General features: G+C 37.8%; 1 long non-coding RNA gene across 2 annotated transcripts; it reads right to left on the reverse strand.

Moving 5' to 3' along the window:
• Positions 1–46233: 46233 nt before the first annotated feature.
• LOC135966815 (uncharacterized) lies at positions 46234–80840 on the reverse strand. Of its 2 annotated transcripts, none has more exons than XR_012422311.1 (3): positions 80687–80840; positions 54672–54723; positions 46234–48936 (listed from the first exon to the last, which is right to left on the reverse strand). It is a non-coding gene; the product is annotated as an uncharacterized lncRNA (long non-coding RNA). The 2 variants fall into 2 exon arrangements; XR_012422310.1 differs by lacking the exon at positions 80687–80840 and adding an exon at positions 54841–54979.
• Positions 80841–144179: the final 63339 nt, after the last annotated feature.

The raw sequence follows: 144179 nt of genomic DNA on the forward strand, positions 1-144179 counted from the left end.
TGCCTGGACCTGAAGCATGTCTAGAAGAGGACTGGGCTCTATGTGGGCACATGCATTTGGCCCAGCAGACTCTTGCTTCATAGAGAGGACACAACAAGGAGAGTTGGAGGGGGCCCTCTAATGCCTGGGACCAGGCCAGAGCCTGTCCTTCTCTCAATTTAGGGAGATGACTCAACTCTCTGATCTCCTACCTCCTAAACACATGTTCTCTAGAAAGTCTCCTAGGCATCATAGACAGAGGTGAGCGCTCTCTCTCTCTCTCTCTTTCTTTCTGTCTCTCTCTTTCTCTCTTCACATTTCCCTTCAAGATGAGCATCACTTTAGCAGTTTGCTTATAATTTCCTTGAATGTAGGAGCAATGCCCTATCCCTTTTTGTATCCTTTACGTTCTCTAATACAGTCCCAAACATATTAGCAGGCATAAAAATGCATGTTAATGGAAGTTGATTTTGGAACGCTTTTCAAAAATTATTGGACATATTTCTGCCTATCATTTATAAAAATTGCATTGTATACCTGTATATACATTAGATTATAGACCAGAGTGAATACTTTTAATCCCGATTACTGGGTTAGTCAATATGCATACTCTTTCCTCTCTTGAATCAGTTCCCTGCTGGACCCATGCCCAATACCCCTTGTTAGTCTTGTTCCCTATTTTCTCCTATCAAGATTCACAGAGTTACCTAGTACTTTAAGAGCATTTGAAATTGAGTGATTTCAATTTTGCAATGGTCTCAAATGCATGAGTTTATGTACCAATAAGAAGAGCTCATGGTTTCTATATTTTCTGATTTCACAGCATAGTATATTGGTTTCAACTAATAATTTTGGTTTTTACCAAATTGATCTTTTACTTAAAAGCTTCTTCATACATAAAACTCCAGAGAACTGTTTGTGGGAACAGAAATGTGCCAGAAAACACAACCATATAAATGAGGGGGAAAAAATCATCATGCTGATAAAAGAAACATATATTTCTAGGTTGAATATCTGACTGGAAGGCAGAAATAAAGTAAAATTCTTCAAGGCAAATCCCTGCATTGTGGACACTAGGAAGCCAATTACCAATCACCAATGTTTTATGGTTTTTTTCTTTTTTTCTAATAGGTAGAGAATCTCAAGGCATTGAGGCAATTTTCCCTTTATAAAGTAGAATTAACTATCCATTCTCCTCCTCCCTCCCCCCATTAACCATCTCCCCAATGGCTACACACAAGAATCATTTATATTTACATTAAAAATGATTTGGCCTATGTGCATTGCATTGTTTGACAGGAAAGATGGATGTTTGCTTATAATTAAGTTTCGGAATAAATAACATCATTCAAGAGGATAAGCATTCCCTGTTCCCTCTCTGCTGGTTTTCTCATATGTTACTCTGAGTTATATGAAGACTCAGGTGATTTTTCTAGCTGTCTCATCAATGGATAGTTTTGTAGCCACTTAGTTACCTTGGAAAATCTGAAGGAAATTTTTCCTATCTAATTCACCAGATATCTCTTGGTTCTTTGCTTTCAGGCAAGAAGGAAGGGAGATAAAACCTCGTCACTCAAAGTAAGGTCTGTCCAGTAGCACAGCCAGTATCTTGAAGTGTATTAGAAATGCAGGATTTTGTGGTCCCACAGACTTGTGGGATCAAAATCATCATTTTAAGAAGATCTCTAGGTGGTTTTTTGTTTGTTTGTTTGTTTGTTTTTCCTGCATATGACAGTTTAAGAAACACTGATGTTAAGAGCCACCATCTGAACAATGGTTAACTTTGTGGATAAGACGTAGTGTTAAATTGTTATCTGCCTTATACATAAGACTTGGAGAGTTAGGTTTTCAAACCTTAATATATTCCTTTCCCTTACTATAGCAGGAGAACTATAAAATTCTATTTTGTCTTAAATAATTCTCTTATTACTCCATGTGTGTAACCTAACCTTCTCAGCCAAGCTATAGGTCAACAATCATACCAAAATAAATGATTCCACCTTTATCGGGTACAGAATGCATTTAAGCCACTGTTTCTGACATTAAGGAGGTTGTGTTAGAGAGACATATAGGTAATTTCCTTGCCAACAGTAAGTACTTGTTTGGCTTTTGTTTATTTGTTTCACTTGTTTCTTGTGTCTCATTGTCACTGGACTGTTACCTTCTACGGGGCATAGATCACGTTGTTCTGTTTCACCTGTAGCTCCTACCACAGGGCCTAGCACACAGTAGATGTTCAATAAATATTTGTTTAATAAATAAATTGCTTTATAAAACATTTTTGTAATTTTTGTTTAAGAAATAAATGACTAAACAAAATAAAGTTGTTTAATAAATAAATGACTTTACAATATTTTTGAAAATAAGATGCATATTCAAATATCTAAAAGCCTGATACCTGACATAAGTAATTAATGCCTTATAACCACACTGTTTAGACTTTTCTCCACTTCTATAAAACTGATCTGCCTAAGAAAGAACTAAACCAATCCTTTGGAAACTCTTACAAAAAATGGAAGGAGTGAGAACAATTCTTAACTCATTGTATGAGGTCAGTATTACCCTGATACCAAAACCAGGCAATTCAATTACTAAAAAAGAAAGAAAAGTACAGACCAATAGGCCTTATGAATACAGACACAAAAACTCTCCACACAATGTGAGCAGACCAAATCCAACAATGTGTAAAAAGGATTATACAACATAAACAAGTAGGATTTATTCCAAGAAGACAGGTCAGTTCAATGTGTGAAAATCTATCAATGTAATATTCTATATTAATAAAGTCATGGAAAAAAACTTTACCTTAAGAATGCAGAAAAGCATTTGCCAAGATCCAACAATATCCTTTTGTGATAAAACACACACACATACATATATCACACTAAAGCCTTTCAACAAGTAGCTTTGGGACAACTGGATATCCACATTGAAAAGACGTTGGGCCCCTTCCTTATATCATATACTTCAAAATGGAGGGATTAAAGACCTAAGAATAGAAGGAACTTCCTCACCTTGATAAACGGCACCTACAAAAACATAACGCTAATGTTATAATTTCTTCTAAGAACAGGAACAATACAAGGCTATCTGCTGTTACTACTTCTATCATTGTTGTACTGGAGATTCAATCCAGAGTAATTAGGCAAGACAAAAAAATAAAAGGTATCCAGGTTGGAAAAGAAGACATAAGACTATCTCTATTTGCAAATGACCTTATCTTGCTTATTGAAAAGCCTGAAGAATCTACAAAACAGCTATCAGAATTAATAAACAAGTTCAGTGAGGTTGTTGCAGAATATAAGATCAATACACAAAAATCAGCTGTATATCTATACACTAGTAACAAACAATCTGAAAATGGAATTAAGAAAGTAATTTCACATACAGTAACATCACAAAATAAATAATTTAACAAATATTTAACAAATAAAAGTGCAAGACTACATATGAAAAACTACAACCACGTTGGAAGAAATTAAACGAGACTTTAAGAAAAAGATATTCTGTGTTCATGGATTAGAAGACTTAATACAGTTGACCCCTAAACCACATGGGTTTGAACTGCATACGTCCACTTAAACACAGATATTTTTCAATAAAACATACGTGTTACACTGAGTGTGTCTGCCTCACCTGCCTCCCCACTTCCACCCTCTCCACCTCTTCCACCTCTGCTGCCCCTGAGACGGCAAGATCAACCCCTCTTCCTCCTTCTCTTCCTCAACCTACTCAACATGAAAATGACCTTTATGGTGATCCACTTCCACTTAATGAATAGTAAATAGATTTTCTTCTCCTTAAACAATTGTCTTAATAACATTTTCTTTTCTCTAGCTTACTTCATTTTAAAAATACAGTATATAATACATATAACATACGACATATGAGTTAATAGAGTGTTTATGTTATCCATAAGGCCTCCAGTCAACAGTAGACTATTAGTAGTGAAGTTGGGAGAGGGTCAAAAGTTATACATGGATTTTCTACTGTATTGGGGGTCGGTGATCCTAACCCTCACCTTGTTCGGGGTCAACTATATCCTTAAGATGGCAATATAGGCCAGGCGCTGTGGCTCATGCCTGTAATCCCAGCACTTTGGGAGGCCGAGGTGGGGGGATCACGAGGTCAAGAGATGGAGACCATCCTGGCTAACATGGTGAAATCCCGTCTCCACTGAAAATACAAAAATTTAGCCGGGCATGGTGGTGGGCACCTATAGTCCCAGCTACTCAGGAGGCTGTGGCAGGAGAACTGCTTGAACCCGGGAGGCGGAGATTGCAGTGAGCCGAGATTGCACCACTGCACTCCAGCCTGGGCGACAGAGTGAGACTTCATCGAAAAAAAAAGAAGAAATTTAGAAGCTATGGCAAATTTCATACAGAAAATGCAAGAGACCCAGAATAGCCAAAACAATCTTGAAAAAATAACAAAGTGAGAGGACTCACACTGTTACAAAACTTGATATAAAGCTATGGAAATCAAGATTGTATGGTACCACTAGACATACAGATGAAAGGAATAGAATTGAGAGTCTAGAAATAAGCCCATACGTTCATGGTCAATTGATTGTTGACAAAGGTACCAAGAAAATTCAATGGGGGAAAAAAAAGCCTTTCAACAGGTGACTTTGGGACAACTGGGTATCCACATGCAAAAGAACGAAGTTGGGCCCCTACCTCATACCATATACCTTAAAATGGATGTACCAAAGACCTAAATATAAGAGCTAAAACTATATAACTCTTAGAAGAAAACATAGGTGTAACTCTTTATAACCTAGGATTAGACAATGGTTTCTCAGACATGACACCAAACACACAAGCAATAACAAGAAATAATAGGGAAATTAGACTTCATTGAAATTTAAAACTTTTGTGCATCAAAGGACATTATCAATAAAGTGAAAAAATAAATAATCCACAGAATGGGAGAAAACATTTGTGAATCATATAACTGATAAGGAACTTAGATCTAGAAAATATAAAGAACATATACAACTAAACAGTAAAAGTACAAATAACTCAATTAGCAATAGGCAAAAGATTTGAATAGACAATCCTTCAAAGAAGATATGGAAATGGAAATAAATAGATGTTTAATATCACCACCCACTGGGGAAATGCAAATCAAAATCACAATGAGATATCACTTCATGCCCACTAAGATGGCTATAATCAAAAATCCAGAAAATAATGAGTGTTAGTGAGGATGTAAAGCACTGAAATCCGCATACATGGCTGGTGGGAGTGTAATATGCTACCTACACTTTGGAAAACAGTTTGTTAGTGCCCCAGAAAGTTAAGTGTAACAGTTACTACATAACTCAGCAATTCCACTCCCAGGCAGATACCCAAGAGAATAGAAAACACCTCCACAAAAAGCATGAATGTTCATAGTAGCATTTTTCCTAACAGCCAAAAAGTCAAAACAACCAAAATACCCATCAATCAATGAATGAAGAAAATATGATATATACATACAGTGGAACATGATTCAGTCATAAAAATGAATGAAATGCTGATACATGCCACAACATGGATAAATCTTGAAAACACTGTGTTAAGTGAAAGAAGCCAGGCATAAAAGGTCACATAGTGTATTGTTCCACTTACTACATATGAAATATCCAGAAAAAGCAATTCATAGAGACAGAAAGTACCTTAGTGATTTCCAGGAACTTGCAGAGAGAAAACTATGTGTGGCTGCTAATAATTATTGAGTTTCTTTTTGGGGTAATAAAAATAGTCTGAAATTAAATAGGGCTAGTGGTTGCACAACTTTGGGAAACTACTAGAAACCACTGAATTGTACAATTTTGAAGTGTAAATTTTATGATATATAAATTACATCTAAATTTAAATAAAAACTCACATTTTAGAAAACCTCCCCTTCACAACTGTTCCTCTCCTACTGTATAAAAGATTGGCATCTCTTACCCATCCTATTTTTTTACAGTGCACTTCCCAGGATGCACTGCCAAACAAGGAATGCTTCAAAATATTGGTGCCTTGATAGAGTTAATGACTCTAATAAATCCTTTGATAAGAAAGTAGGTTTCCAATTTTTCATTATCAATAAAATTGCAGGAAAAACTAATCATGTCGCCAATATTCCAATAAAAATAATTTTTGATTATATATCACAATATGATTTTTAACACAACTCAAAATGATTTCAAGAAACTGAGTAACACTGCTATCTAAAAATTTCTTCTTCTTACCTATTTATATGAGCAAATTTTCTCAAAATTTTCATCTTTAACAATGAAAAGAAAAAAACAAAATTGATGCTGAAGGCTTTCTCATTCTAGTAATATTTTTCCACAACATATGAACTGAAAGCTGTATCCCTTTCACTAACAGATGTGTTTCCAAAAAATTTTACTCTTTATGTTTAATAATAGTTTCTTAAACTTTGAAATATATTTTTATTATTTTTGATCAATTGAGTGTAATAGGTATATGTAATATTAACTCAATCTAGAATAAATATTTTAATGCTTCAAGGCTTATGGTTACAGGAAATTTAAAAATTAATAAAATAAATTTATATGCATATTTTTGTGACAGAGAATCATGATTGAATAATCAATAAAAGACTTTAAATCATAACAATATTAAAATTCTATGGGAGAAATGAAACATAAATATAACTTCTAAGAGAATAGTAGCAATATAAAATTCTAATTGTTAAAGTAATGCTTATTCCTATATTTTTAAATAAAATTTGGATTGTATTAGGGATATAAAAAGGTAAAGCAAAAACATTTATTAAAACTTTTTATTATGAAAAAATTTAAGCATAAAAATGCTGTTAGCCTGAGATAGGTTTGGGCTAAGACTATATGTGTTTAGAAATTATCATAAGGGATCAATGCAGGTAGTTTATTTTAGGAAGAAATTCTAAGGAACAGGAGAAGAACACCAGGAAGACTGTGACAGGAAAGGGGTAAACACCCATCTAATAATATATTATCAAGCTGACCACACTGTGGGAACTGGGGGTGCAATTATTCTAGGGATTGTCTAAGGGGCTGTGTGAGATATCCTTCAGAATTGTCCAGCAGCTCCTTCTCCCCACAAGTCAGCACCAAGGGGTGCTAATTTTCTCATACTTGCAAAATATATTTCTGCAACATAATGATGGTAGGTTTCTGCAGATGTCCCATGAGGTAGGAGAGATACTTGGAGTAGCTGAGGCTAGATATTGATCCAGGCGTGACTACAGCTTTGACTGAGTGGACCCAAAGCCTGCATAGTAGGCATAGAAGTCATCCAATGTATAAACTAAAGGTAAACAAGTGATATAATGAATACCAGCATGCCCAGCATCAAGCAACGACAGTTATTTTGCTTCATCTATACCTCCACCTATATCCTTAATGCATACTCTGTTTTGAAATAAATACCAGTGATCATGCCATTTCAATTATATATATAGATATAATTCAATTATATATATATACATATATATATATAAAATTACATTTTTTTCAATAGGACTGTCTAAAAGACAAGGACTCTTTCCAAATATAATCCCAATCACGGCAGTGTTAGGAGATTTTATTTACTATGGCCTCTAGAAGTAATATATTATATTATTTGTATTAATTTTTAAATTTTTCTCTTCTAGAATTTCTGAGACTAACAATCCAAACTAATCAAAAGCTAGTCCCTTAAAATGGAATCTCTACTTCTGACCTTAGTTTGACTTGGCCTGTTAGTTCCAGAGAAGAAAGAAGGCACAAAAATAAACAATTTAAACAACAAAAGCAAAAAACAATGACAATAGATACTTGAAAGGGAAGAAAATAGATATTCGAAAGGGAAGAAATAGAAAAAAACAAAGCACCATAGACCACATTCCCATTTTTCCCCCAAAAAAGCACTTGAATGTTTCTCATGATTATTTTCAGCCAAATCCCAATATTTAGGAATTGTTGTTGAATTTTTTTTTTTTTTTTTTTTTTTTTGGTTACCCACTTGAGATGCCTTTTAGCTTTCCAGTTCTGATTCAAGGGAACATCTTTGCATATGTACTCAAAATAAAATATAATCAAATTAATTTTAATGAATTGTGATGCATTCTGAGATTTTTCTGATGTTTTGTTGACATATATCTGACTTTTTTCCTCAAGCTTCCCCTGGAGATGTCCGACTACCTATTAGGGATGAGAATATGTATTTAATACAAGTTTAGAACCCACTAATACTCCATAGGGATAGGATTACAAACCAACTTGAATCTTCTGGTGTTCAACTTTGTTTATTCTTGGCAAAGTTCAAAAAACTTAACAGGGCTCAAAAGATTTCTTGGACATGGGCTTCAAGAAAAAGCATTTTGATGAGTAAAGCACAAATGAACCAGAACCCATATGGATCAAATTTTTCTCAAAATGCACATGGGTTTAATAATTAATGGAAAAAGTGCTGATAGTATGTATTTTGGGTTTTATCAGACCCCAAATATTTGAAAAAAATAGTTTGATAGGTTCAAAGAACCCAAACTTTGATTTGATGCACCCACATTAATATCTCTTGATGTTGAATAAAAATGAGAACTATTTAGATGTAATAGAAAGCAGAAACAGAACTTGTTCAAAAATTATGTGAATGAAAGAAAATAACAGTTCTACAAAGTTCATCTTTGTTCATATTTGTTTTATTAAATCTCCTTTTGGGAATTTCCAACAATCTCTTAACTATACCCTAGTTCAACATATTAAGAGTCTTGAAAAAAAAATTACTGATTGCAGTTGAAAAAGAAGAACTGAATGAAATCCTTTGAGATGTACAATGTGTCATGAAATTTTTAAATTATTTGCAAATGTTTCCACTACAATCAATAAATCCCTAAATTTATAGAATAAATTGTGATAAGTAAGGAACGATACTATGTATTTAGAAGTTTCTGGAAGCTGTGTTTTTGAATTCATAGTAGAGCTGCTCTGTGTCTGAGTAAAATTTAATGTTTACCTCTTTTCCACTAAGAGTGTTACATTCAGTCGTAGGGGCATTTTCTCAGCAAAGCCTGAACATTTAGACTTTATGTGATTTTAGAATGTTTATATCTCAAGGAACTACTATAACTTTGAAAAAAAGTTATCTAATTTCTATGGAGTATGTGAACCTTTTACAATTCTTGAATCATTAAAGATAGCATTGTGTTTTCCTTACGTAGACTTGAGAGTTACTATATAGAAAATAATAATCAGTGCATTTTTCAGACAACAAATGTGGAAACTTAACATAACTTTCAGCTAAATATGACTAGGATACATCAGACCAATAAAATTAATTCTGAATTATCTCATGCTTTCGCCCCTTAAGGAGCTACTGAATTTTGTCTCACAAATATTTTATGCTTCATTTAAATTCCACAACAAAATAATGGTCTCTCTTTTTCATTTACATCTGTGTATCTGTAAAAAGTGGCATAAAGACAATAATTTAATGTTACATCAAAATACCCCCAACTGAAAGAATTATCTAAATAAAGTACTTTAATTATGTGACAAAAATAAATGAAAATGTAGTTTTGTCATTACTGTTTTAAAAAATGAAAAGTAGAGAGAAGGAAAAAAAATGACCATGTTTCTTAATAGAAGCAAAGCTTGATGTCTTGGGAAGAGCTTATATTTAGGTATTTTTTTCTGCCACTTTTTCTGGCATGTGGACCAACAAGTTAGCGTGATGAGCCTTAAGAAGGAATTCCTCGGAAAAGAATTCCCTGAAGATAGAGGAAGGACCAGACTCCATGAATAAGGTAACACTGAGTTCCAACCAAAAACAGTTGCTTGGAACCATTTATGGAGGAGCCATAAATGGAATTGAATGCTGTCTCCACTCCTGCTATTCTTTCTCCTTGTGCTCCTGCACGCACACACAAAACTATTGTAGAAGGCAGCCGTGTAAATTGCCAGAAACCCAGCAAAGCCATATAAGTGATATGACCCTTTATGATAAGCGTTTATTTATATTCAGTGAAGTTGGTTACTGACAATTTGGTCATTAATTTGCTGTTTATAAATCGTATTTTCCATGTGTAGTAACCACAAGACTTTGACATTCACGGTGGTGTTGAAAGAAACAAGTTTATTAAAGAAGGCAACGGGGAAAAAAGATTGGTCCTTTAAAGTTCACAAAATTGCTCATGTCAGCCACTAAGTAAAATTCTGCCCTTGAAAAATAGCAAAACGCTAGTGTATGGGAAAGGGAATGGAACATGCCGTGTGTATTCACTTCACATGTGAAAGGGAATCAGACCAGCAAAGAAAAGTCTAAGTATTCCAACCCCTAAAGAAACATAATCCGGAGTTTATATCAGATGGTTTATGGGAGTTTATTGGAATATACAACAGGGTTCATGTCGTGTGTCACGAGGTGAAGCCTGTTCGTGGGTGATTTACAAGCCACATGTGCCAGCGTTACTGTAATTTATAGAACACAGATGGTCCTGGGGTGCCCTGCTGACTTGTAGCTGAATCAGGACCTAAGACCCCTGTGTCATCTGTTCTGAGTACCTCAGGCTCACTTCCCAAAATTACGCAGTGACGTATTCCTGTTCTCAACTAGAAGATTCCAGAGACCCTTACCTTGTAATAAATGCAGCTTAAAGAATGTGTGACTGCAGAGATGTGGGGAAAGATTTAGGCTAGAAAGACACATAATATTTTCCCCCACTCTGGCCAAAGAAAGGGGTTCTCAGTGTCTTAACTTCCTTTGGGAAATTTCAATTGATCGATTTGTCACTATTATATTGGTAATAGAGAAACAATATGCTGCGTTCCTCTTTTTTAATTATATTTTTTATTTTTTTAATTGACATAGTTGTATGTATTTTGGGGGTACCTCATGATGTTTCAGGACATGTATAGAGATCAGGTCAGGGCAACTGGCACATTCATCATCTTAATCATTTATCATTTCTTTGCCTTGAGAACGTTCAATATCCTCCTTCTTACTATTTGAAACTGTATAATATAGATGACTATAGTCCTCCTACAGTGATATAGAACACTAGACTTTAGTCATCCTATCCGGCTGAATTTTGTATCCTTTAACAAATCTTTCTCTATGCTCCCCTTCTTCCTAACTTTCCCAGCCTCTAGTATCCTCTGTCTACTTTTTAGTTCTACGAGATCATCTATTTTTACCTTCCACATATAAGTGAGAAAATGCAGTGTTTAAATTTCTCTTTCTGTATTATTTCACTTAACATAATGTTCTCCAGTACCATCCATGTTGCTGAAAATAACAGGATTTTATTTATTTTTATGGCTGAATAGTGCTCCATTGTGTGTGTGTGTGTGCGCGCACGCACGTGTGTATCACATTTTCATTATTCAGTCATCTGTTGTGGAACACCTAGGTTGAATCCCTATCTTGGCCATTGTGAGTAGTGCTACAATAAATATGGGGGTGCAGATGTCTTGATATACTGACTTCCTTACTTTTGGATAAATGCCCAGTAGTGGAGTTGCTGGATCACGTGGTAGTTTTATTTGTAGTTTTTTGAGGAAACTCCACAATGTTCTCCAGAGTGGCTGTACTAGTCTACATTCTCACCAACAGTGCATAAGAGGTCCTTTTCTCTGCATCCTCACTAGCATTTGTTCTTTTATGTCTTTTATAATAATAGCCATCCTGAGGTGAGATATTAACTCATTGTGGGTTTTTGATTTGCATTTCCCTGATGATTAATGATGTTGAGCATTAAAAATATTTCTTGGCCATTTGTATGTCTTCTTTAGAGAAATATCTACTCAGGTCATTTTCCCATTTTTTTAAATCGATTGTTTATGTCTTTGCTGTTGAGATGTTGGAGTTTCTTGTATATTCTGGATATGAATCCCGCCAGTGGAAAACTTGGCAAATATTTTCTCCCATCCTCTAGATTATCTTTTCACTCCGTTGACTGCATTCAGTTCTGGATGTGTCAAAACTGTCTCTGCTACCTCCCCAAGCCAAAAAATAAAAAAGGAAAAGAGGAAGACTAGGCTATTTTTAAATCTTTTGCCTGTTTCAGATGTAAAGTACCAAAAAGCCCTCATCCCTAGCCACCTTCAAAACTTTTATATAATTGTGTCTTTATTACAAATCCTTTTCATAACCCACCAGGGACGTGGTTCAGAAAGACGGTGTAATAATGTGAGCCGGATGTTTACAGAATCTAATGTAAATGGATTGACCTCTTTAAAAGATTGTTTTATCAGAACTTTAATTCACAAATTGAGGCATACTTGTTGGTTTTGAACTCTTTTTCAGTACTTCCATTTGAAGTTTCTAGCACTCCTCGTTCTGGTGCTCACATATTTCATGGTGTGTTTGAACCTCTGTTGGCCAAGGGGCAGTTACAGAAGAAAGGACCCTTGAAGCTCCAGTTGTGCTGCTCCCACATCTCCCTTCGAGCCATTCATTGAGAAATTGAGTTGAACAATCCGGCAATTATAAACATATGCCTTAATAACATGTTCCAGTACCCTTGCACACTGCCACCAAGTGCACTTAATTCCTCCCTGCTGGTGAACCCTTTCAGCTCTCGGGATGGCAGAAAGGACAAAAAAAGTATTTCTAGTGCATCTTTTCATAATTCAGCAGGCTATGCAGTACCTCACCTCTAGATCAGCACTGCCCAATAGAAATATAGCATGAGCCCCATGTCCAATTCTAAATGTTATAGTAGTCATTCTAAAAAAAAAAAAGTAAACACAACCCAATATATTCAAAATAATACCACTTGTCAAGCAATCAATATAAAAAGTATCACTGAGCTATTTCTTACATTCTGTTTTGTACTGCATCTTCAATATCTGACATGTATTTTAAACTTACAGCGCGTCTTCATTGTGACTGACCACAGTTCGAGTGCTCCATAGCCACATGTGGCCGGTAGGTACCATATTGGATGTCACATTTCGTACAGTTTCCCCTCTCCTCTGATCAAATTGATTTAGAAAACCCAAAGCAGGTAACAACTCTTGTGACTTTTTCCATAAGAAAGTAGCCATTAGTGCAGGTTTAACTACATTAAAAAGCAAATATGTACATAGTGTGTATGTATATATTGTTTTCTGATCAAGCAAAGTAAAAGAAAAAGTCTGAGAGGAGAAACAGAAGGAGAGCTGTAATGGAAATAAAATTGACAGCCTCTCAAAACTCAGGTGGCACTTTCCTTTTCCAGTTAATTACGGTTTTAATTACATGGCTTCTTGCGACTCCTTGATACCTAATAAACCAGACTCTGTGGGGCAGCCAAGTTGGGTTTTGCTTGAACTGCAGGTGTAAGACTCAGCACGAAACATAAATCAACGTCTTAAACACGTTCCCAGGGTGTGTTCAAGCTTTTTCTTCCTGTTTGCTTGTAAAATCACATCTTTTCACCATTGTTGGTAAAGAAATGATTGAAGCAGCTATGGGCTGAATAATAGCTTTGTGTTTTTGACTCACTTGGCCTGGCATAAAACATTTTGCCTCAGATGAAATAGAATAGCAGAATGCAAGATGTGTGGGGGTTTTTTTTTTCCACTTTCTTCAGTCTTATGAATATGTATACTCTTAGATATTGACCATTTCATTTAGAAAAGTAAATACATGTTAGGGAAAACAAAAATGAAGGCCCTGGGATTTCTGGCTTAAGCATTTGGAACCCATAAGATGATGGGAGTTGTATTTATTCTAAGAAAGTGCTGTGCGAGGTCAATCAAGTTCAAACACAGCAGAGTGTGTGCCGACTTTGCACACATGGTGGCATGGGGGCTCTACTGCAGTGGAAAACAGGGAGAGAGGAAAGTATTCCCAAAGTTCTCATTGGCCGGAAACCCAGCAGCATCTGATGGCACTATGAGCAGCTTGCAATTTAGCCTCAGCAGCAGGAAAATCTGCAGTTGATCAGCTCTGCCGTAACTAGTAAATGTCACCATGGTAAACGTGGATTTCAGTGGAAGGTTTTGCAGTGCCTAGTGATAATTCTGCCAGTTCTCTTCCCCTCCCTCCTCCATATATAAAAAGAAAGTGCAACATATGGTATTTGCATGTTATCACAAAATATGAGATACCGGGTGAAATAAATTACGTGTGAAGGGGGTTTAGCCCATAATTTTCCAGTAATTTCAAAAACATGAAAATAACTTTTGAAGTAGAAGAGAAGGCCTTTCTCCTTGGGGAGAACTTCAAAACACATCACATGTTATATAAACACAAATGCATTTACCTTGTCTGGGCCTCCTTTTTTTCTCATTGGAATCCTGGCTAATTGTCAATGATGTCTGTGTTCTAACAAGAAGTTTCTTTTTCAGACATGAATTATTTCAATCCAAGCTCTCTCACAGTGAAGTTCTGCGGTGAGTAAGAAGGTTTGCGGGAGAGGGCAAGTGGGGGAGGGCTGGAAAGGGAAGGAAGTTGCTGCATATGAATCATGGTCTTTCTATGAAAGAAGATCCAAAGTTGGTTCATGACCTGTCACTCCTCTCAAGTTTTCATCAATAATGCTAAGTCCTAAAAAGATGTCTTTGTCTTGTCTCCAGAAATCTCCATTTGTTCTGCTTCTCCCATTAACTTTCACAGTCCTGTGCAGATGCCTGGAGATGCAAGGATCAAACTCATAGACCCAGGATAGAAGGCGTGGTGAAACTCTTAGAAAACCCTCATGTCTAGCTCCTACTGGCCCCCTGACCATTGATACATTTTGAAAAATATGTACAGGAAGTGTCTTTACTCACCTGGGCAGGTAGTCACATTTTTCATATATTAACAATAGAGAACAAGAAGCTAGCATTTGCAGGATATTCTTGTGACGGCAGCCGTTGGATTTAGTAAACGTGTTTCATTCACCAACATCCTTTATTTAAAATAAGTTCTCATGACTGTGCACAATAGTAACAAGTATTTGCTGTGTCTGCTCTACTGTAAACTCCAGGGGACTGATGAATTCCCCTGAGCACCTAGCATACAGTCAGTGTTCAATAACTACTGGTTGAACAAATAATGAATTGAAATGGAATTAGACTTTTCCATCTTGTCTGGACAGGTGAGAATGCAGTGAGGATTTCTGAATCCCATTTCAGAGTTGAGTTAGGACCTGGGAACACTGAGTCCAGTTGCACAGAATTAAAATGCTCATCAAATTGTGGGAAAAGGTTGGCGGAATCCAACTTAAACCTTCCCTGAATTCCTCAGCCTTCCTTCTCAGGCAGTGCTCCTGGCCAACTAGGAATTCCAAGGAGATCATTTGCCCTTTAATGACAGACATCTTCCGTGAGGCAGTGGGCTGTGGGGGAACTATGTAGAAAAGGTGGAGGAAGATGATTATTAAGAAAAGTGTCCCACAGTAATCACCCCTTGAGAGCTTAGAAAGCACTTTCACAGACCTTTTTTCAGTTAATTTGCATAACACTCGTGTGATGAACATCATCATCTTCATTTTACAGGTGAGAAAACTGAGACTCAGAGAAACAAAATGTCTTGCCTAAGATCATGATGCCAAGAAATGATAGACCCTAGATTGATAATCAAGTTCTGAAACCAAAAAGACTAAGTTCTTTTATAAGTAGTATTTTTAAGTGAAGATGTAATATATATGATTGTTTTTTAAAAAAAATCAATTAGTAAAAATGTCTTTGTCTCAATCAGAACTCTAATTTCCTTCCCCAGATAATTACTGTACACAGAAATATAAGCTCAGCTACACATAAACATACATACACACACACACACACACACACACACAATGATTGGGGCATAATACTGTGTTCTTCTAAGCAAAGCTTTCTTCACATAATCTATAGCTTGATGAACATTTATGTAAACATTTCCATCAGAAATGGAGCTATGCCATTGTCCTAATGCTGCAATATAATGTATTTTACTATTTCCCCATTGGCAGGTGTTTAAGTTGTTTCTAGGGCTCTGTTATTGCAAAGAATGCTGAAATGAATATCTATGTACATGACACTATTTTCTTACAAGGGTCCTAATAATGTGATTGTAATTAACTCTTCATTGGGCATGAATGCGCCAGATTGTTTATAAACAAACAAACATAGATACACACACATACACGATCAGCAACCTTTTTCCCTTCTTACATATTAACTCATAGACAAATACCAGATTAGCCATTGCTGTCCATTCCTTTGTTTTCATCTTTTCACAGCTTAAATATTTTTAGGTAAGGCCTTTCATATAGCATTGTTGTCATTATTGTGTTTTGTTTGTATAAACTGAAGGAAAGAAGGAAGGAATGAATTAATCAGCAAAAAGAGGGAGAAGGGGGAAAGAGTGAGGAAGAAGAAAAAATCTAGTTAAAATTAATAATCAATTGTTTAAACATACTTTCAGAATAAAAATTAAAAGCTGCAACTACATTTATTAATTTTCTTTTCTGCCATAATTTATACTACAGTGTTTTATTATGTTGATTACTAGGAAGAAATAAAAAGACCTCACCAATAATTAATTAATTGTGCAATTAAAATCACACACCTGAATCTTCCACAAATGTTTAAATAAATCATTTTTAAGAGAATTAGTATATAGTTGTTTTCCTAGATGTTCCAAAGGCAAACAAATGTGTTAATTAGCATACTTTAGGACTTGAACGATACTTAGTTCTCCTTCTTATAATTTTGCCTTTTATTTCCAACTCTAAATTCCTTGGGTAGAAAAGGTCAAACCTGGCTTGGTACCAACGATTAATGTTAGGAGAAAGTAACCACATATTTTGTGAATCTGTAATTAAATTTAAACTGCAAATAGACCATGTATTATTTGCATGAATTGAGAGTCTATCAAAGTAAAAACTAGAAGAAAAACGACCTTCTGAAATAACAATGAACACATTCTGAAATCTCTAGGAACAGCTTTTGACATGTATTATCTCAAGTAATCCTCACAGTACCTCTGTGGGGAAAGTCCTCTTTGTCATTCCCATTTACAAGTAAGAAAACTAAGATGGAGCAATTGTTTAAATTTTCACAGCTAGTGAGTTGCAGAAGGAGGTAACACTGGAATCTAAAAACTCTGAATCCCACGTATGCTCTTTTCACAACAAGCCTTTTCTCCCAGGAAGTGAGGATTTTGATGTCAGAAAAGAGTTTAAGAAAGAGATGTCAAGGAAGGCAAACAGGGAATGTTCTTATAACGTAGAAAGAGTGTGTAAGAAATTACTTGATGAGCTATGGAAGCCCAGTGAGCATGTGTTTGGAGTAACATGGGAAGGATGAAGAGCTATGAAGCTGTGAAATAAAATTTATTTTCTGGTGAAACAAACTGAAACTGGGCCACATTAGCAAAAAGTATTTGATGGCATGACAGAGTGAAGGGAAAACACCAGCAGATGAGATCTGCTGCCCAGAGTGCGAAAGAGCAGCAAAGTGCTGAGGAATCACAAGTGAGCCACGGATAGGAGGACACCTTGTTAGTTTACAGCAATGCAAAGGGCTATTTCCTTCCAGTATCATTTCATTGAAAAGAACAACAACTGGGTTGTTATCAGAACAGAAGTTGCATAACAATTACAGTAAGTCCTCACTTAACAATATTCATATGTTTTTGGAAACTGCAACATTAAGCAAAACCAATATTACTATGGGCTAATTGATATAAACAAGAATTAAGTTCCTACAGCCTATTTCTGGTTCCCAAAATATCACCAAACTTCTAAAAAAGTCCAAACCAAAACACTTCTAATGTTAAACAGTGAAATGCATGTGAGATATATGTACTTAAGAAAGATTGGGGGTGGTTCCAAGATGGCCGAATAGGAAGAGCTCCAGGCTACAGCTCCCAGCATGAGCGACACAGAAAATGGGTGATTGCTGCATTTCCAACTGAGGTACCAGGTTCATCTCACTGGGGCGTGTCAGACAGTGGGTGCAGGACAGTGGGTGCAGGATAGTGGGTGCAGCCCACTGAGCGAGAGCCGAAGCAGGGCGAGGCATTGCCTCACCCGGGAAGCATAAGAGGTAAGGGAATACCCTTTCCTAGCAAAAGGGAAACCATGACACACAGTACCTGGAAAATCAGGTCACTCCCACCCTAATACTGCGCTTTTCCAAGGGTCTTAGCAAACAGCATACCAGGAGATTATATCCCGCACCTCGCTCGGAGGGTCCCATGCCTACAGGGCCTCCCTCATTGCTAGCACAGCAGTCTGAGATCTAACTGCAAGGCAGCAGCCAGGCTGGGGGAGGGGCACCTGCCATTGCTGAGGCTTGAGTAGGTAAACAAAGCCATTGGGAAGGTCAAACTGTGTGGAGCCCACGACAGCTCAAAGAGGCCTGCCTGCCTCTGTAGACCCCACCTCTGGGGACAGGGCATATGCAAACAAAAGGCAGCAGAAACCTCTGCAGATTTAAATATCCCTGTCTGACAGCTTTGAGGAGAGTAGTGGTTCTCCCAGCATGGAGTTTGAGATCTGAGAACGGACAGACTGCCTCCTTAAGTGGGTCCCTGACCCCCAGGTAGCCTAACGGGTAGGCACCCCCCAGTAGGGGCAGACTGACATCTCACACGGCTGGGTACCCCTCTGAGATGAAGCTTCCAGAGGAACAATCAGGCAGCAACATTTGCTGTTCAGCAATATTCACTCTTCTACAGCCTCCGCTGCTGATACCCAGGTAAACAGGGTCTAGAGTGGACCTCCAGCAAACTCCAACAGACCTGCAGCCGAGGATCCTGATTGTGAGAAGGAAAACTAATAAACAGAAAGGACATCCACACCAAAACCCCATCTGTACGTTACCATCATCAAAGACCAAAGGTAAATAAAACCACAAAGATGGGGAAAAAACAGAGCAGAAAAACTGAAAATTCTAAAAATCAGAGTGCCTCTCCCCCTCCAAAGGAACGCAGCTCCTCATCAGCAACAGAACAAAGCTGGATGGAGAATGACCTTGATGAGTTGAGAGAAGAAGACTTCAGATGATCAAACTTCTCCGAGCTAAAGGAGGAAGTTCAAATCCATTGCAAAGAAGCTAAAAACCTTGAAAAGAGATTAGACGAATGACTAATTAGAAAAACCAATGTAGAGAAGTCCTTAAATGACCTGATAGAGCTGAAAAACATGGCATGAGAACTACGTGACAAATGCACAAGCTTCAGTAACCGATTCGATCAACTGGAAGAAGGTGTATTAGTGGTTGAAGATCAAATGAATGAAATGAAGTGAGAAGTTTAGAGAAAAAAGAGTAAAAAGAAATGAACAAAGCCTCCAAGAAATATGGGACTATGTGAAAAGACCAAATCTATGTCTGACTGGTGTAACTAAAGTGACGGGAAGAATGGAACCAAGTTGGAAAACACTCTGCAGGATATTATCCAGGAGAACTTTCCCAACCTAGCAAGGCAGGCCAACATTCAAATTCAGGAAATACAGAGAATATCACAAAGATACTCCTCGAGAAGAGCATCTCCAAGACACATAATTGTCAGATTCACCAAAGTTGAAATGAAGGAAAAAATGTTAAGGGCAGCCAGAGAGAAAGGTCGGGTTACCCACAAAGGGAGGCCCATCACTAACAGCGGATCTCTCAGCAGAAACTCTACAAGCCAGAAGAGAGTGGGGGCCAATATTTAACATTCTTAAAGAAAAGAATTTTCAACCCAGAATTTCATATCCAGGCAAACTAAGTTTCATCAGTAAAGGAGAAATAAAATCCTTTACAGACGAGCAAATGCTGAGAGATTTTATCACCACCAGGCCTGCACTACAAGGGCTCCTGAAGGAAGCACTAAACATGGAAAGGAACAACCAGTACCAGCCATTGCAAAAAAAAAAAAAAAAAAAGCCAACATGTAAAGACCATCGCTGCTAGGAAGAAACTGCATCAACTAACAAGCAAAATAACCAGCGAACATCATAATGACAAGATCAAATTCACACGTAACAATATTAACCTTAAATTTAAATGGGCTAAATACTCCAATTAAAAGACACAGACTGGCAAATTGGATAAAGAGTCAAGACCCATCAATGTGCTTTATTCAGGAGACCCATCTTATATGCAGATACATACAAAGGCTCAAAATAAAGGGATGGAGGAAGTCTAGCAAGCAAATGGAAAACAAAAAAAGGCAGGGGTTGCAATCCTAGTCTCTGATAAAAACAGACTTTAAATCAACAGAGATCAAAACAGACAAAGAAGGCCATTACATAATGGTAAAGGGATCAATGCAACAAGAAGATTTAACTATCCTAAATATATATGCACCCAATACAGGAGCACCCAGATTCATAAAGCAAGTCCTTAGAGACTTACAAAGAGACTTAGACTCCCACACAAAAATCGTGTGAGACTTTAACACCCCACTGTCAACATTAGACAGATCAACGAGACAGAAAGTTAACAAGGATATCCAGGAATTGAACTCAGGTCTGCACCAAGCAGACCTAATAGACATCTACAGAACTCTGGACCCCAAATCAACAGAATATACATTCTTCTCAGCACCACATCACACTTATTCCAAAATTGACCACATAGTTGGAAATAAAGCACTCCTCAGCAAATGTAAAAGAACAGAAATTATAACAAACTGTCTCTCAGACCACAGTGCAATCAAACTAGAACTCAGGATTAAGAAACTCACTTAAAACCCCTCAACTGCATGGAAACTGAACAACCTGCTCCTGAATGACTACTGGGGACATAACAAAATGAAGGCAGAAATAAAGATATTCTTTGAAACCAATGAGAACAAAGAGACAACATACCATAATCTCTGGGACACATTTAAAGCAGTGTGTAGAGGGAAATTTATAGCACTAAATGCCCACAAGAGAAAGCAGGAAAGATCTAAAATTGACACCCTAACATCACAATTAAAAGAACTAGAGAAGCAAGAGCAAACACAATCAAAAGCTAGCAGAAGGCAAGAAATAACTAAGATCAGAGCAGAACTGAAGGAGATAGAGACACAAAAAAACCCTCCAAAAAATCAATGAATCCAGGAGTTGGCTTTTGAAAAGATTAACAAAATTGATAGACCGCTAGCAAGACTGATAAGAAAAGAGAGAAGAATCAAATAGACGCAATAAAAAATGATAAAGGGGATATCATCACCAATCCCACAGAAATAAAAACTACCATCAGAGAATACTATAAACACCTCTATGCAAATAAACTAGAAACCTAGAAGAAATGGATAAATTCCTGGACACATACACTCTCGCAAGGCTAAACCAGGAAGAAGTTGAATCCCTGAATAGATCAATAACAGGCTCTGAAATTGAGGCAATAATTAATAGCCTACCAACCAAAAAAGTCCAGGACCAGATGGATTCACAGCCAAATTCTACCAGAGGTACAAGAAGGAGCTGCTACCATTCCTTCTGAAACTATTCCAATCAATAGAAAAAGAGGGAATCCTCCCTAACTCATTTTATGAGGCCAGCATCATCCTGATACCAAAGCCTGGCAGAGACACAACAAAAAAAAGTAGAATTTTAGACTAACATCCATGATGAACATCGATGCAAAAATCCTCAATAAAATGCTGGCAAACCGAATCCAGCAGCACATCAAAAAGCTTATCCATCATGATCAAATGGGCTTCATCCCTGGGATGCAAGGCTGGTTCAATATACACCAATCAATAAATGTAATACAGCATATAAACAGAACCAAAGACAAAACCCCCAAGATTATCTCGATAGATGCAGAAAAGGGCTTTGACAAAATTCAACAGCGCTTCATGTTAAAAACTCTCAATAAATTTGGTATTGATGGAACATATCTCAAAATAATAAGAGCTATTTATGACAAACCCACTGCCAATATCATACTGAATGGGCAAAAACTGGAAGCATTCCCCTTGAAAACTGGCACAAGATAGGGATGCCCTCTCTTACCACTCCTATTCAACATAGTGTTGGAAGTTCTAGCCAGGGCAATTAGACAAAAGAAAGAAATAAAGGGTATTCAATTAGGAAAAGAGGAAGTCAAATTGTCCCTCTTTGAAGATGACATGATTGTATATTTAGAAAACCCCATTGTCTCAGCCCCAAATCTCCTTAAGCTGGTAAGCAACTTCAGCAAAATCTCAGGATACAAAATCAATGTACAAAAATCACAAGCATTCTTATATATCAATAACAGACAAACAGAGAGCCAAATCATGAGTGAACTCCCATTCGCATTTGCTTCAAATAGAATAAAATACCTAGGAATCCAACTTACAAGGGATGTGAAGGACCTCTTCGAGGAGAACTGCAAACCACTGCTCAATGAAATAAAAGAGGACACAAAAAAATGGAAGAACATTCCATGCTCATGGGTAGAAAGAATCAATATCATGAAAATGGCCATACTGCCCAAGGTAATTTATAGATTCAATGCCATCCCCATTAAGCTACCAATGACTTTCTTCACAGAATTGGAAAAAAACTACTTTAAAGTTCACATGGAACCAAAAAAGAGTGCGCATTGCCGAGACAACCCTAAGCCAAAAGAACAAAGCTGGAGGCATCACGCTACCTAACTTCAAACTATACTACGAGGCTACAGTAACCCAAACAGCATGGTACTGGTACCAAAACAGAGATATAGACCAATGGAACAGAACAGAGCCCACAGAAATAATACCACACATCTACAACCATCTGATCTTTGACAAACCTGACAAAAACAAGAAATGGGGAAAGGATTCCCTATTTAATAAATAGTGCTGGGAAAACTGGCTAGCCATAAGTAGAAAGCTGAAACTGGATCCCTTCCTTACGCCTTATACAAAAATTAATTCAAGATGAATTAGAGACTTAAATGTTAGACCTAAAACCATAAAAAACCCTAGAAGAAAACCTAGGCAATACTATTCAGGGCATAGGCATGGGCAAGGACTTCATGTCTGAAACACCAAAAGCAATGGCAACAAAAGCCAAAATTGAGAAATGGGATCTAATAACTAAAGAAATGGGATCTGATAAGTAAAGAGCTGCACAGCAAAAGGAACTACCATCAGAGTGAACAGGCAACCTACAGAATGGGAGAAAAAATTTGCAATCTACTCATCTGACAAAGGGCTAATATCCAGAACCTACAAAGAATTCAAACAAATTTACAAGAAAAAAACAAACAACCCCATCAAAAAGTGGGCAAACGATATGAACAGACACTTCTCAAAAGAAGACATTTATGCAGCCAGCAGACACATGAAAAAATGCTCATCATCACTCACCATCACAGAAATGCAAATCCAAAACCACAATGAGATACCATCTCACACCAGTTAGAATGGCAATCATTAAAAATTCAGGAAACAACAGGTGCTGGAGAGGATGTGGAGAAATAGAAACACTTTTACACTGTTGTTGGGACTGTAAACTAGTTCAACCATTGTGAAAGACAGTGTGGTGATTCCTCAAGGATCTAGAACTAGAAATACCATTTGACCCAGCCATCCCATTACTAGGTATATACCCAAAGGATTATAAATCATGCTGCTATAAAGACACATGCACATGTATGTTTATTGCAGCACTATTCACAATAGCAAAGACTTGGAACTAACCCAAATGTCCATCAATGATAGACTGGATTAAGAAAATGTGGCACATATATACCATGTAATACTACACAGCCATAAAAAAGGATGAGTTCCTGTCCTTTATAGGGACATGGATGCAGCTAGAAACCATCATTCTCAGCAAACTATCACAAGACCAGAAAACCAAACACTACATGTTCTCACTCATAGGTGGGAATTAAACAATGAGAACACTTGGACACAGGAAGGGGAATATCACACACTGGGGCCTGTCATGGGGTGGAGGGAGGTGGGAGGGATAGCATTAGGAGATATACCTAATGTAAATGATGAGTTAATGGGTGCAGCACACCAACATGGCACATGTATACATATGTAACAAACCTGCACGTTGTGCACATGTACCCTAGAACTTAAAGTATAATAATAATTTTAAAAAAGAAAGATCAGTAGAAACAAGATAATTACCCAATTTTTTTGGTGAATCAGTGAGTGACAGCAGTCCTAGTGATGGTGGATTGAATCAATAAATAAATGTTTGCAAAGGAAAAATTGTAAGGAGCACCTACTACCACTGTGCAGTTTACAAACAAACAAGAACAAATCTGGCAGGCTTACTGAGTGCATTCAGAAAGCATTGTTTACTGTGGTGCATTTGCATGATTGTTGTAGAAGTTATGAATTGTTATTTTACAATAATGTATATTCATTCAATCATTCATTCATTCACTCCCTCGTTTTCCAACCCACTCATTTCAGTTCAGGGTCGCCAGTGGCTGGACCCTATCCCAGCAGCTCAGGAGGCAGGGCAGAAATCAGTCCTGGAAAGGTTGCTATCCCATCCCAGTGCACTCACACACACACATCTCCACACTCCCTTACACTGGGACAATGTAGACATGCCCATTCACCTGACACGCACATCTTTGGGATGTGGGAGGAAGCTGAGTACCCAGAGAAAACCCATGTAGACATAGAGAAAACACGCAAACTGGACACAAACTGTGGCTCCGGCCAGGAAGTGATTTTTTCATCAACGTTATAACAAAAGGACATTTAACAAAGTGTCATTCTTCGAGGAACTGATGTATAGGCATACCTCTGAGAAATTTTAGGTTGAGTTCCAGACCACCACAATAAAGCAAATATGACAATAAAGGAAGTTGACCACATTGAATTATTCTTCCTTTCAGGGAAGATGTCTCCAGCATGCAAAGCTGTTTAGTAGCATTTTACCCACAGCAGAACTTCTTTCAAAATTGGAGTCAATCCTTTCGAACCCTGCAACTGCTTTATCAATTAAGTTTATGTGATATTGTAAATCCTTTGTTACCATTTCAACAATATTCGCAGAATTTTTACCGGGAATAGAGTCCATCTCAAGGAAGCAATTCCTCATCCATTCAAGTTTCATCAGGAGATTGCAGAAATTCAATCACATCTTCAGGCTCCAATTCTAATTCTAGCACACTTGCTATTTCTACCACATCTGCAGTTACCTCCTCCACTGAAGTCTTGAATTCCTCAAAGTCATTCATGAAGGTCGAAATCAACTTCTTCCAAATTCCTGTTAATATTGGTATTTTGACCTCCACCTATGAATCACAAATGTTCTTAACAACATTTAGAATGGTAAGTCATTTCCAGCAGACTTTTAGTTTACTTTGCCCAGATCCATCAGAGGAATCACTATCTAAGGCAGTGATAGCCTTATGAAATGTATTTCTTACATAAAAGACTTGAAAGTTAAAATTACTCCTTGATCCATGGGCTACAGAATAGATGTTGTGGTAACAGGCATGAAAACAACATTAATCTCCTTGTACATCCCCATCAGAGCTCTTGGATGACCAGCAGATGTGCTGTAATCTAGACTTTGTGGTTCCATTTACAGAGAACAGGCAGAGTAGATTTAGCATAATTCGGAAGGGCGATAGGATTTTCAAAATGGCAAATGAGCATTGGCTTCAACTGAAAGTCACCATCTGCATTATCCCCTAACAAGAGAGTCAGCCTGTCCTTTGAGGCTTCTCTCTAGCTAAAAAAGTCCTTGATGGCATCTTCCAATAGAAGGCTCTTTTGTCTACATTGAAAAGCTGCTGTTTAGTGTAGCCACTGTCATCAATGATCTTAGCTAGATCTCCTGGATAACTTGCTGCAGCTTCTGTATCAGCACTTGCTGCTTCACCTTGCACTTTTATGTTATAAAGATGATTTATTTCCTTAAGTCTCACCAACCAACCTCTGCCAGCTTTGAAATTTTCTTCTGCAGCATCCTCACCTCTCTCAGGCTTCACAGAATTGAAGGGAGTTAGAGCCTAGCTCTGGAATAGGCTTTGGCTTAAGGGAGTGTCGTGGTTGGTTTGATCTTCTATCCAAATCATTCAAACTTTCTCCATATCAACAATAAGGCTGTTTTGCTTTCTTATGATTCATGTGTTCATTGGAGTAGAACCTTTAATTTCCTGCAAGAACATTTCCTTCACATTGACAACTTGACTATTTGGCACAAGAGGCCTAGCCTTCAGCCTATCTTGACTTTCAACTTCCCTCCTCACTTAATCATTTGTAGCTTTTGATTTAAAGTCAGAAATATGTGACTCTTTCACTTGAACACTTAGAGATCATTGTAGGGTTATTAATTGGCCTAAATTCAGTACTGTTGTGTCTCAGGGAACAGGGAGGCCCAAGGAGAAGAAGAGAGATGAGGGACTGGGTAGTCAGTGGAGCAATCAGAACAAAAGCAACATTTATCAATTAAGTCTGTCATCTTATATGAGTACAGTTTGTGATGTCCTAAAACAAGTATAACAGTAACATTAAAAATCACTGATGGCAGATCACCATAACAGATATAATTGTAATGAAAAAGTTTGAAATACTATGAGAATTACCAAAATGTGATGTACAGACACGAAGTGAGCACATGTTGTTGAAAAAATGGTACTGATAGACTTGCTTAAAGCAGGGTTACACAAATATACAATTTCTAAAAAGCTCAATATCTATGAAGTACAATAAAGCAAAGCACGATAAAATGAGGTGTGCCTGGACCGGGAATGGGAAAACAATCTATGCAACCCTGTCAATTTACTTTTTTAATTAGACACATATGCCCACACCAAGAACACTTCAAGGAAAACACACACATACACACTCAACAAAACCAAATAAATCAGGATGCTAACTAGACATTCCTATATCACAGTTGCAACACAGAAGAGGAGGGTTAATGTACTAAGAACTCAGCCCCAGAGGCTCAAGGAAACTTTCTTTTCAAGAAGCCATGGATGCAAAAGCTAAGTCCAAATTTGCTTACATAGTGAGAAAACATTCAGAGGTGTAAACCTTACTGTCTTGTCTTTCAAAATAACAAATAAATGAGTGGGGAATCCCATAATAAGATCTAGAGAGAGAGAAAAATAAGTCACATTTGAGTTGGGCACGGTGGCATGCATCTGCAGTCTCAGTTACTCTGGAGGCTCAGGTGATAGGATGGTTCAAACCCAGGAGTTCAAATCCTGCCTGGACAACATAGCAAGACCCCATCTCTAAAAACAAAACACATTTGAAGGAAGAGTTCTTCCTTTCAAATATTTCTAAATTCTCTCACAGGTATTTCTTTTATTCACATTACTCACATCCCTGCAAAAAAAAAAAATAAACCATGATCACAGGTACAATTGCTACTTTTTAAGTGTGGAAATCAAGGCATCTGGTGATGTGACCAAAGTCGTTAGAAATTAATAGGAAAGAAAGTATTGGAGAAGCTGACTGCATGGCTTCTGATGTATCTTCCTGAGACTATAGTCACTGCCATGTTCAGCCTGTCATCAGGAGGAATTAAGGCTCAGAGAGAAATGGGTCCCAATTGCAGAAGTGGAAATTCCAAGTGTGCCCCCTAAACAAGTAGTAACATCGAACAGAACAGGAAGAAATGGTTCATGCAGCCTTGGCATTTAATTTTCATTTTCAATGCATCTGTCAATTTTCTGTGGTAGGGTGATTCAGAGGTCCTGAACTTGATTTATGAAACCTTTTAATTGAACCACCCATTTGCTAACATCTGTGAATGTCATTGCCTAGTGGCAACCACTACCAGCAAAAATATTCTATAAAGGATCCTCTTACCCTTTTCCTCTGAGGGCATCCAGTTTGCAGGGAATGCAGCTAGGTTTAGAGGCAACAATGTCCACATGCTCTTGTGTTTGGCATAGTTATCACTAAGCAAACTATGACTACCAGTTCATAATGTCACAAAATCAATCTATGTTTTATGCTCAGAAATCACTAATATATTTTGGAGTGGGGATAGCAGGCAGACTTTCATAGAAGAGTTATAAATATGTATTTAGCTTTCTTTTAAAAGTTATCTTATTAGAAAAGTTCAACAAACACCAATAGAGCAAGATTTGGGAGTCTTTGACAACACAAGAATAAAGAAACTAAGATAGCTGTAGAGATTTTGTTACTATGTATAGCCGTAATATTGCTGCTGAAGAGTAGGGAAAATATTTACAGTGAAGACAAGGAGGAGGAGAAGATCTAAGGCTTTTAGTCGGATTGATAACAATTATTTGAAAGAGCAAAAAAAAAAAAAAAGCCCTGGAACATTTAAAGAGAATTATAAAAGACTTTGTCAGAAGGACAAAGGAGAGAAAACGCCACAGTTGGAGATGTAGTTGAGGATCTGCAAAGCGATTACCTCTGGCAGAGCAAAGCAGCATGGTGAGGTGCAAGGGCTGCCTCTCTGCCCCTCCCGGTGCCCCAAGGCTTTCATCAGGCCTTGGAGGACTTGGCAATGTGACTTAACTTTGCACCGAGCTGCACACCTTGTTTAGAGACAGTCCCAGATGAGGAGCGAATTTGGAAAGGAGAGAGGCAGTTCATTGAGTTGGGAGAATTGAAAGCAGACCTCTGAGATAAACCTAAATAACATGGGCTGACAAGCAGGAGAGAAGGAAATGGACTCTTCTGCCTCCTCAACTAGGTCTGTCTTGGAACAAGGTCTAGCTTCATGCACATGTGACCTGCGCGGTTCCCAAGGGCCCAGCACTTCCTTAAATGCTCTGCTGTTGCTGTCTTGAAATTCTACATAATTTTTGAACAGGGGGCCTCACACTTTCATTTTGCATTGGGCTCCCCCACGAATCATGTAGCTCGTCCTGCTCTCATGACAGAGGAGCATATGGTGTCTGGGCTCTATGACAACATCCAAAGCTGGGGGTTTCTGACGCACGGCTTAACAGCAGGCACCAAGAAACATAAAGGAAGTCGAGGTTGATAATTTTATTGACAAAGTAAGAAATTCAGAGTGATGACTTTTTTTTTTTTTCTTTTCTACTTGGTAATAGCTTGACCAAGAATGTATTTTCTATTCTTTAATAGCATTGTATCATTTTAAAAAGTCATTCGGGTTGTGGTTTGACCCAGTGCAGTTTATGAGACAGGGTTGTAATCACCAGGCCAACAAGAGAAAAAATGCCCCATTGATTCAAACCAATTCAACATGCCTTATTCTCCCTGGGAGGGAAATCTTTGTCAGACCCCAAGGTTCTGCTGTGGTGATTGTTTTAGATGGGGCCTCACAGGTTCATTGAATTGTAGAAAAAATAGCACTGAGCTGGTTGGCTGCAGGGCTGGGATGAATGTTTCGTGTTGAAAGAAGTATTTGAGAAGCTGGTTTGAAGATGCTGCAGGATAGATCTACTCCTAGATTGCTTTAGATTCAGATCCCGTTCAATTCAGATCCCCGCCTTGGCAACCTCCAGCAATGTCTTCATAAAAGAGCACACTGCTTCTGGAGCACGGAAAGTCCTTATAAATATATTATGTTTCAATAAGTAAGTAATATAATTAAGAGTAATCTTTTCCATATCCCAAATTCAGCACTAAAATTAAACAAGCCCGCACATATTCCAGAGACAATAACCCAAGAGGAGGGGGGCTAAGAAACAGATGAAAACAATATAAAGACATGCAAAACTGCTATTAGCTTGGGATAGATAAAAGAATTTCAAAATTATAGCTTTTGGTAACGTTTAAGTTGAGAGTCTAGTAATCTGGGTGCAATTGTACTTGGGGGCATTAGTTCTTTGTGTAAGAAAATAGATTAAGAAGAAAAAAATAGAGTTGCTAAGCCCACCACCAGAAAACAAATCTTCAGAGGGGAACTCTAGCCCTTTGAAATAATGTATAAAACCTAGCACCACAGGGTTGCCAAGTTAGGACACCAAGTCAAGGCCTGCCTGTCGAGTTTCCGAGCTGAAAGTGAACGATAAATCATTTCCTTTTGCTTTATAATTTTTTTCTGGTAGGACAGGTCCTTCATGGAAGGATGTGCAATACCGAAGTCTTCTGCGTACAGTAGGAGGTGAAGAGGGGTGAGGGAGGCCTGTATGGTGAGCACCATCCCTGCCCACCTCCCTGAGATGGCCTGTCACATGGCCTATTCACCACAGATGGCCTAGGGAGCATGGGACACACCCAAGGTCACATAGCTCAATAGAGGTGGATCTGGGAATTGAGCTCAGGTCCCAGACCCTGTCCAGGGTTCCCTGATAAGGAGGGGGCAGGAGCACACCAGGCTTCCCAAGCCCAGTGCAGCAGAGGCAGGACATTCACCTTGTCCTCAGCCTGGACACCCTGAGATCATACTATGCCAAGACCCAGGCTGGGCCACCTTTGCTCTAGGTAGCCTTGGGGATCCTGAGTGACTATTTCCCAGGAATGCAGGCCCACAGATTAATGGAGATCGTTCATAGAAATTAGCCCTGCCCCTGCTTCATGGGACATTGCAGTCAATCCTGGTTATCACTTCTACCCCTAAACACCAGACACACACACACACATGCACACACAGACACACACACACAAAGGCACATATTCACTGTTTCAATGTGACCAGAGCCGTCTTTACTGAAGGAATACCACAAATGTGCATATATTTGTGTTGATGAGGAGCTGAACTGCTATAAACCAGTAGCTCTCAAACCTGAGTATTCATCAGAACACTTTGACATGTGAAACATCTGATGGGTCCCCCATTTCCAAAGATTCTGATACCTTCTGCTCAGGCTCTTGTTCACTGCCCTGCAAGATGAGCTGGACAGGGCAATGGTGGCAGGGCTTCAAAAAGATCCCTCCTCCCTCATAGAGTGCCAAGTTAAGCAGCTGACCATGGCGTGATGGCTTCATCAACCCTGAATGACCAAGAGGGTTCATGGGATAATTCAAGGAGTAGAGGGGGGAGCATGAAACTGCAGTTGAAAGAAAGAGGATACAATTGGCTTGAAATTTCCAGATCAGCTATTTACATAGTCTCAAATATCAGGCTCAAGCCCATGTCCTTTTACCAGGTAGGAGCTGTAAAATTTTTCACTGGGAGAAAAAAAATAACACCAAAACCCTCTTCTTTAGAAATGATAAAGCTGGTGTTCATTAGCATTTAAAGAAGTAGTACTTTTTTATATTCCAAAACTCTTGTATTCTTTTGGATAAATTTAGCAGATTTCTCCTAATTTTATTTCCTGTGAAAATTTAAGATAATTGATTTCAGAGAAATGTTATTTTACAAATTAGGTTATTTTCTTGTTTGTATTTTAATTTCGTGCTTTATTCTGGTCAAAAATCCAAAAATCCTGTGAGCTATGTACTTTAATTTATAATTAAATAACCAAGTAATACCGGACTTTACCAATATGCTGGTCATTTTTTACAAATGAATACTTTAAAAGAAATACATATAGGAACAAAGCAACACAAAAAAATAGAGAAATATGTGCTCATTTAAAGTTGAAATTTGGTTCCTAATGAGCCATTATTAAACTCTTAATTCAATTCCATAATTGCCTATTTGTGTGCTATGCACTATGGGAAAACCAATAAACTGAGATGTGAAAGAAATTCACAAACAATGAAATGTGAAAAAAAAACCACAATGGCATTAGATTATTTAACAGAAGCATAAAATAGCTTCACTACTCTTAAAAGAGTTCAAAGTGACCCAAACAGCCAGCCATGAGTCAGCCTTCTCATAACATTAGCATTTCTTCTATAATACGACCAACAAGGTTATCACGCTCCATTTAAACCATCTCAGATGCTACATAGCTTATCCTGTGGGAATCCATCAGAAATGTGAAAAGAGCTTCCACGATCACCATCTTGACTCCTCAGCTACAGATTCCACATTCCCACATTCCACATTGTATTAATCAGAACTCTTCAGAGAAACAGAACCAATAGGAGATATTCATATATATGTACGTGTATGTGTATACATACATCCATCTATATATATATGTACCTATGTCTAGAGAGAGACAGAGAGTGAGAGAGAGAGAGGGAGACTGGCTTTAAAGAATGGCTCACAGAATTTTGGGGACTGGCAGCTCTGAAATCTGTAGGGCAGGCTGGAAATTCAAGAAAGAGTTGATATTGTAGTCTTGAGGAGTATTTCTTCTGGCCCCTGAGACCTTCAACTGATTGGATATGGCCCACACATATTATGGAAGTTCATCTGCTTTTCTCAAAGTCTACTGATTCAAGTGTTAATCACATCTACAAAACACCTTCACAGCAATTCAACTGATGTTTGACCCCAAATCTGGGTACCACAGCCCAGTCAATTGGACACATAAATTTAACTCTTACACCAGTCTTTCCACCCGTTGGTCCCACTGATGTGACAATTAGCATCCTAGTCATGGCTAAGGATGAGGACTTCATTCCTGAGTTTTATGTGTCTCTGAGAAGATTTAGAGTCACACTATTGCCCTCTCTCTGATTCCTTCCTGCCCATAAGAAGAGGAATAGCTGGCCTGATTGTTGAATCTGAGAGACATCCCTGGGCATGGCTGGCTAAGTCCATATACGTCTACGGCACCTGCTGCTTCGGACCAGCCTGCAGAGTTCAATTTTCTCCCTGCCTGTGGTGAGTTTAGCAGGCAGGCTTAGGCCCTTCCATGGTGAACCCACAGTTCTGGTGGCTACACTTAATGTGGGGCTAGGGGTACAGGATTAGCCCATCTATTTAACCACAACACAAGTTTCCTCTGAAAAAACTGACATTTGGATTTCTATTTGTCTGACTTGTTTTTGTTTGTTTGTTTGTTTGTTTTGAGATGGAGTCTTGCTCTGTCACCCAGGCTGGAATGCAGTGGCGCAATCTCGGCTCACTGCAAGCTCTGCCTCCCGGGTTCACACCATTCTCCTGCCTCAACCTCCCAAGTAGCTGGGACTATAGGTGCCCGCCACCACATCTGGCTAATTTTTTGTATTTTTAGTAGAGATGGGGTTTCACCGTGTTAGCTAGATTGGTCTTAATCTCCTGACCTCTTGATCCGCCTGCCTTGGCCTCCCAAAGTGCTGGGATTACAGGCATGAGCCACCGCGCCCGGCCTTGTCTGACTTCTTTTTGTATCTCCCAGTTGGTTCAGAAATCTGAGTAAGAGAACAAGACATGATTAATGGTCATTCCTAAATTCACAACCGCTTCTCCCTACAGAATGTACTCTAGTTTGTCTATAACCATCTTAAAATGGTCACTTAAAATAGAACTAATCTTTCCCCGCGATCTGACAATGCAGAATGAAGTGAGACCGTCCCTCCTCCAATCCATGGCCTTTGGACTCATCCAGTCAGACCCACCTTTTCCAACCCTGTGAGCTTGGGCATGTGGGTTATAATACTTTAACCTCAGCTCCTCATCCACAAACAGGGCTAATATTACCAGCGACCTACTTCATAGAGATGTGATGAGGGCTAAATCCTATAAGGTTATACATTTAAAGCATTTACTGAAAATGCTCAACAGGTACTGGGTGCTTAATAAACTGTTAATAATAATAAAAGTTTAGAGAGCTTCTATTACACTCTTGACTTATTTTGACAAGTTCTCTTCCAACAATTTGTATTAATTTAATGAACTTTTTAATCCCTAAAAGCAGAACTTTTCACCTCATCTGTTTCAAAGCTAACTCATTTGAGTATATTACCTATTGAAAACTCCTCCCCAGGTTCAGGAGCCCCTGCATCTTACTTTATATTCTTCTAATTCTTATAAACCATCATACATTTATCATCTGATCTATGTCTCCCTTCTCTAAATTCTTTGGGAACAGTTTTTCACTAGCTATAAATCTGCCTAAAATCATAATGTCGTCTAGGTTTACGGTGTCTCTAATTATCATATGGGAGAACTTATCAAATTTAGGCTTCATTCATTTATTTATTCAATAAGCATTTAGTGACCTTCTTACCATCTGCCAGGCTCTGGACTGGGTGCAGGAGTTGCCAAAACAAAAGTTTCAGTCCCTGTCCTCAGAAGCTTCCAGATCAATGAACAACATGAAAACCAAAAGGCAGGTACAATGCAGTGAGGCTAATGCTGTCAGCACTGGATGGGCACAGAGGGCATCATCCAGCTCACCCTAGAGTTCAGGACACACTTCTTAGAGGACAAGACACCTGAGTTTAATGTATAGGAAGGGGAGGATTTAGCCTAGCAAAAAAGCAAAGAAATACCTCAACAACAGAAAAAATAATCCATCCAAAGGCAAGGGATGAGGAAGAGAAAATACAGCAAATGAGGGAAAGTGTCACACTTATCAGGGTCAAAGCCAAGATATTAGTGGGAAAGTAGAGCCCAGAGGTCCAGCACAAAGGGCTGTGAATGACATGTAGATACTGTTATGGTACCCCATACTCTAGGAAAAGCAATTGGAGGATTTCTCGAGGGGAAGCGACATGATCCAAATGGCATTTAGCAAGGTGACTATCACCTTGGGTGGGAGGAGAAAAATGTCCCTTTGAAAGAGGCTTCCCAGTTCCATAGCTGAAGGCAAATAGATTTAGAAAAAGTCCATGGCAAGAGATATTCTTGTTTGAGTGCTGGATTTTAAAGATGTTTCAATAGGTAGGAAGAATTACAAGGCTCTTCCAGCAAACCAAGTAAACTGAATCAACCTAAGAGTTGGGTCCTGGACCACTTGGTCTAATGCCCCCTGGACAAAGTTCTTGCTTTGATATAGGTAGGGTTGTACAGCTCACATAGGATAGCCAGGGTAACTGAAGCTTGGGAACTGAAATAACCATCCATGTGATAGAGTCTGCAATAACAGGTAGAGAATTAGGGTGCAGCTTCTGCTGTCCAGAGACCTCTGTCCACTGCACAGCTTCACCATGGAGGAGATGGCCAAGTGAAGAGCCAGTGAAATGGACAACTGGTTTCTCACTTCAGATCTCCCAGGAAAAAACCAGTATATTCAGCTTTCTTATGCACAGTCATGTCAATAATGATACTCACATAAAAAAAATTTCTCTCTTATTCCACATTTTTAAATAATAGCAAAATGAGGTACTCAAGCACCTGCATTCCAGGACACAAATTTATAAAGAGATGTATTTTAGGAACAGAGAAAGGCTGGGCACAGTGGCTCAGGCCTACAATCTTAGCACTTTGGAAGGCTGAGGTGGGAGGATCGCTTGAGCCTAGGAGTTTGAGACCAGTCAGGGCAACATAAGGAGACCCCCATCTCTATGAAAAATTTAAAAAATTAGCCAGGCATGATGGTGTGCACCTGTGGTCCCAGCTACTTGGGAGGCGGAGGCGAGAGGATTGCTTGAGCCAGTGAGGTTGATAACGGCTACAGTGAGCTGTAATCGTGCCACTGCACTCCAGCTTGGGTGACAGAGTGAGACCCTGTCTCAAAAAGTAAAAATAAGAACACAAAAGGATTTTAAGAAATTGCTCTTATTTTCCTACAGATTTCTAATGTGGATCACATGCTGTGGCTGATTCTAGAATGTCAAAAAATACAAAGACACCTTTGAGCCATTTTCTGGCCCCAGCGTATTGTAGCATTCTACCTTATAAGAGGCTAGTTAAAGAAAGACTTACCAACACAAGAACAAGAGAAGTCGTCTTGTAAAGAAGGATAAGAATGAGTATAAAATGAACTGTAAAACTAGAAAGAGGAACAAATGCATTCTCTTGTAAAGAAAAAAAGATGAAATGATCCAGAACAACAGGCAAGTGTTTTGCTTCATTGTTTAATCGTAATTACAGCTATTTATATAGCACTTATTATTTGTCCATCATTATTCTCAGAACTTAACACATATTACCTTGTGGGATCCTCACCCCACTTTATAGGAGAGGAAACTGAGGCACAAAGAGGTGAGTAATTCATCCATGATCAGAAATTAAAATTCAGAATCTAAACTAGGGGATTTGGCTTGTAACTGACACTAGGAAAATTGCATTTAGCTGTAATTTGTTCTGGTTGATTTTATTAACACCAGATTCAAAAAGGATTTTAAGCTATTTGTTTTGAGTTGGAAACACATGCCTTGTCCTCAATTCACAACTTGGAGAATTTTATTTTTAATTTCTTGGTTCTGCTTCCTCATGGCTCCTATTATCTTCAAACCATGGTTGGAAAAATAATATGAAAAAATAATTGAAAAGAATAATTATGAACACTGGCTTTTAGATAAAAACTGCTTAAACAAAATCAGATCAAATTAAGGCTGAAATCTCTTTCTTGTAAAAATTTTACTTTTTTGTATGCAAGAATTTGTTTCTGTTCTTGTTGAATTCCAGGCCTTAGAAATAGACATATTTATTTAGTTTGGCCTAGGTCTAGTGTGTGTTGCTTGATCTATTCTTCTTAGTTTATTGTATCTCTTAATCTTCTACACACGCAACCAGAGACCTCAGTGATGAGGGCACTGGAAAAATCTAAACAATAAATACTGGCTAAGAGATTCTCTATAAATGCAATGATTAATAAAATAATGCTTGGAATCATGATGTTGGAATGATTAGATCTTTGCAGAGTCACCAAATTATATATTCCAGTGAGTGCTTGCCATAACTGGTAATATGTTTTCTTATTGCTTGAAATATCTGAGATCAGTATTTTGTACATGATAAAACAAAAAAGCTCACTGCTTTGAGAAGCAAAAATGATTCAGTGTTCGAGGTTTCAAATAAAGCCAGAAGCCATGATATTTTCCCGCTAAGCCCAAAGTTTCAGTTATGAGCTCCTTCTTCTGGTTTGCCCTTTAGGAGCTCAGAAACCCAGCTTTGATCTCTTTCCTTGGCACTGACTGAGTACCCTCACAGAAACCTTCCCAGAACTTCTACTTGGCACTGGCCCTGAAGCACTCGGGTGGCACCTGGTACCTGGCCTTGGTTCCACCTACCTTTGATGGCATCTGGGACCAACAGCAGTAGGACATTGACACTTCAAATTGCCAATAGTCTCAACTGGCATAGAGCTTTACTTTCACTTATTTTTCTACTCATGAATTTCCTCTTTTCCGTGTAATTGTCTGACCAAGTTAGTCATTCAACATGTTTTTATTAAGCACCTACTAAATGCTAAGGTGAGGAAAAGATGATAAGCCAGAAAGACATAGCCTCTGTCCCCAGGGAAGTGACAATCTAGAAGGAAATATACAGTAATAACAAAGCATGCAAGCTAAAAGCCCAGGGTGTAATGGAAATGCAGAAAGGAAATACAAGTATCAGAATAAATACACCAACATGTTGAAGCAGTTCCTGTGTGGTAGAACTTTGCTTAATTCTTCCAAATTAAATACTCTATTTTAAGGTCTTTTCCAAGCTTAATTTAATGGGCAAAAATGTTGTTATAAAGAGCATTTTTAAAACAAAAAAGAACACTTCCAGTCTATTCAAACACTAAGTTTTGAGAATTTTTCTTTTTTAACTAATATCAAAAATGTCTATACCTATGATGCCATGAAGTGTCACTGTTCAGGCAATGACTCCAGCTCCTATTCAACTTAAATTCCTTCTTCAATTATGCCAGCATTGGCTGCCTTAGATAAAAATCATTTCTGGTATAAAAAGGTATTAGGCAACCCTCACCTCCACAGTGCCTCCATGAAATCTCATTTACCTTATTCTTCTCAACTTCATGAGCAGAAACTGAAGAATATACACTTTAGTCACATTTACATTTAGAGCATTCTGTGAATTTACCCTGATTCACCTATAGCTCTGATGTCCACAAAACAATGAATAAAAAAGTCATGCCTTCCAATGACATTTCCACCAACAATGGATTACATATATGATGGTGGTCCCATAAGAGTATAATAGAGCTGAAAAATTCCTATCTATGGCCTAGTGACATTGAAGCCATAGTAAGATGTTATCATAAAACATTTCCTTTTGCATGTTGGGATATACCAATTCTTATACATTTATGTTTAAATATACAAATTCTTACCATTGTGTCCCAATTGCCTACAGTATTCAGAGTAGTAACATACTGTACGCATTTGTAGACTAGAAGCAAAAGACTAGACCACCACAGCCTAAGTGTGTAGTAGGCTATACTATAATATTTAGGTTGATGTAAATACATGCTATAATGTTTACACAACCATGAAATCATCTAAGTATACACTTCTTAGAATATATCTTCACTTCTGTAAGAGAAATCAAAAGGACCAGCAATTATAACAAGATTGAAGACTATGATTAGATCCAAAGATCAAGATAATGTGAAAGGAAGCCAACTCGAAATAGCAACCAGAACCTTTCCAGATGCTCATTGTTGATATATATTTGATAGGGATTTTCCTCCCAATCTGAAGGCAAAGTTTGCTGTCCGCATTTCTTTGTATTACTAAAAATGAATTAAGAGTAATTTCTTCAATGCTAAATATACTTTTTTCTAACAATAGAAGTCTTAACATATGTTTATTAGACTTTGAAAATACCGAAGTTTCATGAAGAAAACAAATTCTCACGTAATCTCACAACTAAGAGATGCCATTTTCACCCTTAAGTCACTGAATAGTTGGTTTTATACTGTTTGTCTAGCATATCCTGCTCTTGTCATTTAACATTATGCTGGGAATATGTCACTTAAAAAATATATATTTATCACGACTTTATAATATTCTCTTGAGTAGATATATGACGTATTTAACTTTTCTCTTATTTCTGTATAACTAAATGGCTTCTTTTTTGCTATTATGTTACAATCAATGTTTCTGCATCAAAAATAACTTATAAAGACATCTAAAGGACTCTAATAATGATAAATCAAGATCATCTTAAAAAATGTGAACACACTTGACATGCGTTGCTACAGATAATGAATCACAAATTATCCTTGGTCTCCCATCTCTATGGGTTTTTTTTTTTTTTTAACGTGGCTAACTAACGTAATAGCACCTAGAATTATAGGTGCATCAACTTTTAATGTTACCCATTTTCAAATCTATTTGTTTTAATATCCTACTTTATTTCACATATTCCTTAAGGGAACCTGGAATTTTTCACCTCTTTAATAGAATATATATTAGTTATGTTTGCTGCATAAAAAATTACCTCAAAGCTTAGCTCAAGACAACAAATACTTATAATCTCACATTTGTGTGTGTGTGTGTGTGTGTGTGTGTGTGTGGACTCATAACCAGGTACAGCTTAGCAGGGCAATTCTAGTTCAGGATCTTTCATGCTGTTCTAGTCAAGCTCTCAAACTGTAGACATCTCAAGACCCAAGGAGCTAGAAATTGGCTCCTATGCTCAATCACATGGCTGGTGGCATGCTACAGTTCCTCACTGGCTGTTTGCTGGAGACCTCTGCTCCTCACCTCATGGACCTCTCCACAGAATTGCTTCCAACAGGGAAGCTGTGTCCCCCAGAGTGAGAGATGCAAAAGAGACAAGAAGAAAGATATCCAAAAACAGAAGCAACAATACCATCACTCTTCCCGAATTATACTGGTCATACAGACCAACCTTGGCATAATGTGGGAGGGGGCCACACAAGGGTGTGAACACCAAGAGACGTGGATGATTTGGATTTTATATTGAAACTGTGGAATCTTGGAGACTAACTACCACATTTATAATTTTTATGAGGATCCGAAATATGTACCTAATAATTTTCTGCCAAAAACTCCTTCATGTGCTGCCACTTAGAAAAGAGTTTACCATTACCAAGTAAATTTGAATATTCCCATATCTTACAAGTGAGCAACTCGACTCCTAGGTCTAACTTCCTAAAGAAAGTCTTCATATAGACACCAGGGTGTATATATAGAAAGTCTTCTATAGGGGCACAGGTACAAGAATGTTCTATACAGCAGGCTTTGTAATAGCAATAAATAAATAACAGTCCAGATGTCCATCAATAGAAAAAATAATAGCAAAGTAAACTGTAGGGTGTTGATATCATAAAATACTATTCAGCATGACACTAAATGAACCACAGTACATGCATCAATCCAGCTGCATCTGCTGAGTGCAAAACACAGAATATATAAATATGTATCAATTACATTACTATAATATTCATAAAAGACAACACCAAATAGCATACTAATTAGTGATACATTTATAAGAACTAAAATTATAAAGTAAAGTAAGTATATGATGATCCAAAGGCCAGGAGAACAGTAACGCGCTGGAGAGAGGGACGGGAATGTGCCCAGAAAGGTCTGCAGGGACTTCTAAGAAACTGGCAACCTTTTATTTTTTTAACCTGGGATGGTGAGTATAGAGGTGTTCACCTTATGTTTTTAAATCTACATAAATAAATGTTTTTACTCTCTTCAATAACTACATGATAAAACCACACCATGTGGTAAAAATATTCAATAATATTTGAAACATGAAACTAGTAGTCAACACATTAAGCACTTACTATATGACAGGCACCATGATAAGCATGTTGAATGATGGTTTTTCATTTAATTCTCACCACAAGTAAAAGGCAAAAATTAATCTTTTTTTCCTCATTTGCCAGATGAAAAAATTTAATCTTTAATAAATGAAAACACTTGCCCAAGGTGAGACAGCCAGCATGTCATGGAGCTGGGATTCAAACTCAGGCAAGATAGTTCTGGAGCTCACTTTCCTGATGGCCAAGTTTATACTTGGGTTCGTTCCTACATGTAGTTCCATGTGTAAAATGATGAAATGAAGCATTAAATCTGGAAGTATTGGAATTATATCTGAAATAGATAAACTGGTCCTTACACAGGCGAAGGAACATTCTCACACACTCTCAAGACCCATCCATCTCTTTCCACTGTTCCCTGATGATGAAATCCTCCTCACCGTTCTGTCAGGATTTCCGGTGCCTCTCTTAGAAACACCAATCAAATAAGAAGACACATTTTTAGAGCATCTGGTGTAAGCCAGGCTTTCATCTAAGTGCAAGATACATGAACTCTCATCTAAGTGCTAGATGCATTAACTCATTTGATCCTCATAACCACTCTCTACACTGAATGTTACTAGGGTACCCATTTTATAGATGAGATAGCAGGCCCCAAGAAAACTGTTTCCAGCCATTACACAGCTTATAAATGGCAACACCAGCATTTAAACCCAGACATTCCAGATTCAGAGCTTCTGATCTTAACCACGAATATACTGTCTCCATAAGATATTATGTTTAGAGTAAGGGCAGATAAGAGAAAAGCAGGCTCCTTTCCTAATGAAATGCTGTAAGGAATATAGATGTTCTATATCAAATGAAATGCTTGAAAGGATTTCCGTTCTCAGATTTTCTTATGATGTCAGAAAAAAATGTAACATGTGTACTAGGAAAAAAATATATCATGGTTTTATCTTGGAGACAGTAAGAACACTATAATTGCACTTCAGTTTTTAATTTAATTTTGTTACAAGTTCACTGCCTTTATTATCTTAAGCTAACAGGAGTTAATTCAACTAGTTAACAACATTACAGTCATTTGATTCACATTTGCTCTAAGTCATTTTTAGGAGTGAGGAAAGATATTTTATATATTAATCTAAATTTGGGAGGCTCCCACTACATGTGGGGCCCTAGAACAAAAGATACTAAGTTTAAAAAAAACAGTCCCTCCCCACAGCAGTCCACAGCCTAGTGGTAGACAAATAATTACCATGCATATGACTGCTATCAACATACTAGCTTCTAAAACAGAGGAATGCATTCTAGAAGTGACTGACTCAATTTATGCTGCCTTAAAAAATAAAAAGTGACTTTTGAACTGAGCCATGCAAGATAAATGTACTTTTGCTACATGGAAACTGGAAGGAAGGGCATTCCTGATAGAGAGAGCACAGCACAGTCAAAAGTCTGGAGACATAAAAGAACATCATATGTATAATTTTTTGCTGCTAGAGTGGAAATTGCTTAGAGGGTCATGGTGGAAAATGACTCTGGAAAGGGCAGTTGGAGGAAAATAATGAAAGCCTTTTCCTGATTCAATAGTTTGACCTGAGGGCAGTAGGGAGTCTCAAAGATTTTTAAGCAGGAAATTATCATGTTTATTATTTATTTTATTCTGCAATCCAGAGGGGCTGGATTATCAAAGGAAGAGCCTCACTGCAGAAACAGCAGCCTGAAGGCTATTTTAATAGTTCTGGCAAACATTACCAACAGTCTGAACTAGACCACCTTAAATAATAAATAATATTTTAGACTCCATTTTACAGATGAAAAAAATCAAGGCACAGAAGAGTAAAGTAACTTGTCCAGCACTGCACAGCTGGTAAACAGGGGAGTCCGGGTTCAAACCCAGGTGGTCAGACTGTAATACCCCCTGCACAGGTCACTTCTCTGCCAGGTTGGATGATAATCATGACAGGTGAAACAAGGTAGGTAGTTAGACAGCCTTAAGCTCAGACTACAGAATCGAGGGTGCTCCCTCCCATTAAACATCACATGGATCACAGAGTACAGACACGGCAGGTAGAGAATCAATGAGTTCCGATTCAGACATGTGGTCCAGGAGGTCTTTGAGAGACAGGCCCAGATGCCAGAGAGCTATTGAAAATGCCAAGGCTAGGCTCAGGATAGTAGGGGCTGGAGAAAATCAACTGGACATGGAAGATCACCCTTACATAGACCCCCTTCCACCCAAGACACTTATCCTGAAGATGCAGAACCTGAGGCTATGAGAGGCAGCTCAGAAGACAGCCCTCTAGAGCCAGAACCACTTTCAAGTTCTGGGCTTCCATGTGTGTTCTGGATTCAGTTTCTTTACTTTTCAAATCTGAGGGTTTTTTTCATTTATAAGATTGAGACTGTAGAGTCGTACATCATTTACCACTTGTAAAGATAAAAATCAATATACATCTTAAGTTCCTAGTACATTGCTTTCCAAAGTAAGTGCTCAATAAATGATACATAATGATTATTATCATTATTTTTGTTATCATTTAAGAGATTTGTCAAAAATGAGGCTCTACTGTAGGTGTAACATGCTGGGCTCCCAGCCCAATTACTGTCTTGGCAATTTTTTTCCATAAAATTTTCTTAATTACCTGGAATTATCACTAACTTTTCAACCAAGGAAAAGAAGAAAAGAAGCCACTTTTGAGGAACATGAATTAGCATGTTTAAAAAATCGATTCTCTATTAGCCAAAAAGAATAACCTAGAGAAATCAGATTAAAATTATATATACATATATACAATAAAATACAAAACATTGCTCGGAAACAAATCGAGTGACACATTTTCCTGGAGTCTGAAATGACCCAGATGAATCTGTAGTGCGACTCATTGTATCTAAAGAAGAATCATGCAGTGATTCTGTCAAGTGTGATAGAAAGGACCTTCTCGGCCATGGTCATCTTGCCCAGGATTTTCCACGGTGACCTTATTTGTGGTCACAATGGGTGCATCCCCCAAGAAGGATGGTCTTCCAGGAGTCACTGAAAATTTCAAGAAGTGAAAATCCAACAGAAAATACTTGAACCCAGGAATAAAATGGAAGCCTTGAAGACTGAAGGGTATGTAAGCATTTATTTGTCACTTTGTCATTCCTCCTTTAGATGTATTTTTCTTGGGGATTCAACGTGGTAACTAAGAATACAGTTATATAGTCGAAAACTTTGGGATTGAAAAATTACAGTAGAGAAGAATTTCTGGTAAAATGACTTCAAGAAACATCACACACACACACATGCACACACACACAGAGGTCAAAACACAAACACACTTAAGAAAAAAAGACATTGGAAATAAATTAAATTTACTGTTTAATTTGATTGCCTTTAAGATAATACGTTCAGTAAGGATGTGAATATAAGCAATGTGGAAAAAATAAAATAAACCAAGAGGAAGCAGTGCCAACCTCATCCATTAGAAATAAGAGGAGATGTTTCAAGGCAAAATTCCTCCTTCCGCACTAAGGATTCTTGGTCTTTTGAGTTGAGTTCTCTGAACAGGGCTGCAGAGCCTCAGACTCCACTAGTTCTCCCTCCTTTCAAGCCCCTATCTCTGCCCCTGCTTATCTGAATATATAGGCCTGCCCTTTGCTCAGATTTATGGGTCCAGCAAGGGCTGTGTGTATTTACAGTGCTCTGACCTGAAGACCCCGGGCTGAAGGAGAAGAGGAGGAAACTGGGACCTATTCCATAAACAGAGACAGATCTGAGGGGGAGGTAAAAGGCTTTGCTAGCACTTAACATTTTTAACTATTTGGCCAAAGCTTATGAATTACCGATTAGATTAGAGTACAAGAAAAACGAAAGACATTGGTGGAGATATGGAGAGAGTAAATTGTATATTTTCGCTCTAGTCTAGTTGCTTGGAGGTTCTGAGTTTGGGGATTTGGGTGTGGTTAAATTTAAAATGAAAGGTCAGAAAGAAAATTGATAAGTCAGTTACAGAGGGAGTTATCAAATGCTTTGGGAAGACAAAGCGTCTACAAAAATGAGGATATAAACAACATTTAATAAGTTGGAAAATTTCTCCAACCACAAGTTAAGCTCCTTGTGTGAAGCAAGATTCGTTGCATTTTTTAAACTGTAATTGGTTATAGAAGAAAAATCCCCTGCTCTATGTTTAAATGAGAACACATTGCCATAGATGACCAAAAGCCAATCAATTATGAGTTTAAATATTTTTCTTAAAGCCTGGTGACCCACTTGAAAGCATCTGTTTTCAAACAGGGCTGCTTTGTAAATGGGCCACCAGTATGTAAAGCAACTGGTCCATCTCTAAGGGGCATGCACCAGTTCAAATGCAAAATAAAAAGCACTTATATCTTGAGCAGTGCTTAGCACCCCAAAATGAATCCCTCTTCCTCAGGGCCGTATGTTTGTGTACTAGCAAAATGTGAAAACACAACTTTTATTTGGAGCCATTCTCAAATGATCTACTTGCTGAAAAAACTTGAGTTCGTGGGAGAAAACCCTTACCTACCAACTGACTACATCAGAAATAATCCAGCGTCATAGGTAAAGGCTACAATATTCAATAGAGAACTCAAAAACAAAGCAACCAGGACAAGACAGTAAGTGAATCCTCCACAAATCCATTTACATTACAATGGAGCAAAAATGTTAATATGCATGACTGAGGCTGTGATTAGAAAATTTGTGAAATATCATCGAATTGCTTCTTTTTACTCATTTTGATATAAAGCAACTATGTTCCCATGATGTCATCTGTTAAAGCTATAATGATCTGCTATAGTGATGATATTGTGTGACTGGTACATTTTGTCTCAACGAAAATATGTTGTGGATAATAATGTTGTTACAGTCCATTCTAAGGGGACCTGTGTGACTTAGATTGAATTATTATTAATAACTGCATGAGAAAATACATGTGCTTCGCATTGTGTGCGGCACTTTAGAAATGTTAACCTGTTTATATTATATTATTATTAAAGTCATTTGTCAGGAAATCAAAAGTAAAATTAATTCTATAACTGAACTTTTTAAAAAATTTATAATCCAAAAAGCACATAAATGCATTTTCTTTTCCATTTATGTGTGCTATTTTATGCTGAAAATTAAGCATAAAATTCTAAGCAGTTGAATTAAAGGAGGCATTTGATTATTACATCAGTATAAGCTGACTACAGAACGGTGGAAACTTGGGCAAAAAATGATGAATGGGAAAGAGCTATCCTAACAAGGTTGCATTTCTAAAGTAAAATGAAATATGTGACATAGTATTCTAGAAAACTAATATCTTTACTGCTATCTCTTGAACTTTTCCTCTAAAATAGTAAAACTTCTGCTTTGTAAATAATGCATACTCAAAACAGATGCAACTGCATGCGGACTATTTAGAAGAATATTTGGAGCTATTACATCGTAGCTAAAATGCTTCCCCGTGTCATATCTGTTGAGATCCATTTGCCAGTAAAATAATTTTTTTCTCTAATATGGTGTGGATCGTAGCACCAATGAGTTCAGATGTAACCATTTCAGAGCAGAGGCCTAGCTCAGTATGTCAGGAAAAAAAAAAAGAAAAGAAAAGAAAAGAAAAAAAATGCACCACAAAGAACATTGAGATGAATGGCTCTATTTTATGAGCCATAAAAGTTTTATTCATCTTGACACTGAAACAGGTTTAGGCAGTGAGTTGACACGCCTTAAATAAATAAGTGGAATTAATTCCCCAGCCCTTGAAACAATAGCAGCATGCATGTAGCACGGAGAAATGCCCCATTGTTTCCCTGTGGCTGCCTGATATTGATATTATTTGTGTTTTTCTGTGCTGCTTCCTCAGGGGCCTGGTTGATCCACTTCAGATTCATCCCCTGTTTTATTAGAGGTTGAAAAAGGTTCAAGACCTGGTTGTACCACAGCTCCCACCGACAGCTAAGGAACCAGTTTGGCGTCTGGTTTGTCTGTTGTTTTACTGCTGACCTTCAAATCAACTTTAACCCCTGACCTCTGGAGGCATCTATCATGACAAGAGGCTGTTTAACACAAATGGTGCCCATTTATAGGGGAAGAGACTCAGAAGATTTCCTTTTTATGAAGAATTTAGTTTTTCACCCCTCTTTTCTCAGTCACCACAGGTGAAATCCCTCTCAGCAGCTGGCTTATGAAATAATGTGAAGGGAGGCCTTAATGAGCAGAACGCACCCTCAGCTGGAGATAAATATATGCAAATGAGATGCACAAACAAAGGAGCCTGGACAGAGAAATATCTGCAATTCCAGCAAAATGCTGCCTGCAGCTCGAAGATGAACAGCTTTGATAAAATGGTAACAAAAAGCACCTTTTTATCCTCCAGCGTGTTTTACATTGCAATAGACCATTGTCATTGCAACCCAGTGGAGCATGCAGAGGTTCTCTGCACTGTTTCAGAAAACTGTTTAAACATTTGTTTTAAGGCATTCATGAAATATAATCAATGGACTGCTTCTTTGTTGTTGTTGTGATATTTTTTTTTTTCCTGAGTGTGTTTTAGATGTTACTGTAGTTATTTTACCTGTTGGTCTTTTCGTGGTTTAATGTTGCTGGCTTGCTGTGCTAGTTCATGTTTTGGTGACTGTTTCTTCCACTAGTGAGAATGAATTTTTTTTTTTTTTTTACACATTTCAATGGAAAGAGATTTCAAGTTAATAACTAGTAAGAATCGGCTTTGAGCAGCACCCAAACAACTAGTTTTAATGATGGCAATCAAGTGTGAGAGCTAATTCAGAGACAGGCATGTTAACATGCTGATTTTAATAAGCTTTAAAAAGGCAATCTCTAACTTTTAAAAGTCTCTTTTTAATTTAATTGTTCTTGGTTCATATGATGCCAAAACAAACAAAACCATTAAAATATGTTTTCAATATGTATCCACGGTGTTATTTGATGATGTTCTAAATTAGCATCATGTTGGTAAAATATTGATTTGATAAGCTTTAAAAATGGAAAAGCTGGAATTATTGACCTAGTTAGAGGAAAAAGCAACATTTTTTCCTAAAAATGAACAAAGCCCCAGCCCCAAGATCTTAAACCAGAGAAAGGCTGGGCTCACGACACACACATTGCTGTGTTTGGGCATACGTATTGTGTTTAAGTGAATTGTCAAAGCAGCTAAGGTGAGAGAAGGAACACTATGCGCTTCACATGTGCCAAAATACTATCACTCTAAAAGCTCAGCAATATTTGGTTCTTTCATTTATAACACAGCCCTAGCATTCCGCAGCAAGAGATGTACAAGGACCTTTACATTTCCTTTACCTAAATTATTTCATCTTGGTAGCTAGGATTGGAGTGGAGACATTCTTCTGAGTACTGTGTAGCTTTCACATTTTATGTGCATTTCATCAGGCAAATGTCAAATTTGCTAATAACAAGAAAATCTCCTCATTTTTAATCATGCCACTCCTGTTGCATGGGGTGGGGTGGGGGGTGGGGGATGGACGCAAGCAGGGGGCGGAGGAGGAAGCATAAAAGCATTGAGCAGTCTGACCAAAGAGAAGAAGGGGAAAAATGCTTATTTGGATTTTTAAATGACACATGCTTGATTATGTCAAGGCCTGTATCAGTGCATCATTAAATTCAGAAATTCAGGAGTTAATAGAAAGTTGGTTATATTAGGGATGCTTTTTCAAGCCCAGGTTCGAAGCAGCATAATTATGTTCAACTGCTGTTGTTTGGAAAGGGCAAACAGCATCTTAGGCACAGAACAATGAAATTACAGCTGAGATTTAGGTTAGCAAAAGCCGTCTTCTCTAGGCTTTTATGATTCATTATTTCCCATTAAATACAGTATTAGAAGTGTACACTAGATAGCTCATGGTTGCTGCTCTCGGAGCACATTATCTATATTACACAGGTCTGGGGAGCAGAATTAGAAAACTTTGGGGGAATGAGCAATATGTGTTTGCTGATAGAAGTACCATATGGCTCATCTTCTTCAATTGCTTTCATTGCGACTCTGATGCTGGAGAAATTAAAGTTTTATTTGATGTGGCACAGCTTAATGAACTGTCTTCTGTTAGGAAAATTGAATATGTTTCCTGTTATTTGAGCACAGAGCCTCCATGGTTTGGCTGATGAGGGATGCATTATGTATTGTTTATTTAGCATTTTGAAAACAAAAGCAAGATATTGAAGGTAAAATTGATTACTGCTGGATTGCATTATATAATCAAGTTTTCTCCCTTTAAATTTCCCTTTACAATCCTTTTGTAATGTTTTAATGTGAGATTGTTCCAGCTTTTTGTTTTTCAAAGGTACACAGAACTTGGTTTTATTAAAATACCTTTATTTGTAAACGAGCCACATGAAATTGTGAAGCCAGTATTGCTACATTTATAAAGTTCTAAAAACGATGTTTGGAAAAAAAGAAAATAATTCAATTTGAATGAACCTAATTGCGAAACTTCTAGTGAATCCCCAGTCAGTTCTGAGAGAATCTAGTGTTTGGCTAGTTGAAAGGGGGATGTCATTTTCTTTTGTTTGAAATAGACACTTAAGAACATGCTGGGGTGGGGCCATAAGAGAAGGAAGACACTTTTAATATTCGGAAATACAAACATAAAAATATCGTTTTAAATTTTTGAGTTAGTCATCAGTGAATAAGAAGCTGTATTCGACCTGCAGATTAAAGAAAATAAAGTGTAGATCAGAGGAATTTACATTTTTAGTGAATAAATAGGATTACAATATGCTTACATGCTGAGAAGGCTGGGATGTTAACCCTGTGAATATTCTCTACTCCCTGAAGAATCTATAAGAGAATAGATTTAAAATTTTGTTTAATTTCCTTGTTTTTGTTCTGGTTTTGATTGTGTTTGAAAAATAAGAAATCTGAATAATCCCTAAAAAGACTGAATGTAAAATCATCTTCTAATCACTGCATTTCTTTCTTTCATTTTTCAGTGAGAAATATTCCCCACGTGTGCTGATGCCTCAGACACACCAATCCGCAACAAGCAACTAGGATAAAAAATAGTTAAAAGTGAATCAACATTTATGTGGAATATGCAATCCTGACCCCCTTACGCACCCCCTCTCCCCTCCAACACACACACAAAGTCATTTGTCTTCTGTGTCCTGTGATGTTTTGAGGATTCTGGCAAATATGGCAGTTAAACAAACTTCTAGCACAATCTAAATACAGTCTGTTCAAGAGAGGCTTCCAATGTTTATAGTCCAGAAGTAAAGAAAAAAAAAATCTGGTTTTTAACCAAGAATAGTGCTCTTGAAAATGTCTCCGAACAAAGTGTTTAAGTAAAACTTTGGCCATAGATATTCTCCATTCCTCATTCTTTGCTGATTTTTTTTTTTTTTTCCAGTGAGGACTTTTCATATGCCATCATTTTGCTTCTTCTTCTTCTTCTTGTTTTTTTGTTTTTTTTTTTTTTGAAATTAACAAACTAATTTTAAAAATTAACGCCTGACTGGGGACCTAGTCCTACAAACTTCCTTTAGATACAGTTGAGAAGAAAACATCACATTTTTATGAAGCCCCTCTCCTGACAGGGGACTGGAGGAGGAACACCATTATGCATTGTTATCAGCGTGGTGTAATTTGACTGTTGACAAAGTATCCGTGGCAGTGCGAATGAGCGCAGTTAGAAGTGTGGCGGATTGTAATCAAGAAGATGCTTAGCTGTGCAACACTGCATCTTGAGCAGATTTGAATCAACATTGCCTTAAGGGGACACACACACACATACCAAAAGAAAAAAAATCCATTAATTTTTAGAGGGAAAATTAGAGTGGCACTTGATGAAGTGAAATTTGACATGCGTTAATTGGTGTGCAGCTCTCCTAATTAGAGATTTTCAAATTCTTTTACTGCTGTCACCGTGATGGCACATTGTCTTGCTGGACAAATACTAAAATTGCAAATTGGTTTGATCAGGAAGTTTTACATATGAAGATAAGACTGTATCCTCTAGTCCACTTCCAAAAGGTGGACAGCTGGAGAGCAAAGATGACTTTCAGCTTTACCTTCACCCCAGATAAAAAAGGAGTATTAAAATAGTTTCATTATGAGACTTAATGTGAAGGAAGCAGGTACCAATACAATTTTCTTAAACAGATGCAAACATTCCTTTGATACTCATGCTTCTGCTTCATATGAAATATTTCAGGTAGAAAAAGAAAGCCAGTGAAATGCTACATTATATATATACATTCTCATATTTCTACTTATATTCTTTGGAAATTGGAGTTAGGTGGATTTTTTGAAAGCTCACATCACATTTTTCCCTGGTCTGAGATCTAAGGCACTCCAGTTCCCCTTCTTGTCTTAAAGTAATTATACTGATGTTTGGCCCCCAGGATGGCACCAAATATGATACCACAATAATTTTGGTTTCCTTTTTCCAACTCCTCTTGTCTAGCCCTTGAACCTCTCTTAATTCATTAACATACTGAATTTTTTCAATTTTCCATTTTCTTACAATAACAATATTAATGCCAGGGTGAAAGCTTGATTGGAGCTAAATTACTTGTTACCTGCTGGCATTTATTTATATGGCATTGAATTATAAAGCTTTGCTATTGTCATGCCTTGGGCGAATTGTTTATGACACCAGTAATAGGAGTAATTGTTATTGTTGAAATTACCTGTCAGCTACCCATAGCAGTGGCCCTTGTCCCACTGACAAATAGTGACAAGGGAGAGGTATCCTCCATGCGTCCCCCTGATGGCTTCTCCTCTGATAATAAGAAGTGCAGGGCCTCTGATAATTTGCCTGTCACTGTTGAGTGCAGCTCAGAGAGAGTTGGCCAAATTGTTGTCATTCACTTTGACAAAGACAGCAAAATGCTCCTGTGCAAGAGGAGGATTATCAAAATAAATGAAATCGCTTACACCCCCCTTTGTTTGTTTGGCTCAAGAATTGCCTGGCTTTGTATGGGGTTGTGAAATCAAGGTCCAGTTCTTATCGATGTGCCTCTGTTCATTCTAAGATGAGGATCCCAGGAAAGGAAAGGCACCTTAGGAGACTCACCAGTTTGCAGTTTGCATTGGCTAGTAAAAAATTATATCCAAATGTAAAGGGAAAGTCAATAAAATTGTGATGAGTCTAATAGGTCGTTAAATACATTAATTTAAAAAACATCTGAAATTTACACCTTTTGTTTCCTGGTTTCCATTTGTCCCTCTGATTCTTTTTTGGCCCACACAGACATTCAAATTCAACAAGCATTCAAAAATGCACAGGTTTCTTCTTTGCAATCAAGTTTTCTTTAGAAGTTTAGAAATCTCCATCTCTGACTCTTACAGCTTTAAAAGATTATCTAGTTGGATTTAGGATTATTATTTCAAATGGTTGGTTCCTTTCCATAAATTACCTTTTCTTTATATACTATCTTCATGAGTAAAAAGATAAATGAAACATAGTTCCAGGTATGAAGCATCAATTATCACAGGCTTACAGAGGAAGCAAAATGGGCCTCTTATTGCCAGAGTGCAAATATTAATATAAACCTTTGCATTTTAAAATCCCTTGGTTGCAGCCCGTGAACCTGTCATAGAGGGGGAAAGGGACAGGGAGCAGCAGGGATGGTGTGGGGGAGTGTCCCTGTCTGAAAGAAATGGACTTGAAACAAATCAAACCTTTGCTCTTGTAAAAACCAGAATCATTCCCACCTTTCCACAAAAGCCATCATTTCATGGTAGGAAAATTCTTATTTTTAAGGTGCCTGGGAGGCTACTACTCATAGATCTTCTTGACAAATACTTCCTCTTATAAGAACTTGAAAAGAAAAGGAAAAAATAACTAGGATAAATGTAAAATATTGGCTCCGTATAGGATAGTAATCAGCTGTTTATTGGTCTCTACTAGACAAGTAATGACCAACCACAGTGTTAAGTACTAGCAACATTGCCTTGGGCCCTTGCCTCCTAACACCAGCCATTATCTGATTAGAGAACCTCCAAAGAAGTCACTATTGCATAATTTTATGGGTCTTAACAGTGCAGGTTGGCTGGCAGAAAAACTACCTAGGAGGGTTGATAAAGCAACAGTGAAACATGATTTTATTTACTTCACTTACACCTTGGTATCTGAAAGAGTACCTGAGTATCTCACATACTGGTGGCTGCACAGGAAACCTAAAATCAATCCAAATAGGAATTGCATGGGACAAGGGGGAGGTGGAGCGGGGAGACAGGAAAAGTAAAATTATCTGTCTCTTGAAGCTTTTCATGAACTGCACAGTTTGAAGTAATGAACAACATTGTTATAGGCATCTAGATCCTTTCTTAGGTGTTATGTATTTAAAGCAGGTAAATAGGGTTTTAGCAGTGCTAAAACCATACATGTAATATGATTATAGGAATAAAATGTGTTTCTAATCCTTAATAATAATGTATTCTTCTAAAGGCAACCACTCCATGGTTAACTATGTTGAATGGCCCTGATTAACAAGTGGAAGGCAGTGACATAATTAAGAGGTTATCTGTAGTAATAAAAATGCCCAAACCTGTCTTGGAATGTGATCCCTTTAACAGATAATTTTTAAGAATGCATGTCCTTGCTTTCTCTGTGGAGACGCACGTTAGTGATCCCAGGAGGGGAAATAAACATACGTTTTTAAATGAAGATATTTAAAATGTACCCCATATTTCAGCATGTTGCTATAACCTGGTCTTTTTTATGTTCCTCCTATAAAACCTAAATTAAGCCTCTTAGGAGTGGTTTTGCTGCAAGTTTCGACTAAAAACACAATACATTTTAAATGGTTCCAGTACTTGAGTGCACTTTAACATGTAATCACTAATGTGCATTCTCTTCCTCTCTCTTCCAAGCACCAGTCCTTCTAAAAGGATGAGACTTCTTTAAAATTTAGCTTCATTTGAAATGTAAACTTTTAACAAATAGTAATTGCTTCTCTAGCTCTATTGATGAAGTGACTGGCAGCAAATCTTTTCTTTCTTTTTTATCCCCCCTCTCTCTGTAACATTTTGAAATACCCATCAGTGTCAAAGGAAACTGCACACGCCTCCTTTGGTGCTCTAAATAAGGCTCAGCAATGTTAAGAAAAATGTCAGAAAAAGCTCAGTGGATTAAAGGAACATTTCTGCACCATGTCAAGGAGGATGGCAGGGCAGACTGGTCTGCATAATTTTGAAAGATATTTTTTGTAAAACGCTTACTCTTAGAAACCAAATGAAATTTTATTTGGAAAGATTGGATATTGTATTTGATAACATACAACCTTCGGTTGTTTTTCTAAATCTTGTTATTTTTTAAATATGTCTCTGGTATGTATTCTTTAAATTAGAACTATAATACACTCATCTTTTGGTAGAATGTTCCTGTACCCGGGTGCAGCGTTAAAATACATTTCAGACTCTTTCATGCGTTTTTCTTTTCTTTCTAAAATTCTTGGAATGTTCACTCAGCGAAAGCAGTGAAAATGCTCGGCTCTTCCACATGCAAATTATTTGAACTAGTCAGTCCTTCTTCCCCTTAAATAAAATGTGTATATAGCTTTGGAGATTTTCAAAAAATAAATCATTTACATGCATTTGTGAATTAAAAATAAATTACTGGTATGAGGTTTTTAGTTTGTTTTGTTCTGTTTTACTGAAGAATATGCAATAGTCACAAAATAGTACAATGACAGTAAAATATTCCACAGTATTGTAACTATGTAATTAAAACAACGTCAAAAAACATCTTACAAATTTAATACTAGATACCACCAGAAATGGCAAGATTAGTTTTACAGAAACAAGGTAAGTGTCAGCTGATTTTAAATATAAACTTTTCCAAAACAGGTTAAGAATGAATTTAGACAAATTTGACTCTTAACCTTTAAAGATTTCCTGCCCATTTCTGTATGTCCTTTATTACATTAATTTTTTATTTAAATTACACCATTAACTGGATATGAATTTATCAAGAATACATGTATTGATTTATAAAACAGTACCATTAATTATTATAATAGCTAGATGTAGCTGATATTACAAAGCCATTTAAAGGTTTTTAATATAACTTGGACATACATAGATAGATAGACATTATGGACAAGACTACAATTTAAACTGGCTACCAGCAGTTAATGAAATCCTTGATTTATATTCTAGTTTAGAGATTGATTATATTGTTGCTTTGTAAAACTATTTATATTATGCCATTATTCAAAGGATGTCTCAATAAAAAAGCTAAATAAAATATTCAGTCAATTCCCAAAGCAGATTTTGTTTTCTATATTTTAAATGCTGGTGAAAATAATTGATTGTGTGTGTTCCAAGCTTTGTCATTTCCATTCCAGAGGTGGCTTTCCTGATGGGAGCCTCGTTTGCATATGCACACTTTCGCACACTTTTGATCCTTGCGGAAACAAACCCCTTGTCTTTATTTCATTATGCCTCCCACCCCCGGTAACAAACCCATGTATATTTCACAGACCCCGAATATCAGGACACATAAGTCTTTCTGGCATCTTTTATGTTATGCATTTTTTTTCTTAAGGTTGTGGAAAACTGGGACTTACCCCAAAGCCGCAAAGCAGGCAATCACGAAGAGTATTTGGGTAAGAATGCAATCTGAAGAGGAAAAGAAGAAAAATGAGGAAGAATATCAGCAAATAACAGTAACACTTTCAAATTACTTTTCAAATGGTAATTAGCCAGCAAATAGATTGAAAGTTAAATTCTTTTCACATTGTACTTGGTTTGGGTCTCCCAGTCTCTTTATTTATATCACTTTTCCTTGCCTGGCAACATATGTTACCGATTTATTATAGTATTTTTACTGTTAGCAGACAAATCTAAAGGCTAGCTGAGAAGGCTAGCTTCATCTGATGACTTTAACAACAACTGCAGGGCATCCTTGAGGGTGAGCCAATAGGCTCTTTTGAAGCTATAATACTATTAACCATTTTGATGCTGAAATACTTCTCATAGCCAAAATTGGTTCTGTTTTTTCACGGGCACTCCAGGTTCTACACATAAGAAAGTTAATGTAAATGATTTGTTTTGTAAATATTTCAATAGCCTTCTAAGCACTTTCTTCCATGTGTCTTAAGTTCCCTAAGAGCCATCGGTTTCTTTATTTCCCCTTCTTTTACAGACACTGAAATCTGTGGCACACATTCATAAGTAAACAGCTATCAAGCATCAGGTTAAGTTGTCACGTCTCTCTCCCCCATGCCATTAATTCTCTGCTATGCTATTAAAAGAAACAAACATCCTTTAGAATTTAAATGATCACGTTTCTCTGCTATATGTACAGCCTAGAAAAGTAAAGTTCAAGCAAGATTCTTCTTGGCTGAGAATCTGAAATTACTTTCCAAATTAGAGACACCATTAAAATCAAGACCGTTTTAACAGATATGTGACCCTAGCTAAAGGTTTACGCCTTTTAACATGCCCACGTGAAAACATCTGTTTTAGAATTTTATTTATTGACTAAAATATTGATTTTAAAGGTAACAAACTTCCATTTTTATGATTTCTAATGTATGTCAATCCAAATTATCTTGTCATTTTAATTTAAAATTTTTAGCCACAATTTCTCAATTTAAATGTCTACGTGGGATTCATTTACAATTTCAGATACATTTCATAAAACCTCCTTTGAGCACTCATGACTTGAAGATTTAGAAATTAAATCCCAATTACTGGAAGACAGTATTTCTTGTCTAAAGGGTCTGGCTCAGCAACTAAAATTTAACGTAATTTCGATATTGGAATTCAACCAATAAAAACCAGACATTCAATGCAGTACTGGGGGTTCTGACTGTCAAAAATGTCCATTTTGAGGACCTGAAATACATTCTGGACCCCTGGGATCCAGAAGGTACTAAGAGACCATTCAATATGTCCATCCAAACATACCTAACATGAGAGATTCTGTCTACAAATCATAACAATGCCGCAGCTCTCCAACATATTTCAGAATACACAATCATACCTGGTTTTAAGACATTTACATACAAAATTTGACTTCAAAACAGGTGGTGAAATAACTACATCCATGCATTCATCTGATTCTAATTTGTATGGAAAGTTATCAGATCTTTATCATTTATACTTCAATACACTTTAACCACTCTTATTTTAGTATTTATGACAATGGCCCCACCCACTGCACCTAAATAATAATAATAATGAGTAAATGTTATATTCAGAAACATATAGTTGTATAGTTTCATCGTAGTCTAAATTATGGTACTATTTAAGTTGGCCGATAGTTTATATCTGTTATCAGATACTTACAATGTGTATTTCTTTTTTGTCCCAGCGTGGCATTGTATGGTGACTGTGGGTAATTTTAGGTCAGAAGTAATTATGATCAAAAGGATTTCAGCTTCAGAAAATGAGGCCAACTTTTTGAAGGCATAAATGCACTCCATTCCAAAAGTGATTATATGTCGGGTTATGAATTCCCAAGTGACTCAGTGCTAGTCCCGTCATTCTAAATGCCCTAATTAAGACAAGTTAGTTTTTAAATATTATTCTTCGAGAGAGATGGAGACAATAAGGTTGGAGAGCCAAGAGTTTTCTTTGTCCTCAAAAACGTATGTTTTTGAACCAAAATCGAATCTCTAGCAGAGTTTGATCCGCCCACATATTTAGAAGCCTGCCAACTGTGTACACAGGGCTCTGTGCTTTTCTACAACAAGTCCTCTTCTCTGATAACCAGCCGGCAGCGCTCTTAATAGAGATGCCTTCCCACCCTCCTCTACCTACCACATTCTCTCTCTCTCTCTCCTCTCTCTTTCACCTTAAAACAGGTGTCTTTTTAATACCTGAGTCTAAAGATACAGGTTTCTCCAGCTTCTGGCTCCAACTCTGTCATGATCATTTTTAATAATTGATATGGCCCCTTCTCAAAACCACTCAGAGTCTTAGCTGGAATCCCCACTCTGCCCAACCTCAACTCTTCCCCGAACCCCATGGGCCACCCCCCGGCTTTCTGTTTTGTTCATCACCTTGGTTTCTTACCCCCCCAGCCCCATTTCTGACCTGCTCTTTTTCTGGATCAGACGCAGGCAGGTTGAGAGGTAATGAGAACCAGATGGACATAGTGCAGAAATTGCCCAAATGGGTATGAGAATGTGGGGAGCTGTCAGGCATGGAGAGAAGCTGGAATTTTTCAGCAATAAAATGGGATTTATCGCCACTCTACCACAGTCATTGCCGACAACCGTTTACCTTGACAGAAACCCCATTCCAATAGGCCACGCCGATGCAGATTCTTTTTTCCCAAAGAGTGATGATTGGTATTTGTTCTAAGGCTCAAATGGCCTGCACTAAAGGTGAAGCATTAGGCCAAAGTCCTGTATTCCCCACTGAGGCAAATGAACCTGCTAAAATAAGTTCCTTCCACAATGGCTGTGTAATTGAAACCAGAAAGTGAGAGAATTTGATAAATTGCTTGACCCTGAAGGAATGTTAAGGTCATAAATTTTGATTGCATTTTTTTCTCTCCTTTTTTTATATTTTCATATATTGATTATATTTAGTATCTGCCTCAAAATTCAACAAGCTTACAGATCATCGGATGTGGTCCCAAGGGAAAGCACAGTAAATCATCAATTAAGAGGGCATGGAGCATTCTCCCCTCATCTTCCAAAGAGAAATGCCAGCTCCTTGGTAGTCCAAGGACAGTTATGGAGGTGTCTCACATCTCAGAATTATTCAATTTAGCACACAATTTGTCCTGGCGTGGACAAAGTAAAATCTACAGAAAAGATGTTTTTCAGAAGGGCGCTGCTATACTTCTATCATTTAAGAATGATGAACTGTTAAGAAACTGGCAATCCATTTGCAGGAATCACACCCACATACCTTTTCTCACGGTAACCTAAAAATAAGAAAGATTGTATTTTAGCTACAAAGGGCGATCCCCGTTTTTAGGTAAGTTGAAAGTGTGCCTGTGTTTGCGAGCGTGAGCACCCGTGCTTCTGAATGCTGGTTTTGGCAAGTTCACTTTGAAATTATTCAAACTTTTTCTTTTTTGAAATGTGGATTGTCTTAATGTGGTAATAAAGCACAGGTCATAAAAACAGCCCAAGTCACATATTACACAATGTAAAATGGACTCAAATATGAAAGTCATCACATAGTAGAAAATTTCTACACATCTTGCTGGAAGGTTTTACTTGTTTTTCTAAAAAATGAATGAACAGAGCTTGCCAGCATTTTAATTTAGCTGTATTCTCTACTGATCACTTATGGTGCTTTATTATGAAGACATATATTCTCTCAATTGTAAGCAGGTTAAATAATTTCCTGATAGCCAAAATGTCTTGTCCTTGACAATTTTAAAGGACAACATATCTCCTTTGTATTTGTGTGCTAGGTTTGTTAGAACCATTAAAGAAATAAAATCAGAAGTATTTTATCACTAATACATCAGTTTTATGTTCAGGATTTTCAGAATTCCAGAGGCCCAAAATGAGACGCAGGGTGGAGTTCCTCATTTACCATTAGGAAAAGTTCTCTAAATTAAGAAAGTTTCCTGTTGATTTATTTTCAATGACTACTTATCAGCTTAGAATTTGAAACCAATGCTAGCTTTGGGATGCATAGGTATTAAATAAACCCATGAGTTTTTCCTCAAAACCCTCTGAATTGTGTAAGAAAAAGATCATTGATGTTGCTTTCCACAAAGCATTATCAGTAGGGATGAGGCTAAATAATGTCTAGTTTTATATCTCACTTTCTTTCATTCACAAGTAATTAATGACAGTGTTTATTAAAGGTATTTCTATCTCAAAGTAATTTTTTTGTCAAGTAAAGAAGAAGGAAAGAAGGCCCATGAAAGAAATAAATCTCAAATTTTTGTTATTTGTGAATACAAAGTCAGAATTTTTGAGTAATATGAAGTAGTAAGAAGTGCCAGGGCAGTTAGAAACCATGGAATCTAGCACCAGAGTACAGAACAAGATGATAATTTTCATATGTTATTGCTTATGTGCATATGAATATCCTAATAAGATTTCAACAGCAACATGTCTTCATCTTATAGAAAGGAGATCATGATATACATATGATCAGCCTTTAACACAGTGTCTTTTTCTAGTGTTAAAATGTGGCTTCCTTCCTCTGCCCTCAATAATTTTGCCACAAGCCTGTTTCAAACAAACAAAAAATAAATATATGCATATGCATATATATACATACATATGTATAAATAAAATATGAACAGAAAATGGATTCAATCACTAATATTTTTGCAAACTAATGTCCAGCTGATGCAACTCAATTTTATTTTGCATCACATTAGTGTCATAATGGTAATGACTAGCCTTTATTCACTAACAGTTTGAGTCAGCACTTTGAGACATTTTCAAATTAGGTCATACTGCACATTCGTGGCTGATACAAAGGTTGATTAAGAGACCTGCACAATTGTAAAGTGATGTGGTGTGAGTTGAATTAAGTTCTCTCTGATAGTTACGGGAAATGTGAGCCACTATAAGCAGAAATAATGTATGGGCTATAGGGGGAGAATATATTTCCACAGAGTGCTTGAAGTAATACTCATTTACAATTTAACAAAGTCCTCTGTCTGTTATGGAAGAATTCTATCACGGGACCTGAAAACAAGCAATGCATTACAAAAAGGACACTGGAGGCCTGGTCTCCAGTTCTGTTTCGGTGAAAGTCAGTTTTTGCCTTTATGTCCCTTTTGACCTTCTCAATAAAGACCTTTTTTCCCGCCTCTAGACACTGTCTGCTGCTTTTCTGAAAACGATCCTGTGTCACAACCAGACCATTTGCCCATAATGTAACAATTCTGAGGCAAGGCTAGATTGCTGTGCCAGTGAGACCTGGAAGAAGGGGGAAGAAAAAGAGTCTTTTAAAGTAATACCGTTATGGAAAATCTATCAGTTCATCTAAAATTTTAAGGCATAGGATTTTCTTTAATTCATCCAGCACTTCAAATAAATTGTAAAAATGCCTCCTGGAAGGCAAAAGTACTTTTTAATTGAGCTTAAAGAGAACAAAAATAAAAGCTAAAACTCACAATTGTTGGTTTGGTCGAAAAGGGCAAATATAGTAGTTATTATTAACACTGTATTCACAACATATTGGTCCCTCTATAGAATAAAGGAGCCACAGAAGATTTTCTAAATATACATATATTGGCTGGGTGCATTGGGCTCAGGCCTGTAATCCCAGCACTTTGGGAGGCTGAAAAGGGTGGATCACTTGAGGTTAGGTGTTCAAGACCAGGCTGGCCAACATGGTGAAGCCCTGTCTCTACTAAAAATACAAAAATTAGGTGGCGTGGTGGCATATCTCTGTAATCCCAGCTACTCGGGAGGCTGAGGAAGGAGAATCGCTTGAACCCGGGAGGCAGAGGTTGCAGTGAGCTGAGATCGTGCCACTGCACTCCAGCCAGGGCAGAGCAAGACTCCGTCTCAAAAAAAAAAAAAAAAAAAAAAAAAGAATATATATTCTTTTTGCACTACACATATGTAGTGCAAGTGGCTTTAAAATCCAAGGAACCTGGAAAAAAACTTAAATGGTGTATGGCACCTGGACAGAAAGAAAAACTCCTTGGCTAAGCAGCTTTGATCTTAGCTTAGGATGAAAAAGGACTTTGACTTGCGCATGCATTCTGCTTGCTTTCTTTGAATTGGCTTATCACACTTCTAGTGTGATAAAATCACACTTTCTTTCATGTGTTTGATGTGTTTATTAAATTTCAGTCCCCCAGGTAGACTTTTCTGCCCTCCACATTTATCCCTGGATTCAGTCCCTGCCCATGGGCCCATCACAGTGTGCCCTACCATGCACCCGCAGACCGATTACCTCCAGTTTATTCTAAATTTCTTTCCAATTACATCTGATTTTTTACAGTTTAAACTGAACTTACTTCCTCAAATAAGAATGAGTAGCCGAACTAAGTGGAAGGGTTCCACTAAACAAGAATTGTATGTGTTGATTTTTTTAAATTTACCAAATTAGAAATACAAAGTTGTAATAGCCATAATTATTCTCAATATTTATAAATACATTTATATTCCAGGCCCTGTAATTATGGTTTTCACAAGAATGAAAGAAAAAATGCCCTTCAAATTTTGGAAGAAATATAAAGAACTCTTTGGAAGGAAGGAAAAAACAAAGGAAGGGAGGGAGGGAAGAAGAGAAGAAAGAGAAACAGGGAAGAAAGAAAGAGCAAGGAAGATTGATTTTCGCTCTTTCACTCTCTTCTGACAAAGACTTCCTCTTGAATCAACCATCCCTGTTGACTGGTTTCTGTCCCTCAGCTGGGAAAGACGGCAATCTATGAACATGATATACGAAATGGCTGCCTTCAACTTAGCTGTCATTTGCTTTTTGTTACTGCATCCAATCAATATTCATAATAAGCTATAACATGAATCTGGATAATCCCAAATCCCCTTTGTTGTTGTTGCATCCAGGTTTGATGATTTCGTCACAGAAACAATGGTCATGAGTATCTTCCAATGGAATATTCAATGACCCAGATTGAAAGGTAGATATCCCTGGATTCATAGTCTGCCAATTAATCCCGGGAGCAATGGTGGCACTATGTCTCAAACCCATACGTTTTCATTTTGAATACACTCTTGGTATTTGCAATCACTTAATTTACATTTTCAAAAGGTCACTTGTGGTGCTAGCTGGGATGGATAGTATATTTTATTTATTTTGAAGTAGGCTAATTTGCCCAGCCAGGAAGACACACCTCTTCAGTCACTAGATGACGTAAATCTGAATCGGCCATAATATTACAGTGAATAGGTAAGAGTATTTTTGCTATTTTGTTAAGCAATTATGGGAATACTTGAATTTCTCTAACAGTTTAATTTAGTAGACAAGAACAGCATTTATTGAGAGCTATGTTTATTAATAGTAGGGTTTTTTATTGTTATTTTTGTAGAATTAATACAGCAAGATTATGGGGGTGCAACATGACTTTTGATGATCTGGCATGCAGTGATTAAATAAGGTTAATCCTCATTTTATATGCTAATAGGATATTTATAATCTCTACAGCATATCCAATTTAATGATTTTATTCTCTGTTGTTCAGAAAGTATTTCTTGTTAGTGAAAGAGAATATCCTTACGTTCACCACAGATGCTAATTTAATTGGGTTTGAGTGCATTGTGTATAATTAGTCCACTTCTCTAATATTTCATCTATAATTACACAGTGAACAATGTGCTTAAACTTCATAAAATCTGTGGGTTCAAAAGAAAATCTTCACAAAAACTGAGCATTCCATTTTCAAGGTTTCCCAAGCCCTACTAACAGCCTGATGAAAATAAACTTCAGGACAGTGTAAGTGCACTGAATGGTGAATGAATGCCCAAAGGCTCTGAGACTTTGTAGTCTAAAGTCTAAAGCTGAAAGGAAGTTCCCCTCCAGCTCCACTTATCCCACTCGATGACAATGTTACTGGCAGTGTTGTTTGGACCAGGCCCAGCTGTCACTGAAGTAGCAGGATAAAAGTCCCCACATGCTATACTCCCAAGGTCCCTGCAAATGTCAACCTTCAAGCTGGTATTTTGAATGGCAAAGCTATTGGGTTTGAGGTCTGGATTCTCCCCCACCCCACCCCACATTCCCTCCTTCCCCCAGCATTTAGAGCTCTTTCAGGAAAACTCATTCCAGACAGCAGCCTATGAAGTTTTATCATGAGAACCAACTTTTAACTTTGTTAGAAAATGTGAGCAAGAAGAGAAAGAGGAAAAAGAGAAAGAAAGAGAAACTGGTGTATGATTTTCAGAATTCCTCTACTGCTGTCTGAGTGTGTGTGTTTATATTGCCCATCTTAGCTCAAATGAGGCTATTTACACTATCAGGCTAGTTCATTACAGAATTTAAAAAAAAAAAAAAAAAGATTGCAAGGATGAAACAAAAATGGATTATGGGGTTTTAGCTGAGTTTTTCCAAAGGCTATAACAGCACCCCATTGTCAGTGCTATACAGCTCAAGGGAGTTCGCGAAGATCAACAACATATCCACACGGCCCTTTCAGTTCACCTTCTCTTGTGTTACTAAAATGTCCACCCTGTAAAGACCTTGAATAGTTCTTACTTTCTCATTTCACCTTCAGACATGTTTGCTTCACTTCAACCAAAAAGAGAACCTTGCAAAGTGACTTCTATGACTCAACAGCCTACCCACTGGCCAACAGACAAAGACCCCAAAGACATCAAATAGAATCTCTTATCTTTCAAACTAATAACCTGGAAATAATTTTTGTAAAGCAGTTGGTCCTGGCATTAGTCAGGAAAAACAGAATCCCTACCAAGTAGTTCAACCTGGAGATTTAATCTAGGGAGCTAGTTACAAAAGTGTTGGAAGAACTGAAAGTCCAAATGGGGATGATGAGATCACCAAGAGTTTGGCCAAGACAGAAAGCCACTGCCACCCCTTGACTAGAAGGACAAAGAGAAGAAGGCAGGTCTGAGACCTCAGGGGAGAGGTAGCCATTGCAGAAGCACTTTCAATGCAGGTGAGAGAGTGGGAGAATGGCTATACCAGCCTCTCTCCTCCTCCCTAACCAGCATGTCCCTTTGCAGAACCTTTGTGGAAGCCAGATGGTAATGTACTTTGCAGGGTTAAGCCCCCTGGAAGACAAAAGAGCAAGGAAAGGATGGGAGTGAGTCTGAGAGCAAACAGATAAATGACCAGCACAGCCCTTTCTCAACAGCCTTAAGACTTTCGTGTGAAGATAAAATTCCAAACAACCCCCCATGTGACTACAGTAGAAGGAAATTGATATTTATTTTGGTTTCGAATTACTAAGGTGTTATACCTAGGAACCCCAGCAAGGAAAATGGCTATCATGTTCAGAATAAACATTTAAGCAAACTCAATATATTTTAGCTGCATGGATTAAAAAATAATGCAAGTGCTTACAAAGTTGAAGCCACCCTCACTCTCAAATCCTGAAGTTGTTTGTCAGGGTAATGCATCCTTTACTACACCGATGTGGACCACAGGCAGCAGAGTGAGACAAAATAAGAGGTCAATCTTCACTTCAAATTTTCTAGTTTACATAGATTTTGTTACAGCCCAAATTTTACTTGGACAAGGGTAGAAAGTTTTGTCCAGGGAAGCACTGCTGCGCCCTGACTGAACAGCAGTGCACACTTTGTGCTCCCTACTCACTGTCCTGCTGCCACAAAGCCAAATCAACTATTTTTTAACATTTTTTCTACGGTCCCCATACCCCTAAAGCTATTCTTCCTGGCTACCAGCTAACATGAATGGAGTTTATTGTTTGTACTCAGGAATAATGCCACCTATATCCTTGAATCCTCATCACAAGTACACTTTTTAAGGCTTAGCATTTTATCTTCTTACTACTCTATTTTCAGCCATACCACTTGCCTGTTAAAATGCATGGTGTAGTTAAAAGAGATTTGCATTTGGTCCTCCAAAATGAAGATTTTATAAGTTGCCTTTTTTTTTTCCTCCTGACCAGAACCCATATTACTTGGAAAGGGAAAGGCCAAAGGGAAATTATTGCTATTTTAGACAGCAGCATAAATTTTCTTCCTATTTTTAACCTAGCTTTTAATTTAATAAGTTTTATGACCCTTATATTAAGTACATATGTTTTACAAGACATTGTGTCCCTTGAGTCACCCTGAATTTGCTCTACTGTACCAGAGTTAAATAAATGAATATTGTGTTTCTGATTTTAGTTCACCTTGTATTTGATCCTTTTAATATGCCTGGTAAACCTTCATAAAGGAGAGAGAAACAATACAACTCGAAAGTCATCTAAAGCCAAGCATATAGCATTTTAAATAAAATTAATGAAAGTGTCTCTTTATAATATTTTAAATTTCAGATTTCTGTCCCCACTGGTTTTTATAATAAATAAATAAGGATATACAAAATATTGGAAATTGTCTCTTGTCTCCCAAATTGGCAACTAAGCATACAAACACTTTTTTAGGCTCATTCCCATTGCCCTGTGCACAGGTATTTTTTCCTCAAATTAGAGCTTCAACATCAAAAACAACCATTTTTCTTTGGAAATATCAAGTGACATCAATTTTTTAAGACAATTTCTCACTTTGTTGCTCAGACTGGGATACAGTTGGGTCATCTTTGCTCACTGCACCCTCACCCTCCCAGGCTCAGGTGATCCTCCTGCCTCAGCCTCCTGAGTAGCTGGGACTACAGGTGCATGCCACCACACCCAGCTAATTTTTGTGTTTTTTGTACAGATGAGGTTTTACCATGTTGTCCAGGCTGGTCTCAAACTCCTGGACTCAAGTGATTCTCCTGCCTCATCCTCCCAAACTGCTGGGATTATACAGGTGTGAGCTGCCAGGCCCAGCTGACATTCACTTTCTTATAAAGATATTCTATCATCATGTGTTCATGCTCATTTAAAAATGAGTTTAGCGTCATTTGAACATAAAGAGGGCTGCACCAATGCTGAAAGAAAAGATTATTTGAACAACTCTATGGTTATTTAAGAAAAAGATGTTGAGTTTATAGCAGAATGGAGAAAATCACGTATGGTGTCGATATGAAAAGATAAGTTTTCCTGAGTTTATAGGGAAGAGATAAGTTTGAGCAGGAGCAGAAGCTTGGTTTGACTCAAAAGTTCTGTGTTTAAATAGTGCAATATGTAGCAACTTTGCAATGGTGACAAAATGTGCTTTTCAATTATTAAGATGTAGCAGATTTTTACATCCTACCAGAGTACAGTAGCTATTGATTCAAGCTGAATATTCAACTAGAAACTCTTTATAATGTAAAGATTTGCTTTAAAATGTGTTTTATAAATTTGCTGCTTCCATTCTGATTTTAAAAATGGCTTCCCTATGCATGCCAACGTTGAGTAAATCAATAGGCCACTAAAAGTGTACTTTTGGTAAACGGATTAGGGTGGCACAAACTCAAGATGGAAAAGTGAGCCTTTATCCCACAATTTCAGATTGTGTGCCAGATGATATAACTGTGTATACTTAAGTTTTATAATGTATATGATTCAATTTAAGAAGCCATTAATTTCTTTCCTATTCATTTTGTTTGCTTTCGTCCTACTTCAGTGACTTTCAAGGACATGACCTTAAAATATAACTGGTTATTCAGGAGAATCTCCCTCAAACATCTACATAAGAATTGATGTTTATTTTATAACCATGGGTTCCAAAATTGATATGTTGCCCTGTGATTTTATTGTTAGAGGAAACCATCCATTATTTTCAAAAGGAAAAAAAAAAATCTCAACCTTTCTATATTTCACTTCAAGACTGAGTGACCAAACTATTAACCGTGTTTGAAAACTCTTTGAATATTTGCCACCTTGTAGGTTATTTGCATTTAAAAGGTTTTTTGTTTTGTTTTTTAAAATAATGTAAAAGTCCATAGTATCTAGAAACTCTTGGTTAGTCAAACCAAATAAGTTATAGCCCCACTGCTGAGGAATACAGGTTAGGATGGAATGTTGGCATTAGGCTCCAGGAAAACAAGGGCTGGCCATTTTAGCCCTTCATAGAGAACTCTTGGTCACCTCCCAAGGGGCAAATTGATGTCAAGTTCTGCTGTCTGTCAGGATTAAGTGCCTGTTTGCTTTTTCACTAACATGTGGTTTGAGAACAAAGCAGCTCAAATCTCCTCAGTCCCTAACAAAGCATCTCAAATTGCTGAGTAAAATTCCTTAATCCCCCATCTTAATCTGAAAACACCAGCAGCGCAGGGTAGAACACTGTGGTCTCTTTTTGTAATACTCTCCACCCCACCCACCCCCATCTTCCTTCCCCCATCCCTGACCACCTCCTCCTCACCACCACCATGAACATGTGCATTTGGCTCCTCCAGTAAATGATTCTTCAACAGAATATTATCAAACAGGAAATTCAGGTAACTTGGTCCAAAATCATGCGGTTCTAGTGATATTTATTCCTTATCAACTTCATTCGTTTTAAGAGTAAAGGAAAAACATAAAGACCAGACAGAGGGATTAATGGACTACCTTCTTATAACCTTGAAGGTCATGTGTATACAAATAGTCTAAGTGTCACAAGTTTTAACGGACAGGTTTTAACTGATTCCTTGTAATGTTTGTCAACTCTCAGTTGGAAGCCAAAAGGATATGGAGATTTTGAATACAAATTTAGAATATTTTTACTAAGGTAAGAGAAGGAAGCAAAACTAACTTCAATGATTGAAACTATGAAACAATCTTTCGTAACATGAGCAAAAGAATCAGCGGTTGGAAAATATTTTCCATGATTTGCGTACGTTCATTACACATTAAGGGTCAAGAGTTTATCCATTGACTAGAGTGGAAAGGCTCCAACATGTTGCTGCCTTGATTTGCAAAATGTTGAACTCTGCAAGTTGAATTATATAAAACCTTACTTTCTCTCAGAATAAAAAGGTATTCCTTATGATTTTAATACTTTATAATATCTTTCCTTACCATTTTAGTTGAAAATAGTATTTGTAGATTTTTCTTGAGGGGATTTTTTGGGGGCAGTTCCCAAATTAAGTTCTGATTTAAGAAAGCTGAAACTCATGGCAGTTATCTTTTTTTGATTTTTCTATAATAAAATTGAATAAGATTTGCCATAATAAATAAGTAAAATCAGAAAACTCTACTCCTGCACTCTAAAAATTTTATTGAATTGAATGCCACTTTAAAGACAGATACTGATCTAGTAGGCTCTTGCTGTTTTCCCACTCTTTCACAATTTCCCCCCTACCTGAAACAAGTGAAGTGAATAAAACTCAATTCCCCAGTCATCCTGGACTCTCTTGCAGTATGTGTATCTCTGAGAAATGGTGATAAAGCTCCATAGAGAATGTAAAAGATAGAAAAACTAAAACTTCCCACCACCTATGAAAATAGCACCTGTGCTATATTTAATAGCATCACTTTCCCCATTTTTCTTCTTGGCATTTTTACTTTCCACAGGGTTGGGTGAAGGAAAAGAGCCAAAGGAGAGGGAGGTGCATGCAAACATACTAGTTCCAGCCAAAGCCTTTATTGACAACTGTCTCTGAGACTTTTAACTTCTATTTTAAAAAATAAAGTAATTGGAGTTCAGATAAAACATCACATTTTTCTCAGCAAATTTATTTCTGCTTGTGAAAGTCCCATTTAAATAGTGGAAACCGCCTCCTCCCAATTCAGAAATGATTATCTTTTACAAAAGTCGGCTTTTTAAACTCACCACTTTAATATCAGAAAAATGGAAAATCTGGGCAGCTGCTACAGCTCCTAATCCATAAATCCTCAACATGAACCTCTCCACCCCAAACCCAAGATTGGAGAGAATACCCTAGGATGACCTAAATAGAGCCATAATCCCAGAAAGGCTTCATGGTTCAATAGGAAGTATCTGGACTGTAGTCAAACTATCTATGTTTGAGTCCCAGTTCTTCTTTTTCCTGACTGTGCGACCTTGGGAAAATCACCTAACCTTTCTGTGCCCAAATTTTCCTGCAAAATGAGGATAGTGTTTGTACCTAATTCCTGTGAATAATAAATAAGTTAACATTTGTGAAATACAACACTGTCTGACATTGAGTACATGCTATTAATATATCAATGTTGGATTTTTTAAAAAATTATACCATTCCAAGTTAGTTTAAAAATAAGATCTTTCCCCCCAAACTTTGTTGAAAGAAAAAGCACTTTACATCTTAAACTGACAGCAGGGGAAGAAAAGAGATAACATAAGAGAAGGTTTTGTTTGAAGAATATGCATGACAAAAATATTGCAAATAAGTGAAAAACATGAAAAGTATATCGTTAAGGGTTCAAAACATTTGGAAAAAAATATGATGTGTTTCATGTCTTAATAGCCAATCTTATTCATAACCAGTAGTTTTTTGAGAACTCTCGATTATTCTAGACAAGTTATTTTGCTAAATAAACTGTTGGATATTTAGGGTACATCTACCTCGGCAAATATTTATTACTAAAAGTTGGATTTGAACAGATAAATACCATGTTTTGGAACATCTTAATGACCTGAGTTGAGATCCCCAAACAAATATTTTAAGTTTCATATATATATATATATATATATATATATATATATATTTTTTTTTTTTTTAACTAATGAACATGCTCATTTTAAACATTAAAAAAAAAAAATTCGGCTCCTCGGTGAGTGTGTTCTAAAAGGTTCTATAAAGTTTTTCTACAAGATTTCTCATATATCCTTCTAGGTGTCATTTAAAGCAGAATTTCTAGTTGCCCCATTGAAATAGTCATAAAAATGGTTTCCTTCATACATTCTTTCAGCGAGTTTTCATTGACTACATACCTGTGCTAAGCCCAAGGTTAGTTACAGTTACGCAGCAGTGAACAAAACAGATATGATCTATGCCTAAAAGGGTATGGTTGACAAAGATTTCCTGCTGGCTTATGTACACCCATATAAAAATGGTGGAAAATCTTTTGTCCTAGTCTTGCAGCCTGGATGTGTTTTCTCAGCTTCTTCAAAAAATAGGGATATATAAGTATTTCAAATCGTCACATTGAACATCTTAAATTCATAGAATTTTATCGGTCAATTATACCTCATTAAAGCTTGTAGGGGAAGAACAGGAGTTATGTTGACTATGCAACACAATCTGAGAATAATCAAGACAAATTAAGGAGTCTGAGTAATGTTTCAAAACATTAATCTCACTTTAGTATAGGCAAGATTCCCAAAGCTAAGCTTGAGTGAAAAACAAGGAGAAGGTCCTTCAATATAGGTCAACTTTATCAAGAGTTAGTAGAAAAGATATAGAGGGCCCCTGGGTCATGGCAGCTTAGCATCTCGTTGATCATGGTATCATGAGAGTTTCTGTAAAGAGGAAGATTTGAAATGGGGATGTTACCAACTGTGCACGGACTACCATTGCACAGCAACAATATTTAAAATGTTTGGAAGAAACTCAAAACTTTCTGCAGGCCATAACTCTTTAACACAAATCATAACACAACTGAAATTCTTAGACTTTTGTTAGTTGTATAATCATGAGGCCAGAGCCAAAGGTTCAATTCTCATGCTCACTAGTTTCACCATATCTTACAAGAATAACTGATTCCAAACTAGAAATCTCACTTAAATCAATACATAATGATATACATTCTTATATACAGACATACACACAAATGTAGAAAAACATTATGAATTATTCAAATAATTATTAGTAATAGTCACCCATATCTGATCAAAATATCTACATGTGATATCATTTATAACTATTGAGTTCCCAGACTTCAGATAGCATGAAAATTACCTGGAAGACTTGTTAAAACACCAACTTCTGGGGCCACCTACTGAATTTCTGATTCAGCAGGCCTGGTGTGGGGCCTGAGAATTTGCATATCTAACAAGTTCCCAGGGGAAACTGATCCTGTTGTTCAGAGAACCACTTTGAGAACTACTGACATGTCAATGCCATTTTGCCTGAATGATGAAAGTCTGAGGGTGATTTGATACCTCTCTGTTCCGGTGTGTTCAATCTAACTCTGGGAAGATGATAAACAGCTGTTCTTTCTCCTCACTAGAGAGAAGAGAGAAAATAGAATTAACCTGCAAGCCAAATGATTTAAGTTTGCTCTAGAGGGGAAAAGTCCTTACATAAGGGTTATTAAGCACTATGATGGGCTTAGAGGGTTACTAAGAGAAAGTGTTACCTACCTCCCTGGAGGTTTTTAAGAGTTTCCAGGTCTTACTTGAATAGAGGGGAAGAAGAGAGAGAGCACAAAGCACACTATACATTCAGGTGGGCCCAGACCCATTTCTCTACCTTTTGGTGGACTAAGATAATTATTTTACCTTCCTTTGTTCCTCAATCGGAGTGATAAGAAACTTTTCCTCTGTTTTCCCGCACCGGAGAGTGTTTCAGATTTACATCAGATGGAAATAGTTAAACGTATACTCTTTCCTCAAGACAGCAGAACAGATCAGTCAGGGCATCTTGGCTTCTGACTTTCTGCTCCCCATGCTAGAAGGCACCAGATTAAGAGCTTCACATCTATCTCCTTTGAGGAAAAAGCCCAGACATCAACTCAGGAAAACTTACAGAAGTCTGCTTTCAACATGGGTCCAGAGCTTCCAGGAGAATGAAAACAGATTTGGTTAGTAGCCAACACAACAAATTTTCTTCAGGTTAAACTCTTTAATCTCAGCTCTTTGCCTGCTCAGAATACAAGACCAGTCACAATCTACAGCTCATTCTTCCCCTTCATTCACTAGACATCTGACTTTTTCCAGGGTTCCCATCATGGAATTTGAAAAACTGACACTCACACTCCCATCTGCTGCAAGAGCTCAGACTCTGGCAACTGAAAGAGCTGGGCTCACAGCCCCTTTCACTGGTTCCCACCTGTGTGACTTTTAGCAAGTTACTCAGTCCCTCTGTTCTTCCTCTGTAAAATGGAATCAAGTATATCTACTACGCTGGGCTTCCTTGGTGACTAAATGAGATGCAGTGTGAAGAGGATGTAGCCCAATGCCTGCTCCACAGAAGGAGCTCAACAAATGTTAGGATTTTTTCTCTTTTTAAAACCCAGTCTCTTAAGTCTAATCAACATTTGTTACAAAGACAATTTTGTATTTAAATATGCAGATTTTGTCTATCTCAGATCTTCTCCAAGGTCAATGCAACTTTACTTCACTGAGTGCCTCTGGATTTTCACTGATCTATACAATAGGAAATTCTTCTCTTGCACTGGTATATTAATAGGCAAAATTGTCTTGCAGGCGGTTACACAATTAATTCCCAATCAACATTTCCTTTGGAGCCCATTATTTCCTTTAATATGTAGTGAGAAAATGGAGAAATATCTTTGGAATCAACACTGATATTCAGATTTCTCTGCTTTGTTGAAAACAGCAAAAAATAAGCCTTAACTATTTACAAATTTGGAATGATTCTGATTGTAACTAAAAAAATAGCAAATAGTTATAAAATGGAAATAATATGATTCTCTATCTCAAAGCATCACTGAGGATGAAATGTGATAATGCATGCAAAATAGCATAGTTCATAGTATGTAGTTCTCTGTAATTATTGTTATTAGTATGATAGTTTTCATATTTGAGGATGAAAGTCTTCTTCAAATCTAAACATCAGTGCTTAGAAGTAATTTAATCCTGAGGAAAAGTCTGTTTCTTTCCCTGACTCTGTACACACCACCTTTATAGACTGATAACCAGAGCATGTGCAACCTCATCCACAGAAAATCTCTACTTGGGCTGTAACTTTATTCTTTTTTATTACTCTGTAGGAGCAGGTGTTTATGGTAAATCTCTGAGTACATTTCTTTCATAATTGAATTCTGTATTTTACATCCTCCCTTCCAGCCCACATTTGTGGAAAATGTGCATGGAGTCATGGTCATTTAGAACTGAAGCTACACTAGAGAACTTCTAATCTGTTCACATTGTTTTGCAGATGAGAAGACTGAGGTTCAAAAATGCTGGGTGATGTTCCAAAGCCCCTAAACCTGTACTGTTAACTTAAGAACTCAGGGCTCCTCCTTCCCATCCCAGAAAATAGGGAATTAGTGCTAAGAAAAACTAATTCAAGATTTTGAATATCTGTTGCATGGAGAGTGTGTTTTTATTCTCATATTTCCAAGAATTCTTGTATTTGTGATAGAAACCAACTTTAGGAAAGTTCAGCAGAGCAGGGTTGCATGGGCTCACATAACATAACCCCAGGCTGCGTAAAAATTCAGGGCACAAGACCAGGTCTTGCTATTGGTCTCTTGACTCTTTCTTTGTAAGTTGACTCATTTTCTCACGCTGGCCTTCTCTACAAATCCACCTTAATATAGGAAAAGAATTATAACAATTAGGGCAATGTCCTGCTTAATATGACAGCAACCCACTCACATGAGCATAACTAAACAGAAGTTCTATTTTTCTCATAACAAGAATTCTGAAATGGAGTAGATGAAGGCTGGCACAGCTACTTGAGCCAGTCATCAATGATCCAGGGTCCTGTTGATTCCTACTCCATTGTTCTTAGCAGGCTTAAGACTAGTCCATGGTGTGTAAGTTTCAGGCAGAAAATGGAAGAGGAGTAAGGGCAAAAGTCACTTGTCAGCTGAGTCTTTTATCAGGACACCAATATCATGCCAGAAGCCCTACACTGCAGACTTCCATTTGAATCACATTGGCCAGAAATGGGAACTGATCACATTTGACTCCAGGAGAATGTGAGGAGATGGATATTTTCAACTGGAAACACTACCACTATTTTTTTTAATGGGATTTTCTTCACAGGGGAAAAGGAAAGAATGGATGTTGGGTAGGTAAGTTGTCTTCTCTATTATTTCCAACCAGACAAATCCTGAAAAGAACCACTAATTGACTCCCTTAGTCCTCGCACTCACTCTTGTGGCCAGGAAAGTGGGCTATTATGATTCACAGAACCACAGGCAGGTTAGGAGGAGAGGAGTCTAAACTTAGAAGGAAGCACAATTGTCACATAAAGAAACGGGGTGCTCAGCAGGCTAGATAATAAATATGACAGTCCAAATTGCATAAAGTAAAAGCCAAAGATTTGCTCAATATTTAAAATACTGATCAGGATCGTGAATTGTGAAAAGCATCAGGAATTTCATCTGATGAAGTTCACCACATATTCCAAAGCCATAGGAACCTTGCAGTAAAAGGCAGGGTCCAAATGTGAAATATGTGAGATTGCATACCCATGTGTCAGGTGCATCATTTTATAGCCTATGGGTGAGTAATAGGCCAGGGCTAGGTATATGCTGCCTCATCTAGTGATATTGTCTTCAATCATGTTAATTAAATTAGTATGACCTGCACTAATGAAAACTGCAAAAACCTATTTTGGTCTCTATCAGCACATACATTTTGATAATTTAATCCTGCCATACTTGTATGCCTCTCAATACCAGATTTAATGCTCACAATATCAGGATAATTTTAAGCATTTTCTATACAAAACTAACAAAGAAAATGACTTGTGAAGTAAATTTCATTTCGGGTGAGCAGCAAACCAAATCAGGAATTAGAGATTCATGATGGTTTTACGGATGCTTCCAGTTTTATTCACCCGTCTCTCTTTCTTAACATATATTCTTCTTTGACATGTTTTCTAAATGATTAGCCACCTGAGAAAATATTTAAATGACCATATCATACGGTAAAAGATTTATGGCCTAAATTACATTAAACAAATTCAATATGCTGTGCATATAGAAATGAAAAGCTTTCAGATTATATTTTAGCCATTAAACTGTGCCTTAAAATATTTAGTTTCTGTTTGCAACAGTACAATTTCCTTTTCCCTGTTCACCTAATGGCAGATTCTCTGAGTAATCAAGCAAAAACAAATGACTTAGTCCTTGGTTCAGAAAAATAATGGGTTACTAGCATAATTAATTTTATGTTTAATTACTGTAGAATGAAACAATTCAACAATATCCAATCAATCCTTAGAATGACAGAACAGAAGGTCAGCAGTTGCTAAGTCAATTGTTTTGAAAGAGAAATTTATGTCAGGTTCTCTTTTATGTGCTATGGAAAGAAATTGGATAAAAGTGGTCAAGCAAACATTAATTAATTGTATAAATATAACCCAGTTGTCATGCTAAATCATAGAGGCAGGATACAGTTCTCAGAATGGTGGATATGCATCAATGGCAAATTTCAGTGACATGCTAAACCTCACCCACTTCCATTTCATGCACAATCAAAAGGCTTAGGGTAAAATATTAACATCTCTAGAATTATTTTCTTAAGTTTGAGTTGACAACTCCTTGAAAAGATATGGACAGTTCTAGTCCATTTCCTTTTATGCCCACCCAATAGCATGAAGGGCCAGGTCTAACTGACCGCCCCTTCCCCTCTGCCTCCCCCATCCCATTCCTTGTTGTCCTGTTAATAGCAAGAAAGAGAACCCAAATTATTTCACAAGGCGATTCTTCTGGTTGGAGAAGTAACACTCGATGTGGAGAGTAAGATTTGTAGATACAGAAAGAAGTCTGCATTACCTTTTGACATTTGAAGAGTTAATTATCCAGGATTTCCTGCTAGCTATAGATTTCCCCAGCATTTAATGCATTTAAATACTCTGCTTATTTGACTAAGAAAATTTTAGCTTTTTATCTGCTGTAACTAAGGTACTTATATCAATACAACTGTGTACATGCCCCAGGACAATCCCTTCTGCCCCTGTTACAACCCTTTTGGTACATGCCTCCAGAGTATGAAGTAGCAGTCACTCTGCAGGCATGAAGGTGAAAAGCCACATTTGCATCACTCAAGAGTTTTCCCATCATGTTTACTAACCCCTTAAAGACAGCTTCGAGAAATGAAGAAGTCGTGCCTTCTGCATTTCTGTTGTTACTAAAAATGAAGAAGGGTTCATTAATGGGACTGGGCAAAAAGTAGAGCAAGCTCATTTGCTGAGATTAAAATCAGTAAGGTACTAAAGTTCCTGTTGGGTTCCTGAATTGAAGGGACATGAGGGAGGTAACCAAAGTGCTGGAAATGTTGCGATTTTTTTTTTTTTTTAATCTGGAGGCGGGTTATGCAGGGACATTCAATTGGTGAAAACTCACTAAGCTTATCATTTGTGCACTTTTCTTTCTATAGCTTGCCTCCAAGAAGGTACTCAAAACCAAAAATAATAAAGAAAGGTCCTAATTCCCTCACCAAGTGAAGCACCATCTGGGAGTATGAGTCAAAATGTTTCTCCAAGAAGACCTTGGATTTATTATAGACAATTGTGTAGACAACTCTAGGGTTTTTTTTTTTTTTTTTTGGTTGTTTTTTTTTTGTGTGTGTGTGTGTGTGTGTGTGTGTGTGTGTGTGTGTGTGTGTGTAACAATTAAGGATCTCTACATATACTAAATTGATATTCTAGAGTTGCAACCCAGTTTAGCCAGGCTGACATGGACATGTGTTTACTTTGACCATCTGTTATTGAGGGGAGCAGTGCAGCACTTTGAAGCTATGTTTTAAGCCCAGAATTTTCTTATGAGAGGCCAGAATAACCCTAAACTTTATAGAAAGTGTGTGTAGCTATCAGGACGTGTGTGTGTATGTGGAAGGCCCTGTGGACCAGAACAGGTAGGCAGTCCTTACAACAACACCTATCTACTTTCTATTATAATATTAAGTGATCCTGGCCAGTGTAATGTGGTACACCTGTAGTCCCAGCTACTCTAGAAGCTGAGGTAGAAGGATTACTTAAGCCCAGGAGATCAAGGCTGCAGTGAACTATTATCATGTCACTCCAGACTGGTTGACAGAGTGAGGCAGTCTCTAAAAAAATATAAATATAGGGAGGCCAAAACAGGCAGATGACAAAGTCAGGAGATCGAGACCATCTGGCTAACACGGTGAAACCCCTTCTCTACTAAAAATACAAAAAGAAATTAGCTGGACATCGTGGTGGGTGCCTGTATTCCCAGCTACTCAGGAGGCTGCGGCAGGAGAATGGCATGAATCCGGGAGGCGGAGCTTGCAGTGAGCCAAGATTGTGCCACTGCACTCCAGCCTGGGCGACAGAGCGATACTCTGTCTCAAAAAAAAAAAAAAAAAATATATATATATATATATATGTGTGTGTGTGTGTATGTGTGTGTATATAGATATATATATGTGTGTATATATACACATATAAAGACAGAGAAAAAACTAGCTAATTTTAAAATTCAATAGCAATCACCAATGGACAAGATATTTTTGTTTTTGTTTCAAAATATATAGCATTGTTCATAAGCCTTTTTATGATTTATTATGGAAGAGGATAATATTGTTTTGCTTCTTTAAAAACAAAGTTACTATCTTCTGCAAAGTGAACATAAAAGGTCATAGTTCCCCTCTTCTATTTTCTGCAATAGCTTTTGCACTGCTAATGAAAGTACAAGGACATAAAATAAAGTACATAAGATCCATGCAAACTGTAATTCATGAAATGCAGTTTTTCAATATTTCCTTTAAATGCAACTCTAAAGCAATTATACAGTCACTTTACAAGACCTTAGACATGTGTAATTATAGATGAGAAGTGCACTTGCAACATTGAATTCAACCATTTTCTTAAACTTGATCTCCAAATGTCCATGGCAGTAATAACACCATTATATTTTCCCTAGTGAATGTTCATTTTTCTTTCCATTTTTAATTACAACACATTTTGCTTTCAGGAGTATAAGGAAAAGTCTAAATTAGAAGAAAATTCAATTATTTGAAACTTATAATTCATTTTCAACATAATGCTGAAAAACATTTTACTCAGGAAAGTTCTTGTTTTTTTTTGTTTGTTTGTTTGTTTGTTTTTCTCTTTTTGAGTGGGGTTGGAACAAATCCTCTAGATTTGGAATTCTAATCCTACAGTTTATATGGAAACAGAATAAAACACTCAACTATTCAATGGGACTGAGGTTTCTAAAAATATGAATACGTAGTAGCATATTCCATGTGCCCACCATTTAAATATAGTCAAATGGGAAATTGATCGAAATATTTTGGAAAAAAAAATGACCACTATCATGGGATACATACATTGTAAGAGAGATCCTTGAAAAATACTTCGGCATAAGACATAACCAACACTTTATCACTGTGCTTTCAGTCACTGTGGCTCAAAGCTCCTGTGCTTTCACTTTTATTCCCCACAAAATTATGTATAAATGCATAACAACCGAATGCAAGGTGAAATTTTTTACTGCATTCTGATTTTTAAAAGATAAGTTTAAAATACATTTGGAAACTATTGAAGACACTGGAATACAGACTTTATATTAGATTCTGTTATTGAATTGTTAATTTTCTTAGGTGTATGATAATGATATTTTGGTAATAGAGAAGAATGTCCTGATTCTTAGATGATTCATGCTAAAGTATTTAGGAGTGAATTGTCATAATGTCTGTAATTTACTTTAAAATTGTGTGTGTGTGTGTGTATACACATGAAAAAGAGAGTACACACATGTGACAAAATATTAACTGATTAATCCAAGTGAAGAGTACACAGGTGTTCACAGTACTATGTTTTCTGCTTTTCTATAGGTTTGAAGATTTCCAAAATAAAAAGTTGGAAGGAACTTGTATAAATGCATGGAAAAGCTATTCCTCTGAACAACAGTGAATTCATGCAGTTTTTCACTCTTTTTTCCATTACAATGTAAATTTTGGTATGTGCTTTTCTGATGCTCTAATAAAACACTTCTGGAAGAATGGCAGGTCAGCAGGCCCTGTTTTAAGTTTATTAACTGATAACCTACTTTCAATGACAAAAGAAAGTGTAACCTATGCCTGTTTTAAAGCAATGATTGTCAGCTCCCATGGTCAATATGTCATGCAGGGTACACTTCATTAGGGAGTGAATTACTTTACTTGTAATCTGAGCTAAATGAATGTCAATGTCAGGTTGCATAAATCACAGGTTAAAATGTATCACTAAGTCCAATCAGATAGGGTACATCACCCTTTGCCCTCCAAAAACACCCCAAATTGGGGTTTATTTCATACAAGTTTTCCAAGTGGCAGATAGAAAATCTCCCTTGTACCAAAGGACTTCATGGATTAGATGTCCTGTTTATGTGTCTTATTGCTACATTTTCAATGCTAGTAAAAACTAAAATTAAAACTTTACTGTGACTGAGGATTCAGTAGCCAGGATGGCAAAGCTTTCAGCTTGATACCCTATGTAATGATGAGAGAAACAACCAAAAGTTCCCTGAAAAGGATTCATACTGGAAAGTATATTATTTTGGCAAAACCCTTCTAATGTCCTACGCTGTATAGAAAAGGCAAATCCCTTTTAAAGGAGGGCCACTTTACAAGCACATCTATTGTAATGAATTTTTCTCGCTCAAGCTGATGAAACACATTTCTGTTCTGGTTGCTCCAAACGAGGCAAGTGGATTCAGCAGCTGCAGGGATCTAACCAGGTCCAGACTGACCACATTGATGGTTTGAACAGGAAAGAAGTTTGGTTCAATGGAAAGAGAACAGATTCCAAGATATGATAAGAAATGGGTTTTTACCCTAATGCTGCTACTGGGTGTCCATACAAGTCTGAGCAAGTCACATAATATTTCTCAGCCCCAGTTTCTTCATCTATGAAATAGGTATGTTAATACCAACCTCTCTGTATTGTTGTCGTGGTTAACAATAATGTATGAAAAAAACACCATGTCAGGGCTTGACACATATCAAGTACCCAAAAAAGGGGGAACTATTATAAATTGTATAAAAGCAGTAAATTTTATTTTTCAAAGATATGAATGGTTTTCGATTGAGCAGATCACTCTGGTCTTGGTCTCAGTAGATAATTAATGTACATTGGATGACTAGTTCAGTGCATATATTAGTGAATTTGAAGTACTCAGTAAAGCATCTTATGCACAACAAAGAGTAAGGTAGAAATCTGGCTTATTATTTCATCTTACCACTATGAACAACTCAACAAAGGCCCAAATGTTCCAAGTGGGAAGAATGGCAAGTAATGGTCAAATACCTACTTCCTCTCATTCTATAAACCTACCATTAAGTGAGTGCTTCCAATCTTTAGTTGAAGAGGAATAGCTATGCTACATTTCCCAGGAGTTCAGACTGAAGCAGGGACCCAACGGTGGCTTTCAGAGATGGGGATCAATCTGACAGTGTAATGCATGAGAGAGAAGTCCCATAGAGGACAACAGTTGTACCCAGAATACTTCTAGAGGGACTTGCTTGGAGATTTACTAGGTAAGGCTTTTTACATTGCCCAGGCTGATCTAAACTCCTGGGCTCAAGCAATCCTCCCACTATCATTTCCTGAGTAGCTGGAACTACAGACATGGACCTGCACATCTGGCTCTTTTTCTTTTTTTTCTTTTTTTCTTATCTGTGGATCTGATCTCCTTGTAAAGTCCCATCATTTCACTAACTTCACTATCAAACTACTTTTCCTGACGGAAAATGTCAGCAAGAGTAAAACAAGTTGAATGTTCTAGACTAGCATTACCAATATTGTTTTGTTTTTTGTTGGGTTGCTCCCTAATATCTGTAAATATGTGAGAATAACATTTTTGAAACTTGATCTTTGCTATTCTGTCGGAGGGGTTTAATTGGGTAGAAAGGACCCAGCCCATGGCTGGACACTTGGTAGGTTCTCACTAGATAAGCTGGGCAGGTAAACAGGCTGCAGACCTTCCTCCAGCTTTGAAAGGTAAGGGACAATAGTCATTATCATCCAACAATTTGAAGAGCTATCTACACAGCATCCTTTGGAAAAGCACTCTTGCCATGCAAATTTACATTTTCAATCTTAACCGAAACAATCCTGAAGTTAGCTGGAAGGTCAGAACAGCAGCTAACAAAATCAGCAACTGAATTGAAAATTAAAAAAAAAAAATGCCCTTCACCTGCATAGGACATTTTTTAGCCTGCCCTCTCCTTTGGTCACAGCCTGAATAAGATTTTAGTTAGATTTTTCAAAAATAAAAGTTGGAGTTAAATAATATGTGAGCACTGGAGGCAGAGATCTGCTAGATGTGTTTTTTAAACAGTTCTTTAGATGGGCAAATACAGCAGCTTGATTAAGAAATGCATACCTTGATCATCCATCATTCACAAGTCTTTAAGCCCTGAGGGGTCGTTTGTGCCAGATCGGGAAAGAAGTATGCCCCAAGAGACTGAGGACAGCACTACCTGGTAATCAAAAAAGAGAAATGAACATGACATTGACGAGACTTAAAGAGGCGGGCACAGAACTCATTTGTTTATCCCCTAATATAAATTTCCTCACAGATCTCGTTCATTTCTGCTATCCTTCTCCCTAGCTCAAAAAGAAATTGCATCATTTCTCTTCCTCTGCCTTTGCATCTCCATTCTCATAGGGTGCTCCTTGCATCCTCAAGTGTGCTGGATGTCAGCATTGCCCACAGCTCTAGACCAGGCCAGCATGGTCCCCAGAATGGCTTTCATAGGTTCTCATTAGACAAAGGGCTCTTCTCACAGGATCTGAGCTACAGGATCTTGATAATCCAGAAAGGAATGCAAGCCCGGGGCTGAGGTCTGAGAGGTTTGATCTCAGCTCCAGAAGGCCCTGACCCATGTCCAGTTTGCAGCACCCCATACCAGACTCAGACAAAGTGAAATTACTCAGCACACCCCATTTATCCATTCTTGTACAGATGCTCCTGACAGGTTTCTGTCCATTGTACTTTGCTGCATTTCCTTTTTCCAAGATGGCTAGAATTCATCATGGTTTTTTCTCTACTTCTCATTTTGTATTTCACATTTTGTAAAGTGACATTTTTTTCTACCTGCACCTGTCCTGATACCTACTCCACAGCAATAGACATGGCAGCCTCAATAAATATTTCATAAATGAATACAGGAATTGCAGAATTCTATGAGAAAAGGGGTTACACCAGCATTTATCTAAAAGCCTGTGTCCTATATCATTAATTAGGTGTACATAATACCATGTATTTGTCTCAGAGGGTCAAACTGCCTTCTAATAATAATTCATTGACATTAAAAGGTTGTAAAATCAGAGAACAAAGAGAACACCCACTTCCATACCAATCTCATTTTTTTGCCAAAATCTTGAATTTGGCAGCTGGTGAAAATGAATGAATATTAAACCTTTGGAAGTTTAACGATTTAGACAATATAAACCAACAATGATCTTATTTTATTAATTTTTATTCATTTATTGTAAAGTATTTTTGAATATGTAAAAATATCTGAACAACAATGTACCAAATACATTTGGGTCATGGCCTAGTTTAGAAAATTAAACATTACAAGCATAGTTGTGTACTCCTTCCAAGTGCATCTCTCTCCAACTCCCCAGCCAAAGGAAACTCTGATTCTGAATTGGGAGGATATTAATCTGAAGCATATTTTTATAGATTTACATATATATAACTATCCCTAGACAACATACAGAATCATGTTGCATATTTTAAAATTTTTTATGAATGGCATCATATTGTACATAGGTAATTTAGTTTTTGTTTTACTCCATACTTTTAAAGATATATCCATTTTGATACATGTTACTCTAGTTTACACATTTTTCATCATTGCTTATTATCCCATTATGTAAATATACCACATGATATTCACTATTGAGAGCCTGAGTTTCAAGAGAGGAGAAAGAATGATGGGGAAGAAAAGAACAGTAGGGTAAAACTAACCCTTCCATTTATACACGTCGTGGCTCCAAGCCATGGCTTGGTTGCCCTGATACTTTTCTCCTTGCTGCTAAGGAATACTGTGTGAATAAATGGCTAAGCAGAATTGTTAAACAAATTAACAACAGTGTAAGACAAGTGGTGACAGCCATGTGCCACTGACTAATCCCACGCTTCTCCCTGGTAGTAATGGCTTTCTTCACTGCAGCAGGGATGCAAAGGAATACCTGCAAGAAGTCATATATCAACTAACTGGACATCATGCCAAGTCACCCTTCAGAATATAATTTCAGTTTCTCTGGGAAAATCATTTATTTTATGACTTCTTTAAAACTGTATATTTGGAGTTACGCATCTGAGAAACACCTGTAGAGTGTGCTTATTTCATGTCATAATCACCTCTCTGGAGAATCCAGGCTTGTGCTATTCAGTAATTGATCAGAAATTGTTCAGTTGCCTCTCAAAGACAAGTCCCAAGATGAAGAGCACTGTTCCTTCCCCTCTGTCCTCAGCTACCCAGCTCGGTCTGTCTTGACAGTCAGATCAGTATGTGCGAGGACACGAAAAGAGCAATCCCCAAAAAAGGGACCTGGGAACCTCGCCTACTCCAGTGGCATCTCTCCCACCTGGTGCACTATAAAAACTAACACCTGCATGCCAGATACATGCAGCCGAGGATGTGGGACTGCTGCTGCATCTTGCAGTTCTTAGAGGGAATTGGGCAAAGGAGTTCCTTGGCTGATAGCATGTCTGAGGAGCTGGAGTAGCAGTGATAGGAACAGTTGTGTGGGTCTGGCACCCAGGTGTGGGAGTCTGAAATTGATAGAAAGAGGGTTAGCGCAAGGTTAAGCAAGATTAGTGGCCAAAATGCTATCAAGTGTAGGTCTGCAGTTGACACACAGAGGAAAGAAGAAATCCACTGACACTATTAATGATGAGTCCCTAAATAAGGAGAGAAATATGACAGGAAATCCACAGTGAGTACTCAACACAGATCATTCTGCCCTTTAGTTCTACATTTCTCTTTCAGTCGTTATATTCTAATTCATATTTTGAGAAAAGGTTCTTATTCCTGGAAAGCCCCTTTAAAACTCAGGTAAATCTGTGCAATGGAATACTACACAACAGTAAAAAGGCACAATATACTGTTACACAAAGCATCATGAATGAACCTCAAAATCATCATACTGATACAAAGAAGACAGAAACATATAGATATATATGTGTGTGTGTGTGTGTGTGTGTGTATACTGTATGTTTCTATTTACATGAAGTCTGAGAACAGACACTACTAATCTTTAGTTATAGTTGTTAGAAAGCAGTTGTATGTGAGTGGGGTGTGGCAGTTGACAGTAAAGTGGAAGGATAGAAGTTTCTGAATGATAAAAATGTCCTATATATTGTTTTGTGTGGTGGTTACACGTGAAACTGTGACTGTCAATATTCATCAAATTGACCTTTAAGATCTGTGTATTTTATTGTAGGTAATTTATAGATAACTTATAATGCACTTTTTTAAAGGTTACATAAAAATAAATATATCAATGAAATTAAGCCAAAGATGGGTATGGCTAGGAAAATCTTTCCATAGAAAGTATGGATTCAGAGAGAGGGCAAGATGGCTGACTAGATGCAGCCAACTAGAACAGCTGCCACAGAGGGACCAAGACATCTCCTAACAGAGCTTCAGAGTGAAGGCCCCGAGGATGGACAGAGGGAAGACACAGAAGATGGGCTGAAGGGAGACAAAGCTGGGAACCCTGCACAGGGCTACTGTGCACCAGGACTTATTCCTGGCTTCCAGTAACTCTTGGCAAGGAGCAACTGACTCTCACCACAGGGCTCTGGAATCACTGCAGGAGGAGACCCCTCGACCACCACTCGAGTTGGCAGGGAGAGCTGCTTAGAGAAGTGGTAGGGGCAGCAATGATGTGGAACTCCGATGTTTTGGTGCCACTGCATCTGTAGCAAAGCACAGCCAGAGACGGCCATCCGCCTAGGGTCAAGTAGCTCCCATAGGAGACTTTAGCCCTAAAAGAACTGTCGGACCTGAACTTTACAGATTGATCTTACCCATCAGATCAGCCTGGTCTGATCTGGGCACTCCTTGGTCTGCTGACCTCTCCTGCCGCCCCAGCCTGGCCAGGCCTGCTTGCAAGGCAGCCTCAGGTGCCCTGGGAACCCACATCATAGCTCCTGTACTGGCAACCATGCCGAACCAGTGGAGTGCTCCAGCAGGGTGGCCCCCATGGCCATGCACCAGCTCAACCACACCCCACACAGCAGCTTCCCCTGTGCCCACAGCAACTACCCACATTATTTTGCTGGACTTGTGTACACAGGCCGGTATTGCCTTCCTTACCCCACCAATGCTGCGTGTGCATGCACCCTGCCCTGCCCCTGCTGCAGTGAGAGTGCAGCCCATCCCACTTCCCCATACTGACTGCCGTTGCAGTCGGAGTCCTGACAGGCACAGAGCCAGTAAGCCCCAACCCCACCAGTGCCCTGCTCTTGCACCAACACTGCTGCGAGAGTGAAACTAGGTACAGAAAACAGCAGACCCTCCCCTGCCCTGAGCGACCACCCTGGCCTGCAGTGCAGAGAACACACACAGACCTGTGCCTGCTGGTGCTCCACCCCGTGCCAACACCACCATCAGCACAACTGTAAACACAGTTGCCAGCAGGAGCCCCTGGTCCCCTTGAGACATGTTGCCTCCACTACTGTGGTGAATACCTGCACGGAGGCAGGCACCTTGGCATCCATTAGCACCCTGCTGCAGCTGAGGAGGGTGCACCCCACTTCACTGCCACTGCAGCTGTTGCTAGCACATATGAACTAGGACAGATTCCACTGTCACCACACTATGAAACTGGATGACACTACCAATTAGAGTGTAGTGACCAGCAGTCTGGGACCACCTCAGCACCCCCACCACAGTGGATTCCTAACCTTGAGGAGCCAAAGAACAAAGTTGGAGCCTGATACAAGTACCCCAGATTTAGAGCACACGGTTTAGGAGTTGGGAGCTGAGCGTTGGCCCCCTAAAATCTTCCAGAAATTAAGCCAGTCAGCTGAATTTAACCTTATACCACAATCAAACTCACAAGGTCATCAAATAAGATAAAACAAGAAAAAAACCCATTTCAAAGGTCAGCAACTTCAAAAACTGAGGGAACGTCAGCCCACAAAGATGAAAAGGAACCAACGCAATGCAAAAACCCTGACAACTCAAAAATCCAGAGTGCCTCCTTTCCTCCAAATGACCACACCACCTCTCCAGCAAGGGTTCTGAACCAGGCTAAGATGGCTGAAATGACAGAAATATGATTCAGAATATGAATAGGAACAAAGATCATTGAGACGCAGGAGTACATTGAAACCCAATCCAAGGAAGCTAAGGATCACAGTAAACTGATGCTGGAGCTGACAGATAAAATAACCAGTGTAGAAAAGAACATAACCAACCTGACAGAGCTGAAAAACAAACTACGGGGATTTCATAATGCAGTCACAAGTATTAATAGCAGAATAGACTAAGTGGAAGAGAGAGTCTCAGAGCTTGAAGACTGGCTTTCTGAAATAAAACAGTAAGACAAGAATAGAGAAAAGAGAATAAAAAGGAATGAACAAAATCTCTGAGAAATATGGGATTATGTAAAGAGACCAAATCTATGACTCATTGATATCCCTGAAAGAAATGGGGAGAGTATAAGCAACTTGTAAAACGTATTTCAGGACATCATCCACGAGCACTTCCCCAGCCTAGCTAGAGAGGTCAATATTCAAATTCAGGAAATGCAGAGAACCTAGGTAAGATACTTCACAAGAAGATCATCCTCAAGACACATTATCCTCAGATTCTTCAAGGTCAAAATGCAAGAAAAAATGTTAAAGGCAGCTAGAGAGAAAGGTCAGGTCACCTACAAATGGAAGCCCATCCGACTAACAGCAGACCTCCCAGCTGAAACCTTATAAGCCAGAAGAAATTGGGAGCCTATAGCCAACATCCTTAAAGAAAACAAATTCCAACACAGAATTTCATAGCTATCCAAACTAAGCTTTATATTCAAAGGAGAAATAAGATCCTTTTCAGACAAGCAAATGCTGAGAGAATTCATCATCATTAGACCTGCCTTACAAGGTCTCCTGAAAGAAGTGCTAAATGTGGAAAGGAAAGGTCATTATCAATTACTACAAAAACATACTTAAGTACACAGACCAATGACACTGTAAAGCAAACACATAAATAAGTCTGCAAAATAACCAGCTAACATGATACTAGGACCAAATCTACACATATCAATACTCACCTTGAATGTAAGTGGGCTAAATGCCTTAATTAAAAGGCACTAAGTGGCAAGGTAGATAAAGAACTGAGACCCATTGGTATGCTATCTTTAAGAGACACACCTCACATGCAATGACACACATAAGTTCAAAATTAAGGGAAGAAGAAAAATATCCTAAGCAAATAGAAAACAGAAGAAAAGCAAGTGTTGCAATCTAATTTCACACAAAACAGACTTTAAACAAACAAATATCAAAAAAAGACAAAGAAGGGCATTACATCATGGTAAAGGATCAAATTGAACAAGAAGACCTAACTATCCTAAATATGTATACAACCAACACAGGAGCACCCAGATTCATAAAGCAAGTTTTTTGAGACCTTCAAAAAGACTTAGACTCCCACACAATAATAGTGGGGTACTTCAAAACCCCACTGACAGTACTAGATAAATCATCAAGGTAAAAAATTAACGAAGATATTTAGGACCTGAACTCAGCACTGGATCAAATGGACCTGCTAGATATCTACAGACAGACCTGCTAGACATCTACAGAACTCTCCACCTAAAAACAACAGAAGATACATTCTTCCCATCGCCACATGGCACATACTGTAAAATCAATCACATAAACACAAAACACTGCTCAGCAAATGCAAAAGAACTGAAATCATAACAAGCACTCCGTCAGACCACAGCAAAATCAAATTAGAAATCAAGACTAAGAAATTTGCTCAAAATCATATGACTTTATGAAAATTGAGTATGCTGCTCCTGAATGACTTTTGGACACATAATGAAATTAAGATAGAAATCAAGAAGTTATTTTGAAAGTAGTAAGAACAAAGATACAGCATACCAGAATCTCTGGGACACAGCTAAGGCAGTGTTAAGAGGAAAATTTATAGCACGAAGTGCCTACATCAAAGAGTTAGAAAGATATCAATTTAACAACCTAACATCACAACTAAAAGAACTAGAGAACCAAGAGAAAACCAACCCCAAAGCTAGCAGAAGACAAGAAATAACCAAAATCAGAGCTGAACTGAAAGAGGTTGAGACAGGAAAAATCATTCAAAATATCAGTGAATCCAGAAGTTGCATTTTTTGAGAAAATAAAATAAAATGATAGACCACTAGCTAGACAATAAAGGAGAAAAGAGAGAAGATCAAAATAAGCACAATTAGAAATGACAAAGGAGGTAATACCACTGACCCCACAGAAATACAAACAACCATCAGAGAATATTATGAATACCACTACGCACATAAACTAGAAAATCTAGAAGAAATTGATAAATTCCTGAGTACATACACCCTCCCAAGACTGAGCCAGGGAAAAGTGAATCCATTAACAGACCAATAACAAGCTCTGAAATTGAATCAGTAATAAATAGCCCACCAACCAAAAAAGCCCAGGACCAGATGGATTTACAGCCGAATTCTACCAGATGTACAATGAAGAGCTGGTACCATTCCTACTGCAACTATTCCAAAATTTGAGAAGGAGGGACTCCTCCCTAACTCATTATATGAAGCCAGCATCATCCTGATACTGAAACCTGGCAGACACAACAGAAAAAGAAAATGTCAAGCCAATATCCTTGATGAACATCAATGCAAAAATCCCTCAACAACATACTGACAAATTGAATCCAGCAGCACATCAAAAAGTTTATCCACTACAATCAAGTAGGCCTTATCCCTACTTGAGTGAATGCAAGGTTGGTTCAACATACGCAAATCAATATATATGATTTATCACGTAAATAGAACTAAAGACAAAAACCACAAATGCAGAAAAGTCTTTGGATAAAATTCAATACCCCTTTCATTAAAAATTATCAATAAACTAGGTATTGAAGGAACATACCTCAAAGTAATAAGAGCCATCTATGACAAACCCACAGCCAGCAACATACTTTACAGGCAAAAGCTGGAAACATTCCCCTTGAAAACTGGCACAAGACAAGGATGCTCTCTCTCACCACTCCTATTCAACATTTGTACTGAAAGTCCTGGCAAGGGAAATCAGGCAACAGAAAGAAATAAAGGGTATCCAAATAGGAAAAGAGGAAATTACTCTTTGCAGATGACATGATTCTATATTGAGAAAACCCTGTAGTCTCTGCCCAAAAGCTCCTTAAGCTGATAAACAACTTCAACAATCTCAGGATACAAAAGCAAAGGATAAAATCACTAGTATTCCTATACACCGACAACAACCAAGCTGCAAGCCAAATTAGGAATGCAATCCCATTCACAACTGCCACAAAAAGAATAAAACACCTAGGAATACAGCTAACCAGGAAAGTGAAAGATCTCTACAGGGAGAATTAAAAAACACTGTTCAAAGAAATCAGAGATGACACAAACAAATGGAAAAACATGCCATACTCATGGATAGGAAGAATCAATATTATTTAAAAGACCATACTGCCCACAGCAATTTATAGATTCAATGCTATTCCTATTAAACTACCGATGACATTCTACACAGAACTAGAAAAAAACTATTTTAAAATTAATATGGAACCAAAAAAGAGCCTGAATAGCTAAGGTAATCCTAAGCAAAAAAAAAAAAAAAAAAAAAAAAAGCTGGAGGCATCATATTACCTGACTTCAAACTCTACTATAAGGCTACAGTAACCCAATCAGCATGGCACTAGTACAAGAACTGACACATAGACCAATGGAACGGAATAGAGAGCCCTTATGAGAAAGGCCACACACCTACAACTATATGATCTTCAACAAAGCTGACAAAAACAAGCAATGGGGAAAGGATTCCCTATTCAATAAATGGTGCTGGGATAACTGGCTAGCCACATGCAGAAGATCAAAACTGGACCCCTTCCTTATTCCACATATGAAAATAAACTCAATATGGATTAAAGATTTAAATGTAAAACCCAAAACTATAACAATCCTGGAAGACAACCTAGGCAATAACATTCTGGACATAGGAATAAGCAAATATTTCATGAGGAAGATGCCAAAAGCAATTGCAAGCAAAAACTGACAAATGGGATCTAGCTAAACAAAAGAGCTTCTGCATACACAATGAAAGAAACCATCAACAGAATAAATAAACAACCTACAGAATGGGGAAAATATTTGTAAATTATGCACGTGACAAAGGTCATCCCTTTTCTGCAAGAGGCTGGCCTTGTTCATTTTCAGGTGCAAGTTACAGAGAGTGAACAGTTTATCTAAGTGATAATAACATGTCGGATAACCCCCAAGATCAAGCTCAGGATGTACTGATAGAAAATCAAAAGAAAGATAAACAGGGAGTTACACTCAGGAAATCTTGGCAAAGGTTAAAAGAAGTTGTTATGCTGTGTCAGCATCGTTTTATAAGACCCAACACCCAACTTTTAGTATTTACCGCAAAGACACTTCAATAGTCTTTCTTCATTTCACTCATCCGACAAATATTTATACAGTGTCCATTATGGGAAATGAGCCTTTTGAGTTGCCATGTGTACTGGGGTGAACACATTGGTGCACGATTCTGACCTCTCCCCATATCCACTTCTCCATACTCCATCTCTTCCTCTTCATACAACTTCTGTGATCTCAGTGCAGTTAGCTTCAACCGTCTGCTAGAAAGAAAAGGACTTGGATTGACCAATATCCTACTATTGTCAAAATAATTAATAGTCTATTAACATGACATTCTCCTCAACACATACACAAACACACACACACATTTGCATTTTTAAAATGCTAATGCTTGTTAGCTTAAATGCATCGTTAATTGTCAAATTTCAGACAGGTAAGAAAGTGAAGTCAAATTAAAGGTTTGGGTAGCAGCAGTAGGAAACTGGCAAACAGGAGAGTATCCAGGGTTGGCCCCTGGAAACAGTTTCTCAAATTTGCTTTTCTCTGCTTCTTTCTTTAATCTTTATCTGACTCTACCATTTTAAAAACTTCACAAGGATTTGATGTAAGAGATCAGGGTGGGAATGAAAGTGAAGACGTTCAACCCTGTGTAAGATGGAGGGGCAACAAAGAATGTGTAGACATCATTTTCAGAGTGGAGATTTTTAACCTGGAGATTGTCCAAAATAGAAATGTTTTAAACTTCAGTTTCCTAGGAAATTTTTGGGGACTGATTAGTGAGCAAAGAATTTAACACCTCTTATTATGGAATGAATGTTTGTGCATCCCTAAATTCATTGGTTGAAACCCTAACCCCCAGCGTGACGGTGTTTGAAGATGGGATTTTGGGAGATCATTAGGATTAGATGAAGTAATGAGAGGAGCACTCATGATGGGATTAGTGCCCTTACAAGAAAGCACACTGGAGAGCTAATGTGCTGCCTCCTCCCCCCCACACCTCTCTCTACCTCTCTCTCTCCATGTGCTCATACAAAAAAGTCATGTGAGCACACATTCAGATGGTGGCTGCCTACAAGCCATGAGAAAAAGGTTCAGAATGAAGCCTACCTTGCTGGAACCTTGATCTTAAAATTCTCTATCTCTAGGACTGTAAGAAATAAGCCCAATCTATGGCATTTTGTAGTGCATTCCTAGTTAATTGATACATTCCTGTTCTATATTCCCAAATCAGACATAATAATTTGCTTCAATTCCTCATATTATTTACCTTCCCCCTTATTATCTCCTTGGCCAAATTCTCTCTCTCTCTCTCTCTCTCTCTCCCTCCCCCCGCCCCTTGTCACACATACACACACACACACAGAGACTAAGAAAATAACTACTCAAATATAATTGCCAAAATTAAACAGATCTTTAAAATGTGCTATGCATACTATATACAGCTTGAATTGAAAATGAAATAGATCAGCCTAAGAAGAATGTTTTTCTGGTTGCTTTCAGTCATCTTTTATGATGAGTCCTTATAAAGTTCACGTGAATAAGGATGTATGATAAGCATGCACGCGCACACACACGCACACACACACTCATACACATCCCATCTTCTCTGATTTAGGATTTACTGAAACTACTGAAGTTCTCTCAAGTATTTTGGTTGGTTCAGTGGGGTTTGTTTTTCCTGCAGGGCTTCAAGCACGGTGCTGACTGTCTCACAGTGAGAACCCCATCGAGCAGTTGCCAGGAGAGCTTAGCTGAGTTGAGCAGCCTGGGGAGTAAGTTCATAAACTGAGGAACTCATTTATCTTCCACAGTAACACCCCCTCCAAAACCAACTACAAACTACTTAACCCATCAAAACTGAGAGCTGCCAAAGACACTTTCCTCCTGGGACTGTAAATAGCTCCACAGTCAAAGTCACAAAGCTTTTCAAGCTGGTGCACTGGTGATTGGTTTAAACTACTAAAACTCAGATTATCTGTAGATTCCAATTTCTCATTTAAATCACTAGTCATTCTAGATACATGATGACTAAAAAATTGAAGCTGAAGATAAAAAGTAAATGAGGGGTCACATTACCATCTTGTTCATGTCTTGGGAGCTTCAGACTTCCGGCAATAACATTGCCATCTACTTTCAATTTCCACAGGCTCTCAGAGTGGATATTAGGTTTTATAATCAAAAAATTTTTTACTTGAACAGGAATCCAGGGGTACAACGAACTCTGGAAACGCTAATGTGAATGAACTGCTACATTAGCTTAGTTAAGAATTCCTCTGCCTTTATTGCCATTCTGGAACATGCTGAACAACGTGAAAAAGGTTAGAATAATGCATTTTTTACTTCTCTCACGGTGTGTTTGGAGTCTTAAATCACTGGTGATTGATTATCTTCATTCATTCATTTGTTGACATCTTTATTCAGTCAGTCATAAACATTTACTGTTAGCTAAGATACATGTGCAAAAGTATTGATTACAAAGTGTTTAATAATATCAAAAACTAGAAAGAAACTAAATATAACTCTATACAGAGTAAATGAAGTAAATCACAGTCCATCCTAGCCTGCAGCAGCTAAAAGATGTGAGGTAAAATTATATGTCTTTTCGTGGAGAAATGTGACTGTTATATGATTGGGGGCCCAGGGAGGAACGGATTTTAGAATGATATTTCTAGTGTGATTTTTAAAATTAAATTGTGTATGTGTGGATATGTATATTCCTACAAGAGTCTAGAAAATATATGCCACCTTGTTAACGGTGATAATCTCTGGGGTATTACTGAGTGAAATGGTTTTGTATCATTTGATTTTCTTACAAGAGATAAGCTATCTCTTCACTACAGAGTTGTATTTCCTTGTTATGGTAGCCCATGAAAGAATTATACCAGACTCCTTGTGGTTGGGTGGCACCACGTGATTGGTTCTTTCTAAAGAATTATAAGCAAAAATGGTATGTGTCACTTCCAGGCTGGAATGCTTTATAGCTGGTGCAGGATCCTTCTGAGCTCTTTTCTGTTGACACAAAACCTTGAGATGGGGGCTCAAGTTTGAGATAGTGACTGCTCCATCAGTCTAGGTTCGGAAATGAGATGTGGATCTAAGCTCTCAGCCAATCCCCAGTGGACACTTAATTAGAGCAAAAAATGAACTCTTATTATTCTAAACTTTTAAGATTTGGAGAGTTTGTTCATAAAGAATGACCTTGCCTATCCTGACTAGCACAAGTAAGAATATATTAATTTTATGTTTAAAATAAAGATGTTGCTTTTCTGAAAAGCAGTGTGTGTGAGCCTGTTAATTTTATTCTGATGAGTGAGTCCTCCAACTTTGCTGTTTTTCAGGGTTGTTCTAGGTGTTCTGGGTCCCTTGAATTTCCATATGTATTTTAACATTAGTTATCAACTTTTACCAAAAAAAAAGGCAACTGGAATTTAATAGGAATTGTGTGAATCTATAGATCAATTTGGGGGAGTATTATCACCTTAGCAATATTATCAGGAGCAGAAAATATAACTATTGGGCACTGGGCTTAATTCACAGGTGATGAAATAATCTGTATAACAAACCCCTCTGACATGAGTTTACCTATGTAACGAACTTTGACATGTACCCCTGAACCTAAAATACAACTTAAGAAAGTAAACAAACAAACAAACAAAACCCAATACTGTCTTCCAATCTATGAACATGGGATACCTTTCCATTTATTTAGATCTTCTTTAATATCTTTCAATAATGTTTTATTGTTTTCAGTGTTCACATCTTGCACTTTTTAAATGTATTCCCAAGAATTTTATTCTTTTAATTCTATTATAAATCGAGTTGTTTTCTTAACTTCACTTTGGCTTGTTCATTGCTAATACATATAAATAAAATTGATTTCATATATTGAGCTTGTACCTTGCAACTTTGCTCAATTAATTATATTTAATCATTTTTTGTGGGTTCCTTCAAATTTTTTACACATAAGACCATATCACATGTGAATAAAAATTGTTTTAGGTTTTCCCTTCCTGTCTGGATGCCTTTATCTTGTTTTCTTGCTTAATTGCTCTGGCTAGCAAACCTCCAGTACAAATGTTGAACAGAACTGATGAGAGTGGACATTCTCATTTTGTTCTTAATCTCAGGGGGAAATCACCATTATATATGATCATAGTGATGGATTTTTTGTAGATGCCCTTTGTTAGGTTGAGAAAGTTGACTTGCCTTCATTTGTTCAGTGTTTTCATCATAACAAAGTGTTGGATGTTGTCAAATGTTTTTTTCTGCATCTATTGAGATAATCATGTAGTTTTTGTCCTTTATTCTGTTGATGTGGTGTGTAACATTGATTGATTTTTGAATGTTAAAAGGAGTATTTCATCCTTCGAAAGAATTTATAGATATGGCTATAGAAAGTTAATTGGAAATTCATCACTTCATGCCATCCTCTACCTTTTGGTGCATCTTCATGTGTTAATCAGGATAGACTAGATTATGCTTCTGTGACAAATGACTCCAAAATCTCAGTGGTTTAACACACACAAATTTCTCACAATATAAAGATTGCTTTAGGTCAGACTCAACAGTGTAGTGCTTCATCATCCATATAGTGACTCAGAGATCCAGGCTGCTGTGATCTTGTGCTTTGCTAGCTCAACACATTGGTCTTACACTCACTACCTGAGGAAAATCAAGAAACTGAAAACTCACACGGCAGCTTTTTACTGCCTCAGCCCAGAAATGACACATGCCACTTATTCTCATATTTCATTGCCCATAATTGATTACACACTCTTGCTTTACTGCAAGGGAACTGGAAAATAAAATCTTTATTGTGCCCAGGAGAGAGAGATACAAAATAGAATTTGGAAACTCATAGAATTTTCTCTGCCACAGGCATAGAAATGCTATGTTCCTTACCTGTTGTTATGGGCTGAATTATAGCCTCCCAAAAGACATGTTGAAATCCTAACCCCCAGTACTACAGAATGTGACATTTTTGGAAATAGAGATTTTATAGTTGTAATTAGTTAAGATGAGGTCATATTGGAGTAGGGTGAGCCCTTAATCCAATATGACTGGTGTCCCTACAAAGAGGGAAAAACACCATGTGAAGACAGAGGTACACAAGGAGACCATCCTGTGATGACAGAAGCAAAGACTGGGATGATACACCTGCATGCCAAGAAACACCAAGGAATTACAGCCACCATCAGAAACTAGAAGGAGGAAAGGAGGGATTCCACCAGTGTTAGGGTACATGACTCTGCTGACACCTTGATTTCAGGCTTCTAGTCCCCAAAACTGTGAGTGAATAAATTTCTGTTGTGTTAAGCCACCTGGTTTGTGGTAACCTGTTATCACAAGTCTAGGAAACTAATACACCAGTTAAAAATGTCGTTGTGAGTATTGTATCCAACCTAAGGTGTCATCAATGGAAAGACATGAATTATTTCATGAACCTCTAAGAAAGGAAAAAGGCTGCCAATTAAGTAATGACACCCTACCTTAATGATAATCCTGCATGACACGTAAATTGGTCACATCATCCTCTCATTGCTGAGCAGCATCTTTCCTCGATACCAAGAGATTTGGCAAGTTTTTGTGTCTTCAGGTGTGTGGTTTGGCATATGAAAGGTAATCATTTTGCACATTTCTCACTAACCACACACAATTCAGCCACAGATACGTGTGGACTTAGTACCTTTTTTGGTACCATGAAGCACATTGTTGTTCTTGTGCAAGAAAATATAGAATCCTACTCCTTCCCCCAAAACTGCTTTCCTAATGTCAAATAGATGCCCCACTGCTCTCTTCTTGCCTTTCTGCTTCTATAGTAACTTCTCATCTCAGAACTATATTATACTATAAATTCTAAGAGAAAGAGACTTTAAATGACAATTAAACTCTGAACACATAATAACAACAACGCAGATAATTCAATAAAAAAGATTATGTATGAATAGCTATGACCAAATTCAGGCTTGTGCAGGTAATAACTACATCACAACTGCCACTGGGCCAACAGCTGTTGTAAGTCATTCTCAATGTAAGATATTTCCAAATTCAGAGTGTGAAGAGATGGGCTTTTTAAAACCAATAACCTATAGTTATGCAATAACAACAGCAACAATTAAATCAGGCCACTCAGTCTTGACCAAGCATACGACTTTGTCCTGGGATAGTAGCTCTCCAAGTGCGGTATGGAGATTCCCGGGACATATTCAGGAAGTCTATGAATTCAAAACTACTTCCCCCAAAATACTAAAGTGTTCTTTCCATTTTCATTCTTGTTCTCTCATTATAGTACAGCAGAGTTTTCTAGAGACTACATGACATGAAATACAAAACAAATTAAATCGAGAAACTGATATGAGAGTCTGTCATCTATTAAGCTGAACATTTTGCCACTCTTCTCGTTATTTTTTTGTTTTGAAAAATATGTTTTCACAAAAAAAAAAAATTGTCAAAATGTGAAATGGGATTTAGATAAGTGAATAAGTAGTTTTTTCTCAGTTCCAGTTTCTAATATGGTAAATATCAATGGATATAATAACAAAATGAAATTCTCAATAATTTTAAAAAGTTGTATAAGGATATGAGATCGAAAAGTTTGAGAATCACTGTTTTAAGGAAACGACCTTTGGCTTTAAAGATGCATGTCTTTGTTCACTGAACAAATCTTGCAGTTAGGATTGGATCAACACTGGAACAAACTCAAACATTGAGAGGATGAGAGTACCCTTCTCTGACATGTATAACTCAAAAACAAACAAAAAAAAAACCCATAAAATAAAATTTGGTATTTCAGTAAAAGACACGTTTACTGCTTTAAAATAATTCCTTTGAGAGTGTGTGTGTGTGTGTGTGTGTGTGTGTGTGTGTGTGTGCGCGCGCGCGCTCGTGCCTGCCTGTCCTTCCTTTCCTGTCTCTGTCTTTTGATGCCTCAAGCATGTGGTTGTCTGGGATTCATCCTCAGCTCTATGCTAACTAGGCTTTCCACAGCATGCAACTAAAACAGAGACTCTGGAATTCCTCCACATCATGTTTTTCACAATCAACCTATGCGACTCTTTCATGAGCTCCTCCCCTTTCATGACTGCCTTCAAATAAGACACTTTTTTCTTCCCATGGTTCAGGCAAGGAGCCAGAAAACGTATCACAACCTTCTATTTTATCTCACAGAATTGTATTAGCATGTTCTTTCTTTAGTGCTTTGCATGAAAAATTGTAGGCTTAACATTTTCCTTGCAATTAGCAAAATTATAATTGGTAGGCTGTTTAGCATAAAGTAGAAAAGGGTGAGTTAGGTTTGTCCTAGGATGCTTCCCACTGGTTCAGCACTTCTTGCTCTTCCCCCAAAGTGGTATCCCATTGAGTAAATATGGAAACAAATTAAACCCTGCTGTAGTATTTATTAATTATAGCAGCTTTGGGGTGGGTCCACTCAAATATAAATCATTAATAGACTTTATATTTTGAGAAGTGACTCTTGACAAAAAAAAACAGTCATTAAGAACCAAATAAATTAAGATATCAAAAGGAATGGTGGCGGCCGGGCGCGGTGGCTCAAGCCTGTAATCCCAGCACTTTGGGAGGCCGAGACGGGTGGATCACGAGGTCAGGAGATCGAGACCATCCTGGCTAACACGGTGAAACCCCGTCTCTACTAAAAAAAAATACAAAAAACTAGCCGGGCGAGGTGGTGGCGCCTGTAGTCCCAGCTACTCGGGAGGCTGAGGCAGGAGAATGGCGTGAACCCGGGAGGCGGAGCTTGCAGTGAGCTGAGATCCGGCCACTGCAACTCCAGCCCGGGAGACAGAGCAAGACTCCGTCTCAAAAAAAAAAAAAAAAAAAAAAAAAAAAAAAAAAAGGAATGGTGGCTAGGCCCTGTGGCTCACACCTGTGATCTCAGCATTTTGGGAGCCTGAGGCAGGAGGATCTCTTGAGCCCAGGAGCAACATAGACTCCAGACGTGGTGGCACACGACTGTGTTCCCAGCTACTTGGGAGGCTGAGCAGAGAGGATTGCTTAAACCAAGGAGTATGAGGCTGCAATGAACCGAAATTGAGCCACTGAACTCCAGCCTAGGCCACTAAGCAAGGCCCTGTTGAAAGACAGAAAGATAAGAAAGAAAGAGGAAGGAAGGGAGGGAGGGAGGGAGGGAGGGAGGGAGGGAGGGAGGGAGGAAGGAAGAAAGGAGAAAATGAAAGAAGGAAGGAAGGAAAGAAGGAAGGAAAGAAGGAAGAAAGCAAGGGAGGGGGAGGGAGGGAAGGGAGGGAGAACAAGAAGTATATCCAGCTTATATAAAGATCCAGTGGGTCTTTATTCAAACAAATAGACTAACGTTCATTGAGGACTTACTACATGTGTCAAGCACTGTTCTAAGCACATTGCACCTAATAGCTCATTTACTCTTTACAACTAACCTAGCAGGTGGAAACTATTATTACTTTCATTTTAGTGATAAGGAAAGTCAGGCACAGAGAGGCCAGATTACCTCCTGAGAGTCATGCAGTGTAACTTGAAGAGCCTGGATCCAAATCTAGGCAGTATGACCACAGAGCAACAGTTGCTAGACTACACTGCCTCTGGAATCACGTCCTTGGTGACTTGGAAGGCTGTCTACACTACCCTCCAGTCAGTCACCTATTAATAGTAACTGGTGCGGTTATCAAATGGACTCTTGCAGCATCCCAGTGCTGTGTTCAAGTAACTCTTCTTTTACTTAATAATGGCTCCGAAAGGCAAGAGTAATGATGCTAGCCATTCGAATACACCAAAAAGAAGGTATAAATTACTTCCTTTAAGTGAAAAGATGAAAGTTCTGGACTTAATAAGGAAAGAAAAAAATCCTATGCTGGGGATGCTAAGATCTATGGTAAGAATAAATCTTCTATCCAATAATTGTGAAGAAGGAAAAACAAATTTGTACCAGTTTTGCTGTCACACCTTAGCTACAAATGTTAAGGTTACAGTGTGTGATAAATAATTAAGATAGAAAAGGCATTAAATTTGTGGAAGAAATGAACAAAAATGTGTTTCAATTGACAGCAATCGGGTTTGGCACCACCTGTGGTTTCAGAAATCCACTGAGGTTCTTGGAATGTATCCCCAAGGATAAGGGAGGATGACCATATTTTGGTGAATTTTTAATTTACCTCAGTTTCAGATCCATAATCATATGTATCTAATAAGTCATAATAAAAATAGTGTTTCTTTTTCTTAATTCATTCTCCTCTTTTTACACAAACGTTTTTTGGATGCATCACTCCTTCACCCCTGAAACCAAAACATGTGGCTCACCCACCCCAAAACATGTTCCCATTTGTTCTCCATCTGTCTGGAATTCCTTTTAAAGTTGAGAGTTTGGGCTTCAAAGAAATCCCTGAACATGTCCTCAGTGAATCTACCTACCTCTTCCTGCCGGCTGTATCTTACTCCTTTAATCTTGCTCAAGTTTCCTGGCTATCCTCTTTCCTCAGTGATGCTCATCCTGAAAAAAAGAACTTGGCCTGAAGTTAAATAGCCCATAAAGGAAGTAGCTTCTGAATGCCCATGATTTCAAAGGACGTGAATGAACCATTGGTTCATGTTGGTTTTCTCCACAGCCCTTTAAAATAGACAGGGTGAAACTTTGGTCCATCACAATTTTGCTGATGGATTGAGAAAGAAGGAGCCTGCCACAAACTGAATTAGCACTAAGTAATTTTCCCTTTCTTTATGTAAACAAATACCTTTCAATATACAACAATTCTCGAGGTGTTCAGGTTACTTGCTTATTTTAAGATCTTTGCTTACTTTCTGATCTTCATAGGTCATTGACATCCCATTTAGCACTGGTGACCCTGTTTATACAATTTTGATATAAATTAAAAAGTGTTCTTGCAGATAACATTAACATTCGCGATTCCAATCTACCACATAAGCAAACAATAGCCTTTGCTCAGTCCTGTATATAATTGTTCAAAAGCTTCAGTGTAGACTCCAATACTCAGAGCAAATCTGGTCAAACAGATTTGCTTTCTGACTTTTTATTCAAAGCAGGATGAGATCTCAGCCTATGTAAACTCCAATGCAATAACTTATGGGATTTTTGATAGAAAGTAGTCATAAAACACTGGATAGGGTACTTCAGGTTTTCATTAATGAGAAGAGACAAATAAATAGGGGTCTATTTCTACGTCTTAACTTGGACTTAAAATGTGTTTCTTTTTCATTTAAAATTTGGAAGGTATTGTTCCTTTTAACCTTTTTTATTCTGTAGAAGGAAGAGGGGAGAATAATATTTTTAGAATTTGGTTTCTAATTGTTGTACATCATTTATATTAAGCTTCCATCCTAGAAAGTGTTAATAATTATTCCTTCATAAATGCATATTACTCTTGTGAATAATTGCAAGTATTTAAGAAACTATTTTTCTGACAGCTTACTCTGAATCTATTCATACTTCATGAGTGGACAATTCTTTATCCTAATTATGAAAAACTATCCTAATTGTATTAAAAACTGTCATATTCCTAGGCAAAGAAACTAATCTGGGAATACAGATAAGATGAAAAGGCCCATACAATCTCTTTGTTAGGAGTATATCCTAAAGAAATTATTGAACAAATATACAGAAATGTACAAAGGTATTGATTCAGCATGATTTGCAAATGCAAAAAAATGAAAACAGCTTAAATGTCCATCAATAAGGAGTTGTTTTGAAAAGTTAGGATGCATGAAAACAGTGGTATACTTGGCGGCCATTAAAATGATGATGTGGATCAGTTATTAATGTGAATAGATAACCATGATATGTTAAGCTCATTATCCAATTATTAATCACCTAGTAATAAGTAAATAAAGATTGTTTGAGTATGCCCCTGTGTGTGTGTGTGTGTGTGTGTGTGTGTGTGTGTGTGTGTGTGTAAAGAACACTGTATACCAAAGTGTGTTCTAAGAAAAACTAATCTATTGAAATAAAGCTTCTCTCATCAAATAAGTTTGGGAAACTACATTTTACCTCCCTTGTGTGAATATCATAGTACACGTCAGCATATTAAAGCCTCTGAGAAGTCCTGTGGCAAAAGAAAACCTGTTTATGTACATTTAACCCCCAATTTCCTAAACCTATTTTAGCATAAATACCTTCTTTTTTTTTTTTTTTTTTCAGATGGAGTCTTGCTCTGTCACCTAGGCTGGAGTACAGTGGCTTGATCTCTACCCACTGCAGCCTCTGCCTCCCGGGCTCAAGTGATTCTCCTGCCTTAGCCTCCCAAGCAGCTGGGATTACAGGCTCCCACCACCACTTTGCCCTGGCTAATTTTTGTATTTTTAGTAGAGACAGGGTTTCACCATGTTGGCCAGGCTGGTCTTGAACTCCTGACCTTAAGTGATCCGCCTACCTCGGCCTCCCAAAATGCTGGGATTACAGGTGTGCACCACCACACCCGGCTTATAAATAACTTCTTTCAAGTGTCCTGTAAAACAAACTTCAGCAACTTTTAGCAGTAGTACCAAAGACGATATCTCTTTTATGTATATTTTCTGAATTATTTTGCAATAAATATGCATTGCTTTTAAGATTTAAAAAATGAGCTAGATAAAAACTATTTTTAAAATTATTTTGAGAATAAAACACATTGACAAAAAAGATGTCAGAGATATTTAAGTACACTGCTATATAAAAGGGCAATTTATGAAACCCATGTGATGTGATGGATCCTCTTTCTGTAAAAACAAAAAATATATAAGTAAAGAAAAAGGAAAAAAGAGAAGGCATGAATTCAAGTTTTACCATTCATGTCTCTAGGTCATCAATGATAGGTAATCCTTACTATTTTACTTTGTTTTCAAAGTGCTCTTTATTAAGTACTTTTGCAATTGGAAAATTAACAATAAATTTTTGTATGAAGGAACACACATGTATTTTAAGAGATAAAAAGAAATGGAGCAAAGAAAAATATGTACCATAGTCTCCATTCAAACATATTTGCAGTTGCTTCTATTTATCTGTTAATACAAGACTTTATCTTCCTCAAGTTAAATCTATTATAAATTTTTTTTTTTTTTTTTTTTTTGAGACGGAGTCTCGCTCTGTCCCCCAGGCTGGAGTGCAGTGGCGCGATCTTGGTTCACTGCAAGCTCCGCCTCCTGGGATCATGACATTCTCCTGCCTCAGCCTCCTGAGTAGCTGGGACTACAGGCGCCCGCCACCGCGCCCAGCTAATTTTTTTTTTTTTTTTTTTGTATTTTTAGTAGAGATGAGGTTTCACCGTGGTCTCGATCTCCTGACCTTGTGATTCGCCCGCCTCGGCCTCCCAAAGTGCTGGGATTACAGGCGTGAGCCACCGCCCCCGGCCTGTTATGAAATTTTTAAACCCCCATGTGGTGTTTTTCTGAATGCTTCTCTTTTTCCTGACTATGCTCTTCTTGCTCTCTTCCAGCACTTGGTTCCATTATGTGAGGAATAAAGAATGACTTTTCAGAATATCCCAGCATACCACCCACAAAGATAACACTATATAAGTTACAGATACTTGGGAGGGAAACTCCCATTATCAAATCATACAGCTTTGCACTGGTCTGAAAAATTAGCAGCAAAGCATCCATGGATATCTTGAAAGACAAAAATTATAAATCCTGTTGATAATATTGTCTATTTTATTGTTTTTGTATATTTAATTTGTTATGTTTGGCTAAATGTCAGCCCCTTAGTTTTACAGATAAACTTAGTTTATTACTAAAAATAAACTTGACTATTTAGAAATACTCTTTTTGGAAATGTAATTTGTGTCCAAATTACATTTCTAAGGAAGTGTGTAAGTGTATTTTTACAAGATATGAATATAGAGTAATGAGACTTTCAAAACAGATCTTAGCTTCTATATTCAAATGAAAGTTGTTCTTCAAAAATTAATGTTAGGAGGCAGTACATATTTCAGTGACCCTTCCACTGCTTAAAGCATTTAAAAAGTCCTGGTAGATAAGCTTTTTGATGTGCTGCTGGATTCAGTTTGCCAGTATTTTATTGAGGATGTTCGCACTGATGTTCATCAAGGGTATTGGGCCTGAAATTTTCTTTTTTTAGTTGTGTCTCTGCCAGGTTTTGGTGTCAGGATGATGCTGGCCTCCTAAAATGAGTTAGAGAGGATTCCTTCTTTTTCTATTATTTGGAATAGTTTCAGAAGGAATAGTACCAGCTCCTCTTTGTACTTATGGTAGAATTTGGCTGTGAATCCATCTGGTCCTGGGGTTTTTTTGATTGATAGGTATTAATTACTGCCTCAATTTCAGAACTTGTTATTGTAATAAATATTTAGGGATTCGACTTCTTCCTGGTTTAGTCTTGGGAGGGTGTATGTGTCCAGGAATTTATCCATTTCTAGTTTATTTGCGTAGAGATGTGTATAGTATTCTCTGATGATAGTTTGTATTTCTGTGGAATCAGTGGTGATATCCACTTTATCATTTTTTATTGTGTCTATTTGATTCTTCTCTCTTTTCTTCTTTATTTGTCTGGCTAGTGGTCTATCAATTTTGTTAATCTTTTCAAAAACCAGCTCCTGAATTCATTGGTTTTTTGAAGGGTTTTTATGTGTCTCTATCTCCTTCAGTTCTGCTCTGATCTTAGTTATTTCTTGTCTTCTGCTAGGTTTGGGTTTGTTTGCTCTTGCTTCTCTAGTTCTTTTAATTGTGATATTAGGGTGTTGATTTTAGATCTTTCCTGCTTTCTCCTGTGGGGATTTAGTGCTATAAATTTTTGAAGTTACATTATAAAACAGGAAAAACTCAGTCCTATTACTATAACATTACACCTTATTTTTGAACAAAGATAAAAATCCCCAGCTTAAACATCCACTTTATTTGTAATATATTATCTCCAACTGTTTTGAGGGTGCTTCCAAAAATAAGGCAACCACCAAACAATAAACAAGTGTCTGCCAAGACTATAAAAACAAACAAAAAATGCAAGAACAACAACAAAAGCCCTATCATAGACTGTGAAGTCTTTCAAAGCATGAATTCCAACCTCCTTTCAACACTGATAGCATTGAAATTTTGCATAAATAAAAATTCACGGATATTCAGGGCCCATAAGAGGCTGATTATTAAAAATTATATATATAAATATTATTTGTTCATATATACATATATGTTTGTATATTGCCTACCCCTAAAAATGAACATATTTTGACGTATAAATATAAAACCTACATCCCCCAATTGTATTTAGCTTTGAAATGTGATTAATGATATCCAATTAGAGATTGACACACAGGTTACAGTCTATAACGTGAGAGAATCCATCGAAAAAAGATGTAAAAGTTCCAGTCAGTCATTCTAATTTACTAAAGCATGAAGCAATATGATGAACCTTGCACACGTTGCCTTTATGATCTGCAATCAGACAGACCATCCAAATTTGTAATTTAGAGCTCTGGAGTGTTCAATGTTTGTGATTTTTGTAGAGACAAATACTAACAAATGTATGGCACCCATATGCTTTCCTGCCTTTAAGCGTGGAGCCCACTGAAACTAAGAGCTATATCTAGCTTTTTGGCAGAAGATAGAAAGATTTGTTTGGGAAGAAAGCTATGGGCCACTAATATGAGAGAAGCTTTGAGAAACTAACTTTTCATTTGCAATTGGCACAACCTATTCCTAACAAACAATTCTGAAATGTTTACACCATGATACTTCCCTTGAAATAATTTGCAAAGGACTTTCCAATTTAACTTTAAGACATTCAAGTCTTAAAGTATCAATTATAGGAGAACTTGTTTAATATATTCCAGGATAGCAATAAATTTCCACCTTTGAAATAATAAACAGTTTTTATATAACAATGAGGAATCTAATACATAGTTTTCAAAGAATTCTGAAAAAAAAAGAAATAATTGTGAAAGAAGCAATTATTTGACTACACAGTAGTTGGCAAAATACAGTCTGCAGACCAAACCATGTAGACCACCTGTTTTTGTAAATAAAGTTTTATTGGAGCACAGCCAAACCCATTGTTTATATATTGTCTATTGCTGCTTTTACAAAGGAAGAGTTGAGCAGTTGCATTAGAAATCTTATGGCCAGCCAAGCCTAAATGCTATCATCTGGCCCTTTACAAAAAGTTTGCCAACACTTAGACTAGAGTATTAATTTTATTTTCTAATAATTATTTGTCAATAACAATGAATTCACAAACATTTTCCCACTCCATGGGCTAGAAAACTAAGTTAGACCCAGTGGTACAAGATAAATATTAATGACATCATGTTTCCCAACATAAAGACATTTGGAACTGGTGATTTACTCAGCCTAGCACCACACCTGCCTAGTCTAGATCCACACATCTGTATCAGGGACAGAGTATGCAATTCACATTTTCTGCCATTTTTTACAAGAACAAAGCTTCAGTGTAAAGGCTTAGTCACATATAATATTTATAATGATATATCAAAATCATCAAATGAATTACAAATAAGACATGATGAACTTGTGTTTAGAATGGGAAGGACATTTCTCACCAGGTGCTAATAATTTGAAGCTGGATTTGACTGCAGGCTTACATAAGTTGATACAGCACTCCCTTAATCAAAGGATAGTTTAAAAGAATATGAAACGAGCTGACACATTTTGACATTTGCCGATTGCAGATCAGATACATGTGCATTGCACATTGGAAATGCATTGGAAAGAGTTTTCATTCCCTTAAGTTATGGATTTTAAATCAGTTCCTGAGATGAACATTTCAAACATACAAGCATACAGTTTTGAAACACTCACCCAAACCTGGGAGATGGAACATGTGCATGCAAGTCTTGCCCATTCCTGCATATCCCCATTTTACACTTTGAATTGCAAAGTAGACTATAAAAGGACCAGAAGAAAATGCAGATAACTTTTGGTCAATAGCATGGGAAAGAATATCTAAACATAAAAGCAAAGGAAAAAATTATAGAGGAAAACATATTTGATGCATAAAATTTTTAAATATCAGTATATCAAAAAGAGTCATAAAAGCTACAAAGCAAAAGAAAATACATATAACTAAAAGGTTGCATTCTTAATGTATTGCAAGTCTTTAAACTTATGTGAAATGATAAATAATACTTATTAACCATTCAAAAAACCTTAATTGAACTTATACCCTAATACCGTTTGAGCTTCAGTAGGTGACCCCTGCCACACTGTTCCATGACTGACAGGTGTCCTAGAATGTGAGACTTTCACTGCTAAAGCCAGTACAGTCCCAGACAATCTTAACAGTCAAATAGAACTGGATTCAAGTTTGCATTGCCTCCCACATGACTTTCAACATGTTACTCCACATTAATGAGTCTCGGTCTCCTCAGTTCTAAATGGGTGCCAACACAAGTACTTTAAGGATCTGGGAGATTAAACAAGAAAAATGTACAGAGCTTACACACCTGGCACACAGCACACACACAATAAATGGTAACTGTGATGATTTTTATTATGATCATCATCAATATTGTTATCATCATTGTTTGCCAGCTACGAAAACCTACCAATCTCTTCCCAGTATCCATTCTTATTCCTGTCTACATAACCCCAGCTTGGGGGAAAGATTAAACAAACACTGCTGAATTCCTGGATACAAGTCATCATCTGACCTAGTTCTGGCAACTGAAAAAAAAAGGGAGGGGGCAGTTTTTGATGGGACTTCCAGGAATGTTCTTTAAAATATGTGGATGCATGGGAAGGGAGGGAGAGGGCAGACTTGGCTGGCATGGACATTTCGTCCTTGGCTCTTTCATTTCTTCCTGCCTGAAACACGGACTCAATTCTGGAAGCAAAGCAGCCGTCTCATAATCCCAAGGATGAAAAGCACATGCCAGGGTGGCTTAGTGGAAAGATACGAGTCCATTTCTCTGCTGGCATCATGGAGACACAGTACCAATCCTAGGTTTTTTACTTTGGGACTTTTCATTCTGAGAGAAAAAAATAAAAGTCTTTATTTAATCCACTGTTTCCAGGTTTGTGTTATTCACGGCCAAACACAATTCCCAATCAATACATTAGTCATTCTAATATAAATGTAGGCAAAGGACTCAAACAGGCAATTTAACAATAACAACAACAAAAGGCAAACATTGGGCACATCTATGACAAAACTTACTACATTATTATTAATACATAAATATAAACATGACACCATGTTTAGCTGTCATGTTGACAATAGAGAATAATATTTAAAACACCATATTTGACAATTACCAAATATAACAATTATTTTTATTATGCTATGCTTTCTTCTGGCTTTTCTTTTCTTTTTTTGAAATCGTGTCTTGCTCTTAAAGCGGGTCTCACTCTGTCACCCAGGCTGGAATGCAGTGGTACAATCATGGCTCACTGCAGCCTCAATCTACCCAGGCTCAGGTGATTCTCCCACCTCAGTCTGCCAAGTAGCTTGGACTACAGGCATGCACCATCATGCCCAGCTAGTTTTTGTATTTTTTAGAAAGGGTTTCACCATGTTGCCTAGGTTGGTCTTGAACTTCTGGGCTCAAGGGATCTGCCCACCTCAGCCTCCCAAAGTTCTGGAATTACAGGTGTGTGCCACAGTGCCCATCCTCTTTTGACATTTTAAAAGAAATAAAATGCAATAGAAGTGTCCTTTTATTCACATAGAGGGGAACAACACACACTGGGGCCTGTTGGAGGGTAGAGGGTTAGGAGGAGGGAGAGGATCAGGGAAAATAACTAATAGGTACTAGGCTTACTACTTGAGTAATGAAATAATCATGACACAAGTTTACCTCTATAACAAGCCTGCATATGTACCCCTGAACTTAAAATAGAAGTTAAATTTTAAAAAGAAGGGTTGGCTACTAGGCAAGATGGCCAAATAGGAACAGCTCCGGTCTGCAATTCCCAGCGAGACCAATGAAGAAGGTGGGTGATTTCTGCATTTCCAACTGAGGTATGCAGTTCATCTCATTGGGACTGTCTGGACAGTGGGTGCAGCCCACAGAGGGCAAGCCCAAGCAGGGTGGGGCATTGCCTCACCTGGGAAGCACAAGGGGTTGGGGAACTCCTTCCCCTTGCCAAGGGAAGCCTTGACGGACTGTGCCATGAGGGACCGTGCATTCAGGCCCAGAAACTAAGCTTTTCCCACAGTCTTCTCAACCCTCAAACCAGGAGATTTCCTCAGGTGCCTACGCCACCAGGGCTTTGGGTTTCAAGCACAAAACCGACCAGCTGTTTGGGAAGACACTGAGCTAGCTGCAGGAGTTTTTTTCATACCCCAGTGGCACCTGAAACACCAGCAAGACAGAACCATTCACACCCCTGGAAAGGGGGCTGAAGCTAAGGAGCTGAGTGGTCTTGCTCAGCAGATTCCACCCCCATGGTGCCCAACAAGCTAAGATCCACTGGCTTGAAATTCTCACTGCCAGCACAGCAGTCTGAAGTTGACCTGCTCGAGCTTGGTGGGGAGTGGGATGTCTGCCATTACTGAGGCTTCAGTAGGTGTCTTTCCCCTCACAGTGTAAACAAAGCCACCGGGAAGTTAGAACTGGGTGAAGCACATCGCAGCTCTGCAAATGCACTGTAGCCAGACTGCATCTCTAGATTCCTCCTCTTTGGGTGGGGCATCTCTGAAAGAAAGGCAGCAGCCCCAGTCAGGGGCTTATAGATGAAACTCCCATCTCCCTGGGACAGAGCACCTGGGGGAAGGGGTGGCTGTGAATACAGCTTCAGCAGACTTAAACATTCTTGCCTGCTGGCTCTAAAGAGAGCAGAGGATCTCCAAGCACAGTGCTTGAGCTCTGCTAAGGGACAGACTGCCTCCTCAAGTGGATCCCTGGCCCCCTTCTGAGAGACAACTCTCAGCAGAAGTCAACAGACACCTCATACAGGAGAACTCCAACTGGCATCTGGCAGGTGCCCCTCTGGGACAAACCTTTCAGAAGAAGGAGCAGGCAGCAATCTTTACCGTTCTGCAACCTCCACTGGTGATACCCACACAAACAGGGTCTAGAGTGGACCTCCAGCAGACCCGCAGAAGAGGGGCTTCAATGTTAGAAGGAAAACCAACAAACAGAAAGCAGTAGCATCAATATCAACCAAAAGAACCCTCACTCAAAAACCCCATCTGAAGGTCACCAACATCAAAGATGAAAGGTAGATAAATCCATGAAAATGGGGAAAAAAACAGCTCAAAAAGACTGAAAATTCCAAAAACCAGAGTACCCCTTCTCCTCCAAAAAATCACAACTTCTCACCAGCAAGGGAACAAAACAGTATAAAGAATGAGTTTGATGAATTGACAGAAGTAGGCTTCAGAAGGTGGGTAATAATAAACTCCTCAGAGGTAAAGGAGCATGTTCTAATCCAGTGCAAGGAAGCTAAGAACTGTGATAAAAGGTTACAGGAACTGGTAACTAGAATAACCAGTTTAGAGAAGAACATAAATGACCTGATGGAGCTGAAAAACATAGCACAAGAACTTCGTGAAGCATACACAAGTTTCAGTAGCCAAATTGATCAAGTGAAAGAAGGGATTTCAGAGATTGAAGATCAACTTAATGAAATAAACCATGAAGACAAGACTGGAGAAAAAAAGAATGAAAAGGAACAAACAAAGCCTCCAAGAATTATAGGACTATGTGAAGAGACCAAACCTACATTTGATTGGTGTACTTGAAAGTGACGAGGAGCTTTCAAGAAGCTCCATTTCCAAATGGAACCAAGTTGGAAAACACTCTTCAGGATATTATCCAGAACTTCCCCAACCTAGCAAGGCAGATCAACAATTCAAATTCAGGAAATACAGAGAACACCACAAAGATGTTCTCAAGAAGAGCAACCCCAAGACACATAATCGCCAGATACACCAAGGTTGTAATGAAGAAAAAAAATTTTAAGGGCAACCAGAGAGAAAGGTCGGTTTACCCACAAACGGAAGCCCATCAGACTAACAGCAGGTCTCTCTGCAGAAACTCTACAAGACAGAAGAGAGTGGGGGCCAATATTCAACATTCTTAAAGGAAAGAATTTTCAACCTAGAATTTCATATCCAGCCAAACCAAGTTTCAAAAGTGAAGGAGAAATAAAATCCTTTACAGACAAGCAAATGCTGAGTGAGTTTGTCACCACCAGGCCTGCCTTACAAGAGTTCCTGAAAGAAGCACTAAATATGGAAAGGAAACACCAGTACCAACCACTGCAAAAACATACCAAATTGTAAAGACCATTGATGCTAGGAAGAACCTGCATCTACTAATGGGCAAAATCACCAGCTAGCATCATAATGACAAGATCAAATTCACACATAACAGTATTAATCTTAAATGTAAACAGGCTAAACGCTCCAATTAAAAGACACAGACTGGCAAATTGGATAGAGTCAAGACCCATCAGTATGCTGTATTCCAGAGACCCATCTCACATGCAAAGATACATATAGGCTCAAAACAAAGGGATGGAGGAAGATTTACCAAGCAAATGGAAAGTAAAAAAAAAAAAAAAGCAGGGGTTGCAATCCTAGTCTCTGATAAAACAGACTTCAAACCAACAAAGATTTAAAAAGACAAGGAAGGGCATTACATAATGGTAAAGGGATCAATGCAACAAGAAGAGCTAACTATCCTAAATACATATGCGCCCAATACAGGAGCACCCAGATTCATAAAACAAGTTCTCAGAGACCTACAAGGAGACTTAGACTCCCACACAATAATAGCGGGAAATTTTAACACCCTACTGTCAATATTAGACAGATAGAGACAGAAAATTAACAAGGATATTCAGGACTTGAACTCAGCTCTCGACCAAGTGGACCTAATAGACATCTACAGAACTCTCCACCCCAAGTGAACAGAATATACATTCTTCTCAGCACCACATAGCACTTATTCTAAAATTGACCACATGGTTGAAAGTAAAACATTCCTCAGCAAATGCAAAATAACAGAAATCATAACAAACAGTCTCTCAGACCACAGTGCAATCAAATTAGAACTCAGGTTTCAGAAACTCACTCAAAACCACACAACTACGTGGAAACTCAACAACCTGCAAAGCAGAAATAAATACGTTCTTTGAAACCAATGAGAACAAAGATGCAATATACCAGAATCTCAGACACAACTACAGCAGTGTGTAGAGGGAAATTTATAGCACTAAATGCCCACAGGAGAAAGTGGGAAAGATCTAAAATCAACTCCCTAACATCACAATTAAAAGAACTAGAGAAGCGAGAGCAAACAAACCCAAAAGCTAGCAGAAGACAAGAAATAACTAAGATCAGAGCAGAACTGAAGGAGATAGACACCAAAAAAAAACCCTTTAAAAAAATCAATGAATTCAGGAGCTGGTTTTTTGAAAAGATTAACAAAATTGATAGACCACTAGCCAGACTAATAAAGAACAAAAGAGAGAAGAATTAAATGGACACAATAAAAAATGATAAAGGGGATATCACCACTGATCCCACAGAAATGGAAACTACTATCAGAGAATACTCTAAACAGTTCTACAAAAATAAGCTAGAAAATCTGGAAGAAATGGATAAATTCCTGGATGCATACACCCTCCTAAGACTAAACCAGAAAGAAGTCGAATCCCTAAATAGACTAATAACAAGTTCTGAAATTGAGGCAGTAATTAATACCTACCAACCAGAAAAAGCCCAGGACCAGACGGATTCACAGCCAAATTCTACCACAGGTACAAAGAGGAGCTGGTACCATTCCTTCTAAAACTATTCCAAACAGTAGAAAAAGAGGGCTCCTCCCTAACTCATTTTAGGAGGCCAGCATCATCCTGATACCAAAACCTAGCGGAGACACAACAAAAAAAGAAAATTTCAGGCCAATATCCCTGATGAATATTGACGTGAAAATCCTCAATAAAATACTGGCAAACCGAATCTAGCAACATATTTAAAAGCTTGTCCACTATGATCAAGTCGGCTTCATCCATGGGATACAAAGCTGGTTCAACATATGCAAATCAATAAATGTAATCCATCACATAAACAGAACCAGTGACAAAAACCACATGATTATCTCAACAGATGCAGAGAAGTCCTTTGATAAAAATTCAAAACCCCTTCATGCTCCAAACACTCAATAAACTTGGTATTGATGAAACGTATCTCAATATAATAAGAGCTATTTATGACAAACCCACAGTCAATATCATACCGAATGGGCAAAAGCTGAAAATATTCCCTTTGAAAACCAGCCCAAGAAAAAATGGCCTCTCTCACCACTCCTATTCAACATAGTGTTGGAAGCTCTGGCCAGGGCAATCAGGCAAGAGAAAGAAATAAAGGGTGTTCAAATAGCAAGAGAAGTCAAATTATCTGTTTGCAGATGACATGATTGTATATTTAGAAAACCACATCGTCTCAGCAGAAAAACTCCTTAAACTTCAGCAAAGTCTCAGGATACAAAATCAATGTGCAAAAATCACAAGCATTCCTACACACGAATAACAGACAAAGAGAGCCAAATCGTGAGTGAACTCCGATTCACAATTGCTACAAAGATAATAAAATACCTTGGAATACAACTTAAAGGGATGTGGAGGACCTCTTCAAGGAGAACTACAAACCACTGCTCAAGGAAATAAGAAAGGACACAAACAAATGGAAAGCCACTCCATGCTCATGGATAAGAAGAATCAATATCATGAAAATGGCCATACCGCCCAAAGTAATTTATAAATTCAATACCATTCCCATCAAGCTACCATTGACTTTCTTCACAGAATTAGAAAAAATACTTTAATTTCATATGGAATCACAAAAGAGCCCATATAGCCAAGACAATCCTAAGCAAAGAGAACAAAGCTGGAGGCATCACACTACCTGATTCAAACTATACTACAAGACTACAGTAACCAACATAGCATCGTACTGGTAGATATATGGACCAATAGAACAGAACAGAGGCCTCAGAAGTAACACCACAAACCTACAACCATCTGATCTTTGACAAAGCTGACAAAAACAAGCAATGGGGAAAGGATTCCTTATTCAATAAATAGTGTTGGGAAAACTGGCTAGCCATGTGCAGAAAACTGAAACTGGACCCCTTCCTTATACCTTATACAAAAATTAACTCAAAATGGATTAAAGATTTAAATGTAAGACCTAAAACCATAAAAACCCTAGAAGAAAACCTAGGAGATACCATTCAGGAAATAGGCATGGGCAAAGACTTCATGACTAAAACACCAAAAGCAATGGCAACGAAAGCCAAAATAGACAAGTGGGATCTAATTAAACTAAAGAGCTTCTGAACAGCAAAAGAAACTATCATCAGAGTGAACAGGCAACCTACAGAATGGGAGAAAATTTTTGCAATCTATCCATCTGATAAAGGGCTAATTTCCAGAATTTACAAGGAACTTAAACAAATTTACAAGAAAAAATCAGACAACCCCATCAAAAAGAGCACAAAAGATATGAACAGAAAATTCTCAAAAGAAGACACTTATGTGGCCAACAAACATATGAAAAAAGCTCATCATCACTGGTCATCAGAGAAATGCAAATCAAAACCACAATGAGATACCATCTCACACCAGTTAGAATGGTGTTCATTAAAAAGTCAGGAAACAACAGACGCTGAAGAGGATGTGGAGAAATAGGAACACTTTTACACTGTTGGTGGGAGTGTAAACTAGTTCAACTATTGTGGAAGACAGTGTGGTGATTCCTCAAGGATCTAGAACTAGAAATACAATTTGACCCAGCAATCCCATTTCTGGGTATATACCCAAAGGATTATAAATCATTCCACTATAAAGACACATGCACACGTATGTTTATTGCAGCACTATTCACAATAGCAAAGACTTGGAACCAACCCAAATGCCCATCAATGATAGACTGGATAAAGAAAATATGGTACATATACACCATGGAATACTATGCAGCCATAAAAAAGAATGAGTTCATGTCCTTTGCAGGGACATGGATGAAGCTGGAAACCATCATTCTCTGCAAACTAACAAAGGAACAGAAAGCCAAACACGGCATGTTCTCACTCATAGGTGGGAGTTAAACAGTGATAACATATGGGCACAGGGAGGGGAACATCACATACTGGGGCCTGTCAGGGATTGGGGACCAGGGAAGGGTTAGCATTAGGAGAATACCTAATGTAGATGACGGGTTGATGGGTGCAGCAAACCACCATGGCACATGTATATCTATGTAACAAACCTTCATGTTCTGCACATGTTTCCCAGAACGTAAAGTATAATAAAATAAATACATTAATTAATAAATAAGATAAAATAAAATAAAAAGAAGGGTCCTTTTATCTTCCTGATCATTCACTTCACTTCCTCTCCAGATTTAGCCAATAATTTGAAGATGCTGTGAATCTTCTCTCTAGATTTTTGCTCTGTTATTACATAAGGATGTACACAAAACAACATGCTGTATAGCAAGTTACATTTAAGTGTATTTTAAAATTTAACTCAATACTATAATTTTGAGATTTATTCACTTATGTACCTGTAGTCTATATTTATTCACATATAGTACATATAGATCTAGTTTATTCATTTTAATGCCACTGCTGTCTTCCATTAAATGAATATACTGTAATTTATCAATTCTTTCTTTGTTGGACATACATCTTTTTTGAAGTTTTGCTATTAGCATGTCTTTGAATACACACGGAAAAGTCTGTCATTGTTTTAGTTTTCATATCACTGATTATTAAGTGTTTTATTAATTATTTGGTTTTCCTCTTCTGTGAATTTCCTGTTCCAACCTAATGTATATTATTTGGTGGAAATTTTGCACTTGTTTCATTTATTTGTAGGAGTCATTTATATATCCTGGATAATGATACATAGCTAGTTATATATGCTCTTTCATAAAACTGTTTTAAATTTCAACATTAAGTTAATCAATCTTTTTAAATTTTTTTCTTCTTTTTAAAATTCAGATGGAATTCACATAACATAAAACTTATCCTTTTAAAGTATGCAATTCCATGTTTTTAGTATATGTAAAGTTGTGTAATTATCACCACTATTTAATTTCAGAACATTTTTATCACCCCCCCAAAAAAAATCTCATACCAATTAGCAATCACTTCCCATTTCGCCCACCCCCAGCCCTTGGCAACCATGAATCTACTACTGTCTCTATGGATTTACCCATTTTGGATGTTGTATATACATGAAATCTTACAATATGTGGCTTTGTGTGATGGTTTCCTTCACTAAGCATAATGGCTTCAAGGTTCATGCATGTTGTAACATGTAGCTGTACTTCCTTTTAATGGCCAAATAATATTCCATTGCATGGATATATCACATTTTGTTTATCCACTCATCAACTGATGGAAATTTGGGTTGTTTCCACTTTAGGGCTATGATAATTAACACCAGTATGAACATACACTACAAGTTTTAGGTGGACATACATTTTCAATTACCTTGAGACTCTGCCTAGGAGTAGAATTCCTGAGTCATATGAAAACTCTGTATTTAATATTTTCAGGAAGTACCAGACTGTTTTCCAAAGCAGCTGGAGCATTTTACATTTCCACTATTCATGTATGAGTGTTCAATTTTTTTCACATACTCCTCAAAACTCCAACTGTCCATCTTTTTTATTATAGCCATCCTAGTGGGTGTAAAATGGTATGGTATCTTTTTTTGGGTGACTTTGATTTGCATTTCTCTATCAACGTTGAGCATCCTTTCCTGAGCTTATTGGTCACTTATATATCTTCTTTGGATAAACGTCTAGTGAAATCATTTGCCCATTTTTAATTGGGTTATTTGTCTTTTTATTGTTTATTTCTAAGTGTTCATTATATATTCTGGATACAGGTACTTTATTAGATATATGTTTGCAAATATTTTTCACATTCTATAGGTTTTCTTTTTACCTTCTTGATGGTATCCTTTGAAACATAAACGTTTTTAAGTTTGATAAAGTACAATTTATCCATTTATTTTGTTGTTTATTCTGTTGCTGTCATAGCTAAGAAACCATTGCCTAATCCAAGTTGATAAAGATCTACTCTTTTTTTCTTCTAAGAATTTTGTAGTTTGAGGTTCTTATATTTAGGCCTTTGATCCATTTTTTAGTTAATTTTGTATATGATGTGAGGTAGGGGTCTAACTTCTTTCTTTTGCAGGACACAATTTTATTTGCGACTACTTATAAAGTTCTTCTACACCCTGACATAATATTTTCCTATAATTTTCCCAAAGGTGTTGAAAATATGGGTGTTTTTTAGATCTTTAATCTATCTCAACTTTGATTTTTTATTTGGTATAAAGCAGAAATCCAGTTTTCTTCTTTCCAGATGGCTATCATTTGACACAGTGGTAATTGCTAAATACTCTATAATTTTCTTCATTGATCTGTCAAACAATAAATCTTTATACATGCTCAGATACATTTCTGTCTTATTATTCTATCTGTCTAATGCTTAAATTAGCATAAATTAATAATGTATTTATATTTTTTAATTTCAATGATATTTTTATTTCTTTATCTTCTATTTTGCTATTTTATAAATAGGGCCCTACTTTTTCCATGATTTTCTAATGTTTCTTTGTGATTTCAGTTCCTTCTTTTTTCTTTAATTAATTAACATATTGGATACATAATCTTATTTACATTATTCTATAATATCCAGTTTGGGGGCCATTACATTACATAACAAATCTCCTATTTGTTATGTCTGCTGATTCTTCCTCATAGAGGTTTGTATCTTCACTTTATGAGGTCTATGGGAGTTCATTTTGGGAGAAATCTGGAGGTGAAGGAAGCATATTAACAAAGCAGTTTTCACGTTCCATTCCAAGATAGCCAAATAGGAACAGCTCTGGTCTGCAACTCCCAGTGTGATTGATGCAGAAGATGAGTGATTTCTGCATTTCCAACTGAGGTACCTGGTTCATCTCATTGGGACTGGTTGGACAGTGGGTGCAGCCCATGGAGGGCAAGCCGAAGCAGGGCAGGGCATCACCTCACCCAGGAAGCACAAGGGGTTGGGGGATTTCCCTTTCCTAGCCAAGGGAAGCCATGACAGACGGTAACTGGAAAAATGGGACACTCCATACAAATATTGCACTTTTTCAATGGTCTTTGCAAACGGCACACCAGGAGATTATATACTGTGCCTGGCTCGGTGGGCCCCACACCCACGGAGCCTGGCTCACTGCTAGCACAGCAGTCTGAGATCTACCTGCAAGGCAGCAGCCTGGCAGGGGAAGGGGCATCCACCATTGTTGAGGCTTGAGTAGGTAAACAAAGCAGCCAGGAAAGTTCGAACTGGGCAGAGCCCACTGCAGCTCAGCAAGGCCTCCTGCCTCTGTAGACTCCACCTCTGGGGGCAGGGCATGGCTGAACAAAAGGCAGCAGAAACTTCTGCAGACTTAAACGTCCCTGTCTGACAGCTCTGAAGAAAGCAGTGGTTCCCCCAGCACAATGTTTGAGCTCAAAGAATGGACAGACTGCCTCCTCAAGTGGGTCCCTGACCCCCGTGTAGCCTGACTGGGAGACACCTCCCAGTAGGGGCTGACTGACAACTCATACAAGTGGGTGCGCCTCTGGGATGAAGCTTCCAGAGGAAGGACTAGGCAGTAATATTTGCTGTTCTGCAGCCTCTGCTGGTGATACTCAGGCAAACAGGGTCTGGAGTAGACCTCTAGCAGACTCCAACAGACCTGTGGCTGAGGGGCCTGACTGTTAGGAGGAAAACTAACCAACAGAAAGGAATAGCATCAACATCAACAAAAAGGACATCCATACCAAAACCACAGCTGTAGGTCACCAACATCAAAGACAAAAGATAGATAAACCCACAAATATGGGGAGAAAGCAGATCAAAAAAGCTGAAAATTCTAAAAACCAGAGCACCTCCTCTCCAAAGGATCGCAGCTCCTCACCAGCGATGGAACAAACCTGGACGGAGAATGACTTTGACAAGCTGACAGAAGTAGGCTTCGGAAGGTCGGTAATAACAAACTTCTCCAAGCTAAAGGAGGATGTTTGAACCCATTGCAAGGAAGCGAAAAACCTTGACAAAAGATTAGACAAATGGCTAACTAGAATAAACAGTGCAGAGAGACCTTAAATGACCTGATGGAGCTGAAAACCATGGCATGAGAACTACATGACGCATACACAGTCTTCAATAGCCAATTCGATCAAGTGGAAGAAAGGGTATTAGTGACTGAAGAACAAATTAATGAAATAAAGTGAGAAGAGAAGTTTAGAGACAAAACAATAAAAAGAAATGAACAAAGCCTCCAAGAAATATGGCACTATGTGAAAAGGCCAAATCTACGTTTGATTGGTATACTTGAAAGTGACGGGGAGAATGGAATCAAGTTGGAAAACACTCTTCAGGATATTATCCAGGAGAACTTTCCCAACCTAGCAAAGCAGGCCAATATTCAAATTCAGGAAATACAGAGAACACCACAAAGATACTCCTCGAGAAGAGCAACCCCAAGACACATAATTGTCAGATTCACCAAGGTTGAAATGAAGGAAAAAATGTTAAGGGCAGCCATAGAGAAAGGTCGGGTTACCCACAAAGGAAAGCCCATCAGACTAACAGCAGATCTCTTGGCAGGAACTCCACAAGCCAGCAGAGAGTGAAGACCAATATTCAACATTCTTAAAGAAAAGAGTTTTCGGCCAGGCACGGTGGCTCAAGCCTGTAATCCCAGCACTTCGGGAGGCCGAGATGGGCAGATCACGAGGTCAGGAGATCGAGACCATCCTGGCTAACATGGTGAAACCTCGTCTCTACTAAAAAAATACAAAAAAAAAAAAACTAGCCAGGCGAGGTGGCGGGCACCTGTAGTCCCAGCTACTCAGGAGGCTGAGGCAGGAGAATGGCATAAACCCGGGAGGCAGAACTTGCAGTGAGCCGAGATCTGGCCACTGCACTCTAGCCTGGGTGACACAGCGAGACTCCATCTCAAAAAAAAGAAAAGAATTTTCAACCCAGAATTTCATATCCAGCCTTACTAAGCTTCATAAGTGAAGAAGAAATAAAATTCTTTACAGACAAGGAAATGCTGAGTGATTGTCACCACCAGGCCTGCCTTATGAGAGCTCCTGAAGGAAGCACTAAACATGGAAAGGAAAAACCAGCACCAGCCACTACAAAAACATGCCAAATTGTAAAGACCATTGATGCTAGGAAGAAACTGCATCAACTAATGAGCAAAATAACCAGATAACATCATAATAACAGGATCAAATTCACACATAACAATATTAACCTTAAATGTAAATGGGCTAAATGCCCCACATATTGGCAAATTGGATAGAGTCAAGACCCATCAGTGTGCTGTATTCAGGAGACCCATCTCACGTGCAGAGACACACATAGGCTCAAAATAAAGAAATGAAAGAAGATCTACCAAGCAAATAGAAAACAAAAAAAAGGCAGGGGTTGCAATCCTAGTCTCTGATAAAACAGACTTTAAACCAACAAAGATCAAAAGAGACAAGGAAGGGCATTACCTAATGGTAAAGGGATCAATTCAACAACAGGAGCTAACTATCCTAAATATATATGCACCCAACACAGGAGCATCCAGATTCATAAAGCAAGTCCTTAGAGACCTACAAAGAGACTTAGATTCCCATGCAATAATAATGGGAGACTTTAACACCCCACTGTCAATATTACACAGATCAACGAGACAGAAGGTTAACAAGGATATCCAGGACTTGAACTCAGCTCTGCACCAAGCAGACCTAATAGACATCTACAGAACTCTCCACCCCAAGTGAAGAGAATATATATTCTTCTCAGCACCACACCACACTTATTCCAAAACTGACCACATAGTTGGAAGTAAAGCACACCTCAGCAAATGTAAAAGAACAAAAATCACAACAAAATGTCTCTCAGACCACAGTGCAATCAAATTAGAACTCAGGATTAAGAAACTCACTCAAAACTGCACAACTACATGGAAACTGAACAACCTGCTCCCAAATGACTACTGGGTAAATAATGAAATGAAGGCAGAAATAAAGATGTTCTTTGAAACTAATGAGAACAAAGACACAACGTACATTTAAAGCAGTGTGTACAGGGAAGTTTATAGCATTAAATGCCCACAAGAGAAAGCAGGAAGATCTAAAATCAACACCCTAACATCACCAATAAAAGAACTACAGAAGAAAGAGCAAACAAATTTAAAAGCTAGTAGAAGGCATGAAATAACTAAGATCGGAGCAGAACTGAAGGAGATAGAGACACAAAAAAACCCTTCAAAAAAATCAATCAATCCAGGAGCTGGATTTTTGAAAAGCTCAACAAAATTAATAGACTGCTAGCAAGACTAATAAAGAGGAAAAGAGAGAAGAGTCAAATAGATGCAAAAAAATATGATAAAGGGGATATCACCACTGATCCCACAGAAATACAAACTACCATCAGAGAGTACTATAAACACCTCTATGCAAATAAACTAGAAAATCTAGAAGAAAGGGATAAATTCCTGGATGCATACACCCTCCCAAGACTAAACCAGGAAGAAGTTGAATTTCTGAACAGACCAATAATAGGCTCTGAAATTAAGGCAATAATTAACAGCCTACCCACCAAAAAAAGTCCAGGACCAGATGGATTCACAACCGAATTCTACCAGAAGTACAAAGAGGAGCTGGTACCATTCCTTCTGAAACTATTCCAACCAATAGAGAAAGAGGGAATCCTCCCTAACTCATTTTATGAGGCCAGCATCATCCTGATGCTAAAGCCTGGCAGAGACACAACAACAAAAGAGAATTTTAGAGCAACATCCCTGATGAACATCGATGCAAAAATCCTCAATAAAATACTGGCAAACTGGATCCAGCAGTACATCAAAAAGCTTATTCACCACAATCAAGTCAACTCATCCCTGGGATGCAAGGCTGGTTCAACATACACAAATCAATAATCATAATCCATCACACAAACAGAACCAATGACAAAAACCACATGATTATCTCAATAGATGCAGAAAAGACCTTCGAAAACATTCAGCAGCTCTTCATGCTAAAAACTCTCAACAAACTAGGTATTGGTGGAACATATCTCAAAATAATAAGAGCTATTTATGACAAACCCACAGCCAATATCATACTGAATGGGCAAAAACTGGAAGCATTCCCTTTGAAAACTGGTAAGACAGGGATGCCCGCTCTCACCACTCCTATTCAACATAGTGTTGGAAGTTCTGGCCAGGGCAATCAGGCAAAAGAAAGAAATACAGGACATTCAATTAGGAACAGAGGAAGTCAAATTGTCCCTCTTTGCAGATGACATGATTGTATATTTAGAAAACCCCATCGTCTCAGCCCAAAATCTCCTTAAGCTGATAAGCAACTTCAGCAAAGTCTCAGGATACAAAATCAATGTGCAAAAATCACAAACATTCCTATACACCAATAACAGACAAACAGAGAACCAAATTGTGAGTGAACTGCCATTCACAATTGCTACAAAGAGAATAAAATACCTAGGAATCTAATTTACAAGGGATGTGAAGGACCTCTTCAAGGAGAACCACAAACCACTGCTCAACAAAATAAAAGAGGACACAAATAAATGGAAGAACATTCCATGCTCATGGATAGGAAGAGTCAATATAATGAAAATGGCCATTCTGCCCAAGGTATTTTATAGATTCAGTGCCACACCCATCAAGCTACCAATGAGTTTCTTCACAGAATTGGAAAAAACTACTTTAAAGTTCATATGGAACAAAAAAGAGCCCACATTGCCAAGACAATCCTAAGCAAAAAGAACAAAGCTGGAGGCATCATGCTACCTGACTTCAAACTATACTGTAAGGCTACAGTAACCAAAACAGCATGGTACTTGTACCAAAACAGGCATATAGACCAATGGAACAAAACAGAGGCCTCAGAAATAACACCACACATCTAAAACCATCTGATCTTTGACAAACCTGACAAAAACAAGAAATGGGGAAAGGATTCCCTATTTAGTAAATGGTGCTGTGAAAACTGGCTAACCATATGTAGAAAGCTGAAACTGGATCGATCCCTTCCTTACTCCTTATTCAAAAATTAATTCAAGATGGGTTAAAGACTTAAATGTTAGACCTAAACCATAAAAACCCTAGAAGAAAACCTAGGCAATACCATTCAAGACATAGACACAGGCAAAAACTAAAATACCAAAAGTAATGGCAACAAAAGCCAAAACAGACAAATGGGATCTAATTAAACTAAAGAGCTCTGAACAGCAAAAGAAACTACCATCAGAGTGAACAGGCAACCTACAGAATGGGAGAAAATTTTTGCAAGCTACCCATCTGACAAAGGGCTAATATTCCAAATCTACAAATAACTTAAACAAATTTACAAGAAAAAAACAAGCAACCCCATCAAAAAGTGGGTGAAGGATATAAACAGAGACTTCTCAAAAGAAGACATTTATGCAGTCAACAGACACATGAAAAAGTGCTCACCATCACTGGTCATCAGAGAAATGCAAATCAAAACCACAATAAGATACCATCTCACACCAGTTAGAATGGCAGTCACTAAAAAGTCAGGAAACAACAGACGCTGGAGAGGATGTGGAGAAATTGGAACGCTTTTACACTGTTGGTGGGAGTGTAAACTAGTTCAACCATTGTGGAAGACAGTGTGGTGATTCCTCAAGGATCCAGAACTAGAAATACCATTTGACCCAGTGATCCCATTACTGGGTATATACCCAAAGGATTATAAATCATGCTACTATAAAGACACATGCACAGGTATGTTTATTGTGGCACTATTCACAATAGCAAAGACTTGGAACCAACCCAAATGTCCATCAATGACAGACTGGATTAAGAAAATGTGGCATATATACACCATGGAATACCATGCAGCCATAAAAAAGGATGAGTTCATGTCCTTTGCAGGGACATGGATGCAGCTGGAAACCATCATTCTGAGCAAACTATCACAAGGACAGAAAACCAAACACTGCATGTTGTCACTTATAGGTGGGAATTGAACAATGAGAACATATGGACACAGGGTGAGGGACATCACATCCCAGGGCTTGTCATGGGGTGGAGACCAGGGGGAGGGATAGCATTAGGAGAAATACCTAATGTAAATGATGAGTTGATGGGTGCAGCAAACCAACATGGCACATGTATACATATGTAACAAACCTGCACGTTGTGCATATGTACCCTAGAACTTAAAGTATAATTTAAAAAAAAAAAAAGCAGTTTTCATTCGCTCCTGCTAGAATCCTAAATGTTTCAGCTATTTTGTGACTTCTTTTAGGATAATTTGTTGATTTGAATTGTCCACATCATGAGAGCAGGAAACTTTCAGATCCCTTTCCTGGTCATGGTGTTTCCATTTCCATTAGGTGACTCTCATATTTTTTCACCTGAAGCCCAAGTGTATGCCAAGATCCTTCCCACATCCCTGAACCAATGGGCCTATTCTAATCCCTTTTTGGTGGACAAGGCACCCTTTAAGACTCACAGCTTTACTCGGGATTAGCATTAATAGTTTTTCTTTTGGAATACATATAACATCCTTACGTATGAATTGTAAGGGTACTTTTAAATCACTGCAACATACCGAAGGTTTGTAGACATCAAGGCTGAATGCACTACTACATTAAGACAATACTTTCATTTATTTAAATACATTTTTAAAAGGATTATCATGTCATTGTACTTCCCAACATAATTAGAAGGAAAAGAGCCAGGACACAGACCTTCCCAAAAAATAGGTTGCAGAACAAGATAACCTCCTTTTTCTTAAGAGCAAAAGTAACCATCATTCTTCCTCTTGTCTTTAAAAAATAATTTCACACCCCTTGAGGTTCACTGTTCTAAATTTCTTTTGATGAACAAATTCATACATCATAGGCATCAAACTGTTTAAAATTAGACAATAAGCTGGGCATGGTGGTTCACACCTGTAATCTCAGCACTTTGGGAGGCTAAGGTGGACAGATCCCTTGAGGTCAGGAGTTTGAGACCAGCTTGGCAAACATGGTGAAACCCCGTCTCTACTAAAAACACAAAAATTAGCTGGGTGTGGTGCTGTGCACCTGTAATGCCAGCTACTCAGGAGGCTAAGGCAGGAGAATTGCTTGAACCTGGTAGGCAAACGTTGCAGTGAGCCGAGATTGAGATTGTGCCACTGCACTCCGGCCTGGGTGACAGAGCAAAACTTTATCTCAAAAATAAATAAATAAAATATAATTAGACAATAATTCACTGAATTGATGGGAAAATCTTATTTTGCACTTTATAATATTGACATCTACTGACATATACCAGCAAACTTTAATTAAGAAGGATTCTGATCAGTTCATTTAATTTAATTTTAAATATCTAAAAGAGTAATACTATGTAGTTGGGTTTTTCAGTAATTTCATTAACCAGTCTCTATCTTCCAAGGTTTTACAATGTCTGTAACTTTTTGCAATATAATGCTTGTATTTCTTTTCAGCAGGATTTAGCCTAGCATCATGAGTAGTGGATAGATAACAACAAAAATTTTTTTAATGTAATCATGGCGTTTCTAACAAGCATAAGTATTCTAAAATGTTATGCAAGCCAAAAAAGTTATTGGTAAAGTTCTAGGAAAATATATTATGAGAATACCATAATGAACCTTTAGTAAATTAATTTACAAACTCCTCTTTTATCAAAAAGTTCTGATTGCTGTTTGGTATGTCCCTTAAGGCAAGAGCTTGGCCTTAGCCTCTAGTGACAACCAACTTGTTGGTGTTTCAAAGCAAAACCCAATACCTCCTTAAAGGAAATTTGAAATGGCAAGACTGAGAACCAGATTATAGTGGGACTGCAAGAAACATAAAACCTCTTGGAAAATCTTAGCAAAATAAGTTAAATAATACTAGTTACCGGCAGCAAATCCATATCCATGAGGGTCGGCAGCAATCTCGATTCTTGCCTCCTCAGAAGGAAGAATTAGACTGAGGGGCCTAAGGCAGAAACAGGAACTGAGGTAAGTTTTAGAGCAGTAGTGAACGTTTATTACAAAGTTTTGAAGCAGGAATACGAAGAAGTAACATACACTTGGAAGAGGGCCAGCAGGCGACTTGAGAGAGTCAAGTGCATGGTTTGACATTTTGACTTGGAGTTTTATATACTGGCATACTTCTGGGGTCCTGTGTTACTTCTCTCCTGATTCTTCCCTCGGGGTGGGCTGTCCACATGCACAGTGGCCTGGTAGCCCTTGGGAGGGGAGCACGTGCAGTGTGTTTACTGGAGTTGTACACATGCTCACTTGAGTCGTTTTTCCCTACCAGCCTTGCGTTCCTAGAGGAAGGTCATATACCAGTTAAACGCTGCCATTTTGCCTCTTAATGCGCATGCTTGAGTCCACTCGCCCAACTCCTGAGATTTTATTGGGAAACTGCAGCTCACCCGTTTCAGGTGTTTCTACCAATTGGAAGATGGCCTTTCCCTGGTGCCAGTTGTGACCAATTATTATTTTAGAGCGAGAGTTAACAACCACCTGACCATCACCTGATGGTTGCCTGGCATTCCTGGTATGGTGTTGGGGAGCCCTCTCCTGCCCTGCTCATGCCTGACTAGCTACTTACTGTAGCAGTATGAAGAAACAGGTTTTCTTCTATTTTACTCTATCATGAGTTCCATTTAATAAAATGTTAATTAACAAAGACCAATCATTGGCCTTTCTGGATTTAAAAAATAAATAATGTCTATTTAAGTGTATGATAAAATGTGCTTAATATAGTACAAAATGTATCACATTTTCCTAGAAATACGTAGATTAGTAGCAAGATAATGGGCAATGAGTAACATTTCCTTCAAGCTATTAAATTCTTTTAATGTTCCATAGTATAGGGAAATGTGAATCTAATTCGAGGTTATACTTTTAAGGACTCTTATCTGTATTTCTCCAGTGAGTTGTTATTTCAGAACATTTTGTAACTCTTAGTAGAGACACCTCTCATTTTATAGTCCTGCAAGTTGGAAAAAAAAAAAGCATTTGGGAGTTTCTGACACTACAAAGTTTAATTTTCCTAGCACAACTGAACTATTAGAAGTTTGACTGCTATCCAATATACTTAATGCCTTTTATGTTTCCTGTTCATTTTGGATGGGAGCAAAAGAAATGAGACTGAGTCATCTTTTAAGTCAGCCCCTTAAGAATAGAGGATTTAAGACAAGAGATTGCACAGGTGTGAGTTGCCTGACCCAGTGATCATATTATAGTAGGTGAAGGATGGCTTTAACTCTAATCACAAAAACACAGGAGATAGCCCTGAGTCCAAAGCCAAATTGAAAAGATGGGCAATCTGAAACATGGGGAATCTTATTAAACCAATCAATCAATCAAGAAATATTTATAAAATGCCTAAAATGTGTTTAGTGTTATTTTACCTATTAAAAATCAAACATTGAAGACAAGGAAAAAATAAATGCTTGAAGAGACAGAATATTATATTCTATATTAGATAACAATTTAAAGATAAAATCAGCCTCAAAAGAGGGAACCAAGGAGCAAAGAGAATACCAGTAAAATCAGAAGTGAAAAATAGAAAAACAATTGACAAAGAGAATTAAATGTAAATGTAGATCAAATAGCATTAATGAATACTTTTATAAAAAGCAATTGATTGGCTGGGCGTGGTGGCTCACACCTGTAATCCTAACAGCTTGGGAGGCTGAAGTGGGAGGATCTCTTGAGCCTGGAAGTTCGAGAGCAGCCTGGGCAACATAGTGAGATGGAAGGAAGGAGGGAAGGAAGGAAGGCAGGCAGGCAGGCAGGAAGGAAGGAAGTTGAATAAAAGGGTCACGCCTGTCCCAGAAGAGAAGGAAAGAATTGAAGTAACAAAACTGAGTCTAAGATAAAATAATGTCAGAACTAAGAAAGACCTCAGGGACCCAACCCCGGTTCCTCCAACTTGGAAGGCAAGGGCCAAACGAGAGTTGGTGTCCTGCCTTAAGATCACACCAAGAAACAGACCTCAGACTAGAACCCAAATCTCTGACTCCCATGCTGCCACTTGCAACACAAGTTCAGCTCAGGGTCTTAATGCAAAGAGAGAAATAATTAAAGCAGTGGCCATAAAGAGGGGAAAAAAAAAAAAAGCTTGAGAAAAGAAAGAGAGGGCTTGAATGGAGGACACAGTAACAAGACATCGTTAGTAAGGCCTGAATTCTAGGAGGTCCAGCCAAGCAGAAGTGGATGTGTATTTTATTTTGACATGCCAAATAATTATTTGAGTTTTAAAATGCCCTTTGCTTTTTTTCATAACACTTACTTTTTTCGTGTTCATAAGCACTAAAATAGAATTTCAGAAACTTTATAGCACACTCGACCTTTTTCAAATCTCCCAGACAAACTCCAAACTCACCAGCCTTCCCCATCTCAGGAGTGTGAAATCTTATTTTCCAGTTCTCTGCTCAAATTTAACAAGCCACCTCCTGCTTAACCTTCTTCTGTGAAACCTGAAAGCACCAGACAATTGTATGCCCAACCCTTGCTCCTCCGAGCTCCCCCACTCTCCCCTTCAGGAGTCCATAGAACTGCAATTTCAAATCTCTAATAGCCCTCTGCTACCCCAAGTGTAATATAAACCTTAACTTCATATCTTTGCACCTTAAATATAAAAGAACCACCCCCCTCCACTTTAAAAAACAAAAACAAAAAAAAGTCTTTTTAACCATCCCCTCACCCTCTGGCTTTAAAAGAGCAACATTTAGAGAGCATTCAATTATCTCCAAAGTATCAAACACTGATTAAATAAATCTATGCCAAGACTGGGGTTTTGTTGATGATATTGTTGTTTCTACTGCTTTCTGCTGAAGATATACTCAGTGAAAACACTACGGCTCTCAATTAGGCAGCTGGGTGACTTATAAATATATATTTATGTTTGAAGCCTAAGTGGCCATTGGCTTCCCTACTGTTTTACTTAGCTAACAAAACAACTCTATCAAAGTAAGTATTATTCCAAAACCCAACTTCCTGTGCAGAATGCTCCCATATGCCCCATCAGTCTAGCTCTCTGATGAACTACATCGTTTCTTATAAACTGTCCATGGCCCATAAATTTCCAAGCATAAAGGCTATTACTGTGCTGTGCAAATCTGCTGAGAATTTGGGCCTTTCGAACTCCATTTTACCTGGTTGAAAATGACACTGGGGGAGAAAGTCCATCTGCAAACTTCCTCTCTTCTCCCTCCTTCTCAGGGTCACTTCCTATTTTGATCAATGAGAATTATTTAATGTGTACAGGACTGGAACAAAGGTTGCTTTTGACTAATTTTGAGCAACTTCTGTATGAAATTGGCTTTTTTTCTTCTTGCAAGTGCTACATAGCAGAGTAAAGAGAGATTTGGGCAACTTTCTAATTAATCTGGACAATGTCATTTAGAAAACTAAGAAGGAAAAAATAATCAATTTTTCTTGTCCTGGCTAAATAATTCTGTACAATAGTGGAAGAGGCATCACAAGAGAATACTTTAGAATCCCAGGGAATGGCTAAATCTAGTTTATATCAGTACAAATTATGCTATTCGAGACTGTATTCTAATCGGAAAACATAAGACTGCTACCAGATCTCTAGCCCAAAAATGAACAACATTACTGGGCATCATCATAATCACCACTGGCATCATCTGCCCTTATGTCTGTGCTTTGCAGTATACAATAGGTTCCCAGACACAATCTCATTCAATTTTTATGAATAGGTACAAAGTGTTTAGAAGAAGAAATGGGGCATGGCGTGCCCTTGTCCCTGAGACTTCTTGACAGCTCATCACCAACTTCATTCAGTTTAATTTAACGATTAAAACAATAATGATGATACTGATAGCAGGTAGGCTATGCAGTGTGACCTGGAGGCCAGGCTATCACCAAGTATTCGCTACAAAGGAAATTAACACATAAGTTGATGTTTTCCAAAGTTACACCACTTAAATTTATCAACATCAAGTCTGATGGCTTCGAGAGCAAATGAATTTATCTCAGAATTTTTAAGACAAATGAGGATGGCTCCCCAAGTAAAGGATGAAACAGAAGAAAAGAAGGAAGACAGGAAGGGAGGGAAGATTCTGTTTATATCAAACATGATGTTTCAAGGAGGCGGGTTCCTTTTGCTAAAGAAGTGGTCTCACCTTGCCAGTCAACCTAGTATCTGACAACCTAGAATCTGTCTTTTCACCTTCACACTTCCATTCACATCTCATTAAGAAAACAGTGAGATGCTCTTGCTATTGTTAGTCTCTTTGACAGAGAATTGCAGTGTTTTGTTGAAGAATTCTCTCTGGCAATACAAGGAAATTGTGGCAGTTTGCATGATGTAGATATTTAGTGCAAAAGGGGCTAGTAATTTCTAGGGAGAAAAGAGAGGTTTTGCTTCCCTAATCACATTAAAAGCATTAAAAATTCTATTTTCAGGCACTTATAATCCTAATATGAAAATGTTCATCAAATAAACTAACTATAATATATCTAATCTAGAAGATTTGGGGTACAGATGAACACAAAATGAAATAACATCTCAGCAACCCAGTGTCTGTATCTAAATATTCCTTTCAGTGAAGTCTTCCTTTCTAAATTACTGTTGCGTTTATAATATCACGACAGTTTTCATCTCTCATTTCTTGAAAAACATTGTTTATTTTACTATAATATATATTCCACAACAATTAGGATTTAGCAATGCCATCTTTTTCCCATATATAATTCTCTATGCTATTTATATATGACTCTTACTAAAATTATCTTTCCAGCGAAATATTCAAAATTAATAACATGGTTCATTATCCATTACATACTGTTGAATGATTTGTAAAATCCTGACGTGAAAATCCAAAGTGATTAAAATATGATATAAAACTAGCACAAAAAGTTGTTTTTCATTGTTTACTCTGAAATTCATTTGTTTAAAGTGCTTATGTGTTGTGCAAGATAAAGTTACTCTCTCATGCAAGTTTTCTTTTAAAAAGATCATAAAATCTCACTGTGAATATTTAACTGAAGAGTAGTAACATAGTGTCAGATACTTACACAGCATAATGGTATAACACTCTGCATTTTGACATCTGTCCAGACAGATGTTTAAAACTTTTTCATGTTTGTCAGAATTTTTTTTAAGTTTTAGAAAAAAAGATCTGGGAATCATCTTTTGTACCAAAGCTACTTTTGACAATTTCACTGTCAACAATTTAATTAATTCAAACAGAGACAAGAAGTCCAGTGACTTACATAGGCATTCCAAGAAGAATTCAATCAAACTGAAAGTGTGTGTATATATATACACACATACATACACACACACACACACATATATATACACACACACACACATATATATATCTCCATAAGCAACTTTTATTTTACTGAATCATCATCATGGATCATCTTGTCTATTTACTTGGCTTATATGTATACAAAAAAACATTGTTCCTTATTTTGATATTTTTAAAAATCTGCATCAGTTTAGCAAGGAATTTTATTTTGAGAAGGAATCATTAACCAGTATAGTAGCAACAGCCATATTTTGTTAGAATATGTTCAAAGAGTAACCCTGAGTTCTCCTTTTCATATGCTATAATGTTGCTGCTAAATATGAATGTGATATATTTCTTTTTAATTAAAAGTAGTTGCGTTGTGGTGTGATTTTTAATAACTTCAGTGTCTTCGGACTTCTGTATTTTAGATTCATGTTGAAACTTGTACACCACCACATGCTGATTGCAAAATTCATTAGCGCATAAATCATGTTTTACTGATAGTCCTTTAAACAAAGTTGGCTTCATTGTGAAATGCTCACTGGTTGGCTTATTTATTATAAAGATTTGTCAGGCAGAGCAGTTAAGTTAATCAGTAACCAATAAAAGATTTAAATCTATAGATATGTCAGCCGATTTATTACTGAAAAATGTTTGGGCCTTCTTAATAAACACTCATGAAAACATGTTGTAATGGTTACTTCAGAAACCTTATTTCCATACTGCATACAAAGTTTAAAGGAGATTCTCTAGTTTAGTGGAAAATACAGACGAACATACATTATTTTCTTGAGTTTTATTATCTGACTATATGTCCATAGAAGATACTTAACTTGATTTGCTTTGGAATCAATATGCAGTTTGCTATTTCTGTTTTGCTACAAGGCTTAGTGTACTATCACTGAAAATAAAAGAAGTCTTTTCACATAGTCCATGTCTCTTGTAGGTAATAATATCTAATATCAATAATTTTCAACAAGGTTAAGGAAACTCACCCTTGGAAGGTTTTGATCTTATAATCTTCTTATTGATAAATCTTTACAGAAGAAAAACATGATACCAAACATAACTAGAAACAAATTCAAAGTAATGAACAAAAGCTTCTTTTTCTCCACTGGACCATTTTAGAAAACTAGTAAAAAGTATAAAACACCATTACTTTACAAGTGGAATTTAAGTACAAGTTGTGAGATTTTGAAAAGTCTCCAGGGCCTCAGTTTCCTCATCTTTAAAATGGTGCTAGGGGAGGGATTTAAAGGATTGAAATAGATAGATCTAAATTTCCTGAAAACACTGAAATTGTATGATCCTATGAGTCTATTAACAATCTTCATTTAACTCATAGGACAATACATTTATGACCACAAAGATAATGCAATGTCTTGCAAATGGTGTCTTTTCAACCACTGGTAGTGGTTACTGAGTAGTTACAACCCATGTTTCCACAAAGTTAAGGAAAGCTTTACAACTTTGTCTAGAAAACTCAGTAAATCTAGCCTATGATGGGATGGACAATTAAGATTTTAAAAGAGAATAAATATTCTCAACCATTTTTGGCTAAATTATTCGGCTAATTGCTCAAATTTGCATTTTCTTTTGCCAAGGTCTCTAAATATGTATTTTGCCCGTATTTGTCTTTGTAAGGCTTTGGTGATAAAGTTTGGGATTTCTTCCATTTTTTTTCTTCCTTTCTTCTTTATTGTTCTATTCATTTTAACTCTCTCAGTCAGCAAAGGACACGTGTAATATATTTTCACCATAACAGTATCTTTTGCTGAGACAAAAATGACCATAAATATAATAAGCAGGAGAGCGTGTATTTAGCTATCCTTAAATGAATCACGTTTAAGTGGAAAACTCACTTTCACCAACCCACTTACCCAAGTATGAAACCATGTCTTTGTTAGGCACCTTCTACTTGTGCCCAAAGTTCAGTATATCAGGAGGACAGCATTGTTTAGTGTCAGTTTTGTGTTTGATGTTAAGATAGCATGGGGATGGGGGCGGGGGGTGGACCCCACCTGGAATAAATTTTGAGTTTTGTTTGATGCAATAACTTTCATCACAAATGCATCAAACCCATTCCAAATCTGTTTGCAGCATGACCTTGAATGCTGTGCAGTCTCTGATGGACTTGATAGGAATAGCTTTAGAGCAGCAAGACTTTAATTTTCTTCCAAATGCATCTTTCTTTGAATTAAATGGAGGAAACACTTGTGAGTTTGCTGTCAATATATTTTAAGTGCTAAAAGTGCTGTAGCCTGAAAAGATGTTAAAGGACATAAAGGTCCAAAATATTTAACTGTGTATATGTCTATGATAGCTTAATATTTTGTAAGTTAAGTGTATTCAACTAAAGGTTGAACCAGTAACCTCAGAGCTTTACAGGCTTTCCCAATACATCAAAATATGCCCATAGGAAGCTAGGCATCTATTTGGAAGCTGTAATTAGATTCACTTGGTTATATATAAGAGAAGAAAGCAAGCTAACAGTGGCAAACAGAAAGAAAGAGAGAGGGAGGAAGGAAGGGGAGAGAGGAAGGAAAAGAGCAAGGAGAGGGTGGAAGGAAAGGAAGAAGAGAGGAAAGAAGGAATGGAGGGAAGGAAGGGAGAGGAGAGAGGAACGAAGGGAGGGAGGAAGGAAGGAAATAAGAAATTAAGTTTCCTTCTTGTGTAAAACTAGAGGTAGGCAGCCCAGGATTGGTAAAGCAACTTTAAGATGTCATCAGTAACCTTAGGCTTCTCTCTTTCTGCTCTGCCAGCTTACCAGGTGGTTTCTATCCTCAAAGCCACTTGATGGTTTAGGATAGTTGCTAAAACTTAGCTATAATATTCCAATTGCTACCTAACAAGTAGGAATAAAAAGAAGGGCAAAGGAGAAACAACAGACACTGGGGTCTACCTGAGAGTGGAGTTTGGGAGGAGGGAGAGGAGGAGAAAATATAACTATTGGGTACTGGGCTTAAGAACCAAGTGATGAAATAATCTGTACAGCAAACCCCATGACATGAGTTTACCTGCATAATAAACCTTCACATGTATCCCCAAACCTAAAATAAAGGTTCAAAAAAATGAAGGGCAAAGGGGTTTCCCCTAGCGGAGACCACTCCTTCTAAACAGCTTTCCCAGAACCCCACAGAGCACCTGTGTTTCTATCTGTTTGGCCAGAGTTTGGACACGTCCACACTTAGCTGCAAGAGAGGCTGGGAATTATCTCTAATTCTGAATGGCAAGGGGCCTGACTAAACCTCAGGTTCCCTTCTTAAGAAGGAAGGGAAAGTCAATGTTGGGGTATACAACAAGCAGCCTCTGCACAGAAATGCTTAAATGACTGGGGTGTGAAATATTTTTCAAGGCATATTCTAAGAACAAGGGGGAAATATATCTCATAGGGCTCCTATAACTTTAAAGTGAGAATCCCATAAAGCACATAATGCCTGATGTACCCATGCTCAAGAAATAGTAGCTAAATAGTAGCATTACTTTTAATGGCAAAAACCACAATTACTTTTGCACCTACCTAATATTAGGACTAATCATGTGTATTTTTATCACTTATTTTTTATTTTAATTTTAATTTTTAGTTCTGGGGTACATGTGCAGGATGTGCATGTTTGTTACATAGGTAAACGTGTAGGATAATCACGTATATTTTTAACCTCTAATTTAAAATAAGGTAAGCAATCAAAGGCTCCAGAGACACAGAGAGTGGTATTCCACCATTGTTTACCTGGTAAGTTTATCTCTGACTCTTTCCCTGTCTTTTCTCCTGCACTCTTAATTATTTCTGCTTCTAGTTCAGGTTTTCAAGTCTCCCTTGCCATACCTTAGGACTCTCAACTGCACCCACTCAGTAGTATTGTGTAAACCCATGAGTTACTACTTCAAATGTAGATAAAGTGTATGGTTTAAAAGAATCATAGTTATGAGAGGCAGGAGAGCAAGATGATTAAGAGCTTGGACTCTGGCCTCAAATGTAAAACCCCAGCACCAACATTTGGTCAAGGGTCCTTAACATGTCTAAATCTTGGTTTTTCTCATCTGCAAATTGAAGATAATAATTCCTCTCTCACAAATCATGCATGTAAAGCACTCAAATCAGATTCTGGCACGTTGTAAGCAATTAATAAATGATGGTGATTGTTATGCTATTAGAAGAAAGGGTGGGAAAGATGAGAAATCACCTTCATGGAGAGCCTCCTCTGTGCCTCTGTGTTGGCATTACACTTTGTGTAAAACTTTTATGTAGCTTTTATTCCTTGCACTAATCCTGTACATTGTTAAGCCTTTGCTATGGCTTAATGTTTGTGTCTCCTCTAAAATTCATCTTAAATTTTGTTTTCTTTATATTATTATTATTATTATTATTATTTGAGACAAAGTCTCGCTCTTGTCACCCAGGCTGGAGTGCAATGGCACATTCTAGGCTCACTGCAACCTCTGCCCCCGCCCGGGGTTCAAGTGATTCTCCTGCCTCAGCCTCCCGAGTAGTGGGGATTACAGGTGCCTGCCAACACATCTGGCTAATTTTTGTGGTTTTAGTAGAGACAGGGTTTCACCATGTTGGCCAGGCTGGTTTCAAACTCCTGACCTCAGGCAATCCACCCGCCTTGGCCTCCCAAAGTGCTGAGATTACAGGCAGACATGAGCCACCACGCCCACCCTCATCTTAAAATTTAATCCCCCAGTGCAAGAGCATTAAAATGTGAGGTCCTGGAAGTGATTAAGCCATGAGAAGAGAGCCCTTATGAATGAAATTAATGACCTTTTAAAAGGACTGAGGGAACTAGGTAGGCCCTTTTTTGTCCTTCTGCTCTTCTGCCATGAGAGGACACAGAGACTGCCCCTTCTTCCATGTGAGGATGCAGCAACACGGTACCATCTTGGAAGCAGACAGCAGTTATCACAGACACAGACTCTACCGGTGCCTTGATCTTGGACTTCCCAGCCTCCAGAATGGTATGGAATAAATTCCTATTCTTATTAATTGCCCAGTCTTGGGTATTTTTGTTATAGTGGCACAGACTGAGACACTCTCTTCATAGACAGAAAACAGACACTTAGAATGATAAAAGAACTTGCCAAAGATGGAGAACTAATCAATGTCAGTAGTGCTATTTGGTCCCAGGTCTGTGTTTCTGAAGGTCATGCTCTTCCCACTCATTCATCAGGGGTAAGCTGGCATACCAATTTCTAATTCAACCTCTTGATATACCAAAGAGGCTGAGCAAAACATAAGACATGGGCCACCCTGATTACTTTCAGGACTGACTTGACCTCGAAAGAATGTTTTTAGCCTTTGACATGAACAATAATTCTTCTTTTGAATATGGGTTTATCATCCTATTTTTAACATTAAAATGGCTCAATCACAATGGAATTTTAGGAAACCTGCTGCTAGTGTAGATTTTTTTTTCATGTTTAATTTAAATCTTATTTTATTGTTCCCCAAAACTTTATATGACTGCTATTCACATACTACACATGGATCTGAAACAGTTAAGTAAAATGAACATCATTTTTTAATGATACCTCTCATGTAAGAAACGTGTATTTATAGATCTTCTAGTAATTCTCTGCATTAATTCCTTGACCTCAAACTGACCAGAGAAGGTCAACAATTCCTGCAATGTCACTGAGTGCTACATTTTCATCTCTAACTTAGCTGAAAAGTATATAAAAGCACAAGCAGTCAGAAAGCACCCAAATAGCTATACAGCTGAGATGACCCCAAAATGCAAGTTAATCCCTCCAAGGTCATTTGTAATTTATGTTCAATTAACTGGCTCAAAAAGCCTGTTTCAGACAGAAGCCAGAAATTAGGAAGCCTGTTGCTTGACTTTTTAGTGGGGAACACTTTTCGTGATAGCGGCCATGAGGGGCCAAAAGAGACTATCAACTGGGCTTTCCCCTACATGAGAACAGTTGAATCTTTTCCTGCTACTCCACTAACCACACCGACTCACTCCAGGGATGTACTTTAAAAAAATAATAATAACAGAAGGATTTGGATAGAAAGTCTATTGTTACTGGAAACTGAGCCTGTGAATAGGAGAGCTGAGCTCAGTCTCCATTTCAACATGGAAGGTACGAAGTTAAGCCTCTTTTAGGACATCCGAAAGACACAGGAGGTAACTTGGAGTGGTTTCTATTGACCAAATCTAAAAATAAATAAAAAACATCAAAAATAAATAATGTAGTAATAAATCAAACCCATTAAATAAAAGAATCCATTAGCCCATTTTAATAGAAAAAAGTGCATGAATAAATAAAGTTGGAAAAAGGCAAAATGCTTCCTTACAATAGAATGCCAACTGATAAATATATTAAAATAATAGAGAATCATCAATGGGTGTTAACACGAATGGACCAATGTTTGATGCAGAACAGAATATTTCTATAATAATCTCAAAATAACTCTTATTTGGCAGACAGTAACTTGTGATCAAAATGATTAAAGTGAATGTCACCATTACTGAGACAAACGGACATTATGTGCCAGCTGATACTGTGTACTGAAGGCACAACATCCCTTCTGTGGTGCTTCTGCCAACAAAGCATAACCTAAATCCAGTCATAAGGAAACATCAAACAAACCCCAACTAAGGGACATTCCACAGAATAACTGGTCTGTACTCTTCAAAAATGTCAAGGTCAAGAAAAACCAAGAAAGGCTGAGGAACTGCTTGTTCCAGATTAAAGGAAACTAAAGAGACGTGATGAGAAGTAATGTACAATCCTGGAGTAGACTCTGGATTAGGGAAAAAATGATATAAAGGATATTATTGTGACAATTGATAACATTTAAGTATGGGCTGGGGATTAGAAAATAGTATTGTATTGATATTAAGTTTCCTGATTTTCGTAGTTATCTTGTGGTTATGTAACAACATGTCTTTGTTCATAAAACATAGAAACTGATTTAGTAGTAAAAGAGTATAATGTTAGGCTGGGTGCAGTGGCTCAAGCTTGTAATCCCAGCACTTTGGGATGCCAAGGTGGGCAGATCACAAGGTCAGTAGTTCAAGATCAGCCTGGCCAACATGGTGAAACCCCGTCTCCACTAAAAATACAAAAAAAAAAAAAAAAAAAAAATTAGCTGGGCGTGTTGGTGCACACCTGTAATCCCAGCTACTTAGGTGGCAGAAGAATCACTTGAACCTGGGAGGCAGAGGTTGCAGTGAGCCAAGATCACACCACAGCACTCCAGCCTGGGCGACAGAGTGAGACTCTGTCTCAAAAAAAAAAAAAAAAAAAAAAGATAAAGATAAAGAAAAAGAAAAAGAATATATTGTCGCCAACTTACTTTTAAATGATTCAGATAAAAAAGTATATAAATTATATGAAAAAGAGAGTGATAAAGGAAAATTAAGACGTATACAATTAGTGATATCTGAGTAAAGAATTAAAGGATTCTAGGAGTTTCTTGTACTATTCTTACAATTTCTCTATAAGTTTAAAATTATATCAAAGTGAAAAAGTTATTTTCTTAAATTAAAACAAAACAAAATCACTACTAGTTAAATATGCATTCTGAAATATTTAAAAGTGAGATAAACTGATATCTAGTGTTTGATTGATTTAAAATATTAGAGCAAGTGGAGGAAGAAAGCGTGAGAGTGTGTGTGACAGAGAGACAGAGAGAAGGGAGGGAATAGATGAAACAAAAGTACCAAAGTGTCAGGCTGGGCACAGTGCCTCACACATGTAATCCTAGCACTTTGGGAGCCCGAGGCACGTGCATCACTTGAGGTCGGGAGTTCGAGACCAGCCTGGCCAACATGGTGAAATCCCATCTCTACTGAAAACACAAAACTTAGCCCAGGGTGGTGGTACACACCTGTAATCCCAGCAACTCAGGAGAATGAGGCAGGAGGAGAATTGCTTGAACCTGGGAGGCAGAGTTTTCAGTGAGCCAAGATTGCACTGCTGCCCTACAGCCTGAGTGACAGTGAGTCTCCATCTCAAAAATAAAAAAATAAAAAAGGACCAAAATGCAAATGCAAAATGTTGATCATTGTAATTCTTGAAGTAGAGTGATGAATACATAGAAGTCTGTTATACCAGTCTCTTGACTTTTGTGTACATTTGAAAACTTTCCATAATAGAGAGGTTTTTTAAAAGTTAAACTCCTCTAAATCTATGCCAATCCTCCAATCCCAGCAATGACAACTCCCCCTAACCCACACTTCCACACACATACACACACTCTAGTTTGCTCCCACACCTGAGATTCATGGCAAAGACTCTAGATGGTTTGGATCATTGCCCAAATTATAATTTGGGTTCAAAAGCAGCATTTCATGGGAATTATTTCATATTTAATGAACATTTATCTATGTCTCAACACAGGAAATGAGAACAACATGCTTAATGCGCTTTGTTAATACATAGTGAGGCTGGGCGTGGTGGCTCACATGTGTAATCCCAGCACTTTGGGAGGCCAAGGTGGGCGGATCACCTGAGGTCAGGAGTTCAAGACCAGCCTGGCCAACATGGTGAAACCCTGTCTCTACTGAAAACACACACAAAAAAAAATTAGCTGGTGTGGTGGCTCACTCCTATAATCCCAGCTACTTGGGAAGCTGAGACAAGGAGAATCGCTTGAACCCAGGATTCGGAGGTTGCAGTAGGCTGCGACTGTGTATTGCACTCCAGCCTGCATGACATGGGCAAGAGACTCTGTCTCAAAAAAAAAAAAAAAAAGTGATACGGCTTATGTTCATTAATCTATTCAAATAAATGTTGTACAGCAGCAGTCCCCAACCTTTTTGGCAGCAGGAACCAGTTTCATAAAAGACAATTTTCCCATGGACCTGCATGATCGGGGTGGGGGGATAATTTTCGAATAATTCAAGTACATTACATTTATTGTGTGCTTTATTTCTATTAGTATTATTACATTGTAATATATAATGAAATAATTATACAACTCACCATAATGTAGAATTAGTGGGAGCCCTGCGCTTGCCTTCCTGCAACTAGATGGTCCTATCTGGGGATGATGGGAGACAGTGACAGATCATCAGGCATTAGATTCTCATAAGGAGCACACAGCCTAGATCCCTCACATGCACAGTTCACAATAGGGTTCATGCTCCTGTGAGAATATAATGCCACAGCTGATCTGACAGGAGGCAGAGCTTAGGCAGTAAGAAATGGGGAGGGACTGTAAATACAGATGAAGCTTTACTGGTTCAATCACTCACCCATGGCTCACCTCCTGCTGGGTGGCCTGGTCCCTAACAGTCACAGACCAGTAAGGGCTCACGGCTCAGGGGTTGGAGACCGATGTTCTACAGCATGGATAGACTCAGAGACTGTAGGGGAAAGAGCCTTTCTCACAACACTTTGAGATGACACATTCCCGCATGCAACTTGACATTAGGTTATAAAAGTTTTTCATCTGAGGTAATATTTACGTCTTCAACTGAGTTTTAAAAAGGTAATATTGGGGACATTTGTAGAAAAACAGCATTGTCTAATGTAAGACTGAAAACAAAAGTTGATGTTGACAAAGCTCCAGTAGATACTCCCTGAAATATGGTGGAACCAGGGGTCTTTCTGGGAAACCTGATCAACAAGAGATTGTGTTTGCTATGATTTTCATCACTTAAGGGATCCCAAGTTGCTACTTCAATTAGAATTGGAGAAAGCCATTTCAAAGGATTACTAAATTAAACCATTTAATGGCAACTACAATAACAATATAATATTTAAATTTGGATAGCATGTTTTAAAAAGCAACACATACATGTCAGTCATTTAATATTCTCATAACACCTTTAAAGTAGGGTTCAAAGATAGAGTCATCCCCATTTTACAGGCTAACAAACTGATGTTTGCTATGATTGACTTTACCAAAACCACACAATAAGTAAATGGGAACACTAGGATTTTTTTTTTTTTTTTGAGATGGAATCTTGCTCTGTCACCCAGGCTGGAGTGTAGTGGTGCGATCTCGGCTCATTTCAAGCTCCACCTCCTGGGTTCATGCCATTCTCCTGCCTCAGCCTCCCCAACAGCTGAGAGTACAGGTGCCCACCACCACGGCTGGCTAAATTTTTTCTTATTTTTAGTAGAGACAGAGTTTCACCGTGTTAGTCAAATTGGTCTCAATCTCCTGACCTCGTGATCCACCCACCTCGGCCTCCCAAAGTGCTGGGATTACAGACTTGAGCCACCGCACCGAGTCCGGGAACACTAGGATTAGTTTATAAAATTTCCCAATTTCCAGTCCTCTGTATTATTTCCAAGAACAATGACCAGGAAAATTCACCAAAGGAAAACATTTAATGAACATCCCTCTGCTTATAGCAGGTTCGGTACATTACCTGTTATTGTTACTAAAGCAGATCTTACAGGTCAGTATAGATTATTCTAAGCCAACAGCTACAAATAGGCTCACCTTTCTTATTCTCCTTCACCTCATCCTGCATGTCTATCAACATGAACTCTATTGCTCTTCTGCAATACTTTTAGTAGAATCTGCTCTCAATACAGAAACACACAACTTAATGCCATGGAGATTCCCCTGTCAACATCACCATGCTGACATTTCTAAATGTTCTAAAGTATTTTAGAAATGCATTTTTAATTAAAAGTGCCCAACCTTAGAATCAACTTGAGATAGATACCTTAAATACTGTAGAGAATTAACCAGGTAGGGTGACTGGCCCAAATTTCATAGTCATAAAAGGGGTAAAATTATTGACTATAGCTTTATGCTCACATACAGGCTTAATTCCTACTAAACACAATGAAAACACTGCCTACAGATGCCATAACTTAACTTTGTTAAAAATGCAGTATTGTCACTGGGTGTGGTGGCTCATGCCTGTAATCCTAGCACTTTGGGAGGCTGAGGCAGGCGGATCACAAGGTCAAGAGATTGAGACCATCCTGGCCAACATGGTGAAACCCTGTCTCTCCTAAAAATACAAAAATTAGCTGGTTGTGGTGGCACACACCTGTAGTCCCAGCTGCTCGAGAGGCTGAGGCAGGAGAATTGCTTGAACCCAGGAGGCAGAGGTTGCAGTGAGCCGAGATTGTGCCACTGCACTCCAGCCTGGCAACAGAGCAAGATTCCATCTCAAAAAAAAAAAAAAAAAAAAAGAAGTATTGTCATTTAAAAAAATGTGTATTTTTAAAATGACTTTAATAGTGTTCATGCTGATAGACATGCAGGATGAGGTGAAGGAGAGTAAGAAAGGTTCAAGAGCTGAAAAGAATAATGAAGGCACCTCTCACAGTAAGTGCTACAAAAGTGTTTGGTAAATATTTGATAAATAAAGTTGAGGTAAAAACAGAGTTTCTCAGTAGATATCTTCTAGATTTGTTTTTACATTAAAAAATAATTGATACATCCACAATTTCTGAGGTTGTTGAGGAATTCAAACTCTAAACCTCCCTGTACTGCTTCACTAGGGCTTCCATAGCAAAATACCACAGACCTGGTGACTTAACAAAAATTTATGTTCTTGCATTCTGGAGGCTTGAAGTCTGAAATCAAGGTGATATGGTTTGGCCATGTCCCCACCCAAGTCTCATCTTGAATTGTAGCTCCCATAATTCCCATGTGTTGTGGGAGGGACCTGGTGGGAGATAATTGAATCATGGGGGTGGTTTCCCCCCATACTGTTCTCGTGTTAGTGAGTAAGTCTCATGAGATCTGATGATTTCATAAGGGGTTTCCCCTTTTGCTTGGCTCTCATTTATCTCTTGTCTGCCACCATGTAAGATGTGCCCTTCACCTTCCGCCATAATTGTAAGGCCTCCCCAGCCACGTGGAACTCTGAGTCCATTAAACCTCATTTTCTTTATAAATTACCCAGTCTTGGGTATGTCTTTATCAGAAACATGAAAATGAACTAATATGCAAGGTATGAGTGGGTTTGCTTTCTTCTGGGGCCTTTCTCTCTGGCTTGCAGATGGCCGTTTTCTCACTGTGTCCTTATAGGGTCCTTCCTCTGTGCTCCAGCATCCCTAGTGCCTCTTTTTATGTCAAACTTCCTCTCCTATAAAGACACCAGTTAGACTGGGTTAGGGCCCATACATATTACCTCATTTAACCTCAGTTACTTCTTTAAAGACCCTATCTCCAAACACAGTCATATATTCTGATGTACTGGGATAGGACTTCAACACATGAATTTTGAGGAACACCATTCAATCTATTGTCTAAAGCCTCAGCCAATTCCTGGAAAGTTTTGAGCCAAACTGCATCAAATTTCAGACGACATTTGAGTACCTTCCTCAACCCAAGCTTAGTTTCAGATTTTCATCATGTAGTTTGAGTCCCGTTTGTAGCTTATTGTCTGTCCTGTATTGGAAACTTAGAGGTACTGGTTTGTCCTAGGTATAGGGCAAAAACCAGAGAAAACACTCCTTCATCTATTTGGGAACTATCCAATTGCATTTGCTCCAAAAAGAAAAGTCAAAACTCCATATGTTTACTTGAATCTACTTATGGGACCTCATTGCCCCATTTGCCCTATGACCAGCCAGACAGTCACATATCTACATTTTTCTTTATTTATATAACCAAAAACAGGTGAAATTCCTATCAATATAAAAGTATATAACTTAGTCAATGACACAGGCAAAATATTCTCATGACACACCTTGTGGATGAGCTGGGATAACAGATAATGTTCACCCACAGGCATGTGGGTGCTTTTTACCTCAAGACATTGCTTAATGACTGCAGTGTCTAAATTACCCTTCCAGAGAGAAGAGGTATTATGAATACATGCCTGCACAGCAGGGGCACCTCAAGATATTGTGGATTGTGAAAACTGCCATTTGCTGACTGCAAACATGAAGCAAGAGTGATATACATCATTGACAGAATGATCTTCTACCTAACAGGGTTCTGGCAACCTTGCTGCTGATTTCACTCTGTCTTCCTGTTCCCAGAATGAGAACTCTGATATTACACATTTCTGGGTTCTAAAAAGTACTTCAAACACACACCTGGATGCATGAACATACTCTCTCCTGGAATGATAACTCAGTATGCTTAGGCATTGCTGAAGAAAACCACACAGCCATGCAAAAAACCTTTCCCCTTCATCTCCAATTCCACGCAAGTTCTCGATGCCAGCTAGCAAGCTTCGCATTTCTGGTCAGCTCCCTCTCCCATTTCCCATGATGACTGTTAATATTTCACATTCATCTCAAGCCTTTCCCTTTCCTTTACTTTTGGGGTGACCAAACTTCTCAGTTTGTCCAGGACTGAGGGGGTTCCTGGGAGACAGGCCTTTAAGTACTACAAGGTGGTCACCCTCCTACTTCCTCACTCATCATCAAATGACATCTCTACCCATATCTCAAAAAAAAAAAAAAGGTGAAAGTTTTAAGTATGAACTGCTCCCAAATTCTTCCTCCACTACCCCCCACCTGGACATACAACTCTACCCATTATCTGCCTTCAACCTTGGAGGCCAGGTTCTTCCCCTGCTGAGGAATAGCTCCGTTCCTCCATTCTTCACCTGGATGATGGATTTCTCCATTGTTTAACACTCTTTCTTGCAAGTTCAGCATATCCTCTTCCTTCCCTTCACTATACAAATATGTTCAAGTATTTCCCATCTTCAAAATTATATATCCTTTTTCCCCTTTATTACTGATGGGCTGTTCCTTTCTTTTCTTTCACCATAAACTTCTTGAAAGAGATTGTGAATGATCTCATCTACTCCAATGACTCCTCCCGAATTTTTATCTCCAGCCCAGACTCCACTAAAATGCAGACCCATATTTTCATTGTCCTAATGAGCATCTCTATCTTGGTAAATCAAAAGTACTTTAATCTCAAAGTATCTAAAACAAGTTTAACATCCTCCTTTCCAATCTGTTCTTTCTTCTAAGGTTATCTTTCTAGCAAATGGAACCACAATCTGCTGAATTTTCCAAACCAGAAACCATGCCATGGTTCTCAATATCTCATCCCCCTCCTCTGTGCTCCTATCACTAATATCTTCTGGTAATCATCACGTTCACCTCCCATCCCCACCATCATCACAACA

This window comes from Macaca fascicularis, chromosome 13, assembly GCF_037993035.2.
Source record: "Macaca fascicularis isolate 582-1 chromosome 13, T2T-MFA8v1.1".
In the NCBI taxonomy this organism is placed as follows: domain Eukaryota; kingdom Metazoa; phylum Chordata; class Mammalia; order Primates; family Cercopithecidae; genus Macaca; species Macaca fascicularis.